The following is a 114366-nucleotide window of genomic DNA, read 5'->3' on the forward strand; positions in this document are numbered from 1 at the left end:
CCTGAGCAGTGTCAGGCATGGGACCCATCTCATGGAGTGCCCCCTAAATCCAACCAGACATTGGTTGGCGACTTTCACAAACTCTGTGACACTATTGCACCAGCATATCTTGCAGGCAGGTCACCACTGTAGATTGAAGGATTTTTAGTTGGATTTAGTTTGCATTTCTCCTTTGATAATGTGCAGAGTACTTTCCAGTGCCGTGAACACTAACTAGTCAGTAGTGGTGAAGGCTCTAGGTAGGCTCCAGCTCCACTTCTCCATGTTTAGTGAGTTGTGTAGATGTCGTCTTCAGCAATAGGGCCTTACTGTCAGTTTGTGGAGAGCAACTGGTAGCCTTGGTGACAGCTTGGGTTGTTTGGAGGTTCCCATGGGGTCCATTTGGCCAATGACTTGATTAGATGTAATTTATTCCTGGAACTGGAGACTTCATTTGGTAATGAGAGATGTCCAGATGGGCTTCATCACTCCCATTATTTGGTGATTTCATTTAGATTACCTTCATATATGTTAGATCACCTTCATATATGTATATATTTTAGAAAGCTTCTACTGTATTTGGTTTCCATATAACCATTCAAATGTCCCTCCCTATATTTCCTACCTCACCCCAGTCTTCCCTCCCTCTCTCCTTTCTATCCTCCTGTTTGAATCCCCCACCCACCCACCCATAACTATCTATTCCGTTTCCCCTTCATAGGCTAATCCAACCCTCCTTTCTATTCCCTTATTCTATACCTAACCTCTATGAATGTATGGATGGTAGTCTGCATACTGAAAATTTAACAGCTAACACCAACATATAAGTGAATATATACCATTTTTGTCTTTGAGGGTCTGGGTCACCTCATTCAGGATGATTTTTTTTCTAGTTCCATACATTTACCTGAGAATTTCATTTTTTTTTTTTATGGTTGTGAGCCTAGTCTTTAATGGCTGAGCTATCCCTTCAGTCCCATGGTTCCATTTTTTAACCACTGAGTAATATTCCATTGTGTGAATATACATTTTCTTTATACTATTCATCCACTGACAGACATCTAGTCTGTTTTCCATTTCTGGCTATTATGATAGAGCAGCAGTGTTCATGGTTGAGCAAGTGTCTCTGGAGTAGGCTGTAGTCTTTTGGGTATACACCCAAAAGTAGTATCTTGGTTAGGGTTTCTATTGCTGTGAAGAGACACCAAGACCATGGCAACTTTTATAAATGAAAACATTTAATTGGGCTCAGAGGTTTAGTCCATTATCATCATGGCTGGAAGCATGGCAGCATGCAGGCAGACATGGTGCTAGAAAGGTAGCTGAGAGTTCCACATCTGGATCCACAGGGAGCAGAAAAGGACAGTAAAACACTGGGTGTAGCTTGAGCATCTGAGACCCCCAAAGCCTACCCCCAGAGACCACTTCCTCCACCAAAACCACACCTACTCCAACAAGGCCACACTTCCTAATAGTGCCACCTCCCATGAGCCTGTGGGGGCCATTCTTAGTCAAACCACCACAAGTGGTATAGTTGGATTTTGAGATAGATCTGTCCCCAGCTTTCTGGAGAACTGTCACACTGATGTCAATAGCGACTGTACAAGTTTGCACTCCCACCAGCAATGCATGAGTATCCCCCTTACTCCACATCCTTACCAACATGAATTGTTGGTTCATTTGTTTTATTGATCTGGGTCTTTCTGACTGATGTAAGATGAAATTTCAAAGTAGTTTTGATTTACATTTCCTTGTTTGCTAAGGGTGTTGAACATGTCTTTAAGTGCTTTGAAGACATTTATGTTTTGTTTTTGTTTGTTTGTTTGTTGTTGTTGTTGTTTTGAGACAGAGTTTCTCTGTGTAGCTTTGACTGTCCTGGAACTCACTCTGTAGACCAGGCTGGCCTCAAACTCAGAGATCCACCTGCCTCCCAAGTGCTGGGATTACAGGTGTGTACCACCACTGCCTGGCTCTGTATTCCATTTTTTTTCCCCATGGGTTGTTTTTTTGATGGTTTAGTTTTTTACATAGTTTAGATATTAGTGATCTATCAGATTTGTAGTTGTTAAAATAGTTGTTCCTATTCTGTAACCTCCCACTTTGTCTGATTGACAGACAGAAGCTTTTGAGCTTCATGTGGTTTCATTGTTTTTCTTAGGGCCTGTGCTATCAGTGTTCTGTCAGAAAGTCTTTTCCAATGAGTTCAAAGCTACTCCCTACCTTCTCTTCTGTCAGATTCAGTGTATCTGGCTTTATACTGTGGTCTATGATCCATTTAGATTTGAGTTTTGCACCAGGTGATGAATATTTGCATTCTTTTACATGCAGCCATCCAGTTTGACTAGCACCATTTATTGAACATGCCCCCCCCTTTCTTCCTCCATGTCTAGTTCTGGCTTATTTACCAAAAATTGGGTGTTCATAGGTGTGTGGATTTATATCTGGATCAGCAGTTTGATCCCATTGATCGACACATCTGTTTGAGGGCCAATACCATCCATGCTATTTTTATCACTATGGCTCTGTAGCACAATTTGAGGTTAGGGATGGTGAGACCTCCAGCAGTTCTTTTCTTGTTCAGGAGCATTTTAGCTATCCTGGGTTTTTTGTTTTTCCACATGAAGCTGAGAATTGCCCTTTCAAGTTTTGTGAAGAACTGTGTTGGAATTTTAATTGAGATTGTGTTGAATCTGTAGATTGCTTTTGATAGGATGGCCATTTTTACTATATTAATACTACCAACCCATGAGCATGGGAGATCTTTCCACCTTCTGATATCTTCTTCAATTTCTTTCCTCAGTGTCTTAAAGTTTTTATTATACAAGTCATTCACTTAATTGGTTAGAGTTACTCCAAGATATTTTATGGTTTTTTTTTTTTTTTTTTTTTTTTTTTTGAGGCTATTGTGAAAGGTATTGTTTCCCTGATTTCTTTCTCAGTTCATTTGTATATAGGAAAGCTTTTGGTTTTTGTTTATTAATTTTGCATCCTTCTCCTTTGCTGAAAGTATTTATTAGTTGTAGGAGTTTCCTGGTGGGATTTTTAGGGTCATTTATGTATACTATCATATCATCTGCAAATAAAGATACTTTGACATCTTCCCTTCCTATTTGTATCCCCTTGATCTCCTTCAGTTGTCTTATTGCTCTAGCTAAGACTTTAAGTACTATGTTGAAGAGGCATGGAGAGAGTGGACAACCTTGTCTTGTTCCTGATTTTGTGGAATTGCTTTGAATTTCTCTCCATTGAAGTTGATATTGGCTATGGGCTTGCTGTAAACTGCCTTTATTATATTAGCTTACACACACACACCATCCCTGCATCTTTGGGAGGAACCATTAATATACCTACCAGATTCCCTGGCATAGCCAGCCACTTTCCAGGGAGACAGTGTCTTGGATCAGACAAAGGGATAGGTTGGGGAAGGAAGGCTATAGGAAAAGATCTGCATAGTACCCTAGGAATCATAGTTTTCTTTTAAACCATAGCTGGGCCAGAGAATTGGCTCAGTGAGTAAAAGCACTTGCTGCTAAGCATGATGATTTGAGTTCAGTCCCTAGGACCCACACAGTGGAAGATGAGACCTAATCTCATAAGTTGTTCTCTGACCTCTATGTGCTCCCACATACACACACATAAATAGTAAATTTCTAAACTATAAAGTCTAGTTGGGGCACAATTTATAAAAAAAAAAATATGCACCCATTTCAGGGAAACTGTTTGGCAAGTTTAGCAAATGGACATGCAGGTGTGACTGTGTCCCCAATCCACATAGAGTGTCAGCAACCCTAAAATATTTCTGTGCAGCCTCTTATATGACATCAACACAACCTAGCCCCAGGAGCACCAGGTCACTAAACAGCAGAGCTGCATCTGCTGAGCAATGTGGACCAAACAGGTAAGGCTGGATGTTCTGCCTGTCCTTTTTAGAGGCAACCATTTCTTTCCACAGATGTACTCCTCTTTGACTGGAAATGTGGGAAACTCAGCTCCCCCTCCCTTTTTTCTTTTTATTAATTTATTTTTTTTTCATTCCAATCTCAGTCCCACCTCCCTCCTCTCCTCCTACTCCCCCCAACTCCCCCCTCCCATCCACAGCTGCCCCTTTGAAAGCATGCTTGGCAAAGTTCCTGCATTTCTCTTCTTTTGATTAACATAGTTTTCATTGTTTGTTTTAATGCAAATGTTTAAAGCAAAAAATAAAAAAAATTTCATATATCGCTGCAGGCAGTTTATACTCTGTTTAGACACAAGGTATTTATTGCCTTGCCAAGAACAAGAAAGTACTGGCAGTGTCTATTCCTTCCTTACAAAATCTTTAAAAATTCTTCTTCTTTCCTGAATATCACAGAAAATTGACCTTTCTAAAGGCAATTAGCTTTGAGTGTTTAGTAAACAATGAAAGCCAGGTTTATTTTAATCCACAAGATATTTTAGTTTTGAGTATTTTGTGGATAAAAATTTCTCTTCTCTTATATATAAATAGTCATATATTTTGCATTGGGCATGTGTACATATGCTTTTTTAAAGAAGTAAAATCTATGTAGCGCAAACTGAATTGAAACTCATGGTGACTCAGTCCCCCAAGTGCTGCAATTACAGGTGTCATACTGGACTCCTGTGTGCCTTTAAAATCTTTATCAAAATGGAAGTTTACAATGTGATACAGATATTCGGTTCAGTCTGTTTTTGCAGCTTCAGTGATATTTAGTACATGGCTGCTCTTACTTGTAAGTAAGCTAGTACTAGGAAGAAGAATATTAATTCAGATAATATATATGTATATATGCATATTACATATGCATGTTTATATATATTTAAATGTATTATATATATTATTTAAAAGGTTCTCACTATGTAGCCTTAGCTGGCCTGGAACTCACTGCGTAGACCAGGCTGCCCTTGGACTCAGAGATCTGTTAGCTTAAAGGCATGGGCCACTCACTATACTAGGTGAGGCTTCAGGTTTGATCCCCCAAAGTATGTAACTATGTCTATCTATAATAGTGATCAAAGGATTATTTATATTCGGAGTATCTAAAATTTGAATGCATATATAAATTAAATCTATTTTTCACTTATTCACAGTGTTACCTTTCTTCGTACTCGAGGGACGGCTCAAGGACTCAGAACAGAGGACCTGAGTTCAGTAGCCAGCACCCATGTTGCAGGGGTTTCCACCTACCACCTCCAGGCATCCAGCACCCTCCTCTGGCCTCCAAGACACCTGCACTCCTGTGCAGAAACACATATATTTGCATATTTGAATTAAAAATTTCAAATTCTCTTTCCCCTAAAAAGTCAAATACAGATGATAGTGACAAAAATTTCAATTAAAATTGCATAAGTTACCCTAAAGTTTTAGTTCTTGATAAATAATATCTTAGGAAATATATCACAATAATAAATTATAATTTTTTTTATTTAATGTTGAGTCAAACTAATTGTTTAATGTTGCCAAATATTCTTTAGCTGCCACATTCTCTTGCTGGGAATGCTACTCTAATGTCTGAGTGCATCCACGATCATAAGCTGGAAATACATAGGGAGGTTGGAAGCTGGATATTTGAGACTTCTTAGAAATAATTTTCTACTATTCCAGTCTCTGTTATGTTATGAAAGGAAGGGTAACTAGTTCCCCTGTCCCTCCTTCTCACTAAGAGCTGCTTATTAAGACCCCTGCAGCCTGAAACCGTGTCCAGAAAGTACCCAGCCTGCCTTCTCTTTGAGGACAGGAAAAGAGCTGCTTCCAAGAAACTTAAACACATAGACATTTGTTTTTAAACTTTGTGTGTGTGTGTATGTGTGTGTGTGTGTGTGTGTGTGTGTGTGTGTTGTTGTTGTTGTTGTTGTTGTTGTTGTGTATAACCAGAGAAGACTCCTTGGATATAGGCTTAAGGCAATACAAAATCTTTATTAGTTGGCTGGCAAATACACTGGGTGTTCAGGATCCTAGTGTAGCACTGAGCCTTTCTTAGGGTGAGCTTCTAACTACAAAAACCATGTTCTGAGTTGACACGCTTCAGTTAAGAACAGAAGTGGAACTTCAGAAGCTAAAATGCAAAATTAGTACATTAGAGACTTTCCCAGAACTGTGGACTTTGATGGATCAGGCCTTTGTTTTAGTTTTAGCAGGTGGTGCTGTCTGCATGCTGAGTTTTACAGACTGAATGGTGCTTCCATCATGGAGTCAGTTGTGCTAAAGTGTGGGGGCCCTGTTAGATGTGTGTGTGTGTGTGTGTGTGTCAGAGAGAGAGAGAGAGAGAGAGAGAGAGAGAGAGAGGGAAAAAGAGAGAAAGAGAGAGAGAATTCCAGTAATTGCAAGTGTTGAGGAGACAGAACTCAGGCTGTCAGGCTTGGCCTCAGACACGTTTTTTTTTTTTTTTTTTTTTTTTTTTTTTTTTCTACCCGAGTGTATCTGTTATTGAAAAAAAGAAACGAGCTTAGCTGGGGTCAGTGACATTTGCCAGTAATCGAAGAATCTGTGGCAGAGGGATTAGGAGTTCAAGCTCATCCTCAGCTTCACAGCAGGTTTGAGGGCATCATGGACTGCATGGGACTGTTTTTGAGAAGAAAGGAGATAGAAGGGAAGGAAGGGGAGGAAAAGAGAAAGGAAGAGAGGGTGGGGTGAGAGAATAAAAATGAGGGGTGAGAGGGAAGGAGAAGAAGGAATATCATTAGCAGAGTAAACTCAAAATGCAAAGTCTACATTTTGGCCAAGTGCTAAATATATGTAACTAGAAGACTAAGAAGTTATTCATGTTACTATGAATTTAAGCATCTATATAAACTTGTCACTAAAAATTACTTTTTATATTGTTTTGAAACCAGCTGCCATGGAACTAGAAGTTGAGAAACATTTCAAAATGGTAAAAATAATATAATGACTCATATTTCAAAATGTAATAGTACTAGGAACAATAGACAAACAATAGCTTGGCAATATAACCCAGGCTATCAGGTTTAATAGCTATGGTCATTTATAATGGTGGGACTTTCCTAATATCAATAAAATAAATTGAAAATGGAAACATCAAAGCAAATTGTTTTCCAACTTTCGGAACATTTTACTTAAAACAAAACAAACAAACAAAAATTCCAAGTCTTATGTAGTCCAGGATAGCTTTGAATTTCTGATCCTTCTGCCTCCATTCACAAGCTCTGAGCTTTAATTTGTTTTCTACAGCATACACACAATTTTTTACTTTCAAAATAAATATTTAACTTCTGACTTGGTTGTTTGTTTTTTAAGAAAAAGACTGGGAAATATACAATAGCAAGAAGCACCAGTTGCCGGGTGTTGATGGTTCATGTCTTTTAATCCCGGCACTTGGGAGGCAGAGGCAGAGGCAGGAGGATCTCTCTCTGAGTTCGAGTCCATCCTGGTCTACAGAGCAAGTTCCAGGACAGGCTCCAAAACAATACAGAGAAACCCTGTCTGGAAAAACCGAAAGAAAAAAAAAAGCACCAGTTATACCTCCGGAGACCAGCAGATGGCACTAAAGCACCTTTCCCATACCGTCAGGAAAGACTACAGACGCCTTATTGAATGCAGTTGTAGAGAAGGAGTGATGAGCAAAGGAGTAGACCATGATCATGATGTGGAAACCCACAGAAACAGCTGACCTGAGCAAGACGGAGCTCACAGACTCCAGGCTGACAACTGGGGAAACAGAATAGGACAGAACCAGGTCCCCTGAACGTGGGTGTCGGTTGGGGGAGCTTGGGCAGTCTATGGGGCCTCTGACAATAGAACCAGTATTTATCCCTAGTGCACGAATAGGCTTTGAGAGCCCATTCCCTCTGGAGGGATACTCTCTCAGCCCAGATATACGGGGGGAGGGGGAGAACCTAGGTCCTGTCCCAAATGATGTGACAGACTTTGATGATTACCCCATGGGAGGACTCACCCTCCCTGAGGAGTGGATGGGGGAGTGGGATGGTTGGGGGGAATGAGAGGATGGGAGGGAGAGGGAACTGGGGTTGGTATGTAAAATAAGATTGTTTTTAATTTAAATAAAAATTAATTTAAAAAAGAAAGCAGCTGCTTTCAAATTAGAAATGTATATACTGTTGTCTAAATATTGATTCATTAACCCTGTACATGTAAAACAGTGCTCAAATACCATTTAGAGAGATACAGAACTTAAAAGCATTTACCTGCTCTTGGTGAGAACCATTCAGTCATCTGCTTAATAAACCCATTGAATTATAGGTGTGGGTAGCCCTAGTCCCTTTCTTCTCTTATCTCTGTCTTATACTATGTTAACGTTTGCTGAATATGTGTCACACAAATATTGATTATTAATTGAGAAAGACCAGGACTGACATAGATTTTAGAACTGGCAGCTAAGGATAATAAATAGTTTATTATATATGCTCTATATCTTTAAAAAATTAAATACAGGCTGGGCATGGTGGCCCATGCCTTTACTCTCAGAACTCATGAGGCAGAAGTAGGCAGATCTCTGGGTTCAAGGCCAGCCTGGTCTATAGAGTAAGTTCCAGGACAGCCAGGAATATTACACAGAGAAGCCCTGTTTCAAAAGACAAACAAACAAAAAATTTAAATACAAAGGCCAAGGCGATGGCTCAGTGAGTGAGAGTGCTTGCTGCACATGTGTAAGGACTTGAGTCTAAAAAGTGAGCTGGGTATGGCTTTGCATGCCTGTAACCACAGGACAGAGTCAGTGGAGACGGGGACCACGGGGGCCTGCTGGCTGCCAGCCTAGGTCCAGATTCAATGAGAGACCCTGTCTCAAGCGAATAAAGCAGGCTGACAGGACACCCAATATCCTCCTCTGGCCTATGCGTGTGTGTGCGCGCGCGCACACACACACACACACACACACACACACACACCTTATGTACATATCATGTATACTAAACTAAAAAACATTTATGTAACTGGGCAGTAGTGGTGCATGCCTCAGGAGGCAGAGGCAAGAAGATCTCTAAGCTTGAGGCCAGCCTGGACTCAACCAGGACTATACAGAGAAATCCTGTCTCAAAAACCAGAAAAAGAAAACAGGAGAAAAGGAAAAGTCGAAGTAAAAAAAAAAATAGAGTAATATTTATTAATCATAATCACTTTAATTAATTATATTTATTAATTTATAATCATTCAATATCTAATAATGTTATTCAAAGTAATATTACTTGTTGTTAACAAAGACCTATTTTAACACATTACTAGTACTATGGTAAATCATTACTACACTTTAGGAAGCAATTTGGAAACATGTATCTGGAACTTGACATGTGCGCATTCCAATTAATGCATTAATTCTATTTCTAGAAGTCTTTAACAAGCCAACATTCCAGAGCCAGAAACAGACCATCCTATTGTGTGGGATGTCAGATTTTTTAAATTATAGGGGCAGAGAGAGGGCGGCAGCCTTTCACACAACCAGGTTTTGTTTCCCAGCATCCATATGGCAACTCTCAACCTTCTGTAGCTCCAGTTCCAGGGAATCCATCACCCTCTTTCTGGCCTTTTGGGTTACCAGACATACAAGTGGTACACAGAAATATATGCAGGCAAAATGTTCATGGTTTGGAATTGCAGTTGTGAGCTGCCATGTGGGGGCTAGGAACTGAACCTGGGTCTTCTGAAAGACCAACCAGTGCTCTTAATTGCTGAGCCATCTTTCTAGTCCCCACTTTTTAATTATGTGTATGCATGTGGTAGGTCTGTGCATGCTTACAGGAGTGTGAGTGCTGGTGCTCAAAACCAGAGACAGCTGACCATTCACTCAGGGAGCTGGAGTTATAGACAATTGCAAGCTTCTCCATGTTGGTGCTGGGAATTGAACTCATGTCCTCTGCGAGAGCAATGCTTTCTCATAACCTCTGAGCTGTCTCTCTAGCCCTTGAGTAACTGTTTTTATTGTTGTTGCTGTTGTTTGTACATTGCCACTTAAACTGGATGAAGTGGCACATGACTTTAATCCCAGCACACAGAAGGCAGAGACAGACATTTTTGTAAGTTCAAGGCCAGCTACTAGTAAGATTCTGTCTCAAAAAAAAAAAAAAAAAGCAAGTCAATAAATCCATTTTTAAAAGAAGAATTTAAAGATTTTACAGCTATGTAAAGATTTTTATGAATATTAAAAAGATAGCCAGAAGAGAGAACATAGAACAAAAACTTCTGGAAAGTCTAACCTCCTTGAATCCTTGAATTACAGAGGTCAGTTTCTGCTGCCTGTACTTGGAGAAGACTTACATGGTGTCAATCAACAGACCTATAAATCTAAATGGAAGAACAAAGGCCATTGCCAGGAGGGCCCATCAATCAAAACCGTCTTCTCCTGGTGGGTTTTCTATCATGATGCAATAATCTTTTCTTTTCCTTTAAGGCTAACTGGAAGTTTGATCAGCATCAGCACTGGGCCTACATGTCAAGACCTTGGCTGAAAGAGATGACTTCTTGGGAATACTCACTGACATTTGTTACCAAGTCATTGACAAGGCTGGATTTTGCAAAGCCACATCTCTTGTCTGAGATGCTGAGGCACATCTCTGCTTTATAATAAGCAGCAAGGAAGGAATAATTTTTTTCTTTAAATTTATTTTTAGATTAACATACAAAGTTCCTTGTCTTATTTTTTCACACATATATATCGTCAATTCTGTCTTCTAATTTATTCCCCCTCCCACTGTCCTCCTCCAAGCCCCTTCCCCCAACCTAACTGGTTCCTTTCCTTTGACTCCTCTATTAAAATTTGTTTTTATTATTGTTTTCTCCCTTTTAGTTAAAATAACAAAAATAGCAGCATCTGTCTTCCTTCCCTTCAGATAACATTGACAGGGACCTATGTGGATGGCCTGGAGAAACAGGCTTGTGAGGTGTGATTTTTATCATCATCATCATCAGTGTGCATTCGTGAGTGCATGCGCTACATTGATCATCTTGATAGAGGAGCAAGCATTTTTAACACCACTGACACTTTTCTTCAGATACAATTTTTATTTACTCATTTTTTTGAGACAGAGCTTTATTTCACCTAGGCTGGCCTTGAACTTACTGTGCGGCTGACACTGGTCTTGCTTTCCTGACCTTCCTTGTGCTATCTCCTGAGTATTGGCACCACAAGCACAGGTCTGGGTATTTGTATTTGATAATTTTTAACTCTTTCCACACCCTAGCCCATTGCTTGAATCCTCCTCCTCCTTCTCCTTCTTCTTATTCTTTTTCTTCTTGAGACAGGGTTTCTCTATGTAACAGTCCTGGCTGTCCTGGGACTCACTCTGTAGACCAGGCTGGCCTCAGATTCACTGAGATCTGCCTGCCTCTGCCTCCTGAGTTTAAAGGCATGCATCACCACCGTCCAGCTCCTTGAATCTTCTTTTGTCTGTGGATCTATGTCTCAGAGCTCTTGCCTCATAGCCACACCCTTGGCCTAGGAGTGTGACTGCAGCCCACTCCACCCACAGCTGTTCTGTGTTTTTCTTTCAGCTGTGGCATCCTGTTTCTTTGTTTGACTTAATGATGATTTTTCTTTTTGTTTCTGTTTAGCTACAGTGTCTTTTTATGTGTCCATGCCTGACCTTAAACTGTGTAGCCTAAACTGTCCTTGAACTCATGATCCTCCTGCCTCAGCCACCCAAGTACTGGGATTACAATCATATACCACCACTACCACCAAAGACATAATTTACATATAAAAATTGTGACAAAAATATCCAGATTGATATTTTGCAGTATGCTGTTCTGAATAGCTCCTAAGTTATGTCCATCTTCCTCATGTATACATAAGGTGAACTTGGCCTTACATCACAGTGAATGTAGGTCAATGACCCTTGGCTCATCTTCCACCTCTTGCATTTCTCCTGCCTTTCTCCCTCAATGTGAGTCATTCTAAACACAAGATATACTTCCATTTCAAGACCTTTGAAGTTATTGTCCTCTGCTCTTAGCTATGTAGGCATTGCCCCTGTCCTGGTTAGTGTCAACTGTCAACTGACACAACCTAGAATTATTTGGGAAGAGAGCCTCAATAGAAAAATTGCCTGTGGGCACGTTTCTAGGGGGATCCTCTTAATTGACAACTGATAAAGGAGGGCCCAGTCTACTGTGGGTGGCATCATTCCCTAGACAAGTGGTCCTGAACTGTATGAGGAAGTTAGTTGAGTCTGTCCACTGGCCAGGGAGCAGAATTCTCTATAGCTCCTGATGTCTTTCTTCAGCTACGAAGTGAGTTCCTTGGTAGGAGAAAATGTCACGTAGAACACCAAACAAGCCTGAGTTCACTACTTGGTATCTCTCACTGATAGACTCTGACCTGGAAGTATAAACCAAATAAACTCCAAGTTGCTTTCGGCCAGATGACTTTGGACAGCAAGAGAAAGGAAACCTGGTGAGCGTCTCTGTAGGTCTTTCTTTGAGTATCCCACCCATTTTTGGTGAGCCCTTACCTGAAGATTTCACAAAAAGCTCAAAGTCATCAGCACTATCATAGTGCTTGTTCTCATTTCCTTTAGCACATGCCGCTCATTGTGCTGAGTGTATTTTTCTGGTTTGTTTACCATCTGTCTCTCAATCTGAACTGTAAGTACCAGGCACGCAAAGATCAATGTCTGCCTTTTCCTTGCATTACTTCTGCAGTATCTGGAACACTGATTGACATATATCAAGTTCTCAATAATTACTCTTTGAATTTCTTACCAATTTGACAAAAGCGTTTCATTTTTCCATTCAACCAATCCCCCATCCCCTGCCCAGATTGACAAGATGATATTAAATTGCAAGGGTGACTCACAATTCTGCTTTAGTGTTTCAGCCCTTTTTGGTTAGAAGTTCTTGATACTAGATGAGTAAGATAGAAAGAGTTAGAACACACAGGAAGATCCAGTCAAAGATCCCAAAAGTTCATTTAGAAGTCAGATGATTGGACCTCTTAAATTTACTTTCAGAACACCATTGGGCATGAGGGGGCAACTTCAGAGAAGCCTGAGAAGATTGCAAGATGCCAGAACCTGAAACTAGATCTGCCCCCTGGAAAAGGCTGGCCCTGGAACAGGTTCGTAGAATGCCAAGGGCATTTGGTGCATTTGAGATGTTGTCCTGAAGATAGGGGCATTAGGGAACGTTATAGAGGGTCCAGAGAAAATGGCCTAACTATGTTGGGAAGTAGACATCAACAACTCACCATCTAAGAGTAATGATATTTAGAAGATAAGCTTGTCCAAGACACCAAGAAAAGATATACAGGGGTGCTGAAGATTAGCTCAGTTGGTAGGGTGAAAGGGTGTGGTTCACAATGGAGGGAGAGGTATGCAGGAATTCAGGGTGCAAGAATATGCAGCAAGTACTCCTCACACCTCAGCAAACCAGAGAGCAAAGAGACTATAGCCAGAACATGAGGAATCTCACCAATACAGGGCTCACAGCTATTCCAATGTCCCAGTGTCCCAATGTCTCAAATATTCCAATGTCCCAAATCAGTAACTCCAGCTGTTGACCAAGTGTCCTGACACACAGATCTGTGGAGGACATTTCATTAGTATTGAACCTGTCTGACCGTGAGCCTTGTGAGTCCTTCCCCTAAGTTGCCTCTGTCAGGTGTTTGGTCTTAGTGAACAAAGAGTTACCAACACACTCTTCTTTTCCTTCAATGGCGTTCTCGTGGCAAACCATTTTCATTGTCGTTTAGTAGCTAGAATCAGTCTTGCACTGTACTTTGGCTGTATGTGATTTGCTTTTAGCTTCCCTACCCAGACCCAGGTACACCTGGAGAGGATAGGGTGAAAGAGAAAATCAACCAGGGGCAAATAGTCACAAATGATTAATTCTTAAAGGGCAGCCTTCTTTTCTTTATTATCCCTGTGGAATTTATTGTGAGACAAGACAGTATTGCCTGCTGACCTTATGCAAACATCTGAAAAAACATCATTCATGGCCAGGGCAGATGGCACATTGGGTAAAAGTGTTTGATTTCAGGGACCTCTATCCTGGGTCTCTTGAAAGTTGTCTTCTGACCTCCACAAGTACTGTGATACATATACCCTCACTAAATAAATGAATAAATGTGGGTTTTACAATTTTTAAATATATCAGTCATGGGCATGGGTGATGGCTCAGTGAATAAAGATGAGTGTTGCCAAGCTTGACAGCTGGAGTTTGATCCCAGGACTGGACCTACATGATGGGAGGAGAGAATGGACTACCACAATTTATCCTTTGACCTATACACCATGATGTACACACGCACGCGCGCACGCACACACACACACACACACATACACACACACAACATATATGCATGTATCTTGGTTTTTTGAGACAGGATTTCTCTGTATAACAGCCCTGGCTGTCCTGGAACTCACTTTGTAGACCAGGCTGGTCTCAAACTCACTGAGATCTGCCTGCCTCTGCCTCCCAAGAACTGGTATTAAAGGCATGTGCCACTATCAACTTGCATAAATAATATGTTTTAAAGTCATTCCTTTAGTTATATAAAATTCTTAAAGAATTTATTAATTTTTAGCATATTTCACTGTTTTATTATATTTTTTATTATTTTATTTTATGTGTTTGGATACCTGCCTGCATTTACTTTCATGTATAATAGGTGACTACATAGACCAGAAGAGGGCATAGGATCTTCTGGAAATAGATTTGTAGATGGTTGTGAGCCACCATGTAGGTGATGGGAATTTAACCTGGGTCCTCTGGAAGAGCAGCTAGTGGTCTTAACCATGAGCCATCTCTTCAGCCCCTAGTTTTGTTATATTAGCTACTAATTTCTGCCTATTTAAAAGACACTGTTTCCAGGCAATGGTAGCACATGCTTTTAATCCCAGCACTCATGAGGCAGAGGCAAGCAGATCCCTGAGTTTGAGGTGAGCCTAGTCCACAAAGCAAGTTCCAGGACAGCTATAGCTGCAACACAGAAAAACCCTGTCTCAAAAAACCAAATAAATAAGTAAAAAGAAGGTGTTAGAATCTTACCTTGGTTTGCAGAATTCTGGGAGTGGGGAGGAGGATGGTGCTAGTAGAATGCTATCATGTATCTTCCATAAGAACATGATAACATCACTTAATGTGTTCCCTCTTCTGCAAGACAAGGCTATAAATACTCATGTACGTATCTACGTGAAAGGACTCTTCACATACTTGTCCTCTCACTAGCTTATGAATTGTCTTTGGAGAGGTTCCAGGTCTGTTTTTGTATTATGCACTTGTCTAATCCTATTTCAGTGCCTTCATCATAGTAAGGATGACAATAGGCATATGTTGGCTGGTCAGCTGTGTACAAATGTTCAAAATGAGTACATAGGCAGCTGTGCTGTGCTGGAAAAATTTTGCTAAAACAAATTCACCCTTTAAATGCGTAAGCATTTTCTTTCAAAGCCTATTGCCAACCTCATATGTTGATACAAGCCTTTCTCCACTTCCTCCATGATGAGTAGGCTTGCTAGGGGGGACATCCAAGACAGAGAATCACATTAGCATCCTCAGCTCATGACATCATCATATGCATTCAGCTCTGTTCTCTTCAGCTTATATAGCCCTGGCCACCAACATCATCTGAGGTTACAGTGTCACTCAGGTGGCTCACGTCACCACTTTCCATTCCCTCCCACTGCTGGAGTCTCATTTTAGCCTCAGGGATCACGAGGCATGGAGTGTCCAGAATGTCACTTGTAGAGATAACATTACTGTTTGCCCCTACTGTCTATTGACCCTGCTCTACACCTAGTATCACGTGCTGTGTGTGTGATTTAAGAGGAGGATGTAAGCAGAAGGCTTTCTTGTGCTTAATGTAGCCAACAGAAAATGCAAACAAGGCAGTTTCTTGGTGCTTAGTGACAAACTTGACATCAATCCCTGTATGACTGTAGCCACTTCCCAGTTCCCCTGCAGCAAGTGACAAGAGTATTTAAATACTCAATTTCCAAGTGGTAGGAGTCCCTGTGCTCTGGAGTTCCCACCATCTGCATGGTGGAAGCAGGGCTGGCAACCCCCACTTTCCTGCCTAGGAACACCTCTTTAGGACCATCACATCCATCTTATAGCTTTTCAGTTTCAGCCCCGTAAATGTCCCCTCAGAGGGAAATACAGAAATAGAATCAGAGAGACAAGGAGAGAAGGCAGGCGACAGAAAGCTTCTTCAGAGCCCCATGGACTGTTTGGAATTTCCTTTCTCAATAATCCGCACATCATCAAAAATAGGGTCTGTCTGCCTTTTGTGGTCCTGTAAAGTTCTAGGTCTGGACCCCTCCTAACTCAGACATGCCACTGGTGTGGTGGGGAGGGCCCATGGGGTAGGGGTCGCTTTTGCAAGCACAGCTGCTCCTGAGCTGGGGAGCTTACCCTTGCCAGCCAGGAGCTGTTGCCAGGTTTCTGGAGTGTTAGAATAGTAAACAGTTGTTTCTCAGAAACAGAGATAGGGTGATCCACAGCCTCACATGCTAAATTTAAATTTCATTGGCCTCTTTCCTAACAACAGGGATCAGAGATTTTTCCGGGGGAGGGGGGGAACGAGGGAGAGGGAGCTGTAACTCTAGGGGTTTGGAGGAAGCAACCACTAGGAGATTTTGTACCTCCAAATCCCAAAGGACTCTTTGCTCATGTGATCGAAGGGGCCCTGACATTTTGAGATGAGCCTAGAAGCTCTCAGAGAAAACTAGATTGGGAGGTGGCACAAGTTATTGGCCTTTGGGCCCAGTGCTGCCCCTGTGAACTTTCTCACAGTTAGCAGGAAGCAGCTAAAGGGCTGAGAGTAAAGGCGAATGATGTGGACATAATTAAATGCTGACAACAGTTCCGCCCAGAACCTTAGGGCTGACTGAGTGTTGGGGCTAGCGAAGACTTAGAGGGTAAGCTTGGATGTCATCAAGCATGTCATCAGAACAGGGATGGCTAAGCAGATGAAAGGCAGAGGGGGCACTGAAGACATGTCTCACTCAGTAAAGTTTCTGCCTTACAAGCACGAAGTCCTGAGTTCAATCTCTCCAACCCACATAAAGTCAGACATGGTCAGACATGGTACACGTCTGTAACCCTAGCTGTGGAGAGGGTGGAGACAAGTGGATCCCTGCAGCCGTTGGACAGCCATTCTAGCTAATTGGGGAACTCCAGGTTTGGGGAGAGACCCTGTCTCAAAAAAATAACATAGAGCCAGGCAGTGGTGCACATCTGAGGCAGAGGCAGGCGGATCTCTGAGTTCAAGGTCCACTTGGTCTACAGAGCGAGTTCCAGGACAGCCAGGACTGTTACATAGAAAAACCTTGTTTCAGAAAACCAAAACCAACCAACCAAACCAAACCAAACCAAACAAAAACCCCAAAGCAGAGAGAGCAATCAAGGAAGGTAGCAGATGTCAACCTTGGTCTCCATATGCACATGCATACATGTCTGTGCTGTGTGCTCAAACACTTATGTATGTATGTGCACAAACACTACATACACATACACACAAAGAATAAAGTGATAAACAAATAACAATTTTGTAAAACATGGAGCTTGGAGCAAAGGCACCCTCCCACCTCCCACTTCTCAGCTGGTTATATGCTCCATGCCCCACCCCTTACCTGTGAGGTTGGGATAAAGACTTGAAGGGAAGGTAAAGTACAAAATACAGACATTTGTTTGAGCCATGACCTTTGAACTCTTAAAGCAGAGAAGGAAAAATCCCCTACAGAGAAGGATGGAACTGCCAGGAAGAAATTTCTTAGTTATGAGACCAACATTTCATCTGGCTATTTAGTTACAGAAGTACATAGTCAAACCCAAAATGGAAATGGGAACATAGCAGGTGCTCTTTTCTATTTTTCATTACATGTAATCAATCAATGGCTGGCTGGCTGGAGTATGGGGGGGCGCGTGGGGAGAGGAGAGGGAGGAAGAACAGGATACATGGTGAGAATGTGGATGTCAACTTGAGGGAGTCCTCTCCTTCCACCATATGGATCCCCATCTGAACTATCTATAGGTCTGTCTGTCTGTCTGTCTGTCTGTCTGTCTGTCTGTCTGTCTGTCTATCTATCTATCTAACTAACTATCCATTTATTATCTATCTATCTGCTGGGTGTTGGTGTCGAACGCCTTTATTCCCAGCACTGGGAGGCAGAGGCAGGTGGATCTTTATGAGTTCGAGGCCTGCCTGGTTTACAGAGTGAGTTCCAGGACAGGCTCCAAAGCCACAGAGAAACCATATCTCAAAAAACAAAACAAAACAAAACAAAAATCAACAACAAAAACAAAACCATAAAAAAAAAAAAAGATTGGTGGAAGTTAGTGTTGTACTACGTAGTACATTCCAAAGATTCTGCATAGTCATGAAAACATTATTTAGTGGCTGAGGTTGAGAGTAAGTGATTACTAAGGGAACTAAAGACAGCCAAGATAATTTTGATTCTTCATGATAGTTAATTTTCATTGTGAACTTGACTGGGTTTGGAGTTACCTGGGAGACACACCTGTGATTAACTGAGGAGGGAAGATCTATCTCAAATGTGGGCAACACCAGCTCATGAACTGAAGTCCTGGACTGATAAAAAAGGGAAGAAAAGAGAAAACAAGCCGAACACCAGCATTTATCTCTCTGCTTCCTGACTATGGGGCCACCCCATGCTCCTGCTGCCATATCAGTTCTTGGCTCATTGTGTCTTTCCATAGTCCTGGCAAGATGATCGTGCAATGTGTGTGTGTGTGTGTGTGTGTGTGTGTGTGTGTGTGTGTGTGAGAGAGAGAGAGAGAGAGAGAGAGAGAGAGAGAGAGCACTTTGCCTGCATGCATGTGAGTGTACTATACATATACTTGTTGCCCACAGAGGCCAGAATAGGGTGAGTTACAGATGGTTGGGAGCCACAATGTGGTTACTGGGAATTAAACCCAGGTCCTCTGGAAGAGTAACAAGTGATCTTAACAGCTGAGCCATCTCTCCAGCTCCAACATGTGTTAATTCTTGACAATGACAATGACAAAAGCTCCGTGACAGTTCTGCCTAAGATCTTCCAACTGTAGGTCCTCAGGGACCATAGCCTCTCTTTAAGGCTGCTCAGCTCCAGGGCACACCATTTGCTTCAGGGACTTTCCAGATATATACCAGGATGATGACAACTCTCTGGCTTGTGGCTGTGAAGCATCCCAAGGAAGTCTCTACTCTAGTCTCCTGGATGCAAACTGTGGAACTGTGGAGAAAGAGGGTTCCATCACTTGTTACTTTTCTAGTGTTTTCTCCATGGAGGGTGAAAGCTAACATTTTTTTTTCCTCTCTAGTTTTCTGACACCCATCATTCTGGCAGTCTTTGCTAGAACCAGGATCCCCCACACTAGCAGACTCACTAGCTCTAGTAAGTATGCCCTGGTGACCCTTGCCTATCATATTGGATTCTTTCTTGTTCCATCTAATAACTATTACCTTGGGTAATAGCTCATGCATTTCCCATCCCGTAAAACTTGTCTAGGTTGCCAGTTTCCATATATGAAATGCCTATCATCGGGAAGAAGCAATACAAATGCATTTGGGCTTCATATTTCCCTATGCTGTCGACACTCACAGCCCCAGGGCTATATAAAACCAAGCGCTATTATCAGCTCTGACTGAAGGGAAAACAAGCCAGAGAGGTGTGCCAGGGTAGGAAAACCCATCCTAAAAAAAGATATGGATGTCTTCAGATTGTTGGTAAGAGTCTCCAATCTTGACTGCTCACGTCAACTTAGTTGTGCTGCGAGAGTCTTCCTTGGCGTGTTTCCAGGTTAAGCATGGAAGCTCTAACCTCTTAAGGAAAGGATCAGGGCAGGGCAAGAGAGCAGCTGGGTGAAGAGTGTTCTATATTCAGCAAGTTAGAGGGTAAAGCCCTCCACCTTCAAGTATAATACGGTGGCTTCCTTCCTGGGCGTATTCTGTTTTAAAACGCAGACACCTCTGCTGGAAATCCTGGGGAAAGCCTGCTCAGGCATTGTTGGCTGAGGACCTGAAGGAAGATGGGCCTATTTGGGATTTGAGGAGCAGAGAGAGAGACAAAGACAGACAGACAGACAGACAGACAGAGAGAGAGAGAGAGAGAGAGAGAGAGAGAGAGAGAGAGAGAGAGAGAAACTAGAGCATACTCATACAGTCCTTGGCCTGGTGAGTTAGCAGGAAGCTAAGACACTGGTAACTAAAAGAACAATTTCTAAAGAAGTGTTTTTTTGGGGGAGGGTGTAGAAGTAACTTGAAGGTCCTTTGTCATATTTCAGGATCTTCTTGAAAAAAAATTTTTTTTCTCATTTACCTTAAGGGTGGTTTTGTTGTTTTGTTTTGTTTTAATGGCTGAAACTGCCAGTAGGACCAGCTACCTAATTGCCAGGGCTCAGTGCAAAATAAAAATAAAGAATGTCTTACTTTAAGGATTTAATGACTAAGGATTTTAAGGATGAGGTGGGGGAGGGTGCATTCAGGAGAGGAAGGGGGAAAGGTATAACCTGGGATATAAAGTGAGTTCCAGAGGAGCCTGGCTACAGAGTAAGGCCCTGGGTGTAGAAGGGAGACTTCAGGTTGTTGGCTATTGAAGAGTGTCCTGTGTCACTGGGACAGAGGGATCTGTGGACTTGTACCAGTTGCACACACAAAGGATGCCAGGAACAGGAGTAAGTACTCTAAGCCATCCCTCCTTTGATTAGTTTTCTCCCAAAATCTGTTCACTCTCAAGGCAGATTCCAGGACAGGAGTGTGAATCATATTGGGAATCTGACAGAAGTGCTTGATTTTGGGCTGGATGATGGTTTAGTTGGTAGAGTGTTTGCCATACAAACATGAGGACCCAAGGCTGACTCTCCAGCTTCCACATATATAAAAGCCAGGTGTGGACATGGCCAGCAAGATGACTCAGCGGGGCCTCCTGTGCAAACCTGCAGACCTAAGTTCAATGCCAGTGACCCATGTTACAAAATTTCCTCTGACCTTTAAATGCCTACATCTCACTAGCGCTAACAAAAATAAATAAACAGTAGACTGCTCCTGAGGAGCAACAGGTTGCCCTCTGGCCTCCACATGTGTGTATACTGCCATGCATGTACTCACTCACACATGTGGGCCCTTACACATATGTGGGCATACACTATGTTTTAACAAGTTTGCTTCCTCATTCCCAGGCAATTCTGCCTCATGCTCAGGTTTGACAGTCCCTGTCACAGACAACAACTTCAGAATAGAATCAGGCTTTGGTGTCCCGTGCTCCAACCACATAAAGATGCCCTTAGTTATGAGGACACTAGAGCAAGGCAAGGCAGGAGGAGGGGTGGGGTTTGTATGCAACTCTTCTTCGTGCTGAGGAAACAGTACCAGATGTTTTGTTTTCGATAATTAATCACTCACAGTCACCTCGCCTGTAAAAATGATCATATCCCAGTTTTTAAAATAAGGAAATCCAAATGCCAGAAGTGTTCAATGAGTCGACAAGTGGAGCTCCTAAGGGCTCCTAAATCTCCTGTCTGTTCCACTGTCCCAGCCTCCAGGTAACATGAGCTGGCTGACAGGTGGGCCAAGTTGTTCTCCTCCAGGGCCTGTAGCCTCAAATCCCAGCTCTAAAGCCGCCAGGCGGTTATCCTAGGAAATATCTTGTTCAAAGTGTCTCATTTGGGAATGGGAAGGAGATGCAGTGGGTCTAGGACTTGTCTTGCAAGTATGAGGACCTGAGTTCCACCCCCAAAACCCACGTTTAAAAAAGTTGGTGGGACTGGAAAAATAGTTCAATGGGAAAGGTACTTGTCACCAAGTGTTTGAGCCTCAGAACACACACACACACACACACACACACACACACACACACAAATAAATAAAACACAAACAAACAAAACAAAAAGTTACCTGTGCATGGTGACATGTGCTCGTAATCCCAGAGCTGAGGAGGAAAGGATAGATGGCTCCCCAGGTCTCACTAGCCTGTCAGTCTAGCCTAATATGTGAGCTCTAACAGTAAAAAGATTGTTTCAGAGAAGAAAAAGAAAGTGACAAAAAGAAAGGTGGATGGCATCTGAGGAGCAATAAGAATGAGTGTCTACATGCAGGCATGCATCCCCCTCCACACATATGGAGTGACCCATTTTGGTGGAACCATCCAGACTTAGGAACGTGTTACTTTAAAGAAGTATATTTATGAGACACACTGAACTCAGCACCCTATAACTCACATCTTGGGATTGTCTATCCCAGCACAGGGAAGGCCTGAGGGTGGGTGCAGCCCAGAGGACCCTCTGCTCCATGGGAGGCCTGCTTCTCTGCAGCCTCATGTCTGCCTCTTGCATTCCTGTCATGATGTCACTTTGAAGGCCTTGGCCATGGCTTATCATTTTTTCCATTCTCAGGCCAAGGCTATTTGTAGTCCCTCCACCTGTCACCATATGTGTTAGTCTGAAAAAGGCTGAGGGCAGCTTCATTTAATAGCATAAGACCAGCGCAAACTCGCTAGGAACACTGTGCTTTCTTTGAGGGCTGCATCCCAGGGACCCTGGATGAGTCTTCACAGCTTCTCAGCTGTGCTGGCTTCCTGGAGTCAGATACATCCTGAGTGAGTGCATTTCTCTCAGAGACTGAGTTCTTCCCATTTGCAAATGAAGAAAATGTAATCACTTACTAATTGCATAATATGCTAATGACTAAGAAGTCACCACCACCAGCAGCAGCAGCAGCCAACAATGAAGAATCTATAGTAGCTTGCTACCAAAGAAATAACTACAGGAAAGTAATGAAAAATCATGCCAGTCTAAAAATGAGAGAAAAATCCTGATTTCCAGAGAGCAACACAGAATACAAAATATTAAAAAAAATAATATGGAAAATCATGGTGAATGTTAGCAAAAATGAAATGTAGCAAATATTTAAGAATAAAATATTAAACTGTAAAACTTATAGAAGATACAGTAGGAGAAAAATCTAGGTTATATTGGCTTTTTAGATAGATTACCACCATTGTAAACAACTGAAGAAAAAAATAAGTTGAGCTTCATTAAAATTTAAGCACCCTTTTTCTGTAAAAGGCACAGAGAAGCTAAGCCAGAAAATAGGAGAAATATTTGCAAAGTGTGAATCTCAAAACTAAGTGGGAGCTGTGCTGATAGCTCAGCCTGTAAAGGTACTTACTGCCAAGCCAGATGGACCTGAGTCTGATTCCCAGGACCCACATGATAGGAAGAGAGAATCTATTCACGCAATTGTTCTCTGACTTCCACATCTCTCTCTCTCTCTCTCTCTCTCTCTCTCTCTCTCTCTCTCTCTCTCACACACACACACACACACACACACACACACACACTTTTGGATTAAGGATAATGGTTGGATTCGTGAGTGGCTCAGTAAGTAAAGACACTCATAGCCAAGCTTGACAACCTTAATTTGATCCCCATAATCCATATGATGGAAGGAGAGAACCAATCCCCAGAAAGTTTTCCTCTGACTTCCACTTGTGTTCTCTCTATCTCTGTCTGTCTGTCTGTCTGTCTGTCTCTCACTCACACACAATGAATGAATGAATGTAATTATTTTTAGAAAAGGTCAAATAACATTAATCCTCACAAAAAGCTTTCAGGATGTTGGAACTTCAAGTAGCATTAGAGATTTTCAAGCCTGGAGTTTTATTTTCTGCATGTGTGGATTTCTAGCACAGAGTGGTACCAAAAGCTATCTGAAATTTCACCAACAGAAGGAGCCTGAGTCAGCATGGCTCTGATGAGCAGTTTTCTTCTGCCACCACATCCTGCCTCTCTCACCCCTGGTAATAGCTAGAGCTGAGGAGGCACCTTAAGCACTCAACCTCAGGATCTTTATCTTCACAGTGTCAGAGCTGGATGTGTCCTGAAGATTCCAGATATAACCTAAAAGTTACAGCTCTACCATGTTTTGAATGTGAAACATCCTTCACAGGCTCACCTGGCTGTCAGATAGATTTTGGTGCTGTTTGAAGATGCTGTGGGGTAGCTTGGCCCCAATTACAGCGGGACTTTCTCTTCTTCCTGGTCCCCTGAGGGAGGCTATCAGCTTGGGGTTCCTGTGCCATACCTATTGAGCCACTCCTTCTGCCATGAGTGCGGCTACATCTTCCTTGCTTTGAAGTTGTGAACTAAAATAAATCTTTTCCCTAGATTGTTTCTGTCATGTGTTTTGTCCAAGAGACAGGAAAAGTAGCAAATATTTTGCTTTCTAACACTGAAAATTAGTGGATGGCAAAAATAAGCTGCTTGGCTCTTGGAGAACTTTGGACCTAAGGCAGTTAACCCATGCACAAAGTGCTTTTTCAGTGAAGTGCAAAGTATAATATTCAACATGGTGATCCAACTCAGAAAGAAAAACACTGCATGTTCTCCTTCATGTGTGGGTCCTAGTCCATGCTGTATAAAACTGTAGATGTGGATAAAGTATAGTTTAGAAAGGACTCTTCAGGAGGGTGATAGTGGGTGATAGGGAAGGGCAGGGTACAGGGGAAAGTACACATGGGTCATGGAAAAGGACATTGGGTGAGTGTTTTTCTAGTTTTGACTCTGTCATTGCCTCCTCCTTCCCCCTCCCCCATGCTGAATTCATACATTTCTGTATATTGAAGTAGTTAGAACCATTTTTGAGTTTCCGAAAGAGCCCAACAAGTGTTATCCTTTGAAGCAGTGACTATGAGACTTGGGTGTTCTTTTTAATTCCACCAGCTGTTAATGAAGCAGGAATTAGACATGACTAGTCACTGGATATATTTGTCACATTGACCCACTTTGAAACAGTGATTTTAAAAACTCTGTTATTAGAGGAAGAGTTTTGTAACCTGATTTTTTTCTTTTTTTCTTCTAAGATATATCCTATCATCCTATTATAGTATTATTTAATATATGAACTATATAGCTATATGCAAAATAAAGTATGATTTTATTCTTAAAAATAAAGTATGATTTCAAATGGGAATATATCTGTCCACTGCTAGAAGAGTTCTCAGATTCTATCAAACCTTTTACTTCTGAGTTCTTGTCATATTTTCAGTTGAACTGTCTTAAGGAATAAACTCTAGGGGAACTTGGAACATGGCTTTCTGTCACTAGGACAACTACTACAAATCTGAATCATTTTATCTATCCATCATTGCCAGATCTCCCCAGAGAGACCTTAAATAGCCCTTCAGTGTTCTTCAGACTTCCTTTACTGCCCGACTTTTTTCCATTTAGAATCTCAGGTTCTTAAAGAGATGTGTTGGAAGTTTTCTTTTGGAAAAAGGAAATAAAAGTTGCTAATAATTTTATCATTTTCCAGAGAGTCAGCATATCTGTATACAAATGAAATAGGGGCAGTGAAAATCTATTACTCAATGCCACAGTTTAAAAAAAAAAAAAAGAAAGCAAAGAAGACTACGCAGAAGACTGGGGTACAGCTCAGGGAGTAGTACCGTGCTTGTCTGGCATGCAGGAAGCCCTTGGTTGGATCCCCAACTTGATGTAATGACACATGCCTGTAATCCCAGCACTCAGGAGGTGGAGGCAGGGGCATCAAAAGTTCAAGGTTTGTAGTGGCATCTTGTCTTGTTAGTGAACTTGAAGAAGTAACCACACCCTTTGGGCATGGTTAGAACCTCCAGCAACAAAGATATCCTCAGCTACATATGTATTTTGAAACTAGTTTTGTATATCTAAGATCCTCTGTCAAGCAATGACAATAAACAAGAAATGGGGGCGGGAGAGATGGCTCAGTAGTTAAGAGCACTTGCTGCTTTTGCAGAGGACCTAGGTTCACTTCTCAGTACCCAACCATCTGTGACTCCAGTTCGAGGGGATCTAACACCCCCTTCCTATCTGTGAGGACACAAGTCACGTGTATAGCATACATACATACATACATGCAGCTACTCACACAGACACATAAATTTTAGACTTCCTGCTCAAGAGAAATAGCTAGGCTTCCTGTACACTTGGTAGATCCATGTATTCTGTTTATACTTAGAACAAGTAATGACAGTTTCTAATCTCCACCAGTGACAAGTGTGCCCTGTGCATGCAGTTTCATGTATGTGGGCATACCTAAGCAGCTTGTACTCAATAATCAGTCTCATCCACCAGGTCAAATACTCCCTGAGTCAATCTTTCCTTCTAGCCCAATTGCTTCCCTGGTTAAAACTGGGTTGGTCACAGTTTGGATGTGAAATGCCCCCAGAAGTTCATGTTTGAACACACGATGCTCAGATGGTGCTGCTTGTTTTGGGAGATTGTAGAATCTTTAGTAGGTTGGGCCTACCAAGAGGAAGTGGATTTGTAGGGGTGGACATTGAGGTTTATAGGCCCAGCTTCTGGTCTACTTTCTGCTTTCTGGTCTGCTAAGGTGTGAACAGAGAGCCTCACGTTCCTGTTACCATAAACATGAGTCAGACTGTCATGCCTTCCCTATGATGAATTCACTTTTAAATCATGATCCCAACACTAGGGAATGTCCAGAGATCTACAAGGATGACACCAACTAACAATCTAAGCAATAGTGGAAAGGCTACCTTGAATGCCCTTTCCTGATAATGAGATTGACGACTATTAACGTGGTTAAATAAGGATCAGGATAAACAAATAGGCCGAATAGATGTTTATTCAGGGAGAAAGAACTTACAACCTAGACAGATGAACACCAGGAAATTCAACCCGATCCTCTCCTGTCCGAGTCACACCAGCAAGAGGGCTTTTCCTCGCTCTCCCTCCGACCTCCTTCCACAGGTCACCCCGCCCATGGTTCCACCCCCCAATGGGCATGGTCAGTGCCACAGAAGGACTATCCCACTACAATTCTCCTTTTAGTCTAAAGAAAAGATTTAGGCTTAATACAAAACTATGTACAAAACAGTGAATAACAAGTGTGCTCTACTATATTATCTAGAGCCTTCATCTAGTAGTTGATGGAAGGAGAAGCAGACACCCACAGCTAAACACTGAGCTGAACTCCTGGAATCTGTTGCAGAGAGGGAGGAGTGATGAGCAAAGGGTCAAGACCAGGCTGGAGAAACCCTCAGAAACTGCTGACCTGAACAAAAGGGGAGCTCATGAACTCCAGTCTGATAGCTGAGAAACCTAGCATAGGAGCAACCCAGATTCCCTGAATATGGGTGTTCGTTGGGAGGACTAGGCAATCTATGGGGCCTCTGGTAATGGATCAGTGTTTATCCCTAGTATACGAATGGATTTTGGGAGCCCATTCCACATAGAGGGATACTCCATCAGCTTAGACACATGGGGGAGGGCCTAGGCCCTGCTCCAATTGATATGACAGACTTTGAAGACTTCCCATAGAAGGCATCACCCTCCCTGGGGAGCAGAAAGGGAATGGGATGGGAGTTGGTGGGGGAAAACAGGGGAGGAGGGGAGGGAGAGGGAACTGGGATTGACATATAAAAAAAAAAATCATGAGCCCAAATAAGCCCTTCTTCCCTTAAGTTGGTTTTGTGTCACAGATGAGAAAATACTCCCTCCATGTACTTGCTCATTGTGCAACTGTTGAAGATGTCTACAATCACTAGTCTCTGTCTCCTCCAACCTTCCTGCATACCTCTACATGAGTTCTTTCCCAATGTCATCTCAGGGAGTGATGCATCCACCCACTGGGCATGTCAGGAATTTAGAAGAAAGCCTATACCTGTTTTCCTATACCTCCATAGAATCAATCAAAAAATCCATTTCTTCTGGCTTCCAGATGTCCTTTCCTCTATTCTCTTTATCTTCCAAGGATGTTTTGAAAAAATTATTTTAGGTACTACCCATGTTCTAGTTAAAGTTAAAAAATACAGGTATGCACCACTTAATCATAATCTAGCCAACAAAGGATCATTTATCCTATGGTGGCCCAATGAGATCATAACAGAGCTAAAAGAAATCCTATTTCCTAGTAGTACAATAGCCATTGTAATATCTTATCCTAACACATTACTGGTGTGTTGTAGTGAATACTTAACTATACTATCAATAATGTTAAAAGTAGGATATACAATTACATACTAAATATTACACTTGATAATAAATGTTCCTGGTTTATGTATTTCTTACTCCATGTTTTTTTTTTAATTTTAGAGTGTACTTCTACTTATAGGAAAATGGTTCACTGTGAAACAGTATGCCATGTTACATAGCAGCAGACTCATATATATTATGTTCACTGGGTCTTTGGCTGCACCAAAAAAAAAAAAAAAAAAAAAAAAAAAAAAAAAAAAAAAAAAAAAAACATGCTGAGCAATTGACCTTGGCCATTTGGGCTTTTATGAGAGTACTCTATGACATCCACACAGCCATAGAAGTCACGTGCAGATGCTTTTCTCAGACACTCCCCTCTTTTTGCCCAAATAAAGCAATTGGTACAAAGGGATGGTGTGGTGGTTTCAATGGGAGGTGACCCCCATAGTCTCAGGAATTTGAAAACTTAATGGTAAGCTCATGGCATCATTGGGAAAGGTTTAGGAGGTACAGCCCTGCTGCAGAAAGTATGTCACTAAGAGCAGGCTATGAGATTAAAAGCCTCTTGTGTCATTTCTAGTTTGCTTTGAGCTTTGCATTTGCAATTCAAGATGTGAACTTAGCTTCTGTTCCTGCTGCCATACCTACTTCTTGCGGCCATAATGGGCTCTTATCCCTCTGGAACCACATTCCCAAATAAGTTACCTTCTGTAAGTTGCCTTGGTCATGGCAACAGGACAGTAACAAATACAGATCTTTTTTTAATGGGCAATTTAATAGTGCATGCCATCTAGCCCCAAGCCCATAAGTACGAGCATACTCTCCTGGTTACCTGTTCATGGTAGATCTTGGACAACTCCAGCAAGGACAAGGTCTCCTCTACAGATATTCAAGTCTGTCAAAATATAAAACCAAGGAAATCAAGTCAGAGATGAAGAGCCCAAAAGCTTTGGTGCTCTAACACAGAAACTAAAATGGGAGTAATTGGAGAATACAAGAAATGCAGGAACCCAGGACATGGAGCTGGATGGGCTAAGCTAATGGAGGAGACTTCTGGGAATATGCAGCACAGAGCTTTGCTAACAATTTATTGGTGTGTATGAGAGCCTCAGCTAATGGCCTCTTGGGCAAAGAATTGCCCCCACCTTGACCACTGATTTGGACATGCAGTCCTATGTGCTTGCAGGAGACAAATATAGAAGACTGCTGGACCTTGCCAAGTCAGGGTAAGACAGCCTTTCCTTGCTGTTGTGGTCTGTCAAGTACTCTTGGCCTTAGCCAAAACTGGGTGTATCAACGTTGCTGTGAGACCTTGGGTGACTGTCCAGGTAGCTTGCTGTTTCTGTCCTCACTGCACCTTTTGGAAGTTGCCCATCCACACTTCCTGTCTACCCTAGTATCGTTATTTTCCTTCTCAGGTCTTGATGAGGTTGAAGATTAAACTATCACAACTATTATTCTCTCTTCCTAGTTAGATATATTAGGTACTAGACTTATGTTTTCCAGCTTAGGCCAACTCTATTGTAAACTCTGTTATGCCTTCACCCTAGGACTAGATATGTAGGTTGTTTTGTTCTAGATTTTCCTTTTCTTAGAGCACATTTGTTATTCACTGTCTTGTATATAGTTTTGTATCAAGCCTAAATCTTTTCTTTAGACTAAAAGGGGAATTGTAGTGGGATATTCACTTTGTCTCCTTCTGTGGCACTGACCACGCCCATTGGTGGGTGCAGCCAGGGGCAGAAGTGACCTGTGGAAGAGGTCAACATGGAGAGACCAGGGAGACCAGATGCCTGCCCCACTCCCTGGCAAGGAGTGAAAATATAGATCAACAGAAATGGGTTAATACTTAAGACAGAGCTAGCTGATAAGAAACAAGTAACTGGCCAACAGCATTATATCAACTACAGAGTCTCAGTGTGTTAATTGGGGCTGGCATGGCAGTGGGACAAGACCAGCAGCGGCGGGAGGAAAAACCATACTCCTTACACCCTGGTGGGGAAGGCATGGTGGCAGTAGCTTGGAATCTGCTTGCTGGCAGCAGAGCCACAGGGCTGGAAGTGGGGCTGCATTATAGCCATCAAGTGACTCATTACCTCCAATGAGACTTCTGCAAATGGCATCAGCTGGGGAACAAGTGCTCAAACACATGAGCCTATGGGGCACACTTCACACACCATAATGACCCATGTGGGATGACATAGAATGACATCCAATACACAGTCACATCCCAAAAGGAAAATGCACAATAGTGACTATTGTTTAGTTGCATTTAAGTTTTATAAAAATAATATGTATGCCTGAATATTCATAGAAAACTTCCAGAAGCAGTTACAAGTCTCTGTTAACACTGAATGCTTATAAGATTGGGGCAAGTGTTCCATCTATGTATACAATTAATAAAAAACAAAAACAAATTAAAGCACCCCTAAGAGCAATGAAAATCGGGTCTGCACTCCACCCACCTATGTTTTCTCACCTTTTATAGGGGGGACTGTAAACCCAGAAGCAACTCAAGAAAAATTATAAACATCGCCAACAGAAAAGAGAAGGTGGGTTGACATGGCAAAGGCGGCGGAAATGTCAAGAATTTCCTGTTGTTTTAAGGTTGCTCTCAACAGTAAGTAACAATAATTGGATTGGTTTTATCTTTTGTTGCTTTACCCACGCTCTTTCTGGGTTTGGGAAAAGGACCTAGGTGTCTTAACCGATTGCAAGTTCAATAGAAGCCTCTGTGGGTGGATGAAACACCAAATGAAACTTGAACTACTCAGATAGATGCTGTGTTCAGTTCTCAATAAAGCATTGTTCCCTGAGCTGGCAGGGGCACAGATGGGGTAAGAGATGTTGCCATTTATTATAAATGCAACCTGCGCTACACACACACACACACACACACACACACACACACACACACACACAAATAGTAAAGACGATTAGAAATCAATGGCAAAAACCCGGAATCTGTCCACCCCCTCTCCATCTCCACCTACTCCCCATGGTTTGTTGATGAGTTTGGGATGTTTTCTTCCAAATACAGATTTTTTTATAGTTGGATCTAATTTTATTACCTCTCCTTCCCTCCCTTCTTTCTTACATTACCCCCTCTTTTTCTCTCCCTCCTTCTCTTCTTTACTCCATCTTACCTTCCCCCTTCTTTCTCTTTCTTTTTAAGACAAGGTCTCGTTCTGTGGCTCAGGCTAACCTAGAACTTACTATGTAGACTAGGTTGGTCTTGAACTCATGGCAATCCTTCAGCCTCAGCCTTCCAAGTGCTGAGTTTACAGACATGAGCTAATATGCCAGACTTGATGGGTCTAATCAAGTGATTATAGGAGTGATATATATGTTCATGTGTGAACATGCACACAAAATAAGTTTTGTAATTGGCTTTTTATTTCTAAGTCATTGATGCCTAAGTTTAGAGATTTTTCTATAAATTCCTTAATTGACCCCTTACACATGGACATGTGCTGTATTTTTTTTTGGGATAGTTTTAAAAATTTCTGGAGTTTTTGAGCCAAGGAAACAATTGAAATTTAGAGAGGGTAGTGAAAAAAAAATTCCTTTACAAAAAAATTGTGTGGGAGGACCTGGCAGATAAAGACCATTCACCTGCCTGCCTCTGGGGTCACTTGCCTTGGGTGGGGAAGAAAAACCACAGCGCCAGTATGGTGAGCCAATATATGGTAGAGCATGGGAGAAAGAGAGAGGCAGAATGGTTCATGTTCTGTGGAGAGAGGCAGATCTGAAGAGGTGAGGGCTATAAGAAACAGGCTAATGTGGGAGGCCTGCTTGCCAAACCAGGGCCATGGTGATATCTGGGGAAGGGCTGCTGCCACGGGTGATGTCTGGGTCTTGTGGCCCTGCCACAACTACAGTCTGTGTTGATATCTGTGGCCCGTGTTACCACAGGGGCCCATTGGAACCACGTGTTGAACCACGAGTTTAGCTTGCCCCACCTTTCACCTGCCCAGGGAGAGCAGCTGACTCCCTCATCAGAGAGCCACCCCACCACCCTGCTGGGCCCACCCCTCAGCACAGGTGTGGGAGAGCTGGCTCTGATCCTCACCTGAAGGGGGGACGCGGGTTGGTCTCAGCAGCCCAGACTGACCATCTAGCTTAGCTACCACCCAGGCAGACATCCAGGGCTTTGAGAGGGCACATTCCAACATCTACCCCATCTATGACCTGCTAGGGCCTGTGAAGTGACTGGCCCTGGGGAACCATAGCCGCAGGATCTCCATGACTTGGGGCAACAGCAGGATTTCTGAAAGGGATTTTGGTGAGGGTCCAATATTGATGGCATACCAGAGGCCAGTGGCCTTGAACCTGACCACCAACACACTACATAATAAAGATTTGAAGTAAAGCTGTTTGGGCAAAAGGGTATACTGTGTGACATGCCACTGCTCCCAATGCCACTAAGATGAATGAAGAGGTGGCAGAGAGGCAGGAAAGACAAAGGAGCAAAGTGGATTTTGGTTTCTGTTTGCTTATTTTTGTTTTTTGTTTGTTTTCATTGATATTCTTATTTGTATTTTTTAAATTTATTTTTTAAGTTTTCTTTCGGAGGGGGATGCTACAAGGGCAGATATGGAGAGATTGGGAAATGAGTGGGATTGGTGTGCACGGTGTGACATTCCCAAAGAATCAATAAAAATTGTGGTTAAAACTTTTTAAATTGTGTAGAAATCACATTATAGAAAAATTTTCCCATCCCCCCACTTCTCCCACCCCCACCCCCGCCAAACCCACTTAGCCAGGCGGTGGTGTTGCACATGCACGCCTTTAATTCCAGCACTTGGGAAGCAGGGACAGGTGGATCTCTGTGTTTGAGGATAGCCTGCTGTACAAGGCAAGTTCCTGGACAGTCAGGACTGTTGCAGAGAGAAACCCTGTCTTGAAAAATCAGAAAGAAAAACAAAGCAAAACAAAACTTAATACAAAGGAAATGTGTCTAGAAAAACAATAAGACAATAATATGACACAGCTCTTGACTGTGAATATGGGGTCTATAATAATCTATTTCATGTTTGATTAGAGTGACTTTGGGCATGTCATGTCCAAAACTCCTCCCAGTGTCAGTTTACTGCCTTTAAAGCTGGGATCCATAGCAGCAGGTGTTAAATGAGGTAACCCATATCTCTAGTGTTCAACACATAGGGAGCCTCCATGTGAGAACTGGGAACCGAACTCAGGTCCTCTGCAAAGAACAACAAGTGCTCTTAACTTCTGAGCACATCCCCAGCCCTACCTTAAAAAAGTTTGTGTGTGTGTGTGTGTGTGTGTGTCTGTGTGTCTGTGTGTCTGTGTGAAAATAGATGCAGATGCCTACAGGGGCTGTTGTATTCCCTGTACCTAGAGTTATAGCTATCTGATAATGGGTGCTGGGAACTGAACTCAGGTCCTATAGAAGAAAGGTAATTGTTCTTAACCACTGAACCATCTCACCAGGCCCAGTCCATCTGTTTTTTGTTTTAAGGAAGCACACAGTCCAAGGTACAGCCCTTCATGGGGGCGTGTGTGTGTGTGTGTGTGTGTGTGTGTGTGTGTGTGTGTGTGAAGATAGCAGGAGCTTAATGAAGCTGCATTACTGCATCACAGCTACTACAAAGAAATGTATGCATATAGATAACTGTCAGTAACTTACATTACTCAATTTCCCTGGATGTATCAACGTGCCCTAAATAATGTGCCTTAAAGAAGAAAGAATAAGTCAGTTACAACATGAATTATTCCTTATGTAGCCAGTGGCTCCTAAAGTTAAAGTTTCTCTTAGGAAGGAGAACTGCAAAAGGCAGTACAGAGGAAATCAAGAAAGGGAGCTGGGAGGACCCAGGAGAGACAAGAGTGGGTCTCAAGTCAGCAGAAGAGAAAGGCTACTGGGAACACTTGAGGCTGAAATTAAGATTATCTACATCTACCACTGTGAGAGAGGTCCATACCGGATTGTGGGCAGGGGAAACTAGCAGCCCAACTGAAGGAACTCAGAGATAGAGAGACCAATGGTGCAGTCCTAGTCAGAGGCTAAGTTCTGGAAGCCCCCTAAATAGCCACTAACGTGAGTCCATGTTCCAAGATTGGAGAACCTGGAGTCTGACACACACATGTGACAATCTCAAGAAAACAAAGCAAAACCCACACTAGCTCAAGGATCAAGTGTGCACATGCACAGACTCCCCCATTCTTGTAATTTCCCCATCCATTCTGGCCCCGGCCTATCGGATGATGCAGCCTCTCCACTCACCTTCGGGGCCACATGCTAATCTGTACACACAGCAGAAGTGGGCTTTCCAGATTATCTAGGAATCTGGCCAAGTTGATAAAAGTTAAACATCCCACCAACTACTAGTTGGGACAATGGTGGGTAAATCACTTAATTTCTCTCCTGTGTAATTGGAGGTGATTATCCTACTGCAAATATAAGGTTGTTGTGATATTAAAATTAAATTAGTTAACATCCAAAATATTCTCAGGAGCACATGGCACAAAATTAGTGTTCAATATGTGTCAGCTATGCTTATTAGTTAAAAACAAACAAATGAACACGTTGTCCTGAGACTGAAGGATGGCTTGACAGTTCAGAGCACTTGTTACTCTTCTAGAACTCCCTGAGTTCAGTCCAGCACCCACGTCAGGTGGTTTAAACCTGGATCCAGGAGATCCAATGCCTTTGTCCCAAACCAGGCTTTGGGGTAGCAGGCTGGAGCCCAGGCTTTTGCCCTAAAGGCTCTGATTACAGTTATCAGATGCTCTCGGAGTACAGAGATGAGCAACATTGTCAAGAGTCATATTAGAGAAAGCTTTAGAAGCTTTAACCACAGACAGAAGGTTAAACATTGGGGTTTGTAAGACATACTGACAGAACCCCCATCTGTGGGTGCTGAGCCCAACCTAATTGTTAGGAAAACAGAAACACAGAGTTTTTCAACAGCTTTGTTGAGATATAATCAGTGCAAAATGAACTCTGCATATCTAAAATGTACGATCTGTTGAATTTTGATATGCATACGCACCTGTGAAACCATCAGTACAAAATGATGACACATCTGCCACCCCTAAGCGTTTTCTTTAAAAGCTCTTATCACATTTATTTATTTATTTATTTATTTATTTATTTATTTATTTATTTGTGTGAGTGTGCGCCCACATGAAGAGGTAAGACACATTTTCAGGAGTTCTCTTCTTCCACTTGTTTTGGGCGAAGGGTCTCTCATGTCTCTGCTGAGATGCATATCTGTCTCCATCTCACTGTAGGACTTCTGGAATTACAGGTGAACACTACTGTACCTTGTTTTTCTTGTGTTTTTTTTTTTTTTTTTTTTTGGACTTGAACTTGGATCATTAAGCTTGGGTGGCAAAGCTTCTATGTGGTGAGCTATTTCATTACCCTGTTGTATTATTTTAAACTCCTACCACAGTGTGTGAGGATTTGCATTTTCCTGATGTCTGCTGCCACTGAACACCTGTTAGAATGTTAGAGTGCTCTCTTTTCTAGGCCTGTATGTTAGACCTATTGTTTCTCTACTGTTGCATTTAGAGGATTTCTTACATGTTTTGTTTTTTCCTACTCTGTATGTAGCTCTGGCTGTCCCAGAACTCATCTAATGGATGATAGACTTACAACCAATCCTCCTGCCTCTGCCTCCTAAGTGTTTGATCATAAGCTTGTGCCACCATACTGTGCCAGCTATATGTTGGATACAAGTCTTCTGTTGGAAATACGATTTGCAAGATTTAAAATTCTTTACACATTTCTGGGTTCAGCTTGCGCACATCTCTTTGTGGATTTCTTCATGTCTGTTGATGAGGGAACTTGATCTACGGACCTTCTTTCTTGAGACCATTCCTGGTTTAGGTGCATAGGTGATGCTGGTCTCCAAAATGAGTTGGAAATCTGTTTTCTGGAAGAAATTGCATAGGATTATAGGTTTTTTTTTTTTTAAATTGTTTGGTGGATCTTGCTGGCGAAGCCATCTGAGCTAGAGATGTAATACAACTGATTTTTGTATATTGGCCTTGTTTGCATCCTACACCTCTGAGAAGCCAGCTTAGTTAGTTCCAGTAGATTCTTTGAGGAGCCCACTAGCTATTCTACATAAAAGACTACAATATCACTGTTTTATTGTTTCTTTCCACTGTAAATAACTACTTTTTCTTCTGCCTGGTCGTCTAGAACCTCCAGTGTAAGGTTGACTAGAAATTGGCAACAGGCAGGCCTGTGAGTGTCAAGGGTTTATTGTTGTTGTTCTCGGTAAGAGCCTCATTGTTGTGCTCAGAAAATAGAAACTTTCTTCCCAGTTTCCTAGGAGCTGTGTCTATAGTAATACCGAGTTCTGTCAAATGTGCTTTTTTTTTTCTCGTTTTTCCTATCTATAGAGATGGTCATATGCTTTTTCTTGATTAGCCTACAGCACCTGGTATTCCCATCTAAGTAGTAACCAGACCTGATTCTGCTTAGTTTATGAGATCAAGTGTGCTCAGGGTGGTATGGCTGTGGATGTTTATTGATTTTTAATATATTAAACTCATACTTCAATTATGGACAAGTCCATTTGATGATCATGGATCTAATTTACAAAAACTGTGTTAAAATTTTTTGCAACTGATTTTCCTAAAGAACCTTGGGGATATGTGTGTGTGTGTGTGTGTGTGTGTGTGTGTGTGTGTGTGTACTATATATAATACTAGGTTATATAAGAGCATATATGTGCATTATATATAGTATTGAGCTATATAGGGACATGTATGTGCATTATATTCGGTGCTGGGTTATATAAAGGCATTTCCACGCAAGTATATATTGTACTTTGAGCTTATTCACCCCATAATTCCCTATTCTCCCCTTTGCCTTGCTCCCCCTCTCATTAGTCCCTTCATTCCCCTAGGCAGTTTCATCTTTCATGTCCTATTTGTACACATTGTTTTATGGATTTATGTGCAGTCTGGGATCCACAAATGAGAGAAAGCATGCAATATGCCTTTCTGATGTGCAAATAGCTCTGTAATGTGTTGACATGGAGTTTTTCAAATGTATACCCAGGAGTGGGATAGTTCGGTCATATGGGAGATCTATTTTTCATTTTTGTCCATACTGATTAACATAGTGGTCGAAGTTTTACATTTCCACCACCAACACATAAGTGTTCTTCAGATCTGGAGTTTTCTTTTCTTATGTTTTCATTGGATACCTTACTGAGCAATTTGTAAAATGTTCCCTCTTCTTCAGTTTCCTGGTTGTATTCAGTCTATACCACAGGTAGGTTCTTTATAAATTATTTTTTTATGGCCTTTGGAACTGAACCTTGGGTTTGCTAGCAGAGTGTCTACTGGCCTCTACTTACTAGTCCCACCTCACCTTGGTGAATGTCAAATGTTTTTAAATGCTAGAGATAATTTTAGTCGGGTGGTGGTGGCACACACCTTTAATCCCAGCACCTAGAGGCAGAGGCAGGCAGATTGTGAATTTGAGTCCAGCCTGCTTTACAGAGCATATTCCAAGACAGTCGGGGTTACACAGAGAAACCCTTTCTTGAAAAACAAAAAAGAAAGGAAAGCTATAGATATTTTTTGTGTTTTGTTTAGGGACATGATTAAAATCTCTAGAAATCATTTTGTTCTTTACTATTTTTTTTTTTTTATTTCTCTCAGGTTTTTTCAGGCAGGTCATTCCATCAAGAACCAATTTGTTCTCACTTCTGAGTTCTCTGATATTCCGTGATGTGAGATTTCCCACTCTGGCTAAGTAAAGCAGGAACTGTTATGGGCTTTTTGTGAGCTCCCTTACTCATTCCTTCTGGCCCTTTCTGGGAACTTCTTGTCTTGGTTGCAGATATTTAACTCCCATGTGGTCGCTGATTGAACTCTAAGGAACTCTGTGAATCCCCAGGATTTTCTGTCTCCTCAACTCTTTCTCTGTAATTGGTCTAAAAAACCCAAGTAACCTTCTACACTCCCATCACCAGCCCTCCTCCTCTAGGGAAACCACTGAGCTGTGCCTGTGTTCCCTTGAGAACTTTCCCCAGGCAGGAAGTTTAGACCATCACCATTTTTGTTTATTGTTATTTATGCCCTGCTTTTTGGTGATCACTGTAGTTCCTTGCCTTGATCAACACCTCTGTTTCCCAGTGTTTTCCATTCAAGTGTAGCTTCTTCAAGTTTGGTGCTGTGTATTTCCCTTGATCTGGAATCTTAAGTCTCTGGTTGATTTTCAAACACAAGTACAGTAGTACCTTGAGAAATTTGTTCAGAGAGTTGGCTTTTAATCTAAAGCAAACTTCAAAATATCAAAGTAGGGGCTGGAGAGATAGCTCAATTTGTGAAGCACTTGGTTAGCATATACAAAACCCTAGGTTTGATCCCCAGCATCACATATACCAGATATGGTGGCACATGTTGGTGATATCTGTATTCAGGAGTTCAACACCATTCTTGGCTACACAGCCAGTTCAAGACCAGCCTGTGCTACATGTGATGGCATTATTAAGGAGATCAACCAACAGGCAAAATCCAAGCTTGCCTGGGGTGAAGAGTGTTTGTAAAACACTAAATGCAGTTCATTTGCTGATTGCTTAAGTTTTTCTGCAAAATGGTAGACGTCAAACTTCTAAAGAACTCGGCAATTCCAGGCGAACATACTTCCTCTTGCAAAATGGCAGCTAATTAGTGGTCTTGAGCCACTAACAGTCCTGTAGCATCTGCTGGCAACACTTACTAAACTGGGATATAAACTTGACTAGAGGCACCCACCCTCTCAGATTACCGGGCACCTAAGCAGTATTCAGCTTATAGCAAATGGTTAATACATGATTGATTTGAAATATCAGCCTTCTTGTCCCATGGCTCTTGGCTTTGCTTCCTTGGGTGGCATAATCCGTGGGGAACAGCTAAGCAGGACTTGTAGATAAGAGGGCACAAGTGCAGCAAGGCAGGAAGAAACGGAAATGTAAGGAGAATCTGGCCGAAAGTAGGTCATTGTTGGTTCTCTTAATTTATGGCTGGCAGGTGAGTGCTGGACCCTTCCTGCTTTGCCTTGGTTCCTGACATTTTGATATAGTTGGCTCAAGTTTTTTTTCCTCCGAGTCCTGCAGGTGAGGGTGGGAAGGCAAGAAACGGAGTATTCAGGGGCTTTTAAAGGGGGTAAGAAAGGATGGAGAAGGGGGGGGAGAGGACTGGGGGTTAGCAAGGAGAAAGGAAGGGGTCAGAGAGGAGAAAGGAAGGGGGAGCTTTGGAGGAACAGGAAGAGGGGGAACAGGGAGGAAGGAGGGAAAAGGAAGTGGAGGAGAGGCAGAGAAGGGAAAGAGGAGAAGGGAGAGGAAAGTGAGGAGTGGGCAGAAGTGATAGAGGGAGGGGAGGGAAGGAGAGGAGGAGGGAGAGAGAGAAGTCGACAGACACACACAGCAGGGAGAAGAGAGAGAAAGAGAGAGGGAGAGAGAGGGGGAGAGAGAGGGAGAGAGGGAGAGAGAGGGGAGAGAGAGAGAGAGAGAGAGAGAGAGAGAGAGAGAGAGAGAGAGAGAGAGGAAAGGGAGAGGAAGAGAAAGGAGGAGGGATATTTTTCAGCTAACTGGTGTAGACCCTGTAGACTTTGCAGCGTGTCTTTGGAACCCGTGGGTGCGCTGCACAAGGTGGGACGAGGTCCACAGGTGTCATCTCCCCAGTTCTCTTTCCTCTCTCCCTGGTCTCTCACTCCACTCCAGGTCGCTGTCCGAGGTGCCCTGGGAGCCAACAGGGAGCAGGGGTGGGAGGAGTCAAGGCGGCGGGACCGGGAGCGGGGCTATCCTGCCAGCCAACCGCACGTGCTGGAAGCGGGGGAATGGGCGGGGTCTGTGTGGGCGGGGCCTAGTGCACGTGACTCTCAGTGGGCTATTAATCCACCGGGCACTGCTTGCCGGCGTGCTGGTGCTTCGCCGGAGACTCTGCCGCCCCAGGAACTGCGCGAAGGTCACCGCAGCCCGCCGCCTCTCCATCCATCAGCCATCATCCATCTTCCATCTGTCTGTCCATCCCTCGCGCCGCGCTCGCTTCCCAGCCGCCCCAGCCGCCCAGCGCCATGAACCAGATAGAGCCCGGAGTGCAGTACAACTACGTCTACGACGAAGATGAGTACATGATCCAGGAGGAGGAGTGGGACCGAGACCTGCTCCTCGACCCTGCCTGGGAGAAACAGCAGAGGAAGGTCAGCAGGGTCCCCCACACGTGTCTGTGCCCCGGTCCCCATGGGGTGGGGATGTCGCCGGCTGTGGCCACTAGAAGAGGCCCCCTGGTGGAGGTGCTGTTCTCCCAGCCCCTCACCCCACCCCACCCCACCCCAAAAGAAAGGACAACACATCCAGGAACAGGCAGGACTCCCTGTGTGTGTGTGTGTGTGTGTGTGTGTGTGTGTGTGTGTGTAAGTGTGTAAGTTAACATAAGTCGGAAAACAAATGATGTTCAAGAGATTTTGTTAGGCTAGAATCTGAGATTCTCAGGTCTGCTCTCATCCATGACCTTGGCCTAAAGTTGTTCTGTGACAGGCCCTGCTGTCATCATTTGTCCCAAGCCTGTCTCCCCACTAAAATAAAATGAAAACCCGCTCTTCCCGAAGTTCCATAGGTCTGGCTCAAAGGATGGTTGAAGACTATTTATTAAACATGTTGCACTCCTTAGAGGGTGATGATGTAGAACCCTAGACATTTACCCACAAAGTAATAATCATTTTACTCTCTATTTATAGTTCACTGAGGTAAGCACACAGGGATGAAGGAGGCAGCCAGCTCCTAAGAGCTCCCTTCCCATCCTGGTTGGTGCTCCCTGGGGCCTAATGGAACATTCCACGACTTCAGGGTTTCTTCTTGATCCTCTTGGCTAAAATAAATAGGGAACACTCACCAGGAGGCTAAGTTCTACCTCGATTTGGCTAGGCAAGAGCCTGGATGGTTGGGCAAGACCACAGACTAAGCCAGCATTGCAACAAAAGCTAGTTGCCCAAGCCAGTGCCTCATGCCTACTCTTCTCAATTTTTTTTTCTGGGCATGAGGAAGGTGGATTTCCCTTCTAGGAGACTACTTTTAAGTAGCTACTTAGTGTGACAATGTGTACACAGTGAGTGTTTAGTGTTGGAAATCTATGTGCCATCTCCCCCAGTGGTGTGAGCAAGCTGGAGCAAGGCCTCATGCTTGGGTAGTTATCAAATAACCAAGCGTGACTTTAACATCTGTATTTATTTTTTCTTGTCCACTCTCTCTTAAATTCTCAGTAATGATTCTGTTCTTACTATTGCTTTGAAACCTGGATGGTGCTACCTTTCCACCCCCACCTCACTTCCTGAGGTGTCTGTCATTACTCCCTTTGTTGGAAACAAGGGATTGAGACCCATGCATTTAGAAACTGAGGCTCATGGCCTTGAGGGTTATACTTGTACCGTCTGGATGTGTTGGTGTGTGATCACTTGGTAAGAAGTTGAAAAGTGGCTTTAATTCTAGCAATGAACATTTTGTTTCCTTTTTTAATTTTCTCAACAAGCTTGATTACATTTTTTCATGGCTTAAAAAATAACTCAGCTTTTATGTTTTTGTTTTGAAGATTGGTCATTTCTTATGAGGAACAATAAATAACACAGCTTAGGGATAGAACAAGGAGACTACCCATCATTTCTGAAAGCCAGAGTCTGATTCCAGAAGTTTCTGTTAATTGTAGGAAGATACAGTGCAAAGCAAGTAGAGACATTGCTAGATTCTGAGGCCACATCCTTATGCTTTTGGCAATTTAATTTAAAAATGTATTTATGATATTTTGTGTAAGTGGTATTGTTCAAATTTTTTGTTTTAGTTTTAGGATTCCTGTGTGACCTGTTACTACCATTGTAATAGCACTTGAAGTACGTGCTGAAATATTACCTGACCCTCTTCAAAAACGTTACAAAAAGTGTAAGACAATCATCATTTCCCACCTAAGATGTATTGAGCTGAATGTGCTATCACATGCCCATAATCCCAGCACACAAGAGATTGAGCCAGGAGGATTGCTGCAAGTTGGAGGCTAGCCTGGAATACACTGGAAAAAAGGAAAAAAACAGATAGCTTAGATAGGTGTTGGTAATGCTAGGGGAAGCAAAGCCTTGACTTGCTCAGAATACAGACCGGAATGGATGTGCACACAGACTTTTCCACTTTTGGTAGAGAACCTGCTGCTGTCAGTGAAACTGTATGGAACCATGAGCTCAGTGCAGCCAGAGCAGTGGCCTCTATATTTGTCCTATGAGCCACTGTTGGAAGCAGGAGTGGACAAGATGCCATTGTTTCTATTGTGGGCCACAGTCTCTGCACTTGCCATTTCAGTGATATGCTGGGTATGTGATCTGTCAACAGATGCTGGTGGCTCTAGATGACGTTGGTGGCGTGCTAATGGATGTGGTGCCTAATTATACCCACAGTTCAGAGGCTTGGGACTGTGGTAATCCCTGCTCCCCCACCCCCAGCCCCAGTGTGGAATGCATTGCCGAAGAAGGCCTCAGGAAGAGTGGAGTGCTTTTTTTAAAGGTCACTCAAGAGTTCTTGAACTTAGGATATGTGTGCTGGCATGTCCTCCTTATCTGTGAGGGGGTATTTAGTCCATGAGGTAGACTCTACATGATCTATAAGGAAGATTGTGTTTTAAGTTCAACTACAACTCAAGGAGAGGAAAACAGCTCCTGTACTGTTAAGATTTAAGATAGTAAAGAAGGCTAGGAATGTAGCTCAATTGGTAGTATTTGTCAAGCATTCAGTGGGTCCTAGGTCCAGTCTCCAGTGCCACATAAACAGGGTGTGGTGGCCCACGTCTATAATCTCAGCACATGGGAGGTAGAGACAAGAGGATCAGAAGGTCAAGATCATCCTCAGCTACATAGTGGTTTTTAGGCCAACCTGGAATGTATGAGATTCTGTCTTTAAAAAACAAACCAGGAGACAGGAATGGCAGCAGAAAGTATCAGGTTATACCCAGAGATAGAGAGAAATTTTATCACACAGGACAGTTTAGGGGTTTTCATTTCCAGGTAAGTTAGGCTGCCTCCATCGCTTGTCAAAACCTTTAACGCTGATATTCTCCCACACACGTGGGAGTCTAGAAACAGGCTTCCTCTGGATCAAGCAGTATGCTCAGCTTTAACCTGTAGGCAAGTCTAGGAGGATGGAAACCTGTCACAGCAGTAATCCTGAATATGCACTGTCCCTGAAAGTACAGGACCACTCTCTAACCTCATGGGAGGGGAGAGCAGGTCTTTAAAGAGAAGACTTAACTGTTTCCATACCTAAAGGGTTCTTTGTCCTTAATTGGTATCAATTCCATGATTACAACTTTTCTAACCTGCAGACATTCCAGTTTGGCTGCATTCTTTCCAGTTTAGATGTCCCCATTCTCCATGGAGCTGTCTCCTGTCAGTCTGGCCACCCCAGTAACATGTGGCCATGTTGGATCAGGCAGCCTGGAATGATAGGCTTGTGGGAGCAGCTGGCTATGGGGTAGGGATTAGACTGAGAGGTCAGGATCTTTTGGACTGCCCCTTATGTGTTCTGAGTGGGCTAAGGACATTTAAGGGCATAAAGTCCAGGCCCTCAATATTTCAGATTGGACTCGTGGCTTCATACCTACTAGCCAAGTGCTCCTACCACTGAGCCACACCCCTAGCTGTGATATGAACTCTTGTGTGTGGTTGTTCTCAGGAAAAAAGGAACCATTGGACAAATGAGCAAATTTGTGGAATTTCTCCGTCTCAGGAGACCCTGATGGTTCTCAGCTCTGCTTGGTTCTTTCTGTTGAACTGCAGTTGAGTTCATGTGTCTTTCAAGCCTTAGTTTGTTCATTTATGAAACAAAGGTAAAATTCTTTCATACATCATCAGATTGTACTTCAGTCAAGTGTTTGCACTGAGTTAGTTTGAAGGGGTTTATATACTATAAAGTGGTCCATATGTATTAAATACTACTATCAGCATTATAAGGCAGTGCTTGTTAATTTGACCAATTGGCCCAACAGTCATTAGCACTATTCTTGGACTTGGGAGGGTGAATGAAGTATAAGATTCAATCCTTGCCAATTGAGATGTACTATTTTTGACAGTAGTAAAATATATACAACATGAGCTGGGCATGTAACTCAGTGGTAGACACTTGCTTAGTATAAATACACAAACACACGCACATGCACACATGCACAGGCATACAAACCCAGAATAAAATATACATAATGTAAAATATACCACTTTATTTTAGCATGTATTTATTTAAAACAAACCACTTCAGCTATTTATTTTTAAAATGTTAACTTTTTTTGTATTTGTATAGGTGCATGAGTGCTGTGGCTATGCATGCCATCAATGTTAGAGGATATAGATTGAGGATCCAAATCTGGTTATCAGGCTTGGAGACAAGCACTTTTACTCACTGAACATCTCACTGGCTCCCAACTTTAACCGTTTTAAGGGTACAGTTCATAGACATTATGTACATTCACATGTACTATTAATTGCCCAATGTTTTCTATCATCCCATCCAGAAACTCTCCCCCTTTCTGTGACTGCTTCCTATGCCTCTTCCCTATTCCCAAGCTAGAGTACTTTTTTTTTTCAAGACAGTCCAGGCTGTCCTGGAACTCACTCTGTAGACCAGGTTGGCCTCAAACTCAAATTCACAGAGATCCTTCTGTCTCTGTCTCCCAAGTGCTGGGATCAAAGGCCAGCACCACCACCACCAGACTCCCTTGTGTACTTTTTTAAAGATAAGATTTGCATGTAATATTTAGAGCATAAGAATTGTTTAATATCAAATGCTGGATGCTCATCGAAAGCTTATAACTTCTGGGAGGTGGAATAAGGAGAATCATTGTGGGTGGAGAATAATAAGGAGAGAGTTTACAAAAGGGTAGAAGTTGAGCTGGGCTTGCTCTGAAGTGGTTGCTAGCTGAACAGAGAGGAGAAACAGCCTTCTTGAGTAGAGAAATTGTGTGAAACCCTGTTGCAGAATTTGGAGGGAGATAAGGAGGGGTAATCGCTAGAATATAATTGATTTCTACTCAACTTTTTGGCACCAGCAAGGCAGCTTCTCTCCAGTATTTTATGTGGAGCCCCTACATTGAGGAATGAGGGACAATTTCAGAGGCAAACATGCAGAGAGGTGAAGTATAAACAAGGTACATCACTAACTTTATGATTGAAGTCTAGCTCTATATTCTTGGGCTTATTGTGAGGAAGTGTAAAGGCAGACAACTTCACCAAAATTGAAGACACCAAGACAGGTTGTAGACAGAAAGTGTGGTCAAGTGGATGGCAGTGGGTCTTGCAGCCAGGCAGATGTGGATTTCATTCTCCAGGCAACAGAGCTTCTGAGGGCTGAGCTAGGAAGAGCCTTGCTTATGGAAGTTTACTGTTTCAGGGTTGGTTCAGTTGGGGAGGGTCTGAGATGGAAGCCTGCTATGGTGCTACAGGGATAGAGTGATGACTGTTAGAACAAACAGTTAATGGATGCATTGTCCAGGGAGGCATCCACTAGAGAAGGATGGGGACCACATAACCATCCAAACCATGGTAGGCTGTTGGACCAATCCAATTGAGCAGATGTGATCTTCCCACTGAATGTCCCTGCACCTAGGACTGGAGACAGAGGTACTGACAATAGCAGTGTCTAATGAGGAGAATCTCTTTATCAGCCAGAAGACTGTCTAGATGAGAAGCTAATTACAGGCTACAAGTTCTACACGGGGCATGAATGGCTGTGTCCAAAGTGGGTAGCCCCCGTGTCTAGGGAGGAGAGACTGGAGTTCTAGATAGCCTTATAGGGCTGGAGAAAGCTTTTGGGAGTGGAAAGATAAGGAAGAGGTGAGGACAGACTCTTATGGGAGATTTGGGAAGCCCACATATCCCACCCAAAGAAACAGTTGTTACAAATACATGCTTAGTTTTCCTGAGAGGTTCTAAGATGCCCCCAAATCACTGTTTTTGTCTTTTGTCACTGGGAATAGGATGTGTCCTGTCCTTTCAGGCAGATTCACCAAGTAGGAAACGTGAGACCAAAATACGATTTTCTATGCATGTGGGAGGAGGAAGAGAAGTCTTAACTGGGAACCTTAATTAACACAGTGTCAGAGAGCTGTCAAAAAGCCCAGCAGTTGGTTGCTGCAGCTAGGAGACGCCCATAAAAAAGGCACAGGCTGGAGTGGGCGGGGAGCAGTGCAGAGGAGTTGGTATGGAATCCGTTGGAGGACAGTCAGAACTCTGCCTCCGTTTCCCTGGGAACAGGACTAGTTCTTCCAGAAGGAAGGGAAAGCAAATAGTGGGGAGGTAAATTTAAATGCTTTGCTCCGCCGATTTCAAAGGAAGGGGACTCTTAAGTGCAGGAACATTGTCTCCTATGTGTTCAGTGTGTGAGGGGCACCTGTGTGTGGCTGGGGGGGGAGATGCAGATATTAGGTGTTGTACTCTTTCATCGGTGAGATGAAAACTCCTGATTCAGCTAGATTGCCTGGCTTACTCCAGAGAGCCTCCTGTCTCCGCCTCCCCAGCACTGGTTTGATAGACATACACCTCTGCAACTCACTGTTTAATATGTGATCTGAACTCAGATCTTCTTGTTTAAGCAGCAAGCTCTTTACTTACTGAGCTCTCTTGCCAGCCCTAGAAATGGGCTTTTCATAGACATTCCAGGAAAGTTTTAGAGTAGTTTTTTTGTTGTGTTCCGCACAAACACACATCTGAGCACAGGCTCACCCAGGCATAAACACACACTCTTCCCCCAGTGTTCTGAACTGGAAAGTGGCAGGTATGGGAACCCCAACCCTGGTGGTGAGGAGATGATGAATGAACACAATGTGTCGCTCTGTCATTCTCTATCGGTTAAATAAGGATCAGGATAAACAAATAGGCTGAATAGATGTTTATTCAGGGAGAAATAACTTACAACTTAGACAGATGAACACCAGGAAATTCAACCCGATGCTCTCCTGTCCGAGTCAGGCCAGCAAGAGATCTTTTCCGGGCTCTCTCTCCGACCTCCCTCTCCGACCTCCTTCCACAGGTCACTTCTGCCCATGGCTCCACCCCCAATGGGCGTGGTCAGTGCCACAGAAGGACTATTTCACTACAATTCTCTTTATACAATCACTGATTACTGTATCAAGATGCCATTCTGCCTCCTACATATGTGGTCCATCAGTTCCTGGTTCCCGTGGTGTCGCTCCTGAAGTCCTCTAGACCAACCCCTTCTCCTCCTCCTATTCTTCTTCTCCTTCTTCCTCCTCCTTCTTGTCCCATTTCTGAGTAACTGAGATCACAGGGTCGCACAAGAAACCTCATCTTTGAAAGTCACAAGGAATCTTCAGACTAGTGAAGTAGAGGAAGGAGGATGGAGTTCAAAGTCACCCTGAGCTCCTTACTGCATTCAAGGCTAGGCCAGGGTACGAGATGCTATCCCAGAACAGCAACAAAAGGAGTTTTCAAGGGACTTTGTAATAGTGAGACAAGATGTGATGACAGTAATTGCTGGGGGAGAGGAGATCTTGTTTTTCTCTTGAGATACTGCATATGTATTGGGGTGGGGGGTTGATTATTCTGATTTCCCTAAACTGTGATTACTTATTGCTCAACACTGTGAAACCATTTACCCATATTGTCAGACTCCGACTATATTTAAAGTTCACTACTAGGACCACAAAATAGCCATGCTGTAGAACTGAGCCTGACCAGCTGCCTTGATCTTCAGTGGCTTTAGTGTGCATTTCAGAGAGTGCAGGAAGTGCTGGGGAAATTAAACTGTGGCATGTGGCTTGAGGAAAGATCAAGGCTAGAGTTCAGACAGAGGTGGAGAGCAGGGAGGAGTACAGGGGAGGCAGTAGAATGAACTAAGAATAGAGGACTCCAGAGGATGAGGTGACAGCGATGACTGTGGAAGACATCCTTTTCTGCATGAAGACATGCATGAACTACACAGCTTGGGACTGTGTAAATTTGTCAAGCTGTCTGATTTTTCCTTCTGGAGAAATTGCAGAACTTCAATGGTGATCCCAGATCTACTTCCTGGAGCAGAAACCTGAACTCTGCTACCATGGAATGGAATAGCTCTTACTTCAAAGCAAACTAAAGCTGTGAGGGATTGTTTGAGGATATGTGCTTAAGTCTGTGGCGTAACCCTTCCTGCCCCGAGTATGGCCACTGGTAGGCTTTATTGAGGGTGACAGCATTGAAAATTTGTAAGGATTCCTAAGGAAAATAGATCTTAACATACCAGGTATAGAATTAAACACCAACATTAATTTATTACACACATATTTTCCCCCTTCTTTCGAAGCAGTTTCAGTTTGTGGTAGCCTAAACACTTGCTCTTTCCTGCCCTGTCTTCCAAGTTCTGGAATTACAGGCACGAGTCACTCCTTCAAAGTCCCTATTTCATCATTTAAAAAATTAAGGAGACAGACTGTCCTTCCATAGGTATTTTATCTTAAGATTAAAAAACACAACTATTTTGCACATTGGATAATTTAAGTCATGAAAATGGTAAAAGACACACAGAATTTTGTCAGCTCAGAGATTCACCTGTAGAGAATATTTTTGTTTGTTTGAAACACATTGAGTCAGTAAGATGGCTCAGGGGTAAAGACACTCCCCACTAAGAGTGACAGCTTGAGTTTGATTCCTGGAACCTACATGATAGGAGAGACACAACTCCTGAAAGTTGTCCTCTGACTCCCACTTGTATTCACACATACAGACACATAATAAATGTAAATTTAGAATTGTTTTTTGTTTGTTTATTTTTCGAGACAGGGTTTCTCTGTAGTTTTGGAGGCTGTCCTGGAACTAGCTCTTGTAGACTAGGCTGGTCTCGAACTCACAGAGATCAGCCTGCCTCTGCCTCCTGAGTGCTGTGATTAAAGGTGTACGCCACCACCACCCAGCTAGAATTGTTTTTAAAAGGAAACAAATATACTGATGAAAGATAGATGGTCTGCAAAGATATAACCTGTGGGTTTACTCTTCCATTCTATTTCAGTTTTATGCAATTTGAGGTGATTGATGATTCTTTTGAATATTTTGACCTATGTTAGATTTTTGGAGAAGGACCTTTTCTTTTCCTTCAATACAGCACTAATCCCCAAATTAAAAGCAAAACCCAAGCAGACAGTAAAAGTGGCATTTTAATGCATGAATTTCCTTTTCTTTTTGTTGGTGGGTTTTTTAAAGGTGTATGTTGGAAGAGATTTTGGCACATCATTCCTGGTACCCTAAACTCCTCACTGTATGAAGAGAGGCGCAACTGTTTTGAGAATTTATAGACACCATTTTAACGACATGTATATCATCATTCAATTTCACAAAAATTGTGCAAGACACGATGAAAATGTGTCATCTTCAGCTTTTACTCAGAGATGTTGAGTCGCCTGCTGAATGGCTACTGAAGATGAGGAAATGGTAGCTAGAAAATGCACATAGAATTCTGTCTAGGTGAAAAAGATGGCTTTTATCTCACAATTAAGATTTTGTGAAAGAATAGAGTTGCCAGTTGTTTTATTGCATATTTTAGATTTATAAGTGATAAAAGTAGATTTCAGGTTCAAGCTCCTTAACTATAAGGGTAGATTAAAACATTGGGGGTAGCTAAAGAGTTGACTTGCTGGTTAAGCGCACTGGCTGCTCTTATGAAACATCCAGGTTTGGTCCCTTGCATCCACATGGCAGGTTACACCCATCTGTAACTCAAGTTTCAGGGAACTTGAACCCCTTTTGTGGTCTCTGTGGGCATTAGGCACTAGACATGCACACAAGATACCCAAAGAAATACAAATTAAAAAGGAGATATTCAACTAGTTCTGTTTTTGGTGCTGTCTGCTCAGATCTGTAAACCAACAACTCAGAGCAAAAGTGCAGAATTTTAGCTGGGGCTGTAGCACAGTTGGTATAATGCCTGCCCCAAAGCATGAAGCTCCAACACTGTATTAACCCACTGTGATGGCCCCTAGAATTCCAACTTAGCAGCTGAAGGTAGGAGAATCAAAAGTTTGAAGTAATCCTCAGCTACATAGAGAGTTCAAGGCCAGCGTGAGTTACATGACATTCAGTCAAAGAAGTCTAGAATTCAGGACATCTGGTTTTTTACTCATCTGAAACCTCCTACCTCTGTGGGAATGCCCGTGCATCTGTGAGTTTTTTATTTCAAACCTTGCTAACTAGGAGCATCTGATGAGAATGGAAATTCTTCATTTTAAGCTCTGAAGTACACTGTCATGCTAAGGCTTTCTTCAAGCAGAACTCTACTGGTTGCTTCATCCAACAGAAATGCCACAGTAGGAGGAAGGAACCCCAGGAAAAGGCAACCAGCCTCTCTCACAGTTTTTGAGGACATTGCACACACAGCTCATGTGTGGGGGTAACTGCTTGTGTGTTTGACTTAGTTCCTGAACAAGCAGAAGTCAGGAGCCCAAGTATTTGAGCGTGCACATGCATCAGGTGAGACCATATGAAGTTCAGGGCCATCAATGGCTCAGAGGGTAAAGGTGCTTGCACTTGAGTTTAATCCTAGGAACCCAAATGGTAGCAGGAGAGGACTTACTCCTGAATGTTGTCCTGTGCTTTCTCTACTTTAATTGTGGTATATGTACAGCCATACCTTTCCCCCACAACACAAAATAAATATATGTAATAGAAAGAAATTAAAACATGAAATTCTTAATGCTGACTCCCCATACTACATTTTATATGTGAGAGAGAGAGAAAGGGGGAGAGAGAGAGAGAGGGAGGTAGAGAGAGAGAGGCAGGGCAGGTAAGCATTCTGCCAACTTCAGCCCTCACCCTACTTTTTGAGACAGCCTATTGCTATGCACCCAGGCTAGTTTTGAACTAAAAAATTCTCCCATCTCAGTCTCTCAAGTGCCAGGGTTAAAGACTGGTTCCTCTATGCCTGGCTACTGCTTTGCGACTATTGTCTGCCTTAGTCAAGAACACAAATCCCTCAAGTGGAGTTGCCTCCTTCAGGGAAGCAAAATATGGTATGTTCAAAGTCAAGAGCCGAGGTTAGAACTGTCCTGCCACAGATGTCTGTCTGTCTGCAGGAACACATTCCAAGGTCAGAACTCCCTGGAGATTCAGCCTAAAGTATTGGAAAATGGTAGTGCAGAGAATCACATTATGTTTAAGTAAATGTTGCTTTTATTTCTTTGACTTCTTGTTAAGAAAAATTTCAAAACTATGCAGAAACAGATAATAAAGTACACCCTCCCTTTCGTCATGGGGAAGAGCCAAGTGTCATAAGTAGGGGCTGCTCAATTTTTAAAAGAAAAAGGGATAGTTGCAGTTACAAGCACTTTGCGGGAAAGCACCTGAACACTAGGTAATGGGCACTGGGGGCTTTGCCAGTATTTTGGTTTTACTTTGCCTATTTTTCCAGTCTAGGAATTGAATCAAGAGCTTCACCCACTGAGCTACATCTCCAGCCCCCTTTTTGCCTTATATTTTAACACAGGGTCTCAATAAATTGTCCAGGCTGGCCTGGAGCTCACTTTGTACCTTAGGCTGGCCTTAAACTTGTGATTTCCCTGCCTCAGCTTCCCAGTCAATGAGACAACAGGCATGCACCAGGAGGTCCTGCTGCTTTTCCTGGTTTGGAAGTCCTCCCTCCTCCCCAAGGTCCTGTTCTCCCTGCTCCATCTGTACCCCACTACCCCTAAGACCCAAGTTCTAATCTCTGATGCTCCTGACATGATATTTTAATCATAAAAAAGGTTCCTAAGACCCACCTTTCTGTGATAACCAGTATTTTATTTTATTTTTAAAGATTACTGATTTTTTAAATGTATAGATGTTTTGACTACATGCAAGCCTGTTTACTATGTGGGTGCCTGGTACCTATGGAGGCCAAAATAGGGAGTTGGATCTCCTGGAACTGGAATTACAGACCACTAGGAACTTCCAGGTGGATGTGGAAACTGAACTTGGGTCCTCTACAGGAGCATCCAGTGCTCTTAATGGCTGAGCATCTTTCCTGCTGGAGGCCAGCTCAACTTTGTGTGTCTTTATTACTTTTTGTTCATGTTATGTGCAGCATACCTAGTTTCATAAGCATTTATTCTCATACTTCATGCAATTTGGTATTACTCTGTTCCAGGCATTAAGGATGCTTACTTGTACATTTGAGAACTAAAAGTTAAATGTTATTTAAATACATTAACCAGGAAGCTGGAGAGATGACTCAATGGTTAAGGGCACATTGCTGCCCCTCCCAAGGACCTGAGTTAAATTCTGAATGCCCACTCTTGGGTGACTTTCAATTATATGTAACTCCAGCTGCAGGGGATCAGATGCCCTCTCCTGGCCTTCTTAGGCAATTGCGTGCGCGCGCACACGCGCGCGCGCGCACACACACACACACACACACACACACACACACACACACGAAAACAAATCTTTAAATATCTGAATCAATAGCAAAGTCAGATATCTTGCTTTGTTTTTCTAATACTTTAAAACTTTTTTCAGAATTACAGGAATTTGTTTCTAAGTTTGGATGCTTGAGAATTTAGGGATAAAGTGTAGATAAATATGTTTACTATGTTCTAAAATCATGCTGAAGAAGGCATTTCTCCTTAATTCCCTAGTGAGGTACAGGTGGTGTGTCACTGTTGTGCCCTTTAAGGACTTGGTCAGGAAGCAGGAAAAAACCATGTCAGAGATGTCTGGTGTGTGACAGTGGCCTCTATTGCCGGTGCTGGCATCTGGTAACTGGATCTGCAGGATTCCAAAGGATTTATCTTTCTCAGTACCAAAGCCAGGACAGGGTGTACCTTCGTCCTTCGGACAGTAGCATGTGGTGTTGAAATATAGGGGTTTTCATATGAACATGAAAAAAGTCTTTAATTAGCACCATGGCAAGAGATGAACTTTATCTGGCCTGGTGGTACATGCCTGTAGGATCAGGAGCTCCAGGTCATCCTCTGCTACATAGAAGTCCAAGGCCAGCCTTGGCTACATAAGACTCTGAGAAAGATGAGAAAAAAGAAAAGGTACACTTCAGAAAACTAAGTTTTCTGGATTCTAACTAGTTTGGGAATATGGAAGATTAGTATAATACAGATAAACAGAGAAGAGAAAAAAATTGTAAATCTCAGCTAACAAATCTTATATAATTTGGGGATTAGGGTCAAAGCTCAAGTTGATAGAAAATTTGCTAGTTCAAGCTGCATGTGATCTTCCCAAAGTCCCCTGGCACTGCAATGTAGTGAGATATCCACCCCACTCACACCTGTTGCACTGACCAAGCCCATTGGGGTGTGGATGTGGCATGTGGGGTCTAGGTCTGGGGTCCTGGACCCCAGCTTGCTCTCTTACTTCCTGGTCAAAGAGAGAGCAAGCAACTGGGTCATCCTTGAAGCGGGAACCCACAACAGTCATCTGTTTCTGGTGTAAGTGGTTTCTTCCCGAATAAACATCAATCAGCCTTAAAAAAAGAGAGAGAAGAAAATTTGCTAGTTGTACATCTTCACACCTCATAAAACAAAACTTGTATATGCTTGTAACTCTGCCCTAGGAGAAGAAGTAAAAGGATCCATGAGTGTTCGAGGCCAGCCTCAGCTACACAGGGAGGTTAAGGCCAGCCTGGGACCCTCAAAATTTTTGATTTTTCCAACTCCTTTTTCTTTTCTTTTTCTTTTTTTTTTTTTCCATTTATGGTGCTGGCTTTGAACCAACCCAGGGCCTGATATATTCAAGGCAAGTGCTATACCCCTGAACTACATCCCAGCACTCCAAATTACTTAAATTTAAAAAAAAAATTTTTTTTGCATTTATTTTGAATTTGTGCATATGTATACACCCATGTACTGTGGAGGTCAGTGGACAACTTTCAGGGGTCGGTTCTCCTCACCATCTTAATTCCAAGGACTGAACTCAGGTCATCAGGCCTGGGGTAAGTGCCTTTACCTACTGAGCTTAGTGACTTGCTGGCCCTCCAAATTACTTCTTCAAGCTATATTTCAAAGTGAATGCATAAGTGATGTGTGTTTATTGTGAAATACAAAGGTGAGAAAAAGTTAAAAGGCATACATCAAAGAAAAACTAAAGACATTCTGTCTCCATGCCTCCTAGACAGCTTTGGACATGATGTAGAAGCATTTGCTTATCTGTTTTAAACCACAACATGGAATTGTCTGAAATGGTAAAAATTAAAGACTTCGTTTTGCACCTTCGTGAGCATCTCTGGGAAGCTTTCTTTAAAATTAAAAACCAAAATATTTGATGTGTATGGTGTTTTGCCTACATGTAGGCCTGTGGACCTAGTGCATACCTGGTGCCTGTGAAGGCCAGAAGGTAGTCTGGAACTAGAGCAAATGTTGGGAGTGCTGAGAATTGAACTCAGGTCGCCAGGAAGAGTAAGCAGTCACTGCTCTTAATCTCTTGAGCCATCTCTCCAGTCCTTAGGGAACCTTCCTCATGAAGAAATCCCAGCCTAGCTACCTGCTGTGTCCAGTTAGTGGGATGCTGGAAATGCCCAACTTCCATGTTTTTGCCATATGGTAAGCGTTCCCTCTGCCATATATAAGGAAAGCTGTGCCTGTACCTGACGGAAGTCTGGGACAACAATGCAGACAATATGGTGTATTCCAAAAGCTGCGTCCTCCCAAAATGAATGCTTTCATCCCTCTGTGTAGGCAGCCATTTATTTGAGTACCCCAAAATAGTAACAGTATGGTGAACTCGAATTAAAGACTATTTGCTGTCTGTGTGAAACAAGCTGCTTCCCTAGTTGCTGGATGAGCTGACATGGGGACATCGGTGTGCTTTTCTTTAAGCTTCAAATTCACCCTCAGGAAGAGAATGAGCAAAGTATAATAATCTGAGTAACAGTCGGTCATGCCCTCCCCAGGAACTTCGTGTCATGCATGGCTCCTTGGCTCCCAGGGAGCAAGTTATTTTGGGAAGCATAGCTCAGGATCGATCAGATGGAGCCTTAATGTGGTTGCTCACCAGTAAGCCCTTGGAGGAATTCTCCACCCATCCCATGCCATAGTTGGGAAGCAGGTGTGACCCCACAGAACACCAGGCTAGTGGCTGAGCTGGGCTGTTGGCCTAGCACGTTAGAGCTTGTATGATCAGACCCCAGGAGCTTTCATGTGATCCTGAGCTTTTACTCCAACTGTTTCATCTTTTACAGAAAAAATGAATTAGACTTTTGTTATGAAGCTGTTTGCTTAGTTTAACATATGTGTCTATCCTTAAAATAGTTGGGGAGGAATCCCTCAGTTCTTGTCTTCAGTGTTGGATTTGACACTTAAAAGGAAGAGCTTCCCCAAGATCAGTGGTGACCTTTATTTAGAAGGGAGGATGCATGGGACTGGGGCCAGTGATAGAGCACTTACCCAGGTTCCACTCCCAACACTGAAAAAAATTAGCAGAAGAGGTCTTATATACCAACCTAAAGCTTTTTTCTGTTTACTTATTCAGTGTGTGTGTGCGCACTCAGTGTGCTCATGCCTGTGTGCGTGTGTGTTTGAACATGTGTATGTGTACTTGTAAGCAGGTGCACTTGTACCAAGGCATGCTTGTGGAGGTCAGAGGACAACTTTCAGGAGTTACTTCCCTTCTATCATGTGAGTCCTGGATGTCAAACTTAGGTTGTCAGGCTTGGTGGCCAGCTCTTTTGCCTGATAAGCTATGCCACCAGTCTCAGGGGTTTATATTATTATTATTATTATTATTATTATTATTATTATTATTATTATTATTATTATTATATTTGTATTTTAAAGCCAGGTGTAGTAGTACATGGGCAGCAGAATCTCTATGAGCCAGACCAGCAAGGGCTACATAATGAGACCCTGTCTAAAAACCAAAAACAAACAGAATTTTGTTTTGAGAGGCTGGAGAGATGGCTCAGCTGTTAAGAGCATCAGATGCTCTTCTAGAGGACCCAGGTTCAACTCCCAGTACCCACATAGTATCTCACAGCTACATGTAACTCCCTCTTCTGATCTCCATGGGCATTAAGCTCATATATGGTGCAAGACACACATTCAGGCAAAACACCCGTACACATAAAAATAAATAAATGAAAGTTTTGAAAGTTGTTTGAACAATGTTCCTTGAGTGAGTATGCATTATCTGCTAGCCTTAGGACTCTGAGCCTCAGCATGTTTGTTCTCGTTAGAAAGAAGTTAAGAATGTCAGGAGTAGATGAGTAGTCACAGCTGAAAAACAAGACTTGGGAGTGTGAGCAATAGACTTCTGCAAGGGGTGATGAAGTGTTCTGGGGACTTCTGACCAGGGAGAGATCAACAGACGGAAGCTGCTTGGCTTCTTGATAAATGTAAGATCTTTGTTAGGAAGAAAAAAAAATGCTAAATAAGCCAACCTAAATCCAGCATTGCTTATGGAGTTCAGTATCAGAGGGAACATGAGGCTACAGATTGGATTTCATTTATTTTTGACTTTTTGAGACTGGCCACACTATATAGCTAGAACTCATTGTGTAGCCAAGGCTAGCTTGGAAATCACTGTATAATCCAGGATTGGCCTCAAACTCCTTATCTTCCTCCCTCTTGTTCCTTATTTTAGAATGTCAGGCATGCACCACCATGCCTGGCTATGTTGTGCTTTAGAGGAAAATTTGACATAGAAAAAGTATGTAGAAACACATGATTTAAGACTGTTATTGGTTTTGTTGGACAAAAGAGGCACACTGTGATGTAAGAACAACATGTAATAGGTGCCTTGCTCTTGTATTTGTTTCTGTTTACCTTCATCAAAATCAATCAAGTTTAAGCTGACAGAAGTAGATCATTAGGTAAAAGCATTTACTGTGTAAGCATAAGGACCCAGTTCAAGTCTCTAGCACACATGTAAAAGCTGGGGTGTGACTGTGTACACCTGTAACCCCAGCAGTGTGTGGGAGTGGAGATGGGATTTATTGGCCAGCCTAGTTCCAAGCTTAGTGAGAGACCCTGTCTGAAAGGAACAAGGAAAAGAGTGATAAAATGGGGACACCCAACATTCTCCTCTGATACACACAGACACACATAAACTGTGCATATCCATCTCATCATCTCATACATAATGTATGAGTGGTAAAGTTCTTGCAGAGGACTAAGTTGAGTTCTCAGCATCCACGTTGGCTGGCTCACACATGCTGGAATATACCCACGCACGGACACATACACACAATCAAAAAAAGATTACACTTTAACTGGGTGATGGTGGCGCATGCCTTTAATCCCAACTTGGAAGGCAGAAGCAGGTGGATTTCTGAGTTCAAGGCCAGCTGGTTTCCAGAAAAGCTAGAGCTTTTACAAGAGAAACCGTCTCAAAAAACAAACAAAACAAAACAAAAGATTACATTTTAGACTAGAGTAGTGAGTGTTTAGCCTGTCTGTACATCTTTAGAAGAATAACTCTATTAATAGAGTTCTTAAATAAAACCATATAAGAGTGAATCCATGTTAAAGATGTTCACTGGCCTTGAGCTAATGGCACTCCCCTGCCTCAGCCTCTTAAAGTCCTTCTATTGCAGCTGTAAATCACCATACCCAGCTTAGATAGGTGGGTTTTCAATGATGTCATGTGTATGACTGTAGACCACAGATGAGCATATAAGGGGCTTAAGAGTGCACCAGAGCCCAGCTCTCTCCCTGTGGAACTCCGCTTTGTTAGCCATCTCTCACCTCTATGTTCCTTAGCTATAATTTCTTCCATCCTTTCTGGGTGTTACTTATTTACTTTTGTGCATGTGTTGAGGGTGGGTGGGGTGTGTGCATGTGTTTGTACAGGTGCACTCACATATGCATGTGTGTGTGAAAGCCAGAGGACATCATCATAGGTCTTTCCTGTCGCTCTCCATCTTAGTTTCTGAGGTGGGTGTCTTACTGAACCTGAGCTTGCCATTTTTATTTTGGCTGGCCAGCGAGCCCCCAGAAGTGGGTACGAGGGACCCACACGAAGGTTCTTAGGCTTGTACAGGAAGCACTTTAACCACTGAACCATCTCCCTGTTCCCTTTTTCTGGATGTTTTGAGAAAGATTCCCACATATCAGAGAGATCATTCTTCAAACCCCAGTTCATCCAGGCTAGATTCAGCTTCGTTGAAGAATCCAGAAAGTGTTATTTCTTGGTACACAACTTCTTAGCACTTGTGTTTCTGATTTCTGAGAAGCCTATGGATCAGACAGAAGGCACATTCATGAGTATGGCAGTTGAAGCCTGATGTTCCTACTTCAGAATTTCTGATTAAGGCCAGGGCTGAATAAGGCTGCCTTTCTAAGTGCCGGAGGAGCCATGGTTAGCCTACCCACTTGATCACCCATGAGTGGATTCTATTTTTATACATCCTCTCCAGTAAAGTTGTCTGTTATTTTTGCCCCCTCCCTTCTCTCTCAGCTTACAGAGTGTTTTTTCATGTTTGAGAATTCTACAGTTAAGTCTGGCAGATGATTTTTAAATGTAGAACTTGCATGTTCTTAGCATTTAAAAAAACAAAAAAACTGGTTACACTTTGAAAGCTTGATGAGTAAGATCATATTCAGCAACAGATTTCCAGGCATGGTGGTAGCTCATGCCTGTGATTCTGGGATTCTGGGGCAGGAGGATTGCAAATGCAAGGCCAGCCTGAGCTGCAGAACGAAACCCTGTCTCAAAGAAGAAGGAAAAAACAAAACCAAAAAAAAAAAACAAAAACAAAACAAAACAAAACAAAAAAAACATGCTTACCATCTGACTCAGGTGGTAGAGTGCTTGCTTAGGATGTACAAAGACCTAGGTTCTACACCCAGAACTTCATATATCAGATTTACTACAATCCCACCACCACTCAGGAGGCGGAGGCAGTAGGATCAGTAGTTTGGTTTGGACTACTTAGGGAGTTTGAGGCTAGCCTGAGACACATGAGACCCTGTCACAGACAAACCCCAAACAAGAAATGATTATGACATGCCACTGTACTCCAAGGACTATCCCCAACAGAGATCAGAGAACCCTGCCAATCTGCAATTGTTGGTTTCTCCAGCATCTCCTGAATGTTTGTGAAGACAGTGGGCAGGGCTTCTGAAAGCTCTTACGATGTTTGTTGACATTCCTCCATGAAAACCTAAGGGTCCCAAGGCTTTAGATAGAAAGCATACTGAATCCCACCAGGTAGGGTCTGCCTGGGTGTATACACTCTTGCATCATCTTCCCACCATTAAATGTGCTGCCATTGCTATCCTTGAACATCATTTAAAGACAACCATGTTTGCTAATGCAATCCAATGTATTCATGACCTAGATTGTGGACATGGGAAATCTGAAGTGGGATGGACAGGCTCTGGTCCTTTGGGTGATATGAAAAAGGGCAGCATTGGAGGTGTATCCAGTGTATTAGGAACCATGTCCTGATTTAAGTGTAACTTTATTATTTAATTGTCCCTTAGCAATAAGGTTATTTTTTAATTATGTAGGCAAAGATTCCTTCTATCAGCAAAACTAATGATCTGGACACTTTTATTAGATTCAGATTCTGATGTGCAAACATTGGCCAGAAAACTGGTAAAGGCTCTTGCCACTAAGCCTGACAACTTGAGTTTGATTCCCAGGACCCACATGGCAAAGGGAGAGAGAACCAATTCCCACAAGTTGTCTTCTGATCACCATATACACACCACAGTATACACACAGCTAGACTATAGGCACATACAATAAATGTAATTTTTAAAGATATGCTAATTATGGGTCTGAGACTCCAAAGTAGTTTGATTCATATCCATCCATCCATCCATCCATCCTGTCTCTCTCCTTTCTTCCCTCCTCCTCTTCTCCCTTTCCTTTCTTCCTCCATTTCTCTATCCCTCTCTCTGATTTCTTTTCTCCCTCTCCTTCTATTTTATATGACAAGGTCTCTCTAGCTTAGGCTGACAATAACTCACTCTGTAGTCTGGGGTGGTTGACCTGTGTTTCCCCCATCATAGTGTCTAATATGATCTTGGAGATTAAGTAGGGTTTGTTGGCAGAGAATGGAATAATTGCCTACTGTGTAGCTTGATGCCTGACCATGTAAATTATGAGAACATTGGGGTTCTGAATGAACTTCAAGTCATCCTGGTGATAGATGGTAACTGCCTTGAAGGATCCTTAGAATTAATGTTCCTGATGTTGTATATTCTGTAAGGAGTAAGGTTTTTCCTCCCGCCGCTGGTCTTGTCCCGCCGCCGCGCCAGCCCCAATTAACACACAGAGACTCTGTATTTGAAATAATGATGTTGGCCAGTTACTTGTTTCTTATCGGCTAGTTCTGTCTTAAGTATTAACCCATTTCTATTAATCTCCACGTAGTCTTATCTTACCGGAGAGAGAGGCCACCGGCATTCTGCTCTCTCCATCTTCCATCTTCACTCCTCCTTCCTACTTCCTCGAACCCTCCTTGTCACCTAGTCCCTCCTCTCTTGCTTTCCTATTGGCCAACAGTGCTTTATTCATTAAACAGTATGAGAAACATATTTACAGAATGACATCTCCCATCAAAGTAAATTTGCTCCAATTTACTTATTTTCAGCCCAAGGATGGAACTCAGCACCCTGTGCATACTAAACTAAACAAGAATTCAATACCTAAGCTATATCCCAGCCCTGCTTTGGTGAAGTTCTATGAACAGTTGAAAGGTGTACAACCTTGAAGATGTAGAATTTTTTTTCATTTGGATGATTATTGCATCTTATGGCTTATGTTTTGTCACTACTGTGAATGCCTTCTGAGTCTAGAGACTTCCTGAATGAAGAAGAGGCCTGCAAACACCTTCCTTGATATTTTCCAAGATGGCGGATTGTCTGGATATTTTTAATTTCGTTTGTTTGAGAGAGATTCTCTTTGCTTAGACTTGGCTGCCTTGGAACTTTCTATGTAGACAAAGTTAGCTTTGAACTCAAAGATATCCCCACTTCTGCCTCCCAAATGCTGGGATTAAAGGCATGTGCCACCACAGTCAGCTGGATAATTAAATTTAAGACCAACTGTTGGCCTCTTTTGTGTTTGTTGTTACACTTCAATGCATGCATATGTGATGGGAGATGCCATTATGTATATATGTTTCTCATACTGGTTAATGAATAAAGTACTGTTGGCCAATAGGAATGGAAGATAGGCAGGACTAGGAGATGAGGAGGAAAGAGGAAATAGTAAGGAGGAGTCAAGATGAAGAGACTGGGGAGACCAGACACCTGCCCCTTTCCCCGATAAGAAGACCACGTGGAAATATTAGATTAACAGAAATGGGTTAATACTTAAGACAGAGCTAGCTGATAAGAAACTAGTACCTGGCCAACAGAATTATATCTAAACCAGAGTCTCTGTGTGTTATGTGGGGCTGGTGTGGCCGTGGGACAAGACTCGGCAGTGGGCGGAAAAAACCGTACTCCTTACATATGGCGCCCAACATGGGGCACGAACCCATGACCCTGAGATTAAGAGTCTCATGCTCTACCGGGTCAGGTCAATCTCAGATGTCTCTTCAGGAGTCATCCACCTTGTTTTTTGAAAGATCTCTCTCTGGCCTGTAACTCTTCAAGTGGTATAGGTCAGCGTGCCCCAAGAATCTTCTTGTCTCTACCTCTTCATCTCTAGGATTACAAGCATGTGCCACTATGCCTAGCATTTTTAACATGGTTTCTGGGGGGGGGTTGCATGGTTTTTATATAGGTTCTGGCTGATTGAACACAGGCCCTCGGGCTTACAAGGCAAGCTCCTTCACCAGATAAGCTATTCTTCAAATTGCTACACTGTTAGCTTTGGATATGGCTTCCATATTCCATTATTGGCACTGTAGCATTCATTTGGACTGCACAGTGTCACTTCTTGTGTGGTGCATATACTATCAAGGCTTTTCTATCAAGGAGTCAAGAAGGGTAATATTGAGGCAGCCACATGGATGCTTGGCAGTTTCCATCCTCAGGGTTAGGCCACCTACTCTCTGAGAAGTCAGAGTGTCCCTAATCAGTGGCAATGCTGAAACAATATATCCTTCAGAGAATGAACTCTGTCCTCTCTCCTCCTTCCTCTGCCTTCCCCAAAGATGCTGAATGCACGGGCAGCTCTCTAGAATGTATTTTCCTTCTTTAATAGTGACCAAGAACCAGGAAGGGAATCACTGATTTTGGCAAATTAGGAATTTATGAAGTAGAAAAGAAGACACTGTTAAAGCAGTTGTTATAAATAGAATGGTAAATGGAGCATTTAAAACAGTAACTTAAAGCAAATGTGTATTTTTAATACATATTTTTAAATTAATTCTCTCTCTCTCTCTCTCTCTCTCTCTCTCTCTCTCTCTCTCTCTCTCTCTCTGGTCAGTGTGTGTTTAGAATCATCTCTCTAGGTAGTAGCAGCCAGCCCACTCCTGTATTTATCCTCTTAATAACCATTTGAACTATTTCATAATGCTGACCATGGCAGTGACTGTACCAATTTTATAGCTGGGCAACCAACAGGATGTGAAGGACAAATAATTGCACAGTGTCACAGTCAGAAATAGAAAGTGAATTCTGAGCCATGATTTCAGGCTGGACTCAGCTCCCTGCCCATCCTCCCTGCTCCTTTTTGGGAAATTTTGGCTGTTCTACCTGGAGGTTTCAGGCCAGGGCAAGTGTCAGGGCAGGCTTAGAAGACACAGTGTGTGCTTCTTGTCTCCCTGAGAAAAGGTAGTGACAAGTAACTTGAGAGTCATGGCATGATTCCATGGTTCCTAACCATGCCCCTAAGGACCATACTGTCTTGTTGCTGGGGAATTCACTTTCATTCTGTAGAGCCCAGTCCATTGCATTTAGAAAAACCATAAGGAGTTTCCATTTTAGAGTGTCTGAAATGTGTATTATATGTAGTAGTTATTGACAGAAAAGGTGAGCAAAGGAGTAGAAATGTATTTGTATATGGCCAAAATTTATATGTGGAGAACAGGAGTGGTGAATCAAAGAGCTGGAACAAACTTGAAATCTTTTTACTGAAAGTAACCTAGCCAGGCCTGGTGACACAGACCTATAATCTCAGCTACTTAGAAGTCTGAGGCAGGAGAATCACATATTCAAGACTTGCCTGAGCTACATCTTGAGTCAAGGTCAGCTTAGGTAACTTAGACTCTGTTTTTACTGAGGTAGCTCTGTGGTAGAACACCTGTGTAGCATTTATGAAGTCCTATGTTCAGTCCCTAGGGCCACAGCAAAGGTGGGGAGGGAGAGAGGAAGTAGAGGAGGAAGAGGAAGAGCAGAAGGGAGAGGAGGCGGTGCAACAGATTCTTCTAGGTTCATGATTGGTCTTTGTATCCCCAGCAGAAATGTCTTAAGGTACACATGTGGCCAAAGAGGAACAATAACAATAATTGTACAATAAAAGAAAACAAGCAAAAAAATATTACATGGGGCTGGAGAAATGACTCAGTGGTTAAGAACACTGGTTGCCCTTTGAGGGGACTAAGTTAGATTCACATGAGGACTAGCATGTCAGCTCACAACTGAATGTTACTGTAGCTCCAAGGGACCTGACACCTTTCTCTGGCCTCTATGAGCACAACCCATGCACATGGTGCACAGATATATCTGCAAGCCAAACATCCATATACATAAAATAAATTTAAAAAATTAAGATGTAACTACTTGTCATTAAAACATTCCTCATGAAAAAATTAATAAAATACTTTATGAATGAATGGGATGTTATTAGGTGTAATTGACTAAAATGTGAAGCCAAGTACCAAGCCACTGTGCTTAACTATTTACCTATTTCTAGACATCTGGAACACTTGGATTTATCACTGGATACAGAGAGATGGGAATAGTGGGGTAGAAGGGGCTTGAGCTGAAAGAAAGATAGTGGAGGGTCTCAGATTGCCCAGGCAGGTTCTAGGGCGAGCTTCGGGGTGGGAGACTTTTGTGTCTTTCCTCTATGACCTATCTCTAGTTCTCAGAGTGCCACTTTCCTTTAAGATGGGGCATCTGACTAGGGGATCTAGATCTAATGTGCTTCCTGGAGTAATGTGCTTCCTGGAGTAATGTGGCTATTTGAGTTGCTTCAAGGTTCAGTTCCCAGGGACCTTAAATATATAAATAAAATATATATATACTTATTTATGTATCACTAAACAAGAACATCTACGAAGAAAGCTTCAGAAGGTTGTAGAGTTTTGTTGCTGTCTTGTGTATCCTAAGAACTCAAATACTTTTCCTAGAAGCCCCTGTGATAGCAAAGGTATAGGAACAGTGTTTCTAGGCTGTGACAATTAAAACTGTAAGTAGAATGAAAGTTAAACATTGTAAGAAGTATTCCACTTCAGATTCACTGGCCCCTTTGCCAGCAATTATCATAGAGCCATCTGAATCCCCTCCCCACGTTCCTTAGACACCCCTTGTTGGTGCTTTGGAGAACTCACTTGAAGATAGGATGTGTCTTGGGGCTGCATCCTGCTGAACACATTGGCCTTTTAGGTTACACTCATTCTCTGGACTTGTACAACCTTGTAATATGTGTGATAAAAAACCTCCACTGTAGTTATACCCAAGAAAAGACAGTGTCAGAGTGATATTCACAGCATTCCATAGCTGCTTTGGGGCTATGTTCAGAAGTTCTTCTGATACCCTGAGTTTGAAAGGATGTAAATGATAATATACCAAGTACCACACGGCTTGTCCTGTTTTAAGTAGAACCTAAATAAAAGCAACTCTATAAATGTTTACATTATTATATTTTCCTTTCTGTTGATTTTTAGGCTATCTGGTATTCTGCAGCATCACATACATATGTAATTAATCTTGGTCTTGTCAGTTAAACAAAGATGAGCACCTTTCAGGTAGTTCTGTTGTATAATGTTGGTTCTTAAAAATTCTTTAAATTTTTAAAAAGTGTGTGTGTGCATGCTGTGTGTGTGTGTGTGTGTGTGTGTGTGTGTGTGTGTGTGGTGTGAGGGTGTGTGTGGGGGGAGTGTGGGGGATGTGTCAAAGGACATCTTTCAGGAGTTTATTCTCTTCTTCCACCACATGGATCCCAGAAATCTAATTTAAATAATCGGGCTAAGCCATATTGCCGGCCCTGCTTTTTGTTTGTGTGCTTTTTGTTTTGTTTTGGTTTATAAAGTCTCAAGTAGCCCAGGCTGGCCTCAAACTCTGTATGTAGCCAGGAATGTCCTTGAACTCCTATTTTCGTGCTTCTACCTCCCAAGTGCTGGGATCAAACCCTGGGTTTTTTGTTTTGTTTTTTGTTTTTTTGTTACTAGAGACCAAACCCAGGGATAATGCATGCCATGCAAGTACTCTACCAGTTGAGGTATACTCACAGCCACTAAGTACATATAATTAATATGGATTACATTTACATAACATTCTAAGAGCCATCTTACCTTCAGATAGCAAGCCTTACTGTCTGGGGTGATGCTGGGGAATGTTCCCTGGCTACCCCACCTCACACAGTTTCAACTGCCACTTGGAATTAGAGACCACCACATCGGTAGGTTCTAGGTCTCTAGGGGCTTCCATGTTTATACCTAAAGCTCAAGTGTGCTTAGGAGAAGTAATTACTCATTTAGACTCTTAGGGAAAACTTGATTTCTGTAAATCGGAGGAAATGCTTACACATTTTGCCATTGAATTTATATCAGTTTCATGTAGTTAATGGAACAAATGACTGAAAAATTCAAAAGTCCCCTTTATTAATTGGTTTTGATGGGCACTGTGCTTTTTTCCTGGCCTGCTTGGAAGCACCCTGCTTGGGAGAGGTTGATTTTTCTATGAGTACAGACCCTCTTTGTATGTCCCCTGCCTGCCCCCTCCCCCGTTTGTTGTGGTAAGCACTTTGTTCCTGAACCTAGCAGCTGTTGTGACAAAGGGACAGTTTGCATTCTTAGCCAGCAGCTGCCTGAAGCATTTCTAATCTGGTTTTGGCAGGAAATAGCACACTGGTGAAAGCCAAGTTAAAAGAAACTTGAAAAATAAGAGTAACTTAGGGCAACACTAATGTGTGGTTCATTTTCCTCTGCCAATTGTACTCGTAACTTGTTAATATGATGGGACCTAGAGGCATTCTGGGTAGGCAGTGTTTAGTCAAGTTTAAAATCCAGAATCTAGGTGCTGGAGACATGACTTGGGGTCATGACTGTGAACTACTCTTCAGGGGACCCAAATTCAGTTCTCAACACCCCCATCAGGTGGTTTACAACCAACTACAGCTCCAGGCGATGTGATGCCTTCTTCTGGGCTCACGGGCACCTATACTCTCTCTTTTTCTTTTTTTCTCTCTCTCTCCCGTTCTCTCTCTCTCCCGTTCTCTCTCTCTCCCGTTCTCTCTCTCTCCCGTTCTCTCTCTCTCCCGTTCTCTCTCTCTCTCTCTCTCTCTCTCTCTCTCTCTCTCTCTCTCTCACACACACACACACACACACACACACACAATTAAAAATAAAATAAACCTTTAAAAAATAGAATCTAGCTCAAGGCATAGAACAGGCTCCTAGGAGGTTATTACTATTTTTATTTTTTAAATAATATACTACAGATTTGTTTTAATTGATTAAGCTAAGAACTTAAATTGTTGTTCTTTCAAGATAAACCGATAATTAGTGGTTGTGGGTCCCTCCTTCCTCTGTGCTACACAGTGTCAGCCACCCTCTACAGAAAAGTTTCAACATTCCTTCAGCATTATCTTATGTCTCTATTCAGCAGGCAAGTTACTATAGCTGAATTCAAGGACTAAAATCATGTTGTTATTTAGTTCCTTTCCTTCAAAGTAAGAGTTCTTTGAAGGCACAGGTATTGGGTGTCTGTGTGGAGCCACTTCTCACTGATGGAAAACAAACAAACAAACAAACACTCCTGAAGAGGTGGGGAGAGGGCCCAGTAGGCAGAAGCACTTGTTGCCAAGCCTGACAATCTGAGTTCTATCCCCAAGGTCACGTGGTGGAAAGAAAGAACGGACTTCTAAGTTTGTCCTCTGGTCCCATCTGTGCGTCCTGGCATTCATGTACCTCTCTCCCCCACAAAATAAATGAACAAATAGATAAGTAATAAATGTAAAAAAATTTTAAAAATTCCTCCACTTGTAGTTGCAAATAAATGAATTTTTGTACCTAAGGAGTTTTTTGTTTGTTTGTTTCTCTGTATTGTTTTGGAGCCTGTCCTGGAACTAGCTCTGCAGACCAGCCTGGCCTCAAATTCACAGACATCTACCTGCCTCTGCCTTACTTGTACTGGGATTATAGGTGTGGGCCACCAATGCCCGGCTCACTTTTGTGTCTCCAATTCCTCTCTACATTGAATTCTGCTTCCTGTAGAAGGCCCAGGTAGTCCCAGCCTCTGACAGATCCTTCTAGTGGTTCCCAACTTTGCTAATGCTGAGACACTTTAATTCATTTCCTCATGTTGTGGTGAGCCCCCCCCCCATACACCATAAAATTATTTCGATGCTACTGCATAACTGTAATGTTGTTACTGTTATGAATCGTAATGTAAATATTCGACTTGCAGGATATCTGATATGAGGCCCCTGTGAATGAGTGGCTTGACCCCAAAGGGCTCACAACCCACAGGTTGAGAACCATTGCTTTCGAAGGTGCCAGATGCCGTTCATGAAGACGATGTCCCTCCACTGCCTGGCCTATGCTCACCGAGTCTGGTTTTCCCTGCAGACCTTCACTGCCTGGTGCAACTCGCACCTGCGGAAAGCTGGAACCCAGATCGAGAACATCGAGGAGGATTTCCGGAATGGCCTCAAGCTCATGCTGCTTCTGGAAGTCATCTCAGGTGGGTGTACAGGCTCTGGACTTCTTACATGTGACCTGCAGGACAGTGTCTGTAAAGATGAACATACGCTTTAAGGTTGACTGGCTACAACATGGCAAAAAGCCAGGTGCAGTTAATCCCAGCACTGGGGAAGCAGAGGCAGATGAAGTAAAGAGAAATCTGCCTGGATTGTTTTCTTGTTTTGTTTTTTGCTGTTGTTGATTTTCCCCTGTTCTAAATGAAGAATGGATTCTGTATAGAATGGACTTTTAAAACGTTTAGGGCTGGATGTGACAGTACTTCTCTATAATTCCAGTCTGAATCAAAAGGATCGCCATGAGTTTGAAGCCAGCCTAAGCTACATAGGGAGTTGCAGGCCAGAAATAAATGGCCCCTGGTCCAGGCCAGTGCACTGAATCTCTTGATTCAGGACTAAGGCAGTACTCTCACTGCATGATTCTCTTCTTTCTTCAGGGGAAAGGCTGCCCAAACCTGACCGGGGCAAAATGCGGTTCCACAAGATTGCGAATGTCAACAAGGCTTTGGATTACATAGCCAGCAAGGGGGTAAAACTGGTGTCTATTGGGGCTGAAGGTAGGTGACAGGTGACCTCATAAGCAAGTTGTGGCCTGTGCCTTCTGTTTTCCTTTCCCTCCCACGGTGTTCCATGCCCGTCTGGGTCATACCCCCTTCTAGGCACTGCCTATAGACTTGAGAACCAGGAATGGATACAAGATTCTATACCTGTAAATAACAACATCAAGTGTCACTCCTTGTCTTCTTCAGACCTATTAATGGAATTGGAAAGAAGATTCATGTCTGGAAGACTCTAGGTTAGGAAGTGATCACTAGGACCAGGTGTGGTGCTGAGATATGCCTGTTATTTCAGAACGTGAGAGGCCAAGGTCCACCGTAAATTTGAGTCCAGTCTGGCTACTTAGGGAGTTCAAGGCCAGCCCTGGGTGCACAATAAGACTCCATCTCAAAAGAAAAACAAATCAAAACTGAAGGAAGGGAGCAGCCTCCCCATTGTCAGTGGAAGACAGTACCAGGGGAAGCCAGGAGCTGGACCAGATGCATGTCACTGTGAGTGCTGAGTTCTGTAGCTGCCATTTAGGGAAGACTGCAAGAAAGATTGGAGTAGAGTGCCTTCCCTCTAAGGTGGTCTTAGAACTCCCAGGTGGTCTGCGGTGACAAAGCATATACAAGATTAGTGCTAATTACTAACTCAGAATTCAATTAAACTAGAGCCATTTGCTTATAAATGCCACACAACCAGACTCTCTGCACTACTTGTTTAAACAGACGGGTCCTCTCATGTGTATCCTTGCCAATGAGTTGTGTAGCGATTTGTATCATCTGTCCATTAACTTGTTTTTCTCACCACAGAAATAGTTGATGGCAATGTGAAAATGACCCTGGGTATGATCTGGACCATCATCCTTCGCTTTGCCATTCAGGACATCTCAGTGGAAGGTAAGTCTCGAATGGCGACGCGGTTGTCTAATTTGGAAACTGCTTGTAAATTAAATTTTGAGTAGGATATTGTGACATTGAAAAGTCATTATTGAACGAGAGGCATCTAAATTGAGTTTTCAGAATTTTTTTCATGTTTTTGTGGGGAAAGACCCTGGTGGATCTCTTCTGTTCTTGGCGTGGAGTCACATGTTCAGATGAGTGCATGTTCACCGCAGACCATACCATGTTTAACATGGTCTCTTTGCTGCATATTGCTTGCACTAGGAAGCTCACAAATTACTGATGAAATAGGCAGCGTTTTCCTTTCTTAACTTTGTTTTCTCTATTCTTCCCTCTCTCCTCCTTCCCTCCCTTACTCCCTCTCTATTCCTTCTTTTCTCTATCTCCCTTCTCTAGGGATTGAAACTGGGGCCTTGTACATGCTAAGTGTATGTTTCACCACAGAGCCATACCCCCAGCCCCTTAGGACAAAGTTCTTCAGGCTTACAGCCTTGCTAATAAATATAATAATAATAATAAAAGTGGGCATTGGTGGACTGTAGTGGCTGAGTGGTCCCAGCCCTCAGGAAGCAGACACAGGCAGATCTCTGTGAGTTCAAGGCCAGCCTGGTCTACAGAGTGAGTTCCAGGACACCCAAGACATAGTGGTTAACACTTATAAACCTAGCACCGAGGAAGGTAAGACAGGAGGATCACAAGTTTGAAAACACTTTAGGCTTCATAGTGCCAGGCCAGCCAGAGCTATGTAATGAGACATTGTCTCACTCCAAAACATTCTCTATATTCCTCCCAAATAAAGAAAGAGAAAAAACCAGGAGATGCTCCTAGCTCAGCTAATGCATTAGTGTGAATCAATCTTCAAATAGTATCTACTCTGTAAAGTGAGTTTAACTGTATTTAAAGGTATTTAAATTTAGTGTGTAAAAACTGACTCGGTTATGGCAAATTACTGTTTTTTTAAATAAAGTAGGAGCCTTTAGTAAGCATCTTGTTATTTTCATTAGCATAAAGACCCACATTGTGCAGGAGTTTTCAAATGAAGACTGTGTTCTTCAAACTGGCTGTCATTTCTGAGCCTGAACTGAGGTTTGAATATCGTTATATCTTAGGTTGATGTTTTAGATGACATAAATGGGTTTGGGGTTCTAAAAAGGGAATCACAAGTGGATTGGAAGTTCTTTAAGGGCATATACTGCAGACTTTTTGTTACCTAGTACAAAAAAAAAAAAGGCAAGTGGATTCTTTTAAAGATTTACTTTAGTTTTAATTATGTATATGTATGTGGGGATATGTGTGTGTGAGGGCAGAACTCAGGTCCTCTGGAAGACTAGTGTGAGCTCTTGACTACTGAGCCTGCTCTCCAGCCACAGTGGGAGGCTGATGAGTCACTGAAAGTACCAAGAAGACCAACATCAGAGCCTCTTCTAGCCTAGGAAGAACACGCCAACTCTTGCCACTCAGACTTGGTTAGCTGTTAGTTACCAAGCTAAGGGAGGCTGACTAATTGGCAGTTCAGCTTGCCCTTACACCTGTTCTGCAGGTACACATGCTGTACTGTGAGAGTTAAATATGCAATTCTAATTTTCAGAAGGTCAAGTTGACATTTGTCAACAGCACTGAATTCAGATTTAATTACAAGAGGTGCCGATGAGATGATTTAGCAGGCAGTCCAAGCCTGACAGCTCGAGGCTTGATGTTTTGATTGCTGGAACTCACAAAATGGAGCAAGAATACCAACTCCTAAAAATTGCCCTCTAGCTTCTACATGTACACCATGGCATATGTGTGCAACACATACAAGTATGCACGCACACACAAAATGTAATTTTTTAAAAATTTAAAGAAATAAGATTTTAAGAAAAAGATTTAATTATAGTGATCAAGCAGTTTTTAGGCTAAAAGGCACACACACACACACACACACACACACTCACACACACACACACTCATACACACACATGCACCGAGCAGTAATAATGATGTACAGAACCAGGGAAGGAGAGAGGTAGCAAGCACATCAGTCTGGTATGTGCTGATTGATGTGAACCCCCTGTTTAGAGTCGGCCTACAACTCCCCCTGCCATCTCCTGAATACAGGATTAAGGGGGGTTCAGCAATTCCTTCTCCAGTCAGCACTGTAGGGGGGTGAAGGGGCTTGTTTTTTTTTTTTTGTTTTATTGTTTTGTATTGTATTTTGGGTTTTTGTTTGTTTGTTTATTTTTGTTTTTGTTCTTTTGCTGACTGGTTGTTTTGGTTGTGTTTTTGTTGTTGTTTGGGTTTTGATTGCTGGATATTGCACTCAGGGATATGGGAACACTAACCACGAGGGTATTCTACTCCTGAGCCACATCCCAAAGCCTTGGTTACGATTTTGTAATTAGTAATAAAGCAAATTTAAAATTTTCCAGTGTAGCTATCTATGAGAATGATATGTCTGAGTTTCCCCTAAATGATTTTTTTTTTGGTATGTCCAAAAGTCCAAAATAAAATAGCTCTTCTTTGAGTGTTTTTCCTTCCAGACACCTTTTCTTGATGTCATTACAGAAACATCTGCCAAAGAAGGTCTGCTGCTGTGGTGTCAGAGGAAGACCGCCCCATACAGAAATGTGAACATCCAGAACTTCCACACCAGGTAAGTGCCAGCCCTCTGTCCCCCAGGGAGGCTAGGAGGACCACGTGGCTTATACTAGTGTCTCTTCTGTCCAGGAGATAGTTTCCACAGGAGAAGCCCATTATGGTTTGCAAACAAGGGGACATGATTGTAAGTGGAGGCTGTGCTATGCCAGAGGCCTTCCTAGTCTGATCCGGAGGCTCCTTATGACAGGGGTGGCAGACTCTTATCTGTGACAAGGGGACCCCAGCAGACTCTGCACCCACTCTGGGCACTCCTCCACCCTTCCTCCTCCTGCTTATTCTATCAGCTTTAATAGCTAAAATTGAAGACAAATAGGAAAATCACATTTTGAGGATGGAAGGGAACCAGACAAATGCAGCACAGACTTGGCATGGGAGTGCAGCGTGGCTCTGGCTGCAGGCTTATCCCCCAGGTGGCTTTCTAGTACCATCACATGTGAGCAGAGGCTTGGCCATATTTTCATCCTTTGGATGGCAAGTTCCCCATTGGTCTACGTCTAGTTAGAGAAAGGAAGAACAAGGTCACATCACAGTGACAGACTGGGAGGTACTTCTGTTTAGAAAATTATTAGATTAATGGGAGGGAGGGTCAACCATACTCCAGTATAGTCCCCCATGAGGATGTGGACAACACAAATAGGATTTGGTAGATTATTTTAAAGGAAAGGAAAGGAAAGGAAGGAAGGAAGGAAGGAAGGAAGGAAAGAAGGAAGGAAAGAAGGAAGGAAGGAAGGAAAAGGAGAGGATTGGAGGTGGGGGTTGATCTGGGAAGAATTAGGGAAGAGTAGGGAATGAGTATGGTTAAAATGTATCCCCATTTGAAACTCTTAGAGAAATATTTTAAGAATTATATTTAAAAATATGTTAGAGTATCTCCAGAATGGTATCACCAAGCTAGGCCTTGCAAGCAGAGGAGAAAGGAAGCGTTCCCTGTCCCAAAGAAGCCAGGGAGGATTGAACCAGCTTGCTAGGGTGAAAATCAGGCTCCTGTGTTTGCCTGTACCTACCTCTTTCCTCTTCTCACACTGGGCCAAGATGGACCTTACCCTTCCAAGTGATGTTCCCACCGGGTCTTCTTCCATTCCAAACTCTCTGAGGGACACCTCCCATGCCTACTCTCACTGGCTCTGCTGTCAGTAGTATGCTCAGAGCTCAGCATCCAATGGGTCATTAACAGTGGTGTTTTTGCCCTGTTGACATCCAAGTTTGCCCTGTGACCTTCTCACCAATAAGAGTTCACCTTTTAAAAAATAAAAGTAAGCTAAGCATGGTACCACCCATCTGTAATACCAGGACTTAGGAGGCTTAGGCTGGACGGTTGAGAGTTTGAGTGCAGCCTGAGCCATGCTGAAGGACCCTGTCTCAAAATAAATAGATAAATCAATAAAAGCACCCCCCCAGGACAGACAGAGTCACTGGGAGCTGGTGTTGGCTTTGAAAGTCCCATAAGAACTTTCAGATGGTGCAGCTCCCACCTGAGGTCAGTGTCCTTGGGGAAGGGGATTACTGGTAGTATCAGGTAGGACCAAATTAGAGACTGAGTAACAAGTGAGTAGGAAACCCCAGGACTAGAAGGGTAGGGACAATGGTAGACTTATCTCCCATTGCTGCTTTCTGTGCCCACACAGAGTAGACAGGGGCAGGATCTCTGGCAAGGCTGGCCCTGCTCAAAATGGAAAGGAGGGGGGAAGGGAATGGAAGTGTACATGGAAAGCACAAGACAGAACCACTGGGGGCCATTGGTGTCATTTATTAGGGAGGAGCAAGGTCCCTTTGGTACATGACATTAGATGGGAACAGCTGATGTCTTGGCCAGGGGACCCTCCTGTCTCTCCATTAACCCACATTCTTTTCCTCTGTGCTGTGAAGCTGGAAAGATGGCCTTGGACTCTGTGCCCTCATCCACAGACACCGACCCGACCTCATTGACTACTCAAAGCTTAACAAGGTCATTCATTTGAGGTGGCTTTCAGTGTCCCCCACCCATCACATTCAGCATGTCACCCTGAGAATGAGCACATCAGCATGGACTAGCATGGATGTGGGCTGCTCAGAAGACTATACATATGTTAAAGATTTTACTAGCCTGAATTACGAAGATGGACAGTGCCTAGGGTTTGGGGAATAAGAAAGGTTCAATTGTTCTCCCCCTTTGTAATGTGACATCAGATTGAATATGTTAGGGGAGAGCTTACTATTGAGCCATATTCCCTTCACCTTTCTGGAGGATTCTTAGGTATCTGTTGAGAATTGATTAATTCATTTCTCACACAGGATCATCATAACTATGTCATTGTTGATGGCAGGAATTTGTTATTAGTCTTAGAAAATGAGCTTTGGAGATGGGGGAAGGGGGTTAACCTTAGAAAACAAGTCATACTGGGTCTCAGATGAGGTTGGGGTTCAAGTGAGTAGTGTGGAAACAGGAGCTCTTCTGGATGAGGCTGGCTTTGAACTCTTGATCTTCGTGCCTCTACATCTTAAGTACAATTCCATCTTGAAAACTAGTTCTAGAGTCAGGTGTGGTGCCCAGCACTTGGGAGGGTGAGGCGGCAGAGTGGTGAGTTTGAGGGCAGCCAGCCTGGACTATCCAGCAAGACTCAAGGTCATTTTAAAATGTAAGTTGTAGAACAAAGAGAAATCAGGCCCTCCTCTGGAATTGCCATGCTTCAGAATGACACAGGACGCTTTAGGGCTGAGAATATGGGAGTCTCAGGCATGCTTGCCATAGGTTGTAGCCACAGACTTCCTGCTAGTGTGCTGAGGAGCTGTTCATGTATGCTGTGTGTTTGGGGTTGGGAACTGGCTCTTTTGCATGCTGCCCTCACGTGTGTGGCATGTACAGTTGTGGGGCAAGTGCCCCTGGTTTCCCTCAATCTTGTTAGGTATCACTTGCCCACCCCCATTCCCACTCCCATCCCAGCCTGTCTTCATTGATTCGGAGCATGTGAAGGTTGATTTGTTCCCCGAAGATGAGGATGGAGGTCCCACAGTAGAAAGTACTTTTCAGGCTAGCCATCACACATGTGTACATTTTCCTCATGAATATTTATTGTGTTTGTAACATGAAGAATTTATCCTAAATAGACTCACTATCATTGTAGAGTGATCAGTTTTTGCTTTGAAAGGGAATAAACTTGTAGAATTGGTCATCTACAATGGATAACAAATTAGTAATATATAATGACAAGTAGTGTTTTAATCTTCTATATCAGAATCTATTATGAATAAATATCTATATTAGAATCAATTATGAATAAACATGTGTGTAAAGTCATGCATACGTATTTGTTTCACACTAAAGTCAATGTTTTAGTTTTTTGTTAGTTTGTTTGACACAGGGTCTGGCTGTGTAGCCCAGACTACTCTTGGCAATTTTCCTGTCTCTAGTGTGCTTGAATTATAGGCACTAGCCACCATACCTGGCTTCAGTACTTACTATTCCAATTTTGTAGACCTAGAAAGTGGGGGAGACAGGGCTTGCCCAGGGTCACTTGACTTCCTACCTGTGCTGAATTGCGACATTTCATCCCTTTAAATGACAATTAAACCAAATGGTTGTCACAGGGTCTCAGAGTTATCACTCCATTTTGGGCACTGGAATTTTTCTTACATTATTTTTTAAAAGAATATGTTCTTCACCTAACTAGTAAGATTCATAAACATAGCCATAAAACAGGCAAGATTTACTTAACAAGACCGTGGCACACACCTTTAATCCCAGAATTTGGGAGGCAGAGGCAGGAGGATCTCTGTGAGTTCCTGGTCTACAGAGTTCCAGGACAGGTTCCAAAACAATATAGAGAAAGCCTGTTTCGAAAAACCAAACCAACGAAACAAAAACAAAACAAAACCAAAAAAACAAGACTAATCAAATGGCTATATATTTTATTAAAACAATATTTAGTTAAAACCCATTTTTGCCTGATAAATCTGGAATGTGTTTTTGCAGTCTGAGGCTTTCAGTTAGCCCATTATAGTAAAGGGTCTGGGAACATTGCAAAGCAGTAAACGTTCTAAGATGTTCAAATGGGCAGATGAGATGGCTCAGCAGGTAAAGGTATGCTGGCCAAGCCAAACAACCTGACTTCAACCCATAGGCCTGTGGAGGAAGGAGAGCACCAACTCCTGGAAGCTGTCCTCTGACCTGCACACATGCTTTATGATACACATGTGCCTGCACACACACACACACACACACACACACACACACACACACACACGTACATGCACATACATGTACACACACACCAATAATAAATTTAAAATATCTAAATGACATTGCACTGAAAGTAGATTGAAGTTGTCCCTGAACTAGCACTGTTGTTCATTTGGATTTTTTCTCTATTACCTCCATCCATTTCAGACTCATCTTAGCTCATCTCTTTAAGAGATTAAAAGTTTTTATTAAGTCTTTAGCTTTTCGATATTTCAACTCCACATCTCTAGTTAAACCTTGTTATGCATGTTAAGCCAATTTCACAGGGTGGAAAAATATAATATCCTGTAAAAAAAATAAATGACCGTTGTGAATTCACTTGGGATTTTTAGTGCTGTCATTTTCTCACCTTTAACATAATAGAAGTATCATGTCTGCTCTTCATAGCCACTTGTAACCTCTCCAGTGAGCTAAGCATTTCACCCTGCCCTTCATCTTCCAACCCCCAGCCCCAAGCTTGCTTGTATTCTGAACAAACAAATTAAGCTGAGTGTGGTGGTGCACACCTGTAATCCTGGCACTTTCGGGGTAGAAGCAGGAGGGTCAGTTCAAGGTAGGACTTTCTGAGATGTGTCAAACAAACAAGCAAATATCACAGTATAATTGGGGCAAACATCTCCAAGGTCACATCTGGAAAATGGCTTTCATGATTTAGAATGGTTGAGAGCTCTTCCATAACCCTAATGCATTCCAGGGTGCCCTTTTCCTTCCAGTGACAAAATATCTGACTAATAACCTCCTAATCCAGCATTTGCCCTCTTAAACCTCTTGCTTACGTCATGTGGGATGGAGCTGCATGGGTCCTGTGGTTTCTGTGACTTCTGATATCTCTCTCCATAAAAGGAACGTTGTGAAATTCTAGTCCTGTGTGAGCAGGAAGGTGTCCTTCCTGCATCGAGGCATGTGTCTTGTTCATTGCTTTGGCATTTTAAAAACCTGGCTGTCTTGTTTCCCACACAGGATGACCCCATAGGAAACATTAACCTGGCCATGGAAATAGCCGAGAAGCACTTGGATATTCCTAAAATGTTGGATGCTGAAGGTGAGATGAAAAGTGTGCCTACTGGGTTACAGAAAAAACAAAAACCAAAGCCTATAGATTGTAAAAGCTGTGGCCATGATTGGAGCTTTGTAAAACTATAGCCATGTGACAACCCAATTACATACGTGTGGTTCTGACAAAGCTCTGTACCTCAACCCATGAGTATTAGTTTGGTAGCTATCTTGCTGATACATGATTTTGCTAAAAAAAAAAAAAAAAAAAAAAAAAAATGGGCCAGCAGAACTGTAGAAACAAGATTTGACAAAAATTTCAGCTTTAGCTAAGAAGCAGAATGTAAACCAGGCATGGAGGCACACACCTTTAATCCCAGCACTTGGGAGGCAGAGGAAGTGGATCTCTGTGAGTTCAAGGCCACCCTGGTGAACAGAGTGATTTGGAGAACAGTCAGGGCTGTTACACAGAGAAATCATGTCTGGGAAAAAAAAGAAAAAAAAAAAAAAACAGAATGCTTTGGTAAATAGATTGAGATCTAGCTAGGTGTATATGCACATACATATACGCACTCTCAAAAATATGTATACATGTATAAGTGTGTACTTACTACATACTAACATACATCATGTAGATAGTACTGGAGATTGACTTCAGGGCTCTGCATATCTATGCAAGCACTCTCCCATTGAGCTGTATCCCCAGCCCTCTTTTTACTTTCTTGGTTTGAGTCAGGGTTTCAAGTCCTATTAGGTTAGGTCACCCTACAGTCCAGCTAGATATAGAACTTTTTTGATCCTCCTGTCTCAGCCTCTCCAGTAACTGAGATTGCAAATCTGCATGGCAGGCTTTGTCGGTTTACTGTTTTTTTTTAAAGACTTTCTGTGTTGTTTTGTTTGGTTTTCAACAGCAGATGCTTTTCTCTTCCCTGTGTAGAGATAAATTTAGCAGATAAATCCCTTTGTGAGATTTGCCACTTAAGAGGAAACAAGTTGAATTTCCAGCTAGAAGCTGTGGAACAGAATTTAAAATATAGAACATTTGGCCATCAGTTTTCTAACCAAACTTTCATGTTTTGTTTGGAATTTATCTAATGAAGTTTAATGTTTACAGACCTGAGAGGACTTTTGTATAGTTTGTGCTTTGCCAGTTCCCTTTCTGGGGACTTGTTTCCAATACCTCTTGTGTTCCTTTGGAGTGGTAAATTCTTGCTGGTTGTACCTGTGGCCCACTGTTTAAAGCACTGGCATTCATTTCATCCATCAGTGAGCAGTTAGTTATCCCTTAGCAGACATTTACTGAATACTTTGTGTGAACAAATTCCTTTCTGCTGGGAACTGTGGGGATCTGAAGCTGTGTAAGTTTCTGCCTCTGTGGATTAGACTTTGCTTTTTGCTTTGTTGTTGTTAGTGTCATTATTCCCTAATGGAAGTTCTAATTAGTATTCAGTTCTCTTAGGGTTAAACAGCCACCAGCTGCATGGCTGAAAGGACAGGACACTTTCTCTTCACAGCTCTAACTCTGGACTCGGTGAGAGAGACTGAGAGCGAAGTTTCTCCTCTGTGTTTTTTGGGCTTGAAAGCTCCTGCCTCCCACACCCAGCATGCCCAACCCACTCCTTCCACCCCACCCCCCACCCACTTTCCGTTTATTCAGGAGCTCTCTTCTATTTTCCCTTCCCAGAGAAATCAATGCATCTCTTTGAGCCCTCTTTGTTATCTAGCCTTTCTGGGGCTGTGGATTGTAGTCAGTTATCCTGTACTTTACTTCTAATATCTACTTATGTGTAAGTACATACCATGTTAGCCTTTCTAGGTCTGGGTTACCTCACTCAAAATTATTTTTTTCTAGTTCCATCTATTTGCCTGAAATTTTCATTAAGTCATTTTTTTTTTTTTTTTTACAGCTGAGTAATACTTTATTGTGTAAATGAACACATTTTCCTTGTTCATTCTTTGGTTGAAGGGCATCTAGGTTGTTCCCAGGTTCTGACTATTGAACATCTTTCTATACATTCCAAGTTGATCTTGAATCCACAGTATAACCACAATATAACCCAGGCTGGCCCAGAATCGGAGGCAACAAAAATCTTGCCTCAGCCTCCCAAGAGTTGAGGTGTCTTAATTAGGGCTTCTATTGCTGTGAAGAGATACCATGACCACAGCAACCCTTATATAGGAAAACATTTAATTGAGGTAGTGGCTTACAATTTAGTCCATTATCATCATGGTGGCAAGCATGGAGGTATGCAGGCAGGTATGGTGCTGGCTACATCTTGATCAGATGGCAACAGGAAGTTCACTGTGACATTGAAAATAGCTTGAGCATAGAACTCAAAGCCCACCCACCCCAAAGTGACATGCTTCCTCCAAAGCCACACCTCCTAATAGTGCCACTCCCTTTGGGGTTACAGGCATGTGCTGCTCTGCCTGACTATTCCTTTTGTCTTCCCCTTTTAATGGTCCATAATGTTTATACACTGTCTTAATCATAACTGTAGAAGAGTCTTATGCAGGAATCTTGTAACAGTTAAGATTGTGATGGTCTTGGGTGCAGAACATGCTGGGATATAACCATTGTGTATTTCTGTAGGTGTTTTTGTGGTCTCCTCTCAGCCCTAACCACAGCATTCCAGTAGTCTTTCCTTTCACATTCATTGTGCTGACAAGCCCACATCTCTTGCTGTCAGCTTAGCCATGACTCTTGGCAAATCCTTGCCTTCCCACCTGTTATTGCTGCTCTCATACTGTTGGCCTCTGAATCCAGGTGTGGGCTATCATGAGGCTAACTGACCTCCTTAGCCATGAACTCCCCTTGCAACGGAAACTAGAAGCACTCTTCTCATCCTGGCTACCATACTTTCAACAGGTGGTAGAAATTGTATCTACCTTGAACCTGTTTGGAGGTAAGCTCTGAGTTTAGTCTGTGGTGCACATGCTTCTTGTAGACTTGCAGAAGGGATCTTGTTGACCTCAGCCCTCCAGGTCACAGAAAGGCTTGTGAATGTGCTAGAATTCTAGGAGCCTCGTGTGCTTTCTTGTAATTTAGGCATTTCTGGACAGCCATATTCTCTCTGCAATCTTTCTTTTTCCCTTGGAGGTTCTCACAGTGCTCAGAACAGAGACTGTAAGAGTGACTTATGTGATTTAAGCCAGACACAGACAGCATCTGCATGGTGGGGCAGGCTCTCTTCGAGACCTCTCAGAGGAAGTGCTTATCAGAAGCCGGCTGCGGGGGCATCCAAGCACTTAACCCTCTTTTCTCCATACAGATTTAGTATACACTAGTGGACCCTCCCTGATGAAAGAGCCACAGTAACTCACGTGTCCTGATGCTATCATGCTTTTGCTGGTGCATAAGGGGAGGATGTAGAGCACAAATCACCTTCTGTGACACAGTTTTGTTTTCTATCATTCCCTCTCCTTTCCTGCCCTTTCTCCTCAATAGGGAGACTGTCTGGTTCTGATGAAGCAGTCCTCGGTCTTTTCTAGTCTAGTTTTCTTTGAAACTTTCTGCTCTCATGCTGTGTTGTTTCCAGAAGGTTCCATATACTTACAGGACCAAACCCAAGGTCGAAGTTTCACTGTAAAGAATGACACAGTGTCATTTTATCTTCCTTTGTCCATTGGTCCAACTGAGACCAAGGACAGGTTAAAAAAAAAAAAAGTGCTCACCAAAAATGACATCATAGGAAGAAAGCATGTGTGGTCCACCTGGTTCTGTTTCTCTTCTAATTGGCCTTGTAGCAGCTAATACAAGCACTAGCAATAAGTGTAACCATGTTTGCCCCTCTCTTTAGATGTTTTGTTACTTTTGGTGGGAAGGTAAGTGTGTTGTGAAGGTGTTAAAGGCAACCTCCCCCACCCCAGCACACACTTAATGAGTTTCCAGAAGGTGGTTTCCAGAGCAGAGAGCTCCATGCATGTGAGGGAGGGGCTGGTGTGTCTCTAGCATCTTTCAAAGTAACCTGTCTTCTTCAGAGCCAAGGTTGTGAGTCACAAACAAGACTAACAAAGTGGTGTAATGATCCTGATACATACTGTACATATTCCCATGTTAACATGCTATATACACTTTTGAAAGCCCATAGAAGAAGGCATGAGGCAGCCCTCAATTGGACCATTAAAATATCCTATCTCTAGGACTGCCAAGATGGTTGAGCAGATAAAGGCACTCACCAACAAATCTGATGATCCAAGTTTGGTCCCTGGGCTCCACCTGGTGGAAGGAGAGCATTGACTCTGGAGAGTTGTCCTCTAACCTCAATATGTGTGGGGAGACACACACACACACACACACACACACACTTCTGCCACTCACACATTTATATGAATAAATGGGTAAAAAAAAAAAATGTAATCCCCAAATTCCTATTCTGGGATCATTTCAATGCTGTCCAGCTGCCCTGAGGTTCTGGGTCGTGGGCCCATGAAATGAGAAGCAAAGTGGTCGGTGTAAGGTGATTGGTTCCTCCCTCCGTTCACCGTGGTTTCTCCTCTCCGCCTGTGTGTGTCTGTGTCCCGTGTTATTTTTCCCCCTCAGACATTGTCAACACTCCCAAACCCGATGAAAGAGCCATCATGACTTACGTTTCCTGCTTCTACCATGCTTTCGCGGGAGCGGAGCAGGTACTCCTCCCTTGTGCGCGCAGCGGGCTGCGCTGCTCTTCTGTGTGCACGCGTGTGTTTCTGGGTGTGTGTCTGTGTGCTTCACATCTGACCTCGGAATCTCAGTGTTTCATACTACCTAACACAGCAAGTTCCAAACTGCAAGTTATTTTTCTTGAACTTTTGGCAATAACCAAAGTGTTTCTCTCTACTCTTTCCCCTTTGAGATATTTCTTCTATTTTGTTAGAAAATTGTTAGAAACATTTATACATTCTAGGGAGCATAGAGCCTTGAAGAGTGCCCTGCATGCATTGAGTGGCAAAGGGAAGGCGACTAGGAGACATGAATGTTTCTCCCATGCTTGTTCACATTTGCCTGGAAATGACCTCTATTTAGTGGTTTGCTCCATCATTCAAGACTGATTGTATTTTTCGTCAAAGGGACAAAAGGGTTCCAACCTCAGAAGCATTCACATAGCTCAGAACAGTCGGAAGGACACTGGGAGCAAACAGTCATCTGCCTTCTGTAGATTCACCTGTCTCCTTGACATGGGGAGCCCTTAAGGACTGGATGGGCAAAGTATGCCTTGTTTCTGCCCTCTTTGTAAAGGCCACCGCTGAGAGGTGATGGTAATTGGAGTCAGTGTGAGCAGGGGAATGAGGGCTTTAGAAACCAGGTGTCCCTTGGTTAGCTTCCCTGGGCCACATTGGATTATCTTGGGTGGTACAGGGGTGTCCAACCTGTAGCCCAAAAGTTGCCAAAGTATGCATATATTTACATTGCCTACAAAATCCACACTGAAGAACCATGTGATTGAGTCACACACACAACACTAATTTTTTCAAGTAGGATTGATTAGATGGTTCAGCAATTGCTGCCAAGCCTGACATCCTGAATTCAATCCCTGGGATCCACATGGTAGAAAGAGAGAAAACACTACAAGTTGTCCTCTAATATCCACATACGTGCCTTGGTACACATATATCTGTACTTACTTGTGCACAGTCTCTGTACATGCACACACACATATATATACACACACAATAAATAAAATGTAAAAACAACTACAAACAAATTGAGCTGTGGGGGTACATTCTTTTAATCTCATCATTTGGGAGGCAGAGGCAGGGAGATTTCTGTAAATTTGAGGCCAATTTGATCTACAAATTGAGTTCCAGGACAGCCAGAGCTATATAGTGAAACTGTCTAAAAACAAAGAATTAGAAGAAGTTACAACTTGATATTGGGACACATCCTGATTACATATGGTACATGGGCCATGAGTTGGACACCCCTGCTTTAGGACAGTTGCATATCTCTTTTTGGTCCATTGAGGAGCATGTTATGAGACATGTGACCCAAGTTCCCTTCAAGATGATGTCAGAGGATTGTTTATTGCTTTGATGATTCCTCTTGTAGATTAAACAATGGATAAAAACAAAAACAAATCTTAAGGCAAGGTCATCTCTAGTAGCCCTTCTAGAAAGTTCTGCATGTTCATGAAAAGAGCTGAGGTCTTCCCATGGATTCAAGGTCAATGACATGGGTGCAGGACCTAATTACTTCAGCTTTGATTTCTGAAGACCAGTGTCATTCCACCCTATAGCATTAGGGTCAGTATTCAGAAGCATTTAGGTGGACAGTCAGGGGCCTGAGATCTTGGTTTCCTTGGACCCACATATTTCTGTTACTAACTTGCTCAATGTTTTATAAAGTTTGTGCTTTAGACTAATGATATCTCCCCGTTATTCCCTACAGTATATTCAGCCTGCCGTGTAAGTCTGTGTGAAAACTAAAAAAAGGTGTGAACTGATTCATCCCCTCTATCTTACCCTACCCTGACCCCAGACTGCACCATTTTCAACACACCATCTCCTTTAACCTGCCTTGCCCGGCCATGTCTTGCTTTATGTGTGCTTGCACGCATACCCTTGTCGACCAGCCATCCTGTTTACCTATTGTGTTTTGCAGGCCGAGACAGCAGCTAACAGGATATGTAAGGTTCTTGCTGTGAATCAAGAGAATGAGAGGCTGATGGAAGAATATGAAAGGCTAGCGAGTGAGGTAAAGGAAATGGGTGGTCCCAGCTCTGTCCACCTGCAGCCAGGGGTGAGGCACAGATTGTCCATGTTGATTTTTGTACTTTTCATCCCAGAGAGAGTGAAAGGAGAAAACACATCTGGTCTCAGAGGTTGCTTATCCTGTAGCAACATGTCTGGTGCCAGTTTGCCCCCCAACTCCCCGTGGTTTTTGCAAAGACTGAAAAGCTTAACCTTAGTCTGCATGTTTTGAGGTGGTAGGAAGGGGATTCTAGTCTTAACTCTGCCTCTGCAAGGTCAGACCCTCAAGGCAGCATCATGCACCGTGTTTTTTTCCCCTGGCTTGTGGGCTACTGGCATCATGTAGGGTGCTCTTTGTGTCAAGAGCCCTGCTAAGCACTGTGAACCCATGTGAAAGGAATTTGCATAACCTTCTGGGAGAAGGAGGATGTATCTGTGTGCACACAGGCCCAGAGTAGGATCTGGACTCACCTTCCAAAATCTTGGAACCTCAGGAATGCATTTCTGTAGCTCTTCATCCAGATTCTTGATTTGAGCGATGGTTTTGCAGTTCATTTTTTTTGTGTGTGTGTCCTTATTGTAGCATAGAAGGTACCAAGGCATCTTTGTTGCTGCCCCTATGTTACATTTGTAACAAAGGCTCAAGCCAGGAGACCCCAGATCCCTGTCCTCTGAGATGGAACTCAAGGCTGGATAACTTAGACTATATGTTAAAAATAGTTTTAAAGAAACAATGGAATCTTAAAATTCACAGGCAAATGGGTGGAACTAGAAGAAACCATCCTAAGTGAGGTAACCCAATCACAAAAAGACAAGCATGGTATGTACTCACTCATATACAGATTTTAGACATAGAGCAAAGAAAGGATCACCAGCCTACAATCCACACCACCAAAGCTAGGAAACGAGGACTATAAGAAAGACATATATGGTCCCCGGAGAAGGGGAAAAGGACATGATCTCCTTAGCAAAGTGGGAGAAGGGGGAGAGGGGAGACAGTCAGGAGAAAGAGAAGGGGATAAGCGGAGGGGAGAGAAGGACATGAGGGAGCAGGGAGATTGAGACGGGAAGAATAGAGGAGAGAAAGAAATGAGATACCATAATAGAAGGAGCCATTATAGGTTTGAAGAGAAATCTGACACTAGGGAAATGTCCAGACACCTACAAGGACAACCCCCAACTAACAATCTAAACAATAGTGGACAGGCTACCTTAAACACCCTTCCCTGATAATGAGATTGATGATTACCTTATATGCCACCCTAGAACCTTCATCTAGCAGCTGATGAAAGTAGATGCAGACACCCACAGCTAAACACTGAGCTGAACTCCTGGAATCCAGTTGCAGGGAGGAAGGAGTGATGAACAAAGGGTCAAGACCTTCTGTGTGTGGAGAAACACACAGAACAGCTGACCTGAACAAGGGGGAGCTTATGGACTCTAGTATGATAGCTGGGAAACCAGCATAGGACCTACCCAGACCCACTGAACATGAGTGTTAGTTAGGAAGACTGGGAAGTCTATGGGGCCTCTGGTAGTGGATCAGTATTTATCCCTAGAATACAAATGGACTTTGGGAGTCCATTTCACATAGATGGATACTCTCTTAGCCTAAACACAAGGGGCAGGGCCTAGGTTCTGCTCCAAATGATGTGACAGACTTTGAAGATCTCTCCATGGAAGGTCTCAACCTTCCATGGATGAGATAGGGGGTTGGTGGGGGGCAGGGGAAGAGGAGAGGGAACTGGGATTGACATGTAAAAAAAAAAAAAAAACTTGTTTCTAATTTAAATTTTTAAAAAAGGTAAAAAAAATAGTTTTAAAGGTTGAAAAAAGAAAACAAAAATAAATACAAGACTAAATAAGTTTTGCCTTAACTTGATTTACCAGATATTTGGTCTATGCTGTGAAAATTATCAGCATAAGTGAGGTTAATCTTCCCAAATAGGTATTTAATGACCCAATCAAAGTAAACTAAATGTATACCTTCATGCCACTGATATGAAGAAATTTTAATTGTTTGATTCCCACCACTTTTTTCTTTTGTAATTGTTATTATTGCTGTGAGAGAAAAAAATCAAATTTGTTGTCAGTAAGGCCAGTCTTAAACTTTGAGAGTGAAGTATGTTCACAGAAACATGGTTAATTATATCAGAAATTTTCTTACTTGTCACTAATTTAGTTTCCCTTTCATTGCTGTGATAAAAAACAAGCAAACAAACAACAAAAACAAAACAAAAAACCTTACAAAAGCAACTTAAGGGAGAAATAGTTTATTCTGACCCAAAGTTCCAAGGGGACTGGACATAGTACCCTTGGAAGAGGAGACAATGGCAAAGAATCCTGAGGCAAGTTGGTCATATTGCATCCACAGTCAAGAAAGAGAGAGGACAGGAAGGAGGACGGGACTGTGAAAACCACAGGGCCAGTTTCCAGTGACTCTCATCTTCCAATGAGTTGCTTCCTCCTAAAACCTTCCCCGACAGCACCACCTGCTGGGAAGCAAGTGTTCAGACACATGCCCCTGAGAGGGATACTCAATATTCAACCTGCAGGAATTGTTAATTTCTTTTTCTAAGATGCTGACTATGGGGGCACCACCATTGTAACTAGTGCTTATTCTAGTCTGCTGACAAGGGATCAGTACACATACTAGAAAATAAAATAAAATAAAATGGGCTTGGGGAGATGGTTCTGAAATTAAAAGCCTGGCTGTTCTTTCAAAGGACCTGGGTTTGAACGCAGTTTGAACTGTCTGTAACTCCAGTTCCAGGGGGACCTGAACCCTCTTTTGTCCTTTGAAGGCGCTTCATGCACGTGATGCACAGATACACACGCAGGCAAAACACTTCTACACATATAAATAAGTAAAAAAATAATCTCAAAACAAATTAAAAAATAAAAGAGTAAATAAGTAACTAGATGTCTAGCAGATCATCTCTGAGCCCTGGCTGGTGATTGGGGAGAAGGGCAGATTCTAGTTTTGGGTGATTTACTACCCTTTTCACTCATTGCTTATGGATTTTCATAAAAACAAGATGATAAATCCTACTCCGGCCCAGCATTGGTCTCAGGCTTATAGTACACTCTTTAGTGAGTGAACTCATGAGAGCTGAGCTGATTTTTTCAATGAAACCTTTGACATTCAACCCAGTTCCTTGCTGAGTGTATCAACTCCGTTCTTTGTTTTATTTTGTTTTCCTTTTTAGAATTTGAAAGCTCCATCCAGCATTTGTCTGCTAATGTCTGGTTGCTACGTTTCTTGTAAATGTCACCTTTTTGTCAAACACGATTTCGTGTGCTGACCTGAAGTTCAAGTTAAACCTGTGTGTGGTCTCATTGGGGTGGTCACTGTGGCCCTGGGTGGACACTTCCATTCATTTCACTGTGCGCAGAGCCGTCTTCCCCTCTTGAAGTCAGTGCAGTTGTAACTAACCATGCTTAGTCATTTGGGAGCCTTAGGGGAACTGGTTCCAGTTATTGGGCCCCTTTATTTTTGAACCTGGAACAGTTTGCTAGTATTTTCAGCCCCATTTTTGTCTTTGGAAATAGCTCTTAGAATGGATTCGGCGCACAATCCCCTGGCTAGAGAACAGGACACCTGAGAAGACCATGCAGGCCATGCAGAAGAAGCTGGAGGACTTCCGGGACTACCGTCGTAAGCACAAACCCCCCAAGGTGCAGGAGAAGTGCCAGCTGGAGATCAACTTCAACACACTGCAGACCAAGCTTCGGATCAGCAACCGGCCTGCCTTCATGCCCTCTGAGGGCAAGATGGTGTCGGTGAGTGGCTGCAGTCTGGCCCGCATTGCCGTTGGTCTACTAAGGAGGACTTCACTTCTGAACGTGACTGATAGTGAATATAAAGATGAAGGACCCTGTAACCACTCAATTTTTGTGGGTTGAGAGATTACTGGGGCTGGACCTCAACCCTTTGCACATACAAGGCATGCATACCACCACTCAGCTACCTCCAAAGCCCTTTTTAAATTTTTCTTTGGAGAAATGGTCTTCCTAATGTTGCCAGGCTGACCTTAGACTCATTAAATGGCCCAGGCTGAACTCAAACTTGCATCCCTCCTGTCTTGGCCTCCCAAGTAGCTGGGATTATCAGTGTGTGCCACCAGACCTGGCTTTCATTACTGCTGCTCTGCTCCCTCCCGTGATGCAGTTCTTGGTGTCATGAGAGGGCCTCCTGCAAGCTTTGAGCAAAGGCTGTGCCTCTCCTCCTCCTCCCAGACTTGTGACCTTGCCCCTGCATAGTACAGGTTTCTCTATAATTTACACCATCTAGCTCTTCCCTGTGCGCTCCCCTCCCTGCTGTGGCCACCTATCCTCTCCACCCTGTGGACTTGGCCCACATCTGGAGGAGTGTCTGTGTGGCTGCTAAGTACAGCTGTGCTAATTTAAAAGGCCACTGTGGTGATTTAGACTCTTGGACCAAACCAGTGAGTGGGATAGTCAGTTGTGCAGAAGAGGCAGGGGAAGATGAAACCAGAGGACACCGCTGTACTACATGTGTAGGAGGATTCATGGGTGCCCTAGGAGCCCACATGGGATGCCTGTGACCTCGAATGTTTTCCATTCCTCAGGACATTGCTGGTGCCTGGCAGAGGTTGGAACAGGCCGAGAAGGGATATGAGGAGTGGCTGTTGAATGAGATTCGGAGACTGGAACGCTTGGAGCACCTGGCTGAGAAATTCAGGCAGAAGGCTTCCACACACGAGACATGGGCTTATGGTAAGGGCATGAGAAGCCAGTTCAGATTTTACGGCATCTGAGTGATGGGCCAGTGAGATGGCTCAGTGGGTAGAGAAGCTTGATGCCAGGCCTGATACCCTGAGTTAGAACCAATTCCTGAATATTGTCCTCTATCCTCCAATATACACATTGTGGCATGTATATGCACCCCCAAACGTGTGCACACACATGCACACACAACATAAATAAATGAATAAATAAATAAATGCAAAAAAATCTGAGTTTTGCTGGACTTGGTGGTTTATATTCCTATAATTCCAGCACTTAGGAGGCTGAGTCAGGATCCTCAGGAGTTCCAGCTCAGCCTGGACTACACGTTGAGTTCAAAGCTAAACAGGATTGTAGAATAAGGTCTTGTTTCAAAACACCAACCAAGGGAGTAGAGAGATGGTTTAGCAGTCACAGATGTGGTCTTTCCATGCGACACCCACATCAGGGAGCTCAAGACCCTTGTAACTCCAGCTGTAGGGGATCTGGTGACCTTTCCTGTACACAGAAACACATGCACACCTGAATACATAATTAAAAATAAAAATGTGAGTTGGTGGTGCATGCCTTTAGTCCCAGCACTCGGGAGGCAGAGGCAGGTGGATCTCTGAGTTTGAGGTCAGTCTGGGCTACAGAGTGAGTTCCAGGACAACCAAGGCTACACACAGAGAAACCCTGTCTTGAAAAAACTATATAAATGAATAAATTTAAAAACAAACAACAAAAATGGATATACTGCAACTGTTTCCCTTGTAAGGCTTCCATGAAGCATCAGTGAATTCATATGATAAATATTTCAGTTAGTGTCTAACACATCCTAACTGCAATGTTGTCATTGTTTGACATGTGAACATTTGCTTTCCATTTCCAGCTTTACAGAATTAAATTGTTTAGGCCATTAGCCAGAGAGTAAATATAGATCAGGATACCCAGTCATAGCTGTATCTAGATTTAAGAAATACTTCCAGAGAGGGCTGGAAATGTGCCTCAGTTGGTGGGATGCTGGCTTAGCATACACCAACAAAGCCCTGGGTTTGATCCCCAGTAACATATAAACTGGGCATAGTGGTACATGCCTATAATCACAGCATGAAGGATGTAGAGGCAAAAAGACCAGAAGTTTGAGGTAATCCTTGGCTAAATGCTGAGATAAGGCCAACCTGCATTAGAGACCCCTTGTGCAAACAAACAAACAAATAATAATAAAGAAAATCTTATGGCTTATGGAGGACTTAGTGGAGGTTCCAAGAAGGAAATTTCTAATGTTTAGAATCAGAACAGGCAAAATAGCCACCTCAGAATATAACTTTCAAATCAAAGCCTGGGGCAAGAAAACCCCACTGGAAGGTTTTTTGTTTGTTTGTTTTGTTATTTTGTTTTGTTTTTGTTTTGTTTTGTTTTTTGTCAACAGTATGTCATTCATACTTAACTTGAATTCACAGTGCTCTTGTCTTAGTTCCTGGGTGCTGGATTATAGCTGTGTACCACCATGCCCAACTAATACGTGTGGCTCATGGGTGGGAATAATTTCCAGCTGGACTGTGTGTCATGGTGGGGAATAAGACGATTGTGACTTAGAATGATGTGGAATATACTTTGTAAAATGCATGCTTCTCCCATCACCACCTGTTTTGCTGGACACCTCCCCTGTGAGCACCTAGAGGGGCTGGCAGTTGCTTGCCTGCTGGTCTCCTATCTTTCCTTGAGCACAGAGTATTCTCTGAGCACATTCTGGTGTGGGGAAGCTGCTATGCAACTTTGGGTTTTCTTGCTTAAGTTTTGATTGATTGATTTAGGCAATGCTGGGACTTGAACTCATGGCCTTTTCAAATTCTAGCCAAGTGTTGTGTCCCCCATTTCACCCCCCCTCACTCCCCACGAACCACTGAGCTACAGTCTTTTGTCTCTTTTTTATTTTGAGACAAAGTCTTACAGAATTGCCCAGGCTGGCCCTGAACTTGCAATCCTGCTGCCTCAACCTCCAGAGTAGTTGGTATAACAGACCTGGTCTCATGCTTCTTGCTGTTCCCTTTGCAGGCAAAGAACAGATCTTGCTGCAGAAGGATTATGAGTCAGCGTCCCTGACGGAAGTGCGGGCCCTCCTTCGGAAGCATGAGGCCTTCGAGAGTGACCTGGCTGCACACCAGGACCGCGTGGAACAGATTGCTGCCATTGCACAGGAGCTCAAGTATGTGCTGGTACCCTGGGTGAAGGCCAGGTTATGGGCACTATTCGGGGTCTCCAAGGACAAGCACTCTTCCCTGCTGAGTTCAAAGGGTCAGACTGGAGGCACCAGGGATGATGATTTTGGTGTCTAGAAATGTAAAAACAGGTCCATCCTGGCTGTGACATGTCAGGGTCCTTGGATCCTCCCATTCCTCAAACCTGACCCCACATCAACTATTCTGCTTCCAAGGAAATGAGGTTTTAGTGTGGAGGCCATGGCCTGGCAGCCTAGCTCACACTGGGTCAGGAGGCAGGACCCATGGCTTATTCAGTGAGAAAGGCCAGAGAAGTCACTACCTCAGCTGTGAAGAAGCAGGCTGCCTCACTTTCCTGAGTTTTGTGCTGTGTGTGCAATGTATGTGGAGGGCAGAAGAGCGTGTCAGATCCCCTGCAACTGGAATTGCAGTTGCTTGTGAGACTCTGGCTTCTGGGAAATGAACCCAGGTCCTCTGCAAGAATAACCAACCAACGCTGACCCATCTCTCTGGCTCCACATCTACAGAATTTTTATTGCCTCCCATTTAACAATAAAAACAAAGCAAATAAAATGTACTTCAGTACGTGGCTCCCTAGTTCCTCACTTTTGAGGAGTGTGAACCCATAATTAACAGGTAGGGCTTCATAACACACCACATCTCAGGTTGGCCCGTAAAAACCCTTCATCTTTTTCAGCCTCACATTGTATCCTTACCTTCCATCATGGTTTTATGCCTCTTGAATTGGCTCTTTGCTAATTAACAGCCACTCATCAATAAAATGAGGGCTTGAAAAGGGCTCAAATTATTTAGTGTACTGTAATGGCTCCTGTGAGTAATTGAAGCAGCCTTAAGTGTTGCCCATAAACTTTAAGCAATAATCTTATATTATTATGATTATTATTGCTGGCATCTTTGGTGCTGTTTGTCCCACACAGCTGAGGTGAAACCAGGCATGAGATTTAGGTTGTGCTCATCTGACTGTTAATAACATGCTTTTTCTTCCTGCCCATCCTAAAAATAAGAGATTTTATGCAGTTCTCAGAAGTACATAAAAATAGTCATTGCAAGCCCTAATTCCCCAAATGCAGGTGTACATGTAGCCACTGTATAAGAATCAGGGAAAATAGGGACACTCTAGCTATAATCTCAGAGGGGCAGCATTGGCGTTTTCATTGTGGTTTAGCAGAAAGTTGTTGCAGTATTCACTCTTTCTGAGTCCTGACCATCCTGAACACTCTGTAGACCAGGCTGGCCTCAAACTCACAGAGATTCCCCCTGCCTCTACATCATGAGTGCTGACATACTTTTTCTTAATAATAGTTTTTTAAAATAACAGTCAGTGAATGGGAGGGTGCACACACACACACAGACACAGACACAGACACACACACACACACACACACACACACACACACACGGGTAGATCAGAGGGGAAATTTCAGGGGGCTTGGTTCTTGCTGCTCACCTCGCTGAGGCAGGGGCTTTCTTGCTTCTGCTGCTGTACTGTGTTCTCCAGGCTTCTAGTTTTTCTTCTATGTTGCCCTCCCATCATGCCATATGAGTTCAGGGATTGCAGGCATGTGCCATTTAGCATTTTATGTGGGTTTTAGGGATTCAACTTGAGTTGTCAGACTTACTTAGTTGCTTTTTCATTTGTATTGCCAAAATGCCTGACAGAAACAACTTGGAGGGCAAAAAGGTTATTTTTGATCATAGTTTCATAAGGATTTCAGTCAATCAGGACAGAGAAGACCAGGAAACAGGGAGACTTAGTGTTGTAGAATTTCTATTGCTGTGATGAAATATCAGGACCAAAAGCAACTTGAACAGGGCTAGAGAGATGACTCAGAGGTTAAGAGCACTGACTGCTCTTCCAGAAGTCCTGAGTTCATTTCCCAGCAACCACATAGTGGCTTACAACCATCTGTAATGGGATCTTGTGCCCACTTCTGGCATGCAGGCATACATGCAGGTAGAAGGCTGTATACATAATAAATAAATAAATAAATAATTTTTAAAAAGCAACTTGGAAAGGAAATGATTATTTTCAGCTTACATGTCCTGAAATCATAGGCTATCATGAAGCAAAGTCAGGGCAGAAATTCAACCAGGGCAGGAACCTGGAGACAGGAACTGCAGAGACCATGGGGAGTGCTATCCTACTTGATTTTTTCTTTCTCCCTTCCTTCCTTCCTTCCTTCCTTCCTTCCTTCCTTCCTTCCTTCCTTCCTTCCTTTCTTTCTTCCTTCCTTCTTCCCTCCCTCCTCCCCCTCTCTCTCTTTTTTAAAATTTTCCTTTTTATTAGATTTATCTTTCATTTGAGTGTTTTGTCTGTGTACTACTTGCATGCTTGGTGACCATGAAGACTAGAAGAGGGCATTGGATCCCTGGAAACTAGAGTTAGGAATGGTTATAAAACCACCATATGGATTCTGGGATTTAAACCCAGGTCCTTTTCTAAGAGCAACGAGTACTCTTAACCACTGAGCCATCTCTCCAGCCCCTCAATTTGTTTTTGTATATACCCCAGAATGGCCAGTCACAATGGGTTTGGCCCTCCCACATCAATTATTGATCAAGAAAATGCTCTACAAGCTTGCCCACAGGCCAGGCTAATGGAACCATTTATTCAATTAGGTTGTCCCTCACCCCCCCACCCCCCACCCCCCTACCCCCGCTCCTGCCACATCTCAGATTACTCTAGATTTTGCCAAGTTGACATGAAACTAGCCAGCACATGTAGAGTGGAGCCAGAGATGAGTATGACCTTCTAAGGTCCACCCTTGGTGACTCATGCTACCAGACTCCACCTTCTTCAAATTCATGCAGCTAGCCAGGGACTAAGCATTCAGGACATGAAACCGTAAGGGACATTTCAGACTGAAATATTCAGAAATTTATTAGAAAGACTTATCTCTTTAATATTTACTCTTTAACTATCTACTGCCTTTCTATTTTATATCAGTTTTGTGGAGCTGTTCGGGACATTTGCTAGATTCATCTTTTGGTTTATAACCAAAGAATCTTAGTCAACCTTGGACACACAAAAGTGTGTGTTTGTAGATAGCTGCTGGTTGCTCTTAAGAACTGGACAAGCGTTAATGAGGTGACAGGGAGCTTCTGTTCCTACTAGAATGTTCTGGAAGAACACTCAGATAACAATTACATACATTTCCTCCGTTTAGCAACACAAACAGTAAAGTCAATGAACATGCGCTAGTATATGAAAAAAGAAGCAAGTTGGCCTCTGACCTCCATGCACTTGTCATGTGTGTATGTACACATACACATTTATTTATAAATGAATGAATATGCAATAGTTTTTTTAGAGTAGTGAACAACTATGGTAAGCAGAGAAACAAACCTGAGCCTCAGGGGAGTGGTTTACAAGGGACCTGTCGCTCCACAAATGCCTCTGAGCTCCACAGTCCTTGTTCTCAGCCTAGTAGGATGGTGGGTTTTATGCAGGACTCAGAAGTTTATCCCTGAGATGAGGTTAACTGTCACGGAAGCTTTTTGTTTTGTTCTGTTCTTTGTACCACGTTGGAGGCATCCAACAGTCCAAAGAGTCATTGACCCTAAATGGAAGAGGTCCATCCTGCCCAGTTTTAGCAATCTCTCTGTGCTCAGTGATGTCACTGAACCCTCCTGGACCAATCACTCAGTAGGCAGCAAGCTGCATGCCCTTCTAGAGGCGCCAAGGACACAGAACCCTGCAAGCGGACACCCTTCCCTGTGACTCATTTTAACGTTCCAGTCACAGTTGCTGCAGCTTGTTTTCTGGACTGACCTGGGTCAGATAGTTGGCTTTCCTTATAGTTTCCATTTAAGAATCGTGCTCTCGGGAGGCCTCAGAGAGGACACAGGAAAAGAAAGCTAGCCAGAGCATTAAGAAGACTGCTGTCTGATTTAAAAACTGTTGCCTAACATGATTTATAGTAATTCTTACAATTTATTCCAAGTGATAATACTTCCAATAGGGACAGTTTCCTATCACATTTGTGTTTTGCATGTGTGTATGTGGGGGTTGGGGGTCCCTGGGAGTGATGTGGAGAGGTCAGTCAGTCTCAAATGTTTTCATAGGACTTTGTAACAGGCAAAGGGCTTGCATGATTCGGCTATGCCAGCTGCCCAGTGAGCCCCAGGTATCCTCTTGTCTGTGTCAAGTAGTAATTAGCATAGCAGATTTGTGGAGGACAGGGAACAACATAAGCATTAAAGTCAATTGTCAAACTTGATGGCAGGTGCCTTTAGCAGCCGAGTCTCCCTACCAGTTTTCAATTAGGTTTTTTGGGAGGTGGGGATAAGACAATGGGAGATGGCTGTCAGTGAAATGCTTGCTGTGTAAGCATGATGACCTGAGTTTGATCACATAGAATTCATGTTCAAAAGCCTGGCACAGGGACTGGAGAGATGACTCAGTGGCTGAGTGCTTGATTACCTACCTTGCAGACAACACAAGTTCAGTTCCCAGAACCCACGCCAGGCAGCTCGAAACTGCCTATAACCCAGCTCAGCGTATCCATCACCCTCTTCTGGCCTCCACAGTCAGGCCAGACACACACACACACACACACACACACACATACACACACACTTTTTTTTTTTTTTTTTTTTTTTTTTATGAGCATGATGGTTGGTGCTTTTATCTTCTGTTCTGGGGAGACATACCTAGAGCTCACTGGCCTGTTAGCATAGCTGAATCATGCAAAGCCCTGGCCATTGGAAGACTCTGTCTCCAAAAAGATGAGAGTTGTTAGATAATGACTGACAAAATTACTAAGGGTTTACCTCTGGTCTCCAAGTGCATGTGCACACATGTGTATGTATGCACATAAGTGCGTATACACACACACACACATACCTCTTCCTTGTTTATTTCCACCTTGTATCCATTTTGCTCACACCATTAATCTTTATTTCTTGCTTTTCATAGTGAACTGGACTATCACGATGCTGTGAATGTCAATGATCGGTGCCAGAAAATTTGTGACCAGTGGGACAGATTGGGGACGCTCACCCAGAAGAGGAGGGAGGCTTTGGAGGTGAAAAGCTTGAAGTTCTGTTGACTTGAAAACTCCTACTAGAGGCTCCATAATGAAATCCATGGTGTTAGTTGTGTTTCTCCATGGCCTCCTGTGGAGACAACCAAACTTATCCAGAAAAATGGGTCCTAAGAAGAGTGTGGAGAATGGGAGTCTGAGGACCATGGGAGGCTGGTAGCTTTGCCCTGGGATGTATCAAGTCAGCAACAACACATATTTTTCAATTTTAAAATGTTTGAAGGGTGATATGGTCAAAGCCTTGTTTGTTAAGTAGCAATCACTCCAAACTTCCCAAAGTTCTTTTGAAAGTTTTTAAAGACTTATATATCATTTTTAATTTCTATGCATGAGCATTTTGCCTACATGCATGCCCATGTACCACTTGTGTTCCTGGCACCTTTGGAGACTGGAAGAGGGCATTATATCTCCTGGACTAGGAGTTACAGATGGCTGTGAGCCATCATGTAGGTGCTGGGAATTGAACTCAGGTCCTCTAGAATAACAGTATTAACGCTTAAGCACTGAGCCATCTCCCCAGCCTCACTAAATTTCTGCCGTGCTAACAACCTACTCAGGGTATCAGGCCCATCTTGAGACATGTAATTAGAAAATGGCAACAGATAAGTAAGGAAAAACTGCTAGAAAATAAGCCAGGGGATGTAGCTCATTTGGTAAAGTGTTTGCTTTGCACATACAAGGGCCTGGGTTCACTTCCCAACATCTCATGAAACTGTGTCCTGGTCATTAGTAACTAATAAAACTCAGGAGGTAGATGTAGCCAAGGTCATGGGTTCTGTCCCCAGCACCAAAACTAAATGAACAGAGAAGGCCTGTCAGAGACCTGCAGGGCATACTATACCATCATTTCAGCAGCAACTAAGATAAACAGCAGGACACACTTTGTTGATCTGGATACATATTTATGTGTGTTTGCACACCTCAGGGCTCTACGAAGTGTATTTAATCCACAATAACACTTGCTTCTATTTAATCTTCAGAGAACTGAGAAATTGCTAGAAACAATTGACCAGTTGCACCTGGAGTTTGCCAAGAGAGCTGCACCCTTCAACAACTGGATGGAGGGTGCCATGGAGGATCTGCAGGACATGTTCATCGTCCACAGCATTGAGGAGATCCAGGTGAGGGGACTCGAACTCAGTACTCTTTCATTTAGTGTGTATTTGTTGTATAAAGTGATGTGTTTTGTTCCAAGTATTTTCTGCACCCGAGTCTTTATTCTGCATTACCCTCTCCTACCCCACTTCTGGTAGTCTCCTTCCTTTGCTCAAATAGTCCCTCTTCTGTTTCCATGTCGTGTGTGTGTGTGTGTGTGTGTGTGTGTGTGTGTGTGTGTGTGTGTGTGTAACACCTAGGTTCTGGGCTGGTAAGATGGCTCAGGCAAAGGCACTTGCCTCCAGTCCTGACAGTCTGAGTTCAATCAGCAGAATTCGCACGGAATTCACACGGTGGAAAGAGACAACTGACTCATACAAGTGTCCTCCGACTTCCACACACATTCTATGTCATGCATATGAACTGACATTCACACTCAAACACACGCAAAATAAGTCTGTAAAAAGGGAAAATAAAAGTTGAACAGTAGTGGTGGACCTTTTAATCCCAGCACTTGGGAGACAGAGGCAGGCCAATCTGGTCTGCAGAGAGAGTTCCAGGACAGCCAGGGCTACACAGAGAAGCCCTGTCTCAAAAACAAAACAAAACCAAACAAAACAGGAAAATAATAAGGTACTAGATTGAGGAAGACACTTGATGTTGACCTCTGGTTCCCTTATGCACACAAACACACATATGAGCACACCCACATATGCACACATACAAAAGAACCTCCAAAGCAGCTTTCTACCAATCTAAATCAAGTGTCTTTTATACTTCTTCAATGCATTTGATTAAGTCTATAAATAAGACTTGCTGGCTTTGATGTTAGGAAGAATAGCTACCGTCAAGTACCCAGGACATAGTTTATTCATAATCCATTTATGGTGAATTTGAGATATAATAGAATATAAAGAAAACATACATTTGTAATTCTCTTTCCAATAAAATTGATATTCAGTGAGGGCTGGCTTTATTCAGTAAAATGTTACCTTGTAGGTACAAATTCATAAATTCATAGAATCTAGGTTTAAATAAAAAATAACAAATTGGACATGATAGCGCATGCTTGGAGTCCCAGTGCTGGGGAAGCAGAGACAGGCTGGGACTAGCTGATCAGCCAGACTAGTCTAATCAGACAGTCACCAGGCCAGAGAGAGTCTCTATCTAGAAAAGCAAAATGGACCTCTGGCCTCTACACACATGTACACACATCTGAACACACATACAAAGTTCACATAAAAGTCTGGGTGTGGTGGTACATGCCTGTATCCCACAAGCTGGGAGTGGAGGAGAACCAGGAGTTCCAGGTCATACATGACTACATAGCAAGTCAAAGCCAGTTTGACTACATGAGACCTTGCCTAAAAATAAAGATATATACAGTTGACACTCCGGTCATATTGGCTGTCTGCACTCTTCTCTGGCATAGAGTCTGATCACGGCGCATGAGCAATTCAAGGCTACACTGCCAGAGGCTGATGGGGAGCGGCAGTCCATCCTGGCCATCCAGAATGAAGTAGAGAAGGTGATCCAGAGCTACAACATCCGGATTAGCTCCAGCAACCCCTACAGCACTGTCACCATGGACGAGCTGCGCAACAAGTGGGACAAGGTGGGCATCTGTGGGGGGAGGGGCAGGAGGAGGGAGGGTAGGGCTGGGTGTGGGTTGAGGGAGGGATTAGGTGGATAGCTCGCCATAGATGGCATGTGTGATGTGAGAAAGGTTTGGGGAAAGAAGAAAGACCTAATTCAGCATCACCCTCAGAACTTCCTTCCCTCCCTGCCTTCCTTCCTTCCTCCCTGTCTTCCTTCCTTTCTTTCTTCCTTTCAGTCTTTATAGATGTGTTAAATTGTACTGTTGTTTAGCAACTTCTGTGATTTGTAGGGAAATAAAGATATTATTTTCCTTAAAGAAAATATTATAAATTTTGGCAAGGTAAATGTTGGTTGTGATATTAATACTGTCAGGGAAACATTTTAAAATCCTGGCCTGAGATGGCTCAGTGGGTGAAGGCATTTGCTGTGCAAGCCTGGGGATCCAATCCCCAGAACCCACTTAAAGGTAGGAGAGAACCAACTCCGCAGTGTTGTCCTCTGACTTGCACATGTGTGCTGTAGCATATCTGCACACACACTGTTGTGGCATTCACCATCACCGGTTCTACTGAATCCTGTGTGCACCTGATGCCCACATTCATAGATAAAGGAAATGCTAACTTGCAATCATGGAAAGTGAAAATAAAGATGCTAGTCTTATTCAAGTTCATGATTCTGTACTGTGGTCCTAGCCCCCATGGGCTTGCTGCTGCAGGGAGAGAACACCTTAATGGAGAAATGGCCCTTGTCCTTGGACAGACTCTTAAATATCCTTGACTAAGCTGTTCTTTCAGCAGTCCCTTGATGTGACAAGGTAACAGTCAGAACTAGTCCCTTGATCAAGGACTCCTTTCCCCTCTGCTCCCTAAGCAGCTTTCCTCTTCTTCCCACTTGCCCTGTGGTCTTCCCTCTGCGAACCCTAGTGTCAAATATCTGATGGCGAGCTCATCCTGTGGTCATTCCATGAGACCAGAGCTGGCCTCTCACCCAGCTGTCCTTGGGCTCTGACAGGTGAAACAGCTGGTGCCCGTCCGGGATCAGTCCCTGCAGGAGGAGCTGGCTCGCCAACATGCTAATGAGCGCCTGCGGCGCCAGTTTGCTGCCCAGGCCAATGCCATTGGTCCCTGGATCCAGAACAAGATGGAGGTAAGTGGCTCCCTTCCTGGGGCCTTCTGGAGCCTGGAATTGGTACTGAGCTTCAGCACAGCACACCCCTGCCTTGTTTTCTGTCTGCGCTACATTGTCTGTGACCTTTCTCTCTACCTGCTAAGGCCTCTTGGAGAGGTTAGAGTGTAGGGAGAGGCATATTGGAAGAAGGGGCCATTCCCGCTGCCATTTCTCATCAGTGACAAAGCCCTATCTCACCAGGACCTAGATTTTTAAAGCATCCATCCCTAAAGAGGGCAGGTGAAGACTCACACATACTTTGTGTTTCTAGAACATTCAAGGAACAATGGCGTTGGAATGGCTCTGAGGGTCTGGCTTCATTTTATAACTTTTCAACAATAGCTAGGAGACATTTTATGTCTCTCCTTTGGGATAAAATGTTACCTTTTAGAGGTAGAAAGACCTAAAATTATAAGGAATTCTCTCCCCAGTGCTCTGGTATCTGACAGCTCTGCTAATGTCTGTCAGTCCTAGTGCCCCCAGCACCAGAGCAGAGTAACTATGCTCAGCACATGTCTCTACCCTTCCAGTGACAGCAGGACTTTCCTTACTCCCGCTTTGGATCATGGTGGTTGCCTTTCTTTCTCCATTTTCTAGACAGACATGAACTTCACCTTATTTCATCCTGTGATCTTGTCACCAGTCTGTCTGGGAACATCTAGTGCCTTGGGCTGCCTGATGTAGATATAGTCACTGGCACAAAGCCAGAGGCCCACTACTCCCTGTCTGTCTCCTACTTGTGTACTGGAGATTGCCCCACTCACCGGGTGTTCCTCATACCCCACACATAGGAGATTGCTCGAAGCTCTATCCAGATCACAGGGGCCCTGGAGGACCAGATGAACCAGCTAAAGCAGTATGAGCACAACATCATCAACTACAAGAACAACATTGACAAGCTGGAGGGTGACCACCAGCTCATCCAGGAGGCCCTAGTCTTTGACAACAAGCACACCAACTATACCATGGAGGTATGAAGGGCAGGCAGGCAGGCTGCACTTTGCCACCAACCTTGACACCTTCTCAGCTTGATTCCTCATATACATCTCCCTCTCCGTTTCTGTAAATGCTGTATTGTGAACACTAGAGATATTTAAGTCTTCCTTCTTAGTGGGTATGGAAAAGCACTGTGAACTATTACAAGCACCAAACAATAGTTAATTGTCAACATTATTATTTTTGTTTGTTTCTTTATTTCTTTTTAAAAATTTTATTTTAAGTAAATTTTTTTTTCATTTATTTTACATACCAACCACAGTTTCCCCTCCCTCCTCTTCTTCTGCCCCCCCCCACTGCCTCCCACCTACCACCCTCCCCTTCCACTCCTCCTCTGCCTCCATTCAGAAAGGGGCAGACACAACTTTAATCCTAGCACTTGTGAGGCAGAGACAGGCAGATCTCCGAGTTCAAGGCCAACCTGGTCTACAGCAAAAGTTCCAGGACAGCCCTAGCTATTATGCAAAGAAAGCCTGTCTTGGGGTGGGGGGGGGGGAAAGTCAACATTGTTATTATTGCCACAGTGAAGTCATTACACTTCTTTGTCAAGATTACCAGAACTTAAATTGTCTTCATTTCTTCCCATTGTTTTTTGGTTAGGTTTTGTTCTTGTCGTTGCTATTGTTTTTGAGACACGGGCTCGTATAACACAGAAGCTCCAAGGTTTGACTATGTAACTGATAATTACCTTGAACTTCTGATCCTGTTGCCTTCACAACCTATGTGCTATGATTACAGGCATGTGCCACCATGCCCGTTTTTATTAGTTATTTAAAAATTAGCATATAAAGTCAATTCTGTCCCCATTTCTGTCAGTCTGGTTCAGTTTGATCTCCCTAGAGCCACTGGGTATAACCCATGACCATCCACCTATTTGGTAAGTGGGAAGATGTCTTTAGTGACAAATAGACCACATGTTGAATTTTTAAACTACAAAATGTGGGCTGGAGATACACTTTACTTGTAGAGCACTTGCCTAGCACATGCAAGGTTCTAGCTTTAACCCCTACTTCCAAATATTGTAATATAAATAAATATGTATTAATATGCAAAGAGCCACTTTGTAGGTTGTTATTCGTAGAACTCTGGTCTCACTTCTCAACATTTCCCACATGACAGAATCTTGCAAAAATTGAAATAGTGGAGATATGTTTTTAGTAAGATGGCTTAGCAGGTAAAGGCACTTGCCATAAAGTCTGACAATCTGAGTTAAGCCTAGGAACCCATGTGGAGGTAGAAGGAAGGAGCTGACTCCAAATTTTCCCACGATCTCTGCACATGTACCCTCACCCACACTGATGAAAATAATAATAATTGATAAAGTAATTGTAGAAAACCTATACTAAGCCACACTTACTTCTGCTTATTTGAATCCCCTCCTTCTGTGACAATGATGCATTAGAGCCTCTTTGACCTAGCTGATGGTTGGTTCTTCCCTTTGGCAGCATATCCGCGTTGGATGGGAGTTGCTGCTGACAACCATTGCCAGAACCATCAATGAGGTAGAGACCCAGATCCTGACAAGAGATGCGAAGGGCATCACCCAGGAGCAGATGAACGAGTTCAGAGCCTCCTTCAACCACTTCGACAGGGTATGCACTCTCTCCAGTTGTTTGAGACACAGTTAGGCACATCTGGAATAACATGCATACTGTCACTTGGAGTCCTTTAAGTCTCATGTATGCCAGGCTGGCCCTCTGTGTGGCTGAGGGTGACCTTGAACTCCTGGTCCTCCTGCCTCCACTTCCCAAGTACTGAGATACTGGCAGGAGTATGCCACTGTGCCTGGCTAGTCGCTTTAAGTAAAAGTAAACAAGGAAACCGAGTGACACCAAGGGAACTAGCTTTCGAACAAGCAGTGCTAAGGCCTGATGCCATGCCAACTGACATTCCATCAAGGCTTTTGCTTTGTTTCCTGGAGTTGGGTGTTTAGTTCACTGGTGGGGTGCTTACATAGCAAGCACAAGGCCCTGGGTTAGCCTTTTCTCCCAAGTTCCCAGCTTGGGAGAAAGAAAAACAGACAAAATCTACAAAGAAAGATGAACCAAAAGAAAAATGTAGCTTGCTTTGTTTCTCACCAACTGGGACACTATGGTTGATATCAAAGCTTAGCTGTCCTTAGTGAAAGCATCTGCTTGGGCTGGAGACATGGCTTGGTGGTGAAGAGGTCTCCTGTTCTTGCAGAGGGCCTGGATTCAGTTCCTAGCATCCACACAGTGGCTCACAAGCACCTGTAACTCGGGCTTCTGATCTTTGAGGGCCCATGCATACATGTGGTACACATATGTACACTCAGGCACACAAACATAGACATTAAGTAACTAAATAAATACAATTTATTTAATGTAGAAAAGGTTTATTTACATTAAACATTGGAAAGGAAGAAACAAAGTTTTCTGAGGTGTGTTAGGGTAAGTGATCAGATGTTTAGATTACTTTATGTTCTCACTAGACAGCAAATGGGAAACACTTTCTTGAATCTCAGCATGAGGGAACAGAGACAGGAGGATCTCTGTGAGTTCCAGGCCAGCCCGGTCTACAGAGTAAATTCCAGCACAGCCAAGGCTACATAGTGAGACCCTGTCTCAAGAAATGCAAAAAGAGAAGAGAAAGAGGGAAAACAGTCAAATGGACTGGGGGGGGGGGGCATGGAGGGTGTAGAAGGAAAGCTTCCTCCAGTGGACAGCTGAGTTGCTGAATGTCCTGGAGCACAGGAGTGGTATGACCAGAGCTGTGTTTCTGGAGGTTCATCAAGATGCCAGATGGGAAAGTGTGTGTGTGTGTGTGTGTGTGTGTGTGTGTGTGTGTGTGTGTGTGTGCACATGTGCGTGCGTGCTTGCGTGCATGTGTGTGTGTGTGTTGGAGTGAAGGTCTAAAGTAGAGCAGAAGTCTGCAGCTCAATGGCAAGATCTGAATGGAAGACTGTGAGAGGGAAAAGTGATAAGTGACATTCCAAATTCTGTTGACAAGAGAGAAGGAATGCTCATGTGCCATTGCAGGAAAGGCCACCCTCCTACGCCAGCAGTGGGAGGCCAGTTTAGGAGCAAAGCCAGTGAGTCTGTGCATAATGATTTTCTCCAGCAAGTGACCACTGGAGACGAAGAGAGAAAGGTTCCCCCTCCAGAGCTAATGCTCTAAAGTAGGTACAAGAGCCAGAGCAGGGCACCGAGGGAAGTGGGCAGAGGAGTGAGTGATAAGGCAGAGTGCAGGGCTGCAGGACGACTGACATAGGGGAGGGTAGCCCCACACACAGGCCTGAGAGCTGACACAAGTTCCATCTACAGAAGACAGAACTTCCACCAGTAGCTTTACAAACTGGCCATTTCCTAAGTGAACAAAATCAACCCAATTACCAATAAAGTTATATTGGCGAGACTTGTACAAAGAAACACTTTCCAAACCACCCAGGATTTTGCATACCTGCTTCTATAGAACTGAGGCCACTGCACCTTTGGGTTTGGGGGACAAGCTGAGCTTGCCACACAGATGAGGCACTACATCTGGCCCTGGATTCCATTCCCAGATCTCCATCTGGATACTAGGTCCCAAGACTGGTTGAGCCCAAAGTTTCCAGTTTCAGCTCTAGAAATGTTTTCAGTAGGTGCTGCTATCTCTGGGTGGCAGCAGTGAGCTCCTGGCTGGCTCCTTTTGCTGCCTTTAATGTGGGTTTTATTAATTTTTAATTGGTCTTTCTAGCACCTGTCCTCTTTCTCTTCCCTTCCTTTTTCCCTTTCCTTCCCTCTTCCCTTCCCTCCCCTTCCTTTCCCTTTTCCCTTCTCTTCCCTTCCCTTCCCTTTCCTTCCCTTCCCTTCCCTTCCCTTCTTCCCTTTTTGTTCTGCAGCTCCGAGGATCAAACCTGGGGCCTCATGTTAGGCAAGTGCTCTTGCCTACAGCCTAGTCTCCTCTTCCCTGCTAAAGAGCTATTTTATAGTGTTCTTGTACTGGTGGCTCTGTCCTCCAGTAAGTCAGGGGTGATCTCTACTCTTGGCTGGGCCACAGGTCACCTTTTCCCTACCACCTTGCTCACTGGGTGCTGGGTCAAGCAGAGCTAGCTGCTCATCTCGTCCTTAACTGCCCTCTCTTTGTTCTTTGCATTTGCACAGAGGAAGAATGGCCTAATGGATCATGAGGATTTCAGAGCCTGCCTCATTTCCATGGGCTATGACTTGGTAAGACACAAACTAAAATTCTACCGAGGTCTGATCATGGGAAATAAATGATGTAATAACTTTCAAATTGGTTCATTTTCATATCACAGGGCAATGTTTTTTTGAAGACCTACCTGTCACTATATAAAAATAATAATGCTACAGAGTTAAAAATTCATGTTTATTCAGTAACAAGCAAGGTTTCCTCATGGTGAAAGCATCAAGGATGTGGTTTCCTGGTGATTTTTAAAAGCTTTGTTAACATAATTGCATACTTCACTGAAACCACTTAAAGTATACAATGGCATCCAGTGCCCTAAGTTTTAAAGTGTTTCCTTTAATATTTCCTTTAAATATTTAATATTAATATCTTAAGGGCTGGGCATGATGGTGTATGCCTTTAATCCCACCTCTTAGGAGGGACTGTATGAGTTCCAGACCAACTTGCTGTACATTGAGAGTTCCATGGCAGCTAAAATTAAACAGTGAGGTCTCTGTTTCAGAGAGAGAGAGACAGAAAGAAAGAGAGAGGGGGAGGGGGAGAGAGAGAGAAGACAGATTATAGTAATACATCAGCTAAGAAGAACATACTTGCTGTGAGCTCTTGCAATCATAGTGCACTCAGTTGCCCTTTGAGGAGTTATATATTTATCTGTTTTGAAACAGTGTCTTGTTAGATAGCCCAGAGTGGCCTTGAACTTGCTGAGATCCTCCTGCCTCTGCTTCTAACCTGGGGTTTAGACTCACAGCACTGCAAGAATAAATTAAATATATAAATTTGTAAAAGAAGCCAGAAAACCAGGTGGGGGTGATGCCTATAGCACTTGGGGTATCTTGTTGTGTAGCCCAGGTGATGAGAGCTTGGAACTTACTATGTACTCCAGGCTGGCCTCAAGCTTGCCATCTTTCTGTCTCAACTTCCTGGATACCAGAACTACAGGTATGTATCCTGCCTATATGTAGAGCACTGTTTCTTTTTTGGCAGTGCTGGGGACATAGCAGTTAAAGCTCTGACCCTGAGCAGTATTCATGTTTCTAATGAGTATTTTAAACACGACCTGCTTTGACTCCTCTGGTCATTTAAACTAAGGAACAAGCACCATCTTACTTAGTAATTCTGCTTTCTAACACTGGCTGAATTACTCTTTCTAGTTATGTGATGTAACTCAGAAGGACAACATGAGCTACAGAATGGCCAGACTTCTGATGTACAGGGTCTTCTGACCCCATGCTACAGCAACTTTTAAAACTGATGGAAATGAACCTATGTCACCCACCAGGGAAGCCCTCTTCCAAGAATCATGTGGAGAATCCTTTGAGTTTTCGAACCCTGAGGCACTCACTGTCTCTGTACCACCTTGCCTTAGGGTGAAGCTGAATTTGCCCGAATTATGACCCTGGTTGACCCCAATGGACAAGGCACTGTCACCTTCCAGTCCTTCATTGACTTCATGACTAGAGAGACAGCAGATACCGACACCGCAGAGCAGGTCATCGCCTCCTTCCGAATCCTGGCTTCTGATAAGGTCTGCTTAGATAGAATTTCCTTTGCTTTCAAACTTTTTAAATTATCTTTGGGTGTCTGGGGGCAGTAAGTACACACAGACGTGGGCTTGGCATGTATGGAAGTCAGAGGACAAGGTCAGATGTCAGGCTAGCCCTCTCCTTGTTTGAGATGTGGCATCTGCTCACTGCTTCATATGCAAGGCTAGCTTGCTGCAAGTTTTCAGGGTTCTCCTGTCTCTATCCCCTCATCTCACCACAGGAGTGCCGTGTGTGTGTGTGTGTGTGTGTGTGTGTTTGTGTGTGTGTGTGTGTGGTCAGTTCTCACCTGCCCCCTATACATGGCTTCTAAGGACAAGCAGCCTTCTGCAGCCTTTACCCTTGGAGCCAGTTCTCCAGCTGTACATTTCTAATATGAATTAAGCAGGGGTTTATAGTAGGACAGAAGTCCAGAGAAAGAGTAAAGCTCATCCCAGAACATGGGTGGGTGAGTTCCCATATGTGTACGCTTTATAAGCTCTGTTCTTGGATGTCGGTCTTACTTTTTCCTTTTTTTTTTTTTTTTTTTTTTTTAATTTTTCAACTGAGCCTGGAGGAAAAGATGGTACACAAGTGAGAACAGAACTAGTCTAGAATGCCATAGTTCCACGGCAGAGGGTCAGCAGCACTATTTTGGTTATAATGAAGGCAGTCATTACAGGTGATGTTCCAGGTCCATTGACACTTACACTGACAGTAGCACACTGTCCAACAACTAGTACCAGAGTCCTGGCCTTGAGCATCCCTTACTTCTGCGTCTTCAGCCTTTGCAGGTGCACAAACTGGCTCGTCTTTCTTCTCCTGAGCCTGAGCATACACTTCTTCCTCTACTTCACTCTCATGGCACAGGAGTTTCAAGGAAGGTGGTGCTAGGACTGAGAGTAATATTCCTATTTCTTTAAGAGACAAAGCATGAGAGAGTCTCTACTTCCTAAAGACACCAGTTGGGTGAATCAAATGACTCCCTCCTGTGTTGTCGTCAGATTATGATATAAACCAACTCTACGTGTGAGGTGGGAAATTTAGATCGGAACCTTTATGACTCACATTTGGCTCAGTTTGAGAAATATTGGTAACAATTCTCCATGTGTTTTTAAGAAGCACACTGGATTTCTTTCTGGCCATCTTGTAGATTCATCCTATATAAAACAGCTTTTGTTCATTAATTGATACAGTGGGTAGTAGACGCCCTACCTGTAAGCCTTGCCAACGTAAAATGTATAAGTATTAAGATGGCTTATATTCTGGTGTTCTCTGCAATTAATTTGCACTCCTGTGTGTATGTGTGTTTTTTTTTTTCCAGCCCTATATCTTGGCTGAGGAGCTTCGCCGAGAGCTGCCCCCAGATCAGGCCCAGTACTGCATCAAGAGAATGCCCCCGTATTCAGGCCCAGGCAGTGTTCCTGGTGCCCTGGATTACACTGCCTTCTCCTCTGCCCTCTATGGGGAAAGCGACCTGTGATGCTGTTTCTGTAATCCCTGACCCTATCAGAATGCAATAAAGGCTGAAGTATAGGTTGTTTCCTGGAAACCTTGAGAAATTTAATTAAGGGGTGTGTTGAGCTGGATGTGGGGGCACATGCCTTTACTTCCTGCACTTGGGAGGCAGAGGCAGGTAGATCTCTGTGAGTTCAAAGACAGGCCTGGTCTACCTAGCCAGTTCCAGGCCATCCAGGGATACACAGTGAAACCTTTTCTCAAAAATAAATAAACAACAACAAAGAAGAGAGGGGCTAAGAAGAAAGGTCAGTCTCTAAAGTGCTTGCTGTGTAAGCATAAGAACCTGAGTCTCATCCTCAGAACCTACATTAAATGTACAGAAACAATGACCTAGCAATTGGATCCCTGGGTCCCAAGCAGAGAAAGGAGAGAACCACAAGTTTTCCTCTAGCTTCCACATACATATGCACATGTGCACCTGTACACACATATATATATGATCATGCTCACACGGTTCTCTGTCCTGCCAGCCAGCTCCCAAAAATGACATGGAGACTTACTATTAATTGTGAAAGCTCAGCTTATAGCTTAGGTTTGTTCTTGACTCGTTCTTATAACTTAAATTAACCCATTTCTACTAATCTATATTTTTATCGTGGCTTTTTACTTTCATTCTGTATGTTCGACTCCCTCCATATCTCATTGGCATCTCCCCTATGCCTCATTTATCTCCTCCAACTTTCTCTCTCTACCTGGAAGCTCTGCCTATACCTCCTGCCTAGCTACCGGCCGTTCAGCTATTTATTAAACCAGTCATAGCAATATATATTCACATGGTGTACAAATACCCCACAACATACTCCTTGTAGCACATTCTTCCCAGCCTATGTCAGGCAGAAGCAGTTTCAATGCTGTGTGATGTAGTGGTACTTTGCCTGTGAGTTTTTCTCTGAATTTTTAGCTAAGTGAATAAAAGAAAAAAGGGTAGGTAGGCTTGTTTCTTTAAGTGAACCAGATCACTTAAATACTATGAAAACAGGATGCTCCAGATACAGATGTGAGGGGAAGTGTGAAAACCAAAACATTCAGGGTTCATGACTGGGAAAGCAATCACAAACTGGTAAAGGCTTGATGCTTAAAATAAATCTTCCTGCCTTTTATGTTTATGTTGTTATCCTTGGGATTCTAGCAATTTTTCTTATTCAAAAACCAGCTGGACTTAAATATAAGTGATTCTGTCATGTTGTCATTGGAATTAAGCACTATGAATGGGCCCACCATTGAGAGAAACAGATTGCCCAAAAGATCTTTAGTATTAAAAGCAAATTTTTCTTGAGACAGTATTTCTCTGTAGCCCAGGATGACTTCAGACTGGCAGTCTTCCTGCTTAAGCTCCCTGGTTACAGAGAGATTACAGGTAGATGGTGACATGTCCCCTTTTTAATGATTAAAACAAAACTTTATTGTTGTTTGAGTCTCATGTAGCCAAGTCGGCCTCGAGCTTCTGATCCTCCAACCTCTGCTTTCAGAATAGTGGGATTACAGTGTGTCCCCAAGTCAGGCTCATTACATTTTTAAAAATTATTTATTCTATTATTGCAGTTTAGTCTATTATGTATGTTCGTGGCTAAGTACATGTGATGACGTGTGTGGAGGTCAGAGGACAACTTCTGGAATTTGATTCTACCCTTCTACTATGTGTGCCTGAGGCTCAGTAGCAGCCATCTTTACCTCCTGAGCCATCCTGTTGGCCTTCATTAACATTTGAATAATTAATTATTATTAATGATGTAAATTGTTCTTTGTGTAGGTATGTGTACGTGAGTGCAGATGCATGAGAAGGTCAGAAGTGTTGAATCCTCTGGAGGTGGAATTACAGGCAGTTGTGGGTGCTGGGAACTGAACTCTGGTCTTCTAGAAGGGCAGAAAGTCTCCTTAACTGTGGAGCCATCTCTTCAGCCCTCTCTCATTAACATCTTTGAAGCAGAGTTTGCAGTCGCCTCTTTACTATGCAGACAGGACAGTCTGATTTGGGGGGGGGGGTTCTTCCTTGGGACTTGAGGTCTTTGCCAGAGATAGAGGTGGAGGCAAGAGGAAAATGAGGTGTCTACTGTTGTCTCTTGATGCCCAGAGTTTTTCATGTCTTAGTGCTCTGTTGTTAAATTAGGAGCTGACAACAGCAGTTCCCAATGACACAAGCAAGCTGCAGTCTAGGGACACCAGGTGGAGCTCTCGCTTGCCTTAGCAGGAAAGAGGTGCCATTCTCAGTTGCAGGAGGTAAGGTTTTCCTCTATGGCCCCTCCCTTTGCACTCCTTTGCTGCATTCCTCCTAGGAGTTAATAGTGCTAAAGGTTAGGTCTTCACCTCCTGGAAAGGGCAGTGATTCATAGTGTGGCTCTGTCTGGGTCAAGCCCCACACTCCCAAGGACATAGGACATCATCTGTGCTCCCCATTTGGTGTCTTGGTCTGGTCAGTGTGCATTCAATTTTCCATTCCTGTTGTCTAACGCTATACAACTTTCTCAGAGTTTCCATCATGCTGACAGCTTGTAACAAACAAAGTGGGAACTCCTGTTAAATGTTGGTCCTTAATGATCAGGAAACAAGCTATAAACAAACAAAAACAATTGCTAATTGCAATTAAAGTGTGAACAGAGAGGCAGCAATGTGCTACTGAGTGTGTCTGTTTCCTTAGTTTTGATAGGTTTCCACAGACAGCTAGAAATCTGTTCTTTCTCATTTACCAATGTGTGCTGATAATTCTATTGACCTTTCACCTTGGTCCATTTTCTTAATTTGCTTCATAATCAAGTAGTTGACAATTTGAAAAATCTCTGAACTCCTTGAACCTTTGAGGTTAATAGCAGATGCTTTTGGGATGGTGTGTAGCTAAGCTTTTGACTAATGTATTTGAAGCAGATCCTACACTCCACCTGGAAATGTGAAGGAGAACCCTGGGAAGTAATTCCTCTTAGCTAGGTATTTGTGTTTTAGGGTGGTCATGGGTAACTCATCTCCCTAAATATTTTTTACCTCTTTACAATATTCATCAAGAGATTGGATCAGTACTAATGATAAATAAGGAAGGGAACTAAGCTATGAAAAACAATAAAATGTTTATACTGTCATCCTAGAATGACATACTTGTTTTTTTTTTTATTTCTGATCATGAGTTATCAATTAAACTTGTCAAAGAATAGGCATCTATTTTTTTTTATCATTTTAAAAAATCATTTTAAAGGATACGCAGGCTGTAAACAAACTTCTCATACTTGAAATATTCATTTGATGTTGTGTTTGCCTGCTGTACAGAGTCAAGGCTGGTTGGGGACATGGCTCATTTGGTAGAATGCTTGCCTAGCATACACAGAGTCCTGGGATCCCAGCCCCAACATTGTGTAAACCAAGTCTGATAGCACATGCCTATAATCTTAGTATTCTGTAGGTGGAAGGAGGAAGGTAAGAAGTTCAAGTTCATCCTTACCTACATAAGGAGTTCCAGGATAGCTTGGGTTATATAAATGAAACTCTGCCTAAAAAGGAAGGATTTCAGGGGGAACTTGTATGTAGTGTAGAGTAATTTTAAGATGGGGAAATTAGAACAGACTCACCCACTTTTGGGTTATTGATGCATGGCTTATGAGGAATGTTCAAGCAGTAGGTCAGTTCAGAATTCTCAAGAAATATATATTTAATTGTCCATACACCCAGTTCTTACTTCCATGTTTCACAATGTAAAGGTCTGGGCTGTGACTTGGGTATCTGTGTTTTTATAAACTCCACAGGAATTGTATTTAACACCTAACTTAAAGCCTGTGGCTTAGAGGAAAGACTGTTTAGTAATCAAAACCCCTAGGAACTAGAAAAGCCCTCCATGGAGGGGTTAATAGGAAGTTAGACAGCAAGAGTGTTCAGGTCAAATCATTGTGTTGTCCATTTGGTAGTATAAAAATGTTTGGACATAGCCAGGCATGGTGGCACATACCTGTAAGGCCAGCGCTTGGGAAATAGAGTCATGAGGATGAGAAGTCCAAGCTCATCTTCAGAGAATCAAGCTATCTGGGTCTATGTGAGGCTCTGTTTCAAAACAAGTTCCCACCACTGCAGAGAAATGCTTGGGGGATAATCAAGGCACATGCACAATTCCTTTTGTATGGTTAGGGTATGAAAGGGTAGCCAAGTTAGCAGATAGATAGGAAGCGGGTTGCATGAACTTTTATAAGACACAACCAGAGAAAGAGGATGATTCAATCTGTAAACAGTGGTTGTGCAGGAGGCAGAAAGTCCCTGCGAATACACAGCACGAGCCAGGAAATGGTACTACAGTTGGAACTTAATTTAAAAGGATTGAAATGAGGATAGGGATGACTAGGAATTAGGTTCAGAGGTTAAGAGGACAGCATTGATCCAGAAGCAGGCCATGGGCTCCATGGACAGATCATGAAAGAAAGGACATATCAAACTGGATGAACTAAAGTTGCAAAATCAGACTAAAATCTAATCCAGAAATGGACTTTTTAGTTATTTATATTTGGTTTTTGAGATGGAGTATCACTTTAACATAAGGTACCTCCAATTCAGGGTGGTCTTCCTGACTCAGCTTCTAGGTGCAGAAACGGATTTGTGTGTGTGTGTGTGTGTGTGTGTGTGTGTGTGTGTGTGTGTGTGTGTGTGTGTGTGTGTGTGTGTGTGTGTGTGTGTGTGTGTGTGGTATAGCAGTTTCCTCCAAGAGTAAAACTTTCCATCTTGGAGGAGAACTTCTTAAGATATAAGCCACAAAGGGAGAATAAAATAACAGGATGCCTTCTTAATATTTATTTATGAAATGTATGTGGAGTTTTGTCTGCATGTATGTATGAGTACCACATTCCCATGGAAGTCAGAAGGTGTTGGCTCCCCTGAAACTGGAGTTATAAATGGTTGTGAGCCAGGGATGTTTCATAAGGACAAGAAGTAAACAATTCAAAATAGCCTCAGGAAGTCCCTAAAACTGACCAGATTCACCAGGCCCCTCCCTCTCCAAGAGTATGTAAGCATTAAAAACTAACATGAGTCATTCTTAAAGGAGCCAAGCTGCAAAGAAAGTTTAGACTACCACGTAGCCTAGAATACCAAGCTGCCTGGCAGAGGCTCACCAACTGGACCATTAGGAAAGGACATTCTACAGCCTGTTGAGGTGCTTGCAGGATGTGGAGTGGGCTCCATGTTTCCACTTTTCATTAGCTGTCTCTTATGCTGGAGTGGACATTGGTGACACAGGTGTCTCTGAGTCATTTCTGCTCCTGTAAGTAACCCCTCACCCATATTCCTGCAGGTAACCCCAATAAAATTCATTGATTTGCTGAGTTGAACTGTGGTGTTTTTCCTTCTAGAGTGAGTAGGTAGGTGTGTGTGTGTGTGTGTGTGTGTGTGTGTGTGTGTGTGTTGTATCTCCCTAAGAAAAGTCTTGTGCCACAACTGAAAGGATTATTATTGAGACCCAGGTCCCAGAAAATCCCTGATCTGAAGCCTGGGCCCTGAACCAGTGGGAGAGACACTTTATTCCTAAACCTAGAGCCAGGGAAAAACACTCCAAATCTGAAACTAGTGCCAAAAGAACATACTTTGCCCATAGAATTAAACCTATAAAAGGAATTCTTCCAGCCCCTAAAATTGGAGTCTAAAAGCCAAAAAGAACCATAGAAAAAAAACACAGTTTGGTCCTGGAATTGAAGGCCCTGACACAAAACTAGCCAGTCTCTGAGCAGGAAAAACTGACCAATCCCTGAGTAGTAAGTAGTAACCTCTACCTAGGGCCAACCTTTCTAGCTCAGGGAAGTAGTGAAGTAGTAACCACTGGTCTAGAGGCACAACTCCCCATAGACTTTAAACCTAGAAGTAGCAACCTCTAGCCTAGAGACATACTTCGACATTTTCCAGATCTTAGCCCAGAGGGGCAGCCAATCCCAAGCCGGAAGGTGGAATTCCCAAAGCCTTCTCTTCTATAAAAACTCCCTCCCCTCAGCTCTCAGGGTCCATCCTGCTTTGCTCCTGTCTAGGGTGTTAATGTCACTGCTGCTGCTTCAGTGGAACAGAGACGCAAGTTAACTCACAAATGTAGACACTTTGTTTTTTGCATTGGAGTATGTCTCATCATGATGATTCAGGCTCCAGCCTTCAGGTGTAACAATATCGGCTCAGGACACCCCAAGACCAAGTTCTTAGCACGAAGGATATATTTGCGAGATATATATCCCTGAGGGACAAAAGGCAGGGAATAAGAGACAAAGACAGGATATGGAAGGTGATGGAGAAGAGGAAGGGCACAAGGGAGAGGGGGAAGGGGTATTTTCCCCAGAGGGAGACAAAGAATAAAGAGGAGACAACCCCACAACAGAGTATTTTTACACTGGACGTTTGCAAGCAAGTGAAACAACATGAAGGGAGGCTTCATAAGGACAGGAAGTCCCCAAAACTGAATATATTCAGCAAATGGGGGTTTATAAAGGTAAAAAGGGAAACTTCATGTTAGAATGTTTAATTTTAATTTGGCATGTTATTTAGGTGAGCCAAAGGGGGCTTTTGATTTCTGGGCTTTTGATAGCTGAATCTTTGTGGTCAGCCTCAGGAGGAGGAATTGGCCAATAGACCTTGGTGGTTAGCTTTAGGAATGTAATCTAATGGTTCTTAGCAAGGCAGAGGGGATGGGGGAGAAGAAGAAGGCTTGCCAGAGCCATCTTTGTCATGTTGGGGCTGGCTGGAGTCCTTTCAACAACAGTGTGTCTATATCTGTGTATGATGTATGTGTATGGTATGTGCAGATGTGTGCACC

General features: G+C 43.0%; 1 protein-coding gene across 1 annotated transcript; it reads left to right on the forward strand.

The window, feature by feature from the left end:
• The first annotated feature begins 39755 nt into the window (after nucleotides 1-39755).
• On the forward strand, nucleotides 39756-107646 carry Actn2 (actinin alpha 2). Its single transcript, XM_051194749.1, has 21 exons — nucleotides 39756-40037; nucleotides 67465-67579; nucleotides 68033-68152; nucleotides 68948-69034; nucleotides 71582-71669; nucleotides 73541-73619; nucleotides 76851-76932; nucleotides 81427-81512; nucleotides 83464-83556; nucleotides 87105-87335; nucleotides 88145-88292; nucleotides 90339-90489; nucleotides 95442-95550; nucleotides 96549-96689; nucleotides 98096-98278; nucleotides 99274-99408; nucleotides 100221-100400; nucleotides 101871-102017; nucleotides 104529-104594; nucleotides 105941-106099; nucleotides 107419-107646. The coding sequence occupies exons 1-21, from the start codon at nucleotides 39912-39914 to the stop codon at nucleotides 107575-107577; spliced, it is 2685 nt and encodes an 894-aa protein (XP_051050706.1). The 5' UTR covers nucleotides 39756-39911; the 3' UTR covers nucleotides 107578-107646.
• The last annotated feature ends 6720 nt before the right edge of the window (nucleotides 107647-114366 follow it).

The sequence above is a fragment of the Phodopus roborovskii genome, unplaced genomic scaffold (assembly GCF_943737965.1).
Source record: "Phodopus roborovskii unplaced genomic scaffold, PHOROB, whole genome shotgun sequence".
Lineage (NCBI taxonomy): Eukaryota > Metazoa > Chordata > Mammalia > Rodentia > Cricetidae > Phodopus > Phodopus roborovskii.

Excerpts from the sequence above, each read along its gene's own strand:
- Actn2 (XM_051194749.1), top strand. The coding sequence starts at position 39,912 with ATGAACCAGATAGAGCCCGGAGTGCAGTACAACTACGTCTACGACGAA. Across the intron at positions 98,279-99,273 it reads TGCGCAACAAGTGGGACAAG|GTGAAACAGCTGGTGCCCGT; the intron begins GTGGGCATCTGT and ends GGGCTCTGACAG. Across the intron at positions 104,595-105,940 it reads TTTCCATGGGCTATGACTTG|GGTGAAGCTGAATTTGCCCG; the intron begins GTAAGACACAAA and ends ACCTTGCCTTAG.